This window comes from Cyprinus carpio, chromosome A7 (assembly GCF_018340385.1).
Source record: "Cyprinus carpio isolate SPL01 chromosome A7, ASM1834038v1, whole genome shotgun sequence".
In the NCBI taxonomy this organism is placed as follows: domain Eukaryota; kingdom Metazoa; phylum Chordata; class Actinopteri; order Cypriniformes; family Cyprinidae; genus Cyprinus; species Cyprinus carpio.
Window position 1 is genome coordinate 15,024,763 of NC_056578.1, and position 113,768 is coordinate 15,138,530.

Below are 113,768 nucleotides of genomic sequence, written 5' to 3' on the forward strand. Positions count from 1 at the left end.
ACACACACACACACACACACACACACACGCACACGCACACGCACACACACACACACACAGGGCCAGTTTATTAAAAAGACTCATCTCTTATGGAACTGGCTGATGCGTTGTCATAACCAGCTCCAGCTCTTGTGCTTTTCCTCTCTGCAATTATCATCCTCAATTCAAATCCACTCTCGCTCTCTCTCTTCTTCTGCTTCTTCACGGGCCAGTGCCACAGCAGCCGCAACAGTCCATGTCTGGTTACCATATGGAACAGTGACCTGGGGTAATATAATAGTTCAGCCAAATAGAGATCGCTTCTCAAACAGTGTGTTAAATATCCCCTTGTGTTCTTTTAGCCAAGCACTGAATCTCCATGCTGTAACATCAATGTTTTTTTTTTTATCTGTGAATCATAAGTATGATGTGGAGGTATTCAGGTAAGAGGCATTTTGAGCTTTGCATCTTTGTTCAGTGTTTGTGGGAAACAGAGCTGGACAGATAGTAGTTAAAGCAGTAGCATTGTTGCAGAGTATTTCAATGGCAGAGGTAAGTACTTTTCCAAAGAGTAGCTGCCTTCATTGTGGTGTAAATCAAGTTTTTGACATTGAGTACATGCCTATCTTGTGTTTTTAATATGCTTAAAAGACCATGGGAACATGGTTTGTAACATTAGCAACACATTTTTAGTTGTTTGATAACACAGTCAAGCCAAACGCATGATATTAATTACCATTATATATCCAACGTTGTAGAGAGAACAATAATTCCCTGTGTAATTCGCTCTTCCTTTTCTTCTTCAGGATCAGTTTTCTGATCAAACTTGTCTGGCTGAATGAATCCAGTATTGCTGCTTGCCATTGTTTTAGCATTTCCTACTTCAATTATCCATGTGAAAGTGGAGGACAATGTCAGAGCTAGTGTGATTGAGTCAAGGTGGGGTGTCATATTTGAGACATTTTAAGGCATGAAAAAATTTTCACAGGGAAAAAAAAGATGAGTTTTTAGACAACTGGTAGGCTGCAGGGGCAATAAAAACTATATAATTGAGTATACCTGGAATTTATCTGTTAACAGCCATTAATTATATTCCACTCATTTTTGGGTCTTATAATGTTTCAAATGTAAGGCATAAATATCTTTACAATTTTTATTTAATGCTATTTCTGATGTTTATTATTTAGCTATTTTCCTTTCAAGGTAGGAATTGAAGGAGGACTTTTCAAAGTCCCCATTATGTTTAATGGTGATGAAGGCATGGCTTCTATAGGAACTTAATTCATTAATTATTTTCAAGTTTCCTAAAAGGAAAGATAGTTTTTCCTCTTCTGTAAATGAAAAGAATTACAGACTTGTTTTACAAATGATGTGGAAATAAAACATCAGACAGTAAGAGGTAGTTTGGAAACAGCGTGACTTCATGGATGTGTAGGTACCGTCCTGGGCCCACTAAGCCTATAGAGAAAGACATAAAGAAGGAGCGGAACTGAGTGTAATGCAGACCTTGTCTAGGGAGGGATGAATTGCACACAACTCTTTGGAGCACTGTGATCAGCTTTTATAAGAAGTCTTACAGACTGACTGGAGCTGAATAATGACACTATTGCTTTTTTAGAGCTGCTTTACAGCAGAATTTAGATTTGTCATATACAGTGCTGCTTGAAAGTTTGTGAACCCTTTACAATTTTCCATATTTCTGAATAAATATGACCCAATTCATCATCAGATTTTCACACAAGTCCTGAAAGAAGACAAAGAGAACCCAATCAAACAAATAAGACAAAAACCTTTTCTTTGTCATTTTTCTTTAATTGAGAAAAAACGACCAGTGTTACATTTTTGTGCAGTGCAAAAAAGTCTTTGCTTTCAGTATCTGGTGTGACCCAATTTTGCAGCAGTAACTGCAAGTAATATTTCTTGTAACTATTAAATGAGATTCGCATCATAAGACTTGTACAAAGTAGGGAGCAAAACTGACAGTGGAGTCAAAGAGGAAATACACTGGGCACATTTGTGGAAAAATTTCTATTGATTAGAACCAGTTCTGAACATGCTTCTGCAACCACCTTACAAAGGACAACATAGGTTCAAAAAAGAATGGAATACCAAGAAAAATGCCTACAGGGAAAAAATCATTACCGAAACGGTGTAGCTTTAGCTGGAGGAGGCTATACGTGGGTCAGTATGTGGGTGAGATGTGTACATATTAATTGAAGGGGAAAAATGGAAAATAGAGTTACTATTATTAACAATTATATTATTTAATGCACGGTTCTAAGTTTTTGTTTATACTGCTGGGGAAATATTTTTTTCTTAAATCTGTTTTTTGTTTAATTTATATGTGGCAAGGTCTGCTGTTTTTCCTGTTCAAAATAAAGTTATTTTAGTATAACTGAGATTTAAAAAAAGTCATTAAATGAACAAAAGTCCAAAGTACTGCTCTGACTACAAAACACATTGATTTTCCCCTACCCTTTCTGAAAAAGTGATATCTGAACTAGATCTACACAGATAATATTTATCTGCTTTGAGATGATCCACCAGCACAAAGAAATAATTGGGGAAAAACCCCTTTAATAAACATCATCTTATGGATGCACAAAAAAAAAAAAAAAAAAAAAAAAATGTACATCATTAGTCTTGCCTTAATTTATTCCTGATTGTTCTTCGGAGTCTGCTGCCTCTAAAAAGAAAGTCTTGTTCTGTGGGCTAACAGGGACTTCTACACCCTCTTTGCCTTCACATCCCCACAAAATGTAAAAAACAGTATTAGAGACTTGGCAAAATGTGAAAAAAATGAGAAAATGAGGGAGAAGAATGAAAACAGACACCCAGTCATATAGTGTCAGAATGACACGTTTTGGGCTCCAAATACTAAAGTAGCCTGTAAAAATGTCAGGTCAGGTTTTCTTCACATTCTTGGTTTTATTTCTATAGAAAATGGGAGTGTATCACTATGAGTGAAGGAGAAAGTGGCAAGATTTAACATCACATATAAAGCTGGCGATACACTCGCTAATTTTCCACAAATTTTTACCTTCAATTCAAGCAAGAGAATTTTTGTTTCTTTGGGGAAAAATAAATATTTAGCAATGCAATCAGGCCCAAGAAACCGCGGTTTACAGTGAATTTAGAACAGCTAAAGGGCTTTCACCTGGCTTATAAAACAGTTACCATACACTTAGCACACCCATTAAGTCAAAATTCACAACAAAATCTGACATTTTGAAAAAAATTTTACGCAGTAATACAGATGCAATCCCCTATGAAAATTAACCAATGGTTTAAACATGCCATAGTTAAACCTGGGTAACCACAAAGTATCAATGTTTTTGCTATACACTAACCACAGTTTAACTATGGTATTTATAGTAAAACTGTGGTTATGTGAATGGTATCAATAAGCCAAAAAAACAACAACAACAACAACAAAAAAAAACATGGTTACTATACTTTTACTATAATAAAACCATGGTTACTTTTCATAAGGGATGAGGTCACAGGTGTGTGCTTCCAAAGTAATGGCTTTGAACGTGGATTAACCAATCATAATGGAAGTTCGTATAGCTTGTTTTTATTTAAAATATATAGTTTATTGACACATTTACCTGCTTAAAGAGTGATATTCATGCATATATATTTTAGGCCTATATACCGTACAGTGTTTTCATTTTTCTTTCTACTTTGGAAAAAAATTTATTCTCAAGTTATCTATTTATAGCTTCTTCATATATTGTGTGGGAGGTGAAGAGTTGTGTATTATATTTCAGTGCTGTCGTTTCTTTGATTTATATGGGTCTTGCATCAGCACAGCCTTCTTGAAATACCATATCGCAATCTATCATATAATCTCATACATTTTGTGTTAAAACAAAATAAGGCTCTCTATTGGTTATTGTAAAGTTCTAAATATAAAATTTGACTTGATGGCTTGCCATATTAAAATGAAAAACGGTAAATATAATAAATGTTCTAGACTTCTTTTGACCTTGAAAATACATGCAATTGGAGGCCCAGGACACAGTTAGGAAAACAACACTTCATTGCCTAGACATCCTCAGGGTATCATCAGTCACTATACGACCAATCGATCACCTGCTTTTGGCCCGAGTGCCTTCCCCTCTCCACAAACATACACACACGTGCACACCTGTTTTTCTAAATCAATGTAAGTGTGTGGTACGCATAACCACATACACACACTGGCAGCAGAGGACTAATCAATTGTTGGGTTTTAACACATAAACTCGTCTTCCTCATTTATTCGCACACTACTAACACACACTCAGACACACACACCCTGAGTAATATCTCAGCATTAATTTTCCTCCTGAGACACGACCTTTCTAAGTGGAATAGAAAACAAAGGCAGCGCTTATGTGTGCACTCTTTTCCAAGTTTCACATCTGATTTATTGTGATAACAGCAAAAACGTTCGACTTGGCAGTCTTCTTTTTACATTTTTACAAAGGTGATTTTTTTTCCCCTCCGCTGTTTGTTTTGGTTGTAAGCTAAAAGCAGGGCCTCCGACCAGGGTGCTTTGAATTTCCAGCTACTGAGAACATGAATTCAAGTATTTTTCTAGCTACACTGGATTCTATCAAATAAATGATTATGTTTAATAGCCATTATGTGAAAACCTCTCCATTGCCTGACATATAAATACTTTATCATTTTATAAACCTGGAGTTTTTTGTTTAAATGAACAGCCATGCTAATATTTCATAATTTCTAAGGAGCTAAAGCACCAATAGAAAGACTGGGAGGTCCTGCAAATATAACTATTCTTAGACAGGAAGAGAATATCAGGAGGGATGAAATTGAGGTTAGGACTCTAGACTGAAGAGTTGGTGTAATCTAATGCACATAAGCATCAAAACCATGCCATTTTTCACACCTTTCTTGGTTTTCTCTTGCACACATCATAGGAAACAATTACTGCATATCTTCTAAAGCCTTAAAAATGAGTGGTTCAGCGTTAATATTCATTCAGAATTAATTCAACCAGCATAAACAGCTTCTGTAAAATCCCTGGAGCTCTTCTTCTTCCACTCAGTGTGTCCTGGCCAAACATGAGAGCATTTCAACAGGCTTGATTGAACGGGGATTGGTTTTGAAGATAGGTTTTGTTTATGCTGGCTTTCCATTCATCGTGCTAATGGTCCATAGTGAAATAGCTGAAGAGATGAGGGCATGTTCCAGACATTTTGTAAGACTAAAGTGAAGAGAAATATGGTCTGAAATAATGATTTTATGTTGCCTTGAACTGGGACATTTCCTAAGACTAACAGTGATGTCTGTCAAGTCACTCACTTTTTGTGGTGGTACATTTTGGTGGTATATTCTTCTATTCTATATTTCTCAGCCAAAATTGGATACTTTTTCATCATGTGATCATTGATGATCATTGCGATCATGGACATAGGAAACTTTTTGACAGTTTACCCGAACATAAAAAGTTGTCTTGTTCCAAATCTGTGTGTCTTTCCATTTTTCTGTGGTTCTGTGGTAAAGAAAAAAAAATTAAATGATGTACCGATAGCTCATTTCCATGAAATTATGTGAATGGAGCTCAGAGCTTTCAAGTTTCAAGAAAGGACTCAAATACACAATAAAATTATTATTAAAGTGGTCCACATGATTCATGCAGTTCTAGTCTTCTGAGATATACAGTACATACAAAATATATATTTTTCAGTCATTTTCAGTTGACAAACAGACCAATAATCATTATTCATGGATAATCGGCCCTTTCAGTGTGCTGTTAACTGCTGCAAATGGGTCACTGAGTAGAATCATTAAGATAACCTTGAGAACCGAATCAGTCTGATTCATGAACGACTTCTATTATTATTTTAGTGAACAAATCAGTCTTAGAACAATTTGTTCACAAATCAGAAATGGCATGAATACTACTTTTATGATACTTTTTTTATGGTGCTATTTTGTTTACTTGACAGCTCCAGTTCTCAATCACTTCCATTATATTGAAAAGATCAGGATATTCTTTAAACAAAAACACCTTTGTGATTTACAGAGGAAAGAAAGTCATACATGTTTGGAATGACATGAAGGTGAGACTATTGACAGAAATATTGGCTTACTATTTATTTACATGCTGCATAGTTCTTATGCACAATTAGGCATGGGCCGATTACCGGTTTCAAGGTATACAGCGATTTGAACTTTGCAAGGTTTCAAAACCACTAATATTTTCCATTATACTGTTTTCCAAGTCTCCTCAAAGACTGAAAGAGTAGGAATCCCTCAGGCTGAGTGCAGTGTAGAGAGTATCACTGACCCCTCCTCCTCCTGTTGGTGTGAGCGAGCGGTCAGTCACGTGTGTGTGTGTGTAGGATCGCTGAACTTAAGGAGCTGCCACGGTACACTTCACATTCAGCGTTCCTTTCCATGCACAGTACCATGGGGTGATGACGTACCCTCAGTACCTTCTTGATTACGAAAATAACGTAATGCCGACGGTGCGCGGACGGCCGAAGTATACTTTGGCCTTTATGCGATAGGCAACCAACCATTTTTTTGCCTTATTGCAACACTCTGTTCTGGAGTTGCACAAACTGCGTTGCAATGCAATCATTTTCCAAAATGCACTTTATGTGAAAATATGAAGTCTGTTAACGCCCCTAAACACAGGCCAGGAGACCTGAAAACGGATGCACGGAGAAAAATACTGTAGCAGGCAGATTACTTACTGTTCATGATGCACGAACTATTGAAAGAAAATCCCCAATATTGATTTGGGGGTTTATATGAATGTGTTTCTGAGGAGAGCTGACTGTCTTCTGAAAAGTTCACCTGGTATTTTCTTTTCATCTCGTCTCTGTATAGTTCATATTAAAGCAGTGTTTCAGCACAGGCAGGTTTGTTTACAGTGGTAACCAAGGAAACGCTGTATCTGGTCTGTATCTGGTGTTCCAGAGGCGCCTTCTGCTGTCAGAGAGTGAATGAGTCTCATTCAGAGCTTCTGCTGTTTGATTCCTTCAGGCATGTAGTATAATTTCACAAAGCTATCAGAACATTCTGTTTTTGCTTCAGATTGGGTTATTATTAAATCAAATTATGTGTATGATTATTATTATATAACAAAATGATATGAAATTATATAAATGATATGTATCTGAATTATATAACTAAAATTAAATAACTGTCATTACAGATTTAGTTTAAATAAAGATGTCAGTCTTTATTTTTTTTTCTTTTTAGGAAACAAATCAAAGAAAAAATATACTATTTCTACTGTTTCTAATATTCTGTATGTTGCTCAAAAACAAAATATATTGTGTCCAGCAGTTTTTTTTTTTTTTTTTACCCGGTCATTTAAAAATAACACATTTCAGCTGTAACAACAATACCGTGATACTGTGAAACCGTGATATTTTTGCTTAAGGTTATCATACCGTCAATATTTCATACCGGCCCATGTCTATGCACAATAAATAATACAAATGCTAATATCAAATAGACCTCTTATTATTTGTATAATTTATAGCCTAAACCACAAAACAATTGAAAATGTGAGCATGCTGCACTTTTTTTAAGTCATGGTCCATATCAAACATACAGTAAAAACTAAAAATATTTCCTTTTTCATTCTTTGTAATGACCATGCTAATCTTTATATGTCTAGCATATAATGTGAATATTATGACTCGACTGTAAAAAGTCCACACCCAAGTCCAAACTAGCATTTACAGAGCTGCAACAGATTAACTAAGATTTGGCTTAGCACTGAACTAATAATTGCCTGCCTTATTAAGAAATTGCTATTTGTGAACGGTTCCAGAAATCCAGGAGTACCACCCTGTGAGAGGGCAGTTGCTGGGACTATGAACATAACTGTGAACCTTGACCCTGGCACCCACGTTGATTGGTTCTCCGGGTTGATTATTGGGTCTCTGCCAGACTGTAAAGGACTATATTCTGCACATTACCTTGAATTCTAACATCTTAACCCAGCATGCAATGAAATGTTTTGTGGCCTTTTGGGAAAGACTTATGGAAAATTAGAGGAGGCGAGTGGCCATTAGGCCTTCTTTGCAACTGGTGCCAGAATTGCAGCTTTAGAAAGGCAGACTCAAATGAGAGAAGAAAAAAGATTTTGCTGGTGCTCTTAGGGGCTGTTTTCCAACCCGGGACCAGGACTGGGAGCTGATTCTCTCCCTTTCGGGATTTATTATTTATTTCTTTGTGAAAAGTTGTCTGTCATTTTACGTTTGGCATTAAAGGTTTATCTCACCATCTCTACTCCATTCCTCATGTTGTAACATGTGGTAAAAGAGATGCTGTTGTCATGAAGGATTCTTGCAGATTTTTCCATTTTTCCAAAGCCCATGGTGTCATTGTAACCACACAGATTTCTAAAACAGAATGTGAACGCTAGCACACTTTTTGAGTTGGTAGGGTCAGTGTTGCTGGATGATGAAGGCCTTTGTTTTAGATTTAGGGGGACAAGACAGTGTTGAACAGTGGTTCGAGTGCATAACATCAGCCCCTGGAGAGTTTGGAAATCGAGAACCGGTTCTTATTTAAAATCATTTCATTAAAATAAATAAATAATAAAATACCAGAACCAAATGATTTTCATGACATTCCGGTCCAAAAAAGGTTCTTTGCATTAATCAGAGAAGTCTGATTCTGAAGCAAATGAGTCTGCCCTTTCTTTTAGTGAAGGAAAGCATTTAGCATAATCAGTGAAGCCGTTTCCCGAGCAGATGACTCTTAAGAGAGTCATCTCTTTTTTTTTTATTAAATTCAAAATATAAAGCGTGACTAGAGAAGCCAGTTCTTATAGTGTGCTTATGAATCTGTTCAAAGCAGTTTTTCAGAAACTGCTCTGAACTGTAAGTTATTTTGTCATGCTCCATGAACCAAATATTAAAATGACATCAGCATTTGGCAAGCACATTTAATTTCTTTCATTTTTTTTTATTTCATGCCTTAAGTTTCACAATGTACACAATTCCTGTTTCCTTGTTCTTTTAATGAACACACAGATTTCTAACTGATGCCAAAATTGCCATGCTTTACCTGCTTTGACAGACAACAAAAAAACATTGTGACTTTTTAATTTTAGATGTGGGATTTTATTTTTATTATATGCTCATATGGCTAGCGGTGAAGAAATAGCTTCTGCTACAAAATAGGCTCATGTCTGTAAGGTACAGTTGGCACATAGAATATTGCTACTAAGCTTTTTTATGACTGTAATTGACAAGAGCAGTTACAGAGTGCTTTATAAGGCCCAAGTCTGTATGGAACAGCTCACACATATAAAAATTACTTTCATTCAATAATTATAATTTGGACACACTCACTGTAAAACCTTATTAGTGAATGATGGTTTAGCAATAAAAATACACAGAAACACAATGGAGCTCTGGTGCTGTTTTGGATCAACAGGACTAAATATGCATATTCCTTCTGGTTTAGCTTTTTATACACGGGGTATTCAACAAAGCTAAAACCCAAAGTCAATCTAAAGTGCTTGGATGATAAACTGCAATGTGAATTGTTATGAGCAAGATGCTGAAAAGGTTGCACAGTAAATAAATAAATAAATAAATAAATAAGATATAAACATCTGGTGCAACATGGAGCAAGAAATAAAATCAAATCCTTTTAGACAGTATTGTGCAAGTACAGAAGTGATAATGACGGTGTTGAGAACTATATTGCAGAAGGGTGGTGCTGTCTCTCGCTTCTAAACAAGTGTAATCCCATTATGGTTTTAATGGAATTTAATTTGATTCTAAAGACATTGTTGATTATGTTTGGCAAAATGGAGGAAAGGGTGACAGCACGGCCATCAGAAGTCATGATTTTATTTTGATTTTATAGTTCTACATAGAGCTACAATTAGGCGACATTCTCCATTTGAGCTCAACACTCACACAGCACATACTTTTGATGTTAGAAGCCGGGAAGAAAAGGTATTCCTGGTTATGATTTAATAACCTATGACACGTAAGGTGTTAGTCTTTTTCATTATGGAAGCACTTGCTCAAGGCGAATTCCTTTGCTCTGGATTCAAAGGCATTCTTTACAGGTCAAACTCTAACTGTGTTGTGGAGGAATGACAGATTTTGCTGCCATTATGGAATCAATACCTTGTTTTTGATCATTTTTATCCTGAATACCCATGCCTTGAAAGTCTTCTTTGAAAGTCAGAAAATTTTAACTTTACAAGTTCCACATACCAGGCCCTAATGATTCTGAACAGGGAATAATACCAAAAGATTTCCCTTGCATAAAATGAGGGGAAATGAAGTAGTGGGCTCGCTGGTTGGCAGATTTAACACACAAATTCTAAATTAATTTATTTTATGAAACATAATAATCACCGATATAAAATCCAGAAAAATTGTTTTTGACATTTTTTCACTGATACCATTCCCCTCAGTTTTATAGAGGTGAATGAAAAGGTTGAGGAAGTTTGGAGGGAACTGCATTTTTGCAGAACTGGAAACAAATGTGAAAAAAAGAACATCAAACAGCAACAGGATATTAATAATATCACAAGTAATGTGAGTTGCCAGTCATTTGATCTATTAAAGTGTTTTGCAATGCTATGATTCATAAAGTTCACAGGTCATCTCTTTTTGGAGGCAACATAGAAAAATATAGAGTCACAGAAACTGTAATAAATTGATTAGAAAAATAAAAAGTGAAATTAACATGACTCACAAACGTTTCCAAGCCACATTTTCAGACTTGACAGCATTCCAGCAGATTCCAGTATTTCTCTGAATGGTAATAAAGATGTTAACCACTTTATTACTTGAAAAAACAGTTCCTTTGCCACACTGTATAATTTTCATTGTTTTGCATCAGTAAAATGGAATGATTAAAATGTCCTGTCCAGAAATGATTGCAAAAATTGCTAGTAAAATACTGCTGATGCCATGGTCTTTTTGTCTTTGGTTTAGGAAAGCTTCCGAGAAAATTGTGTGGTGGATTTGGAAGTGTCATGGTGATCAAACATTAAGTCACCCAAGAAAGCCAATGGTATATTGAAAACATGTATCAATATGTAGACACGTTCAGCTCATCATTGGGAATGGGAATAGTCAAGAACTGAATGTTTCAGGTTCAGGTTCTTTTTATTACTTTAATCAATAATTTTGGTTCCTCAGTGGTATATGAAAAAACCGAAAGGACTTTACACAGCAGTATTTACAGAGGCTGCATAAACACAATTCAATAACTGACCTTTTCTATGAAGCAGAAAACTCAACAAAGCTGCTGTGGAAGATTTTTATTGATCATAATATGAATTAATCAAGAATATATAGCCATATACATACGCAGCAGAAACAAAAATACTGCATGTGTTTGAGTCATTTGTTCAGCAACTAGACTAGTTGTGCTGTAAATTTGTTTAACTTAAAAGATCTGGCTAGTAACAGTTTTTTGTTTGTGAATTGAGTTACACTGGTCACGCTGTCCATTTCACACTATAAATTCGGTAGCAATGTCAAAATCAGAATCAGAATCAGAAAGAGCAGGCACAGACAGGATGACAAGTGGCACAGATAACAAAATAAAAAAATAAGTGATTAAAAATACATTTACAAAAACAATACACAGTAGACAAATAGACAGTATATGTATGTACAGATATGCTATATACAAAAAATGCAAGGGAATGTGGATAGATGTATGAATAATAAATAACGTATAATAAATATAAGTATAGATAGTTGGGTATTGCATGTTTATTGCACAGTGGGCAGAACATTTAACTGTTCATGAGGTAGACTGCCTGAGGGAAGAAACTTTTCCTATGTCTGGCTGTTTTGGTGCTCATTGCTCTGTACTAGTGCTGACCAGATGGCAACAGTTCAAAGGTGAAGTGTGCTGAGTGTTGGAGCCCAGGTACCTGAATGTCTCCAAAGTACTGTTCATGATGGTGGATGGGGGGAGGCTGGTTCTCCTGAAATCCACAAGCGTGTTCAGCTCCAGGTTGTTAAGTCTGCACCAGACAGCCAGCTGCTCAACCTCGCTTTTATAAGCAGACTCGTCACCGTCCAGGATGAGGCCGATGACTGTAGTGTTGTCCACAAACTTTAGAAGCTTGACAAAAGGATCAGTAGAGGTGCAGTCGTTGGTGTACAGGGAGATGAGTAGTGAGGAGAAAAACCATCCCTGGGGGGCGCCGGTGGTGATGGTGTGGTAGTTTACCAACTGATGAACCAGGCACTAGTCCTAAAGAATAGAATAGTATAGCAGAGCCCATCTGATCAGCCAGCTGTTGTAACGCTGCATTCAAACACGCTTGCAGAGGAATGTAAACACTTACGAGAATGAACGAAGAAAACTCCTGTGGCGAGTAGAATGGCTTACAGTTGATGAAAAGCTCTTCTAGATCAGGTAAGCACATCTTCTTCAACGCTGTTACATCAGTACACCATCTTTAATTGATGTAAAATCATGTCCCACTACCTTGCAATTTCCCTGCTGATTCTGTGTCCCAATACGCCCTGAACAGCTGGAAGCCCGGCAAATGTAACACGCTGTCTAGAATGGCTTCAGCAGCTTTCCATGAAACACAGAGCAGCAGTGACTGAAAAATCCTTATAGGTCAAAATATTTCAGTAAGGCGTTCTGTCCATATTAGAGGAAGAACCGTTAATGGAACTGAACATCATTCATAATGGGATTTGCATGGAGAAGGTAAGAAGTAGATTAAAAGTAGACACTGGAGGTCATTTTTATGAGCTGTCTGTAGAAATACAACATGGAAACGACATACTAAAATGACACTTTCTCCCTCCCAGCTGATCGGAAACCACCAGAATGTGGTGTTTATGAAGGTTTGGTGAGCTGCTCAGATGGTTCCCTAATTAAAATGAAAATCTCTGTAAGTGTAATAAAGGGCTTTCAGCTGTAATTGTGAATGAAAACATTGTATACTACTGATGCTGTTATTTAGTGCCCTGTTTTGCTGGAAACAAAAGAATTGTGGGCACATCTGAAGCAAGGTTGAAATAAAGTGGTAAAACCAAATACCACAAGGGACAACAATGCAATTTCCCACAACAAAGAAACACATTGTTCTGGCTGATGAAGACGACGCAAAGGGCTAGATGCTTCGAAGCTAGAGTTTACCCTCCCACACTCTAACTTCAAAGAAACGGGCATTTTCACTTCCTGTTAGCTGACCTTAAATCTACCTCCTGCTGCAATGAGAGGAAAGAGGCCGTCTGTGTGGAGTTTAGTTCCCAGACATCATAATGTAAGACTGATGCCTTCACATCTGAAATACAGCCAGTAACAACCCAGTGGCCGCAAGACACACACACACTTGTCTTCCATCACTAAGGTCCTGTAAGGACTCATCTGAGCTTGTCTTTCCTGTTGTCCTTCAACACCCTCGGCCCCTTCCGCCTTCATAAACTTGGAACCTCAAATGGTTTAATTCAATGTCTTAATAATCAAACCTTTGCGTTCCTCAGATTATGTTTCGGTGACTGTAGACTTCATTTCCCAGCATTTTTCTCCTCTCCTCCCTTCCTTTTATCTCATCATGTTCTCTTCCGCTTATCATCAGGCACTGTTGTAGGTCGAGCTAATAGCCGGTTTTGGAGGTTTTGTGAATGAAATCTAGGCAGCCTGTAGCAGGAGCTTTTATTGTCCAAACTCAAGGATAGGCTGTGAGCCAGACATGTCTGTAAGGAACACTCAGTAGGGCATCAAATGCATACCACCCTGCTGCTCGCAGAATGCATGAAGCAGGTAAACAATTATGCACACTGCTGCATAAAAACCACCTCCATTATGGTTCCCATGTGTGTACAAGGGTGAGAGAGCACTGTAAGACCACCTGGCCTGTTTTACAGAATTAAATGACAGTGGCTTATGCTTTGGATTTGAGTGTCCAATATTAATTAACAAACATGTGAAGATCCAGCCCATTAGTCTTATTAGTATTTGTAGGTATTAATATTGTTAAAGCATATTTTGTACATTCACATTTTGTGAAATACTATTATAGTTTTATAATTATAATTTTTTTATACATATTTTTTCCCTTTTCATATTAAGTTTTAGGAATTTACTTGTGCGTTTTTGCCACTTTTATTACATAATATAGTTGGTTTATCTCATTTAACAAGTTAATGTTGTTTTTTATGGTTTAGTTTTAATTAACTATAATAACCCTGCCTATTAATTTCAAGAATTTAGTATTCCATGAACCTAAAATAATTTGTTGACATCTAGTACATCAAACATGCTTGTTTTAAAGGTGCAGTCAGTACAATGTATGTTTCAGTGTCTTTGCACAATTTATGTACCTATGAAAACCAATGACATTATGTTGGATGATCAACTAATGTCCAGAATTTTTTTTCAGTCAAATTTAATGATTTAAATCATTCAAAAGTGCATCATTTCACTATTAAAAGAGCAAAAATCCTGTTAAATCTCAGGCATTGTCAAAACAAAGGCAAGAGAAACAAAGGTGACTCAACACATCAAAAATCTAGTGATTGCTCAGCTTGTAAAATTATATAGCTTTTTCCATTTCGTAGTTCAAAATTCCACCTTGTTTATTTAGTTGATAATTAAGTGTAAAATGAGATAATACATATGTATATGCTTGCAAAAATCGCTTTAAGAGGCCACTTATTATGCTATTTTGCAGTTAGCTGCCATAAAGGCAGAATAAACATGCAACAAATGCAAATCCAAAGATGGCTAATTATCTAAAACCCATGTCCAAAATCATCAATTTCTTAAAGCAACCATGATGTTCCTAGTTCTAGTGTTATTAATCCATTAATGCTATCTACATGGATTTGGAGAGATTGTGGCTGGGGGCGATCTTGGCAAGGTCAGAGCAGTCAATGCAGATGTGGTTTTTATAGGAAAGGCTTTTTGATGTTGACTGTCTGGATTTTTCCATGTTCTCACTCAAGAAACATAAAAAAATATGTTCTGTAAAGCCCAATGATTGTTTTCTATGTGGAGAACAAGTCACGCCTTTGCCTCAAACATAGTAAAACCCAATAAAATGCAAAAACAGAGGACGTTTGAAAAGAACTTTCAAAGGCCTATTTTAGACTAGACCAAGATTGACAATTTAAACAATATTTCCATAATTCCTTGTTTGCATCAGGAGCCTAATTTTTAGGAACCCCTCAGCTGGTGACATCTGATATTTCCCCAAAACAAAGGAGAGACCAAAAGTGGTGACAAGGGTCTGGCTCCTGCCTCCCACCCATGCAGAACGTAGAGAGCGTTCAGGGAGCACAGGAAGTTCACCAAGGCTGAAATAACACACCCAAACCAAGCCTGACATTCACGTGCCTGTTATCTACACGGTGAAGTGAAGAAACTGAGAAAGTGGGAGAAAGGCAGCAGCAATTAAGGAAAACAAGAAGACTGTTGAAACAAAGTTACAGTCAACGTTTTGCAGACTTGACAAGTTAGGTTAGTGAACAGAGAGCATGTTTCACTTCTTTGCTGTTCAAGAGTTAATTGTCTTGTAAGTTTGACATGATTATGTTGCCACTTCCTTTACAGAAAGCTAGGACACAAATCAATACCTGAGAAAAAATTGATTTTGTATATAAGGAAACTGCTGTACAAGCCCCTTTTTCTTCTTGAAAACAAAATCTTTCGTTCTCCTGTTTGTGTTTTTAAAGCATCAATGAGCCTGATTTTGGGTAATTGTACATCAACTTTTGCCTTGATAAAGTTGTTGTTGGGGCAAATTAAATCTTAATTTCCATAGATTTGATTCTACATAAAATGTCTACAAAGACAAATAAGACATGCAAAAATATTCTATACATTTTATGAATTAATGTTTTGTGCTCATCATGCACTATGCCAATAATGTGCACTGACCTGATTTTTTTATTACTTTTAGCAATACCGAATACTGAAGGAATGCTGAATAAGTCCATCCACAAGATTATTCAAGGTTTTTTTTTTTTGGTTTTGTTAACCAAGGCTGCATTTATTTGATCAAATATACAGAAAATTCATTTCCCAGCATTTTTCTCCTCTCCTCCCTTCCTTTTATCTCATCATGTTCTCTTCCGCTTATCATCAGGCACTATATTAAATAAAAAATATTTTTTAAATATTTAAAAATATTATTACAGTTTAAAATAACATCTGTTTTAAAATATTTTTCATATATATTTATTACATATATATATATATATACATATATATATATATATATATATATATATATATATATTCCTGTGATGGCAAAGGATATTTTTACTTATTTTTGTAGAAACAGTGACACATTTTTTTCAGTATGCTATGATGAATAAAAGTTCAAAAGAACAGAATTTATTTAAAATAGAAATGTAAAAACAGAAATGTAAAAAAGTCTTTAAAGGGGTCATATGATGCGATTTCAAGTTTTCCTTTCTCTTTGGAGTGTTACAAGCTGTTCGTGAATAGATAAGATCCCTAAAGTTGCAAAGACTAATGTCTCAAACCCAAAGAAATATTCTTATATTTCTCCTAAAACGCCTCGTTTAAACCCCCCCCCCCCCACCCCCATGTCTACGTCACTGGGAAGATTTGCATAACACCGCCCAAATGTTCACGCAAAGAAAGAAGGCGTAACTTTGATTCTCGCTGTATTATTGTTGCCGCCGGTGCCATGTTGTGGAGATGCTGTGTTTCTTGTAAGCGAAACTACTTCTTCTACTGTTTGAACTTCCAAAAGAGGACACAACTAGAAATCAGTGGTTATGTTGTATTTACAACACTGTTCCAAAACAGTTCAACCCAGATATTCAGATGTTTGAATAAACACATTGCATTACAACAAATACACAAAATAATGTTCTTTTTAGCAACGTCATATGACCCCTTTAAATCACTTTTGATTAATTTAATGTGCAGAAAAATAATCATTCAAAAAACAAAACAAAACAAAACAAAACAAACAAAAAAAAACCTTGCTGACTGCAAGCTTTTGAATGGCTGTATACAGTACACTGTAAAATTGATTGCTGAGATTAGTTATCACAACTTAAAATTCAACATTAGACTAAGTAATCATGTTTTTTTCATTTAATTTGGATATTTAAGGTAGCTCAACAAATGTAAAGTTGTTATATTTAATTGCACCAACATTTTTTATAGTGGATGTAAACATGAACTGGGGTACATGGTCCCATTAAGGCTAGAGCAATACACAGAAGTACAGTGATGATGTGGTTTCACTGGGTGTCAAATCTATCACTCTGGTATAACTTGCACTGGATACTATGATATGGCCATTTCTATATATTGTAACCTTGTTACAATGAGTAAAAGAGTGTGAGAGACTTCGAAAAGGTGTCGTACTCACCAAATTTACAACATTTTAACATTTAACATTTCCTCCCTACACTTGTTAAGAGTTAACAAGAAGCATGTACTGTAAGAGTATCCTACACCAAAAGAAAAGTGAGCTCAGAACATTGTATCATTGTATCAGAAATATACTGTATCATATTTTAAATCATTCATTTTACAGAACAGTTAGAAATGCGAGGTTAAGTTGCCCTTGGCTCCATGAAACCCTGGCTAGACGCTGGAGTGCTTCTAATTTGCTCTCAAGTCATACACCCTGAGCAGTCTGTTGCGGTTTGGCTTTAAAGGTTAAATCTGCACATAAGGTGGTCCATGGATCTGGTGAAAAAATTATTCAAATAAAAGCAACAGTTCTTTAGAAGAAACTTCAATTACATCTGACTCAAAATGAAAAGATAAATATATACAAAATGGTGTGTATATATAGGTATATATTTGACCAAAGCATATTACAGTGAGATACAAATACAGTCGATTTAACAGTGAATTCATCAGAACTGACAGCAGAAGCTTTAAAGCAGTTAGACGATGTGCATCATTACAGTAAAGACTGCAAAAAAAAAAAAAAAAAAAAAAAACATTCAGAAGGTCAATAACAGAAATATCCATTTTGATTTTCAAATTAAGAAACGTATGGTGAATGACAACTATTCATAGATGCTCAGCATGGGGATTTGTGTTTTGCATAAATCCAGTTATTCAGCTATATACTGTACAATATTTGGCAAGAGAACGCCTAGGCAAAGCTTTTTGGCTAATGTTTTTGCATTCACTTTCCTTTCATAAATCAGTGATATTGCAGATCCATGCACAGATGTGCAGAAAATAGCTACAATGAAAAAAGAAAAAAAAAATGTAATCACTCATTTTTCTTTCTGTAACAGACAGGAATGCATCCTTTTTACTGTCAAATCAGTTACTTGAAGGAAACATCAAATCCCTTCTTCACTACTTTTGCCCTCATTTTTTAAAATAAAATGTAAACATTTTTGGACATCCTGCAGATTATGTCAGATTAACCCAGATCTCTTGACATTTTCTGTTCATAGAGAAGCTCCATCAGATAGATGTAATGTGAGCATGCAGAGTTGACACAACAGTCGCTCCGAGTTTTGACATTCCAGTTTCACTAAATGTGACTCCACAATAGTTTATACTCGCTAGGTAAAAGAGGAGCTCATGACCTGGTCATGGAGAGAAAACAAGTAATTTGTGTATTTTATCATGTAATAGCTCTTTCACAGGCATGTTTAGAATTCAGTTAAATTCTTCCAGATGCGCCTGCTCATTTTCATGCTTTACAGAGTCGTAATGCTTTACGCGAGTGTAACATTTACACAAATAAACAAGTCTTTTATCTCTCATTCTCGTTCACAGCCCACATTCCACACACACACATACACATACATACATTCACACACATGTTGCCAACCCACAGTTGACCCCGAATCCATTTAGAGGGGATTTCGCTAAAGCAAAACAACAGAGTGTGATAGTAATTAGAGAGGTGAGCTTGCTGACAGCGGGGGCTCAGCTAATAACCCGCCTGTCTCGGATCTTACAGCCTAACGGTACAAATCAGGGTTTAACCTAAAGAGTCAGCGCTGTTGAAAGGAGAGGAACAAATGGATGGGAGGTGGTGGGACGCAGCTCTGTCTCCTTCTCTCTGCATGAAGGAAGAAGAAAGAAGCATCTGGCTGTGAAGAAAGAACCCAGTTTTACGGGAGACATGAAAAAGGATTAAACGGGCAGAGAGATGAAAGTGCAAGTGGGAGTTAAAGAGAATACTGAGAGAGTTCAGGACCGGGGCAGATATGGGGCAGGGAGCTTCGTGTGTAATACATGTACAAACACACACAGACGTTATGCAACTTTCATGCATATAGGACTAGAACAGGCTAAAGCACACATAAAGACTTCAAATAGTCTCAGCCTGTGTCCAGTTTTCTCTTGGCTCGTAAGACACAAGGACATGTGCACAAGCGGCGAAGATGTCTCCAATAGGATGGACAGAGATGTGTGGATGGAGTTTTGGTGTGGTTGGTAATGGATGTAAAGGGTTTATGTCCTTTTTCTAATCACCGTCTCACTGTGTTCCTTTTCTCACTCCACTGAAGGGTCCAACCATCTTCATAGCAGCATAGTTCTGCAAAAAATTTAATAGTTGTTAAAAACGCAAAATTCTAGCACATTTTATAATCTATCTATTCTATACCTTAAAATGTAAAATTTAAAACTTAAAATTTCCTGTGATGTCAAAGCTGAATTTGCAGCAGTCATTGCTCTGGTCTTCAGTGTGTCACATGATCCTTCAGAAATTAGTCTAATATACTGATTTGGTGCTCAAGAAACGTCTCGGTTACGTATGGTAACCCTCGTTCCCTGAAGGAGGGAACGGAGACGCCACGTCGGTGACCGACGAAAATGGGATATCGCTTCGATAGACCAATCTACTTCGAGTGTAAACTAAACGAGCCAATGCACATTGGCATGCAATTATTGCATCCAGCTGCCGCTGATCACAGCGTGAGTATAATAAGGCAGCAGGTGCAATGCATACCAGGTTTTCGCTGAGGAGCCGAGCCGGAGACCCGGCGGCTCAGCGGTGGTACAGCAACCATGGCGACGGGACGTGGCGTCTCCGTTCCCTCCTTCAGGGAACGAGGGTTACCATACGTAACCGAGACGTTCCCTTTCAGTCGGTCACTCTCGACGCCACGTCGGTGACCGACGAAAATGGGATCCCTACCAAAGCGCCATGGGTGCTGCCCCTTCCAGTGCCCTGTGCGAGCCGCCTGCGCCCCTATTAGGTGTAGGCCGGGGCTCGGAACAAGTAGCTCCACTCAACATTGTCAAAGCACTACCTCACTGGGTGAGACTGGATAACACTGGGAAAACGTACCCGTTCCACTTGGAACAGGGACGCTGCGGAGGCTCCATCCTTCCCGAAGGAGGTCTCGGGAGCAAATACACATATAGCATCCGTTTAGGTGTATATGGAGAAATTTGAGGTGATTCAAACCCTCCTGGAAAGGCAGAAGTCTGCCGGGGAAACACGGGCTCTAAGGCTATACCGTGGACTATACGCATACGAGTACCGCTTAGGTCTCAATATGGGACCCAGCCTTACATGGTTCTCAAGGATTCATCATGAAGGCCTGGCGCCGGACGTTTCCGCCACGTCCAGCTGCCTAGGGTGATGGAGGATCTCAACAGGGTCTACAGTACGGACACTCTGGAGCGGTTTTAGCAAGCCGACACTAACCGGAGCCTCTCGGTGCCACTACCCGTTTGAGGTGAGAACACAGGAGGATACCGGCTCTACACGAAGGCTATAGAACCAAGCGAACGTGTTAGGGGTCACCCAGCCCGCAGCTCTACAAATATCTGTCAGCGAGGCGCCACGAGCCAGCGCCCAGGAGGATGCAACACTTCTTGTTGAGTGAGCTCACAACCTGAACGGGCAGGGCACACCCTGTGCCTGATAAGCCAGGGCTAAGGCATCCACAATCCAGCGGGCCATCCTCTGCTTAAAGACGGCATTCCCCTTCTGCCGGCCTCCGTAACAGACAAAGAGCTGGTCTGAGGTCCTGAAGCTTTGTGTCCGGTCTACGTAGCATCTCAATGCTCGGACGGGACAGAGCAAAGCTAGGGCTGGGTCTGCCTCCTCCAGGGGCAGCACTTGCAGGTTCACCACTTGGTCTTTGAAGGTGTAGTGGGAACCTTGGGCACGTAGCCGGGCCGGGGCCTCAGGATTACCTGGGAGTCAGCCGGCCCAAACTCTAGGCACGAATCGTCGACCGAAAATGCATGCAGGTCCCCTACCCTCTTGATGGAGGCCAGTGCAAGCAGGAGCAGAGTTTTCAATGAAAGAAACTTTGGCTCGACTGAATGCAAAGGCTCGAATGGGCCCTGCTGTAGTGATTTTCAGCACCAGAGTCAGGTCCCAAGAGGGTATGGAGGGGGGCCGGGAAGGATTTGACCTCCTGGCCCCTCTAAGGAACCTGATGACGAGGTCATGCTTACCTAAAGACTTCCCATTCACGGGGTCATGGTACGCAGCAATAGCGGCAACCTGGACTTTGAGGGTGGAGGGAGACAGCCTTCGCTCCAGCCCTTGCTGCAGAAAGGAAAGCACAACCGCAATCGGGCATCTTCGGGGGTCTTCTCGGCGAGAAGAACACCACTCGACGAACAGGTTCCACTTCAAGGCGTAAGCGTGTCTCGTAGACGGTGCTCTTGCCGAAGTGATTGTGTTCACGACCTCCTGGGGCAGGTCACCTAGAACCTCCGCGTCCCGTCCAGGGACCAGACATGGAGTTTCCAAAGGTCTGGACGCGGGTGCCAAATGGTGCCCCGTCTCTGAGTCAGTAGATCCTTCCTCAAAGGAATCGGCAAAGGAGGGGCTGTCGCGAGGAGCACTAGTTCGGGGAACCAGGTCCGCGTGGGCCAATACGGCGCCACTAGCAAGACTTGCTCCTTGTCCTCCCGGACTTTGCACAGTGTCTGTGCAAGAAGGCTCACTGGGGGAAACGCATACTTGCGTAGGCCCCGCGGCCAGCTGTGTGCCAGTGCATCCCTGCCGAGAGTTCCCTCGGTCAGGGAGTAGAACAACTGGCAGTGAGCGGTCTCTGGAGAAGCAAACAGGTCTACCTGAGCGGCTCCGAACCGTCTCCAAATCAGCTGGACCATCAGGGGATGGAGTCGCCATTCTCCTGGGAGCATTGCTCGAGACAGCTCGTCGGCTGTACGGTTGAACAGGCCTGGAATGTGAATGGCACGAAGAGACCTCAGAACCTTCTGACTCCAAAGGAGGAGGTGGCGGGCGAGTTGTGACATGCGACAGGAGCACAGACCACCTTGTCGGTTGATGTACGCAACGGTCGCTGTGTTGTCCGTTCGGACCAGCACATGCTTGCCTCGTAAGTGACCTTTGAGACGGTTCAAGGCAAGGTGCACTGCTAACAACTCTAGGCAACTGATGTGCCACTGCAGCTGCGGGCCCGTCCAAACCCCTGAGACTGCATGCCCGTTGTACGTGGCCCCCCAGCCGGTGGTGGAGGCATTCGTGTAAACCACAGCATGCCTGGAGATCTGCTCTAGGGGCACCCCTGCCCTGAGAAACGCAAGATCTGACCACGGGGTGAGGGTTTGGCGACAGGCCGGTGTAACTTGGACCCGGTGAGTGCCGCGCTTCCCCGCCAAATGCCCCAGAATCCTCCAAAAAGCCAGTGCTGGAGCGGTCTCATATGTAACAGGCCAAGCGGTGTAAGTGCCGCTGCGGCCGCCAAATGCCCCAGGAGCCTCTGAAAGAGTTTCAGTGGGACCGCTGTCCTGCTCTTGAATGTATTCAAGCAGGCTAGCACCGACCGCGCACGTTCCTCTATGAGGCGTGCTGTCTGTTCGACCGAATCCAACTCCATACCGAGAAAAGAGATCCTCTGCGTTGGCAAGAGTTTGCTCTTTTCCCAGTTGACCCGAAGGCCCAACAGGCTGAGGTGCCAGAGCACCAGGTCCCTGTGTTCGCACAACTGATCCAGAGATTGTGCTAGTATCAGCCAATCGTCTAGATAGTTGAGAATACGAACACCCTGCTCTCTGAGGGGAACAAGAGCCGCCTCCGTGACTTTCGTGAAGACACGGGGAGACAGGGACAGCCCGAAGGGCAGGACCTTGTACTGATATGCCTGTCCTTCAGACGCAAACCGCAGAAAAGGTCTGTGGCGCGGAAGGATCGACACATGAAAGTACGCGTCCTTCAGGTCGATCGCTGCAAACCAATCTTGGGGACGGACGCACCCGAAGATGCGTTTCTGCGTCAACATCTTGAACTGTAGCCGATGAAGGGCCCGGTTCAAAACTCGCAGATCCAAGATCGGTCGTAACCCACCGCCTTTCTTGGGTACAATGAAGTAGGGGCTGTAAAAACCCCGTCCTCATATCGGCTGGAGGGACCGGCTCTATCGCGTCTTTCGCCAATAAGACTGCGATCTCTTCCCGCAGAACAGGGGCATCGGACGCTTTCACTGTGGATACCGCTGAACTTGGGGGGACGCCGGGCGAACTGAATCGCATAGCCGAGGCTGATGATCCGCAGGAGCCAGCGAGACGGGCTGGGTAGCGCTGACCAGGCGCTTAGAAACCGTACAAGCGGGACCAGCGGAACCACAGCCGTACCCGCAGTGGGGCAGCGAGGTGGAACACAGGGACCCAACTCGGGCGGCTTGTGAGCAGGCCTGAGTGTGGTGCGAGTGTGGGGTGCAGGGCTCACCTGGTTCCACGGGTTGGCAGAGGGTGCGTGAGTAGGGCCTTTGTTGACGCTCTCGAACCGCCCGCTGCTGCCATCTGGCGAAGGAGGAGGATGAGTGAGGTCCGGTGTTTGGCCGTCCGCAACTCTCCGTGCCCTCCTGGGACCCAGAGACAGAGAACAACCGCTCTCTCGTCGAGATTTCCAGATTCTCCCCTTGCCCTCCTCCAGGGGAGGGAGAGGTGCTTTCACCATCCCCCAGAAAGCGGCTACCTCTCTCTGGGCCACCCGTCCCGGGGCCTCTTGCTCTTCCGCTCACCGCCAGGTTTGACGGGGGCCAGGACGGGTGGGGCGGCCTGCCTATGCCCAGCTCTACGGCGCCACTTGCTGGAGGCTGCTGCGGATGCGGCGCGGGAGCGGGTGGACGCAGGGGGCCACCCTCGGTGATGAGCAGGCTGGGGCGTTGCAACCGGCGGACGGGTGGAGGCAGCAGCTGCCCGCCGGGCAGAAGGTTGGACCGCCTCACTCTGCTCCCGTGCAGCCAAGAACTGCTGGGCCAGGTTCTCGACCACGTCACCGAAGAGGCCGGTCTGGGACACAGGCATTAAGGAACTGATCTTTGTCGGCGTCCCTCATTTCAACCAGACTCAGCCAGAGATGGCGCTCCTGGACCACAAGCGTGGACATCGCACGACCCAGAGAATGCACGGTGACCTTCGTCGCTCGGAGCGCAAGGCCAGTGGCGGTTCTGAGTTTTCAGAACTTCTGGATCGTAACCACCCTCGTGCAGGTCCTTCAGTGCCTTGGCCTGGTGCACTTGCAGTAACGCCACAGTGTGTAAGGCAGAAGCAGCTTCCCCGCAAGCCATATAGGCACCGCCGGTTAGACCAGACGAATGCCTATAGGCCCGGGAAAGAAGCACCGGGTCTCCCCACCAGCAGGAGGCAGACTTAGGACACACTTGCATCGCATCGCTACCGCCCGCTCCACTGGGGGAATCACCGAATACCCCTTCGCTGCACTGCCATCGAGGCTGGTGAGGGAGGAGAGAGCCCACCAGCCAGTTTCTGGCAGTAAAAGGTGCCATCCACGACCTGGTGAGCTCGTCATGCACTTCCGGGAAGAAAGGCACCAGGGTGGGGCGCTGAAAACCAGCGCGCGCCACCTTGAGAAACCAATCATCCTGCCTCGAGGGCTCGGGACGCGGTGGAGATTTCCACTCGAGCCCTACCCTCTCGGCGGCCCGGGAAAGCATAGCTGTCATCTCCGGATCCAATTCAGGCTCCGCCACCGTCCCAGAGGGCAGCAGCACAGCTGAATCTTCATCTGACAGCTCTCCCTCCGATGCTGAGATCGACATCTGGTCAGGGGGAGGCCCACTGGATACCACTGGTACGCTCTTTGAAGAGGGCCCAGCGCGTTCCGTGGGTTACTCCTCTGGATCGGAGATGCAAGAGGAGTGATGGTCCCCAGAGGGTTGGTTCCCTGCGGGGTTTGCCACCACTATAATCCTCAAACCACCCGTGCTACTGCTGGAAATGGTTTTCGTCTGTCGGCCGCCAGAACGAGCCCCAAATCGCGGCAGCGGCAACGGGACTCCGCCCCCTTTTTTGAAGGAAGCAGAGCCTGGTTCGCAGCTCCGAGACGGTCATCTTCCCGCAGAGAGAAGATGACTCATCCACGAAAGCTACCTCAACGTGTTTGCCCAGACACGTGAGGCAGCAATCGTGACCATCATCCGTTGCCAGGTAACGACCGCACCCAGAAACGCACGGGTGATACTGCATCCTTATAAGGACGATCCGTCGTCTTTACAAAGACGCACCCATGAAGCTCTTTTAGAGAAATTTGCTCTTTAGGAAATGCTCTTTTAGTGCTGAGGCGCACAGGGGAATTGGCCGCTTGCAACACGACAGGGGGTAGTGCAGCCTGAAGTGTGCAATCCACTCGACGCTGGAACAACCACCGCTGAAGCGCCGTCTCGCCAACACACGAAGCTTCCGAGAGCGTGCTGAACTCGTAGTTCACAGCAGACACAGTTGAGCAGAACGATACTAACGCGCGGCTGTTCCGAAGCGAAAAGCTGGTATGCATTGCACCTGCTGCCTTATTATACTCACGCTGTGATCAGCGGCAGCTGGATGCAATAATTGCATGCCAATGTGCATTGGCTCGTTTAGTTTACACTCGAAGTAGATTGGTCTATCGAAGCGATATCCCATTTTCGTCGGTCACCGACGTGGCGTCGAGAGTGACCGACTGAAAGGGAACTGTGTTTATTATTATCAACACTGAAAACAGTTGAGATGCTTAGTGTTTTTTTGCAAATTGTTATACTTTTTTTTGTGTGTCAGGATTCTTTGATAAACAGAAAGTTCAAAAGAGCAGAAATATAAATCTTTTGTAACATTATAAATGTCTTTACTGTCACTTTTGTATCCTTTAATGTATCCTTGCTGAATAAAAGTATTAATTTCTCTTAAAAAAATCTTACTGTCCCCAAAATTATAAATGGCAATAATATAATATAATATAATATAAATTGTACTATATGCACATACTGTATGGTTGGTTTTCTTGATCCTGTTTTACATTGTATGTATGGGTAATAGTTGAAAACATATTTCAACTTATGTATGCTACACAGAACAATATGAAATGTCTTCAGTGTGCATGACTGTGTTTGTGTGTATGAGTGTGTCTGTAATACTGAATAACACATGCCACATTCCTGAACTACGATCAGAGACACGCATCTCTGATCAAACACTTCATGATCTCAGAAACCCCCCATTTAAACTTTAATCCTGTTCTTTTATCGACACAATTAATACCATCCACACACATCCACACAGATACTTACAGGGAAGGCATAGAGAAAGACTCCAAGGAAGAGAATAATGAAAAAGAGTACAAAGAAGCCCAGAATAAGCCACTTAAACCTCCTCCATACAATGAACTTAAACGTCTTATATGGGGATGAGAACCATAAGAATGAGGTCCCAGGACGCCTGGAGAGAGAGAAAGAAAGTATATTAGCAACCTTATATTAAATCCTGTAATTCCCACCTTGAGCTTAGGGCCACTAAAAAGCTTAATACAAAATGCTATTTTATTAAATTTTTTGGTTATTTGGTGAGAGGAATGCATGTGATGAGTGCTTAACTTACTGTGGCTCATCTAGATGGGGATTCATGTTGGGCTCATCTCTGCCGAGTCCTGCAGGCCTCTCATCCTGCTCCTGCTCAGAGATGATTTCCAGTGACATTTCCAACTTTCCCTGAGTGACAAAGAGCAGCTCAGTTTTTTGTAGCTCGAAAAGTAAAGCATGGCACTAGCAAAACCAAGGTCATGGGATCGATTCTCAGGGAATGCATGAACCGATCAATTGTAAACATGCAATGCCACGTAAGTCACTTTGGATAAATGCATCTGCCAATTGCATAATGTAACTGTAATGTAAAAGAGACATATAGGCTTGTAGTTGAAAAATGCATAATGTATGATTCAAATGTGATTAATAATAGTTTCATATTATTTCATTTTAATTTTTAATATTAGAAATATTATAAAAAATATATTGAATTATTTAACTTATTATGTAATATCTAACTGAATATTTAAATGCAATAAAATTGAACAAAACTAACCTGAAACAATAAATGTGCATGTGCATATATAATATAAAGGTTTTTTTTTTTTTACTGAAAATTACGTCAGTTTTCAAATATATATATTTTTTTGAGTGCAGGACAGTCTGATTTAATTATCCTCCCAAACGTAGAGTATGTTGTATTGTGTCATAACTGTCTAAATATATATGAGAGGGTCTAATCGATATGATACCAGCCATTTGATTTTAGGTATGAAACATGTAAAAGGTGTAGTGTGTGTCACCATAGAAAAGTAGAAAAATTTGTGCTGCAAGGACAAAAACTAGAATTATGCCGACAGAAAAAATCTACAGAAAAATTCAAATGAAATGAAAAAGTTCAACTGAAACTAAAAACCAAAACCTAAATAAATAAATAAAATGGTGAATTTCTCAGCACAACAATAACCCTGGTTTGTGTGTAACTCTTACTGCAAGTATCTTTTCATTTTCTCTGTCACACATGCAAGGCCACCAGCCTTTTACTGTCTTCTGCTCAAACAAAGACACCAATTTGTCCTGGGACTGAGAGAGCATCTCAAGACCACACTTCTCTGGAGACTTTGCTGGACTTAGCATATGGTTCAGATCCATTTCCAAAGAGCCTTAGAGAGAGAGAGACAGAGAAGATCTGAGCAGAAAGTTTAACAATTTATTTGTCACACACAATGATACACTACAGCAGTGAAACATTAAATATAAGAAAAGAGAATATCTGTAAGTTTAGAACAGCAGATATATATATGTAAATGAAGATTATCTATGCAAAAGAAATAAGAATATAATAGAAGCAACAGTCAGCAAGTGCCCTAAAGTTTTTTCTCATAATATCAGTCAAAAAAGTCTGTGACATTCAGACTTTGCTATTGGCAGTCTGTCATTTTCTTTGAGGTTTTCCCATTGTGGTTGGATGCTAATTATTTTACAAATGTACATAGATCAGTGTATTTTATAGAAGTCTTTAAGGAGTCAGGTCATAACTTATTTCTCTTCTAGTTGTGCTGACATGCTGGAAATTGGGTTCAGCTGAAAATAATAGCATTAGCAGTAAAGATGTTATAGAGGGCTCGTGTGGTCTGAATGGTGTATTTGCATTAAGATTGTTAAGTGCATTTATGCTGACAGTCACGCTACACAACTGTGCGGTGGGTAACCTCACACAGGTTAAGGAGGTTCAGGTTTTGGTAACCATCTCCCTGTACGCACATATCCATATAGACAGAGGTATAGGTTAATGACAATAAACCACACACATGGTCCTATCAGTGTGGTCCAGTTCCACAGAACGTTTTTCTCCTTTCATGTCAAGGCTGAGAAATATGCTTGAAAAACAGCTTTGTGGTGCTTTGCAAGGTTAACATGACTGAATTTGCTGAGGGTGGCGAAGCTGTGGAAGAGAGATGAGGAGTGATCTGGCACGAGGGACGATTATTGGGTTTTGGTCTTACCAAGGAAATCATCAAAGGAGAACTTGTCGTTGTCCCAGATCTGGATAGTAAGTTTAGGAGAAAATTTTGTTTCAACTTCATCCAGACTCCAAAAATGCTCCTGCAGAGAAAGAAACATGGTGAAGTTTACAGAGGTACAGTACAAACAGAAGAACTACTTACGTAAGTGTAACTGTTTATTTGATTGTAAGTGTTTTACTTTAACTGTAAAAAGTATTTTTTCTGCTGTAATCAACATTATGCAGCAAATGCTGTCAAGTGAGCCTACTGTAACTTGTACTGATCCTGAAACATTCTTTTAAGCAACTCGGGCTGAGTACTTAACACAATATTACCACAAAATGTTATTTTAAATAATTTAAATTTACATTTGCTACAAGTGAATTTAAGCATCAAAACATTATCACGTTTAATAATAAAAAAAAGAGATTAATTTTGGGATTTGCCTAAGGTAACGTAACAGTGTTGTTCAATTATTAGTGCTTTAAATATTAGTTTTAAGTGCACATTAGATGATGGAAAAGGTAATCCAATTGTAAAAATATGGTAAACGTTCTTGTACAAATAAATATCCAATATGGAGTGATTCCGAAAAAGAAAAAGAAAAAGAAAAAGAAAGAAACTATAATACTGACGGATAACCCGATAAACAGCTGATATTAAAATTCTACACTATTTTGTCTAAAAAATTAAATACACAAACTTTAAATCAACAATTTTAAGCACTACAAGTGAACTTACACAACATGTACAGTATGAAAAAAGGTTTTTATTCAGTTTGACATTTGTTAACATTCATTAATTTCATTTGATAATTATTCATGTATTAAAGATTAAGTGAGCTTTAGATGACGGCAAAGGTAATCTAAATATAAAAAAGTGGAAATGAGACTTAACAATTAAATGTTCAATATCAGCATATATTAAATAAATTAAATAATCTCAAATAACAACCAAAAATCGACATAGTGTGCATCACTACTAAGTGCCTTGCTTGTGAAATTAAACCCAAAAACCTATTAGTACCCAGCCCAACAAACAAGCGACACCGCCTCTAGGAGAAATAGAGAGGCAGAAATAAACTGACAGCGACTGAGAAAGACAGAGTGAGGAAATGATAGCGTGAATGTGTGAAGCAGAATTAGAAAGAGGGTGAGAGACAGAGGGATAGTGAGAGCCACCAAGAGCGACAGAAGCGTCCCAGTGCTTAGCTCCCACAACAGCCCTGATTCTGCACCCCACCACCAGACAGGATTCCAGCTGCGTGATAGCATTCCCACCGTACTGTACCCGTGATTGATGTGCGGACAATCACGGCGAGGATAATGAACTCACGCTTGACAGAGGCGCACTGCTGCCGTTAACCGGTAAACAGGCCGTGCGGTCGGCACATCCTGCCTGACAACCGCATACTGCTCCATCAAAACAAACACTGCAAACAAGAACTCACTTCTAATTTATCACAGAGGGCCGTGTTTCATGCAAGAGAATCTGTTTCACTATGTATCGTTTCTATTGTGTGTTGCGTCCAACAAGCTTCAGCCAAAGTGGATATATCTTTTGACAGCTGTTGCGGGCCGCTCTCAATTTAATGGGTGGAACCGCTATCTTCAATCTTACCATAACTGATCTCTTGCCTGCCAAAACCTCACTTTAAGTGCCTTGTCCATCACAACTGTTTTGCCTGAGATTGCTTGGATGAAGTCTGGACTGTCTTGCAGTTACAAGATGTTCATGTACCACGTTCTGTAAGTGGAAGCGTGCCAAATGCAGCCTGCAACATATCTGGGCTTGTAGCATTGCATTAAACACCTGCCAACTGCAGTGATATCTTTCAAAATGTGGGCGTTAAGACTAAACCTCTGCAAATCATGCTGGATGATCTGCGGATCACCTATTCAAATTCAATCAAGGCCGGAGATTTTCGTTTCAGACACATAGCTGAAGTGCAGAGTGCAGATATAAATATCGACAGGCCCAGCGTCACTAGCTAACCGCTAAACAAACCCAGTTTGAGTTTTCTTTTTATGTCTTATTCAAGTGACAATTGACATTTCCACTAAACTCAAAAATGCATATTATGTCTTGCCTTCTTATCAACAGTTCAGAGTTTTTTCATTTTGAGTTTTCCTTCATGTCTTTCTCAAATGACATGCTGTTCGTTTCCACTTAATTTACAAATGCAGATTACGTCTCACCTTCTTATCAATGGTGCAAAGCTGTTCTGCAGGTAAATAGTGGAAGGGGAAGAGGAACCGCCAGTTAAAGTTGCCCTCACCACCCAGTGATCGATAGTGCACATCTGTTTTCTGCTTGTTCTCTTCATGGCCGTGCATCCAGCTAGGATTGAAAAAATAACATTCACAATTACCCGACACATCATTTCCAACACATTAGAAGACAATGCTGCTTAGCTGTAATTGACCTACAGCTTGGGTCTATGGTTGCCTTGCAACTGTGTTTTTTTGCTACTGATCGATAATTTTTGCAAGCCATTGTCACTACTGGTCACAGTGGCAACAGACAAGCAACAGACCCATGACATGAGAAACAAGAGCTCATACACACAACCCAACAACCCATTTATGACACCCAGATGTACCCTTTCACATAAATGTCACTCATCTTCTCCCCAGTAACACTGACATCATCCAAGATAACATCTCTTGTGTTCCATATAATACAGCGCAGGAAGAACCTATGGGAGCAGAAAACATGGACACATTATGCTTCTATATGTATTTTGAAAACAAAACTGACAGATATTAAAGCAAGTAAATGCTTTTACTTTTTAGCTTTGCGTGGCGTGATGTTGAATGGAGGTCCTGGAGGGCCTAAAGACTTCGGGAAAACGTCCACCCACATCTGCAACCGCCCCTGGGTTTTGGTAATAAAATAACTCAGTAAAGAGTGACAGGGCATGTCATGAAAAACATGAGAAAAGCATAGAGAAAGCTATATGAGATAATAGATTTTGCACTGCAAAAAATGAAATAATAAAATTGTATTACATTTTTTAAATAGTATAATATAAAATAAAATGCACTACATAATTAAAATAAATTATAATATGAAAAACTCTTTTTTTAAAATGAGTATAGAACATTTTAAAATAAAATAGAATAAAATATGCAATCTTGTATAAATTCTACAACACAAAATACATGTAAATAATAAATATAAAATAATTGAAAAAAATGTCATTTTGGAAATAGGAATATGTGACTATGTAACCTGTTCTATATCTGGCTGTAGAGGGCTGTAGAGGGGTCGCGTCTCTACATGTTCAGGCACCAGACACTGACTCCTCAACACCAACAGAGCTAGACGCTCCATCACTGGTCCCAGGTGAGCGTTAAGAGCTTTTCCTTCATCTGAGGGCCAAATATAGTAAACAATAAGGTCACTGTAGTTTAAGTTCATACTGACATAAAAAAGCCAAAATGTTGAGGCACTTCAAACTTTTATGTTTTCTTTTAGCTTAAAATTGTTTAAGGAAGATTCATCATAACGTTATTTTCCATTAAAACCGTGAAAAAGGAACCACTATGTAACCTCTGATTTGATATGACGAACATCTGGGCATCAAATTTTAGTAAGTCATAACCGAGAGCAGAAAAAGCCAACATTCATGAAGCATTCCACTTAAATAGTCGGAAATGTTTATCTTTCCCTGTTCCTCAGATGATGCGTTGATTTCATTGCTGTTGATCTAAGAGGAGAGTTTCCCCTTGTCAAAAAGCAAAAAGAGAGAGCAAAAATAAACGCCCACTGTTGAGTTTATGGTTTGAAACCCTGTGTCACGTCCCTGAGGGAAACATGGTTGGAGTGTGGAGAAAAGAGGAAAAAGATTGAAGTGGAGGAAGACAATTTCTGCCATGAAGTTGGATGCCCGAAAAGGCCACCTGATAATTGCTTTGACGCGTGGGTTGCCGCGGTTACGCGGGCCAAACAAAGAGATGTAGTATTCCTCCGCGTCAAGACATGGGAGCAGGAGGCTGAGGAGCCTGCCACACTGTTGATCTTGGCTGAACAGGCTTGTATGCTAGTTCACCATAAATCTGAAGCCGACCTCGTCCCAAAGCATCATGGAAGGGAAAATGGCTGGAGAGCTTGGCTTTCTGTAGGCCTTGTGTGACATCTGACTGGCTGAATGGCGCCGTGGGACTTGAACGGCTTAGGATCTGATGAAGGTTATGCATAAGTAAGATTATCATAATACACACCTAATGGTGAACTAGCATTAGTTAGCATTATCTTCCCAGGGGCACACTTTAAAACAGGAGGGGATGTCAGGATGCTTTGGCAAGGAGTGATATATTTGCTGTGAATGAATGATTATGTCAGAGGTGCTGTATGTTTACACAGGTCCTTCGTCTTTACAACATCGCACTTGTTTTTCTTCACACTCATTCTTTCCGTTCATAGCTCTGTGCAAGAACAGCCAAGCGGCCTCCCCGACAGCTCTGTGATCCCACACACACAGATATGCTGTATGGCACAAGCCGAGACGTATATCGTTATTCTTTTTCTGTCAGTGTTTTCACAGAACCGCAGCTGATCTCGTGCTCGACTTGCTTTTTTTTAATGATGGAAGATGTGATGGAGTCGGGCTGGTGCTTTGATTAGCTCTTACTCGTGACTAATGCTTTCAGCAGCTCCAAAGAAAAGACTTCCACTTTCTTTTTTCGCCATCCAGCCCGTGGGTTTGATAGGTTGTGATGCCTGTGTTTATTCATACGTATGCACTCACGTAATTCACAGTTCTCTAAGAAGCCGCTCATGGTAAGGACAATCGCAGAATTAATGATCAAATATCATGAACATTAATTTTTTAGTGGTAGGAAACTAGGTCTGGTTGGGGTGTGTTTTTAGGACACTGACCAAGGTCTGCAACTGTGTACTCCTGTCCTCTGAAGTAGATTCTATCCTGCTTGTAGACCGGGAGTTTGTAGTTTTGCCTCTCGCACAGACGATAAAGTAACTGGGATGGTTTCAGCTGATCTCGCCACTGGTTAACTCCGGACCTGAAGTCAAAAAGAGGGTAACTGTGTGTATCTGAGCAGAATGTGTTATCACAGTTAATCCATCAGCTAATCCATCTTAAAGCAGTTAAGACCAGCACTTTCCCATAGGCATAGTTGTTTTTTAAGCAAGGCTGTGTTTCAGCATTATAATATGACATTGCTTAAGCCAGCTTTAGGTGGTTTGCTGGCCTTTAATGGTTTGAGATATTTTTTCCAGTTGAGAATCACAATATGGCATCGGATTGAGTTTTACAACATTCATTTCCTTCATTTATTTACAGTTTTCATAATGACTCCTAACAATACCTGGTAGGTGGAAGGAAGTATAATGAAAGACAGAGGCATTTCTTACAAACAGTAGGACTGTGGCAGGCCGCAGCGAGCACCATGACGTGACAAGAAGCGATTCTCCAAATCAATGACGGTCTCTCCTATTTTCTCATCTTTAGTGACCATGTCATAATCATACAGCGCGATCTTTAGGTCCTTCTCAAGGGGCAGAGAGCATGTCAGCTCAAACATCCTAAATGAGAATCAAAAGACATACATTTCAATTTCTGAATACTTCCTTTGGTCAGAAATGATTTCACTTAAATGTTTTAAAAAAAACACCCTTGCTATTCAGTCATCATTTAGCCACCAGATCAAACCTTCCTTCTAGCACGTATTCAACACTAAGACTCTTAGAATTATGGGCATCATAATTTTTATGAGTGTGTCGACCCCTGCTGGTATAATTGATCCTTGCAATGACGTGTTTCTACATCTGTGTGTGCGTGTGTGTGTGTGTGTGTGTGTGTGTGTGTGTGTGTGTTAGAGAGAGAGAGAGAGACTATGTTCAAGGACAGAATGAAAACGAAAAAAACTTACTTTCCAAAAACAGGGTCCAAAGTACAAGGTATGTAACTGTCGTGGTCATCGACTGATTTCTTGCCAAGTGTGATCTTAACATAGGGGTCACACTACGAAAGAACAAGGAGTGCTTGTTAGTATGTATTAACATAGCAACACACTCGCACATATATACCATAAGCGACAATATCCAAAAAAGCACCCCCTCTTTTTGTACTTAAAACGACTGTTCTTTGCTCTTTCGGTGGAAAATAGTAACAAATCTCTGTGATCAGTGTGTGTTTCATAGGCAGCAGCGAATGTGAAATGTTCCATATCATAACTCCTGGCCTGAGTAGGTGATGAAAGGACGTCATCTTAGCATATTCGCAACTAATGAAGGGAAAGCCCATCTGACGCAGGGCCAGCAGTGGTGACGTGTTGGCCAGGTCTCGGGCAGCGATTGCGAGTTTATGGTTGTGAGTAAAAGGGTGGCTCCATGTTTTCATAAAGCAATTTCTCTGCTCTCTTATGACTCTGGTACTGCAGAGGCTTCGCAAAGGACTCGTCTGGCTGATGAAAAAAACTAAAGATTTGTGAATGCGTCTAGTGAAATACAAGGGCTGTTGTAACAACCTCTCCCAACCCAAAGACGTATACAAGGTCGCTGAAAAGCAGACTGCTTGTTAGCATGTTCCTTTGCCCTTTTTGCCTTGTTTTGGATGTGTTGTACGTACCTTGCCGTTGGCATCTTTGGGCTGTAAGCCATAGGCCTGGATGATGTAGACACGTACCAGGCACTCCTCTATACCATTCGGGGGAAGTTTGCGGAACTGGCGTGGGGGTACGGGCATCGAGGGATCATCAGGCAATGGATAGATCTTAAATGAGCCCTGAAGGAGGACAGGAGTCAGTGTACCTCATGGTGCAATTTAGTTTGACTTTTTTCTGGAGACCTGCTGTCTGGGGCCTCCAGACAAACCTCAAATTACACTTTAATCCCTCAAATTTAGTTCCCTCAAATCCTACTAGAACTAAACCAGTTGTAATTCAAATAAACCAGGAAAGCATCTAGACTCTTCAAATTAAAGGTTCCAATTAGAACCGAAATGGGTTTTACAGTCATATGCCGGATGCCATAGGAGGGTTTTTTAAAAGTTCCAACCCCATATTACTGTTATTTTTTTCAAAATCTAAATAGATAAATATTAAAATAATAATAATAATAATAAAGCTGACAGAATCTCATAACAAAATTACTAAAACCATAAGTAAATAAATGAAAGCTATTCAAAATATCCCTAAATAGTACAACAGCATATAAACAATCCCTTACCAAAAAGTAGTATACTTCAAGTTTATTTTATTAAGTATACTTAATAAAGTTTAAGTATATTTTAAGTATACTTTATGTAGCAAGTATACCAAATATTAGTGTTCTAGTAGTATACTTGTAAGTGTACTGTTTCAATACTCATTGGGACTAAATTGGCCCACTTTCTAGTGTATAAAAGTATATTTTTAAGTATACTTTAAGTATAACAGTAGCAAACTTGAGTACACAACTAGTTTACCTCTATGTTTGTAGTTTGTACTGCAATTATACTAAAAGTGAGCTTATAGGTATACTGACAGTTTACTAATGAAATACTTTGTACACTGTACACTTTGAAGTATAGTTTCAGTAAACTACTAGTTTAGTAGTTTTATACTGCAAGTATACTCATAAGTTTTCTTTAAGTGAACTTTACATCATACTTTAAGTATACCGCTATGTCTCTATTTCTGTATAGAAGATGTGTACTAGCGCCCGCTACCGTCTAACAATGAAAACACGGATTCTAGGAGCACAAGTATAGCTCAAATATATTTAGACTTTTTGTAAGTATAAGTCAAGTATACTCAAATGTCATTTTAAGTATATTTCTGAGAAGTACATAAAGCCCATTTTTGAGAAGTACATATAAAAGTAAACTAAAAGCATACTTTCCTATTTTTAGTTTAAAAGAAGTATACTAATAGCACACTTGAATAAGCTTGTTTTTCGTAAGGGATACTTAAACAACATTGGTCTGAAATGCTTCAAAACATCACCATATGTTCCACAGAAGAAAGATAATAATTACAAAATGTTGACAAAATGATGACAATTTTAATTTTCTTTCTTTCTTTTACATTTTTTTTTTAACGTTTATTCCTTAATTCTTTCGAAAACTTCAATGTACTGATGCTTTAAAGAACACAGAAACAGGTTGCAAAGGGGCAGAACATTTCCAGTAAATTTCTGAAAGTTTCCAAAAATCCTGGAAAAAATCCTGGAAATATTCAGCATCTTTGCACAACGTACCCAAAAACTAGTACAATGACTTGAATAACCCACAATGCATCTTCAAAAACATTTTAATCTCCAATAAAACCGTATAGCAACCTCAACTACCCTATATAACATAACATGGTTCTTGGTAAGAGGCTTAGGGTGACCTAAAGGTCCCAGAACCATGAAAGATTTTAAGAGACAGTGTCTGTAAAGAAGGCAAGGAGGCCCATTTTTGGAGATCTACAGTAGACAGTTCACCAAAAGAATGGCATACGACTCTGGATCTGTTGCAGAATGCTCTAAATCAACAAATTGTTCAATGGTAAATTTGACAAAATACAGACTGAACCTGCCAGGCAAGTATGTGATCAGTTTAAACAGAAGGCCCAATTCAAATGACTTTTCATTAGCTTTGATAATAAGCAACAACACCCATCCATTGGTTCATCTGGCGCCGTCTGAATGTTTTTCCTCTTGGAGACTGAATGTGAGCACGTGAGATAACAGTTGATAGTAGCTGAGAGGTAATGAGTGACCCTACCTTAAACTCTCCAACAACAGAAGGGTCTTCACTCTCATTCTGGACTCTTCCACGGTGAAGTTTAAATGTTTGACAGAAATCAGCCAACTGCTCGAAACCTTCAGCCATTTCCAGTTCCCTGTCATACACCTGAGAAAGGAAGCACAGGAGAGTATTTTGTAATATATGTTGATTTGGATGCAGATCTAGCTCTTTAAAAATGTGCTCTAATCAACTGAAAGGGCTGAAAGGACACATACTATGCACAAGACATCCATTGTTTGTCCTGCCAAAGCAGTTTTCTTTAAGAATCTTGGACTCTGAGATCTTTAATTGTGGGTTTAACATTTCAGGCGCAAGTCAAACAACTTCAAATGCATCATTAATACAAAAAGATCTGGAAATTCCTGATTATGTGAATGTTTAAAAACGGCAATAAAATGCGCAAAAACGATTTGTGCCTGAGGAAAATATGCTTCGCCATGACATTACACAACTTTTAACTAGCGGCGGAAAACTCTCCAACCAAACGGCCACCCAGGAGACAACTTAGTGACAAAAGTATGAAGGAATCCTCGTAAGCGAGTCGCTCTGTTTTTCTAGTTGACTCACTCAGGCCTGGTCCCTGAACGTGTGACACAGCACATGAAACCCTCTCCCAGTCTCTTTTGCTCTTTCCCTGCCTTCAATCTCTCCCTCAGGCACCATTAGCCCAAAATAACAGCTCATCTCAGCAGTTTTAAGGAAAGTGTTTCTGTCTGCTGCTCCTCCCGGTGCGTGGGATACTCACACGGTGGCAGCCAACAATCGAACCCTGGGCCTCGCAGGTAGCCCTGAGACCCGAGCCTCTGCCAGATGACTAACAGACACGTTTAGATCAGAAAGGTTGGAAAGAGTGGCTAAGGCAAGTAGAGAGAGAATGTGGTGACAGGGGAGATCGCTGACAAACTGGCCAGAGATCGAGGGATGATAGGGAGGTGTGGGCTGGGGGGAAAACGGGCCGATGACGTCAGTAACGGAGCCCTTGTCTGCACTTGGTTATCCCCCTGCGACAACCCCGACATGAATTCATCGGAAAAGTTGGGAATCTGGCAGCCACGGGCTCTATTATAAATGGATAAGCTTGTGGGAAGTGGGCTGGAGTGGACTGGAGTCAGGGTGAGTGTGCGTTTGAAAGTAGGCATGCGCACTCCCGAGAGAGACCACAGGACTTTGAAGTTCCGCCATCTTTATGTTTGGTTTTCTTTGAGCACTGATAATGTCACTATAGTTACTATTAACTTTTGCTGTTAATCTCCATGGACAGATTTCATACCACTGGGATTGTCTTAGACATGCCATTTGGGAGACATGAGGATGAAAAAAACGACATAATGTTCATTTTTGTTCCACAGAGAACTTTTTGTTCTCAAGTTGTGTAGGAAATTATGTACTAAGTTCTTTAAAGTAGTTCTTATCCCCAAAATGTTCTGTCATCTTGTTCATGTCATCCCAAACCAGTATGATTTTCTTCTGTTGAACACAAAATGTTTTGAAAAATGTTTTGAGGGCTGTCAGTATCATAGATTGGACAAATGCACCATGCAACCTGTTTACATAGAAGCTCTAGCATTGCTCATCTTTGCACTGTACGATCAGGTTTTTCATGAATGGACTTTTCAGACTATATGAGTAATAATATAACTCTCCTCTTCAAATTGACATGTTTGAAGGGGGCAGCTGTGGCCTAATGGCTAGAGAGTTGGACTTGTAACCCAAAGGTCGCAGGTTCGAGTCTTGGTGCTAGCAGGAGTTGTAGGTGGAAGGGAGTGAATGAACAGCGTTCTCTTCCACCTTCAATACCCACGGCTGAAGTGCCCTTGAGCAAGGCATTGAACCCCCAGTTGCTCCCCGGGTGCTGGATATAGCTGCCCACTGCTCAGGGTGTGTGTTCACGGTGTGTTCAGTTCTCATTGCTGTGTGTATACACTTGGATGGGTTAAACACAGAGCACCAATTCCGAGTATGGGTTACCATACTTGGCAAATGTCATGACTTTCACTTATTTTTTTCTTCACTTTTTACATCAGCATTTGACTTTTTGCCCTCAAATGCTGGATTGAGAGTTTATACAACACTTTGTGCTTCTGTGACTGTCCACGAGATGTCTGTTAGTAAACATCTAGCCATAACTTGCTAACAATGCATTGTTTCACACTACACAAATTTGGCACTGCAATGTGGGGTTAATGGCACAAAGCTAACCCTGCTCTGGAGCAGGCTTTCAAAAAGTAGTGCTGTCAAACGCAAAAAAAAAAAAAAAAAAAAAAAAAAAAAAATCTGAAATTAATCGCAATTAATCGTGATTAATCCCACCTAACATTAACATTTTTAAATATACTTTTTTATTTCAATAATTTCACATTCGATCTTTAAATTAATGTAGAAACAACAAAGACAGTATTTTTTAAAAATTATTTGTTTAATGCCATCTTTTTTATGACTGACTTTTTTATCACTGATACCAAGGAATTTTTTTATTTTTTATATATATTTAACCATTGACTATAGCCATTCAACATTACAGTCGAGAGCTATCCATTTCAACATTTATATCACTTTAAAAAATTGTGAATTTTAGTTTAAAAAAATTCAATTTAAAAAAAACTTCTAATTTAAGTAAGGAATAATATACATCCAGCTGGTTGTTATCACAGAATAACCCCCGACAGGGTGATCAGTTCAATGCCTTACCTGCAGCGTATCGAAGCCCTTCTCTAGATAACTGCCACACTTGTTTCTCTCACCCGTGGAGGCATAAAACTTGCTCCACCAGTCCATAAATTCATCCTGCTGTAGACAGAGAGCAAGAAAACAAGAGAATGGAAAGAAACATTAAAAGGTCAGTACAGTTCAAGGAAGGTCAGTACATATCTGACACCACATCCCTCATTCATTAGACCCCTGCTTAATTAAATCAATCATTTCATGAACAAAAATATCTAGTCTAAAAGCAATAAAAGCCTCAACTTACCCATCGCCCCAACTAAAGCATGTGCAACAAATTCAACACAAACAAGAAGACAAGGTTAGAAAAAGATAAGTATGAGGAATAAAAGTCAAGAGAAAATACACTCAAGTGTCAAAACATTTTAAGCAGACAGACACATGCAAAAGTGACAGTGACACCATCCACAGACCAAACAACCAGTGGAAACAACCCTTTCCATAACTTAATCTTTTCAATAAGTGACTGATAAATCATCCCACTGCTGTAATGCCTGTTAAGTGTAAGCATATCAACTGAAACTAGAAAGAAAGCTTTCAAATTGTCATTTTCCTGGTACTTTCATGGGTATGATTCAGGAGTGAATCAGGAGGAGCCACTGATACAGTTAGCCTCGCCAACGCTCACTGATTTCATGTGGAAAGTGTGGGAATTTTTGAAAAGGTACAAATCAGGCAGTTCCCACCTCAGCCAGCACCACATTCCCATCCAAGCAAAAGACAAAAGAGTGTTGTTAATGTGAAACACCCTCAGTAAGTGACTCTGCTTCAAAACAAGAAACAAAAGTGTAGTCTGAATACGTGCGTGTGTGTGTTTGACAGTTGAATGAAAGACAGATTGAGCCACCATGGCATAAAACACACTATGTTTGAGAGAGATGAGATCCCTCCGCTGGCTGGACCCACGCACACTGCTCTCTCTTCCAGAAGGCCAGTTTTGACTCGCCCTGAGGAAAGACTGCAAGTTTCGCTTCCATCGTTCTTTTAATTTTTATGATGAGAGAGGAAAAACAGTAGTGATGGAGCAATGCCGGGCTCTGCTGGGTTTTTTCCTCATCTTGGTTGTTAAGGAGTGTGGTGGTGTGACGTGCGTTTTGGTGGCAAGGCAGGGGGCCGACAGTGTTGTTTAAGTGGCCTTAATGCCAAGGAATGCATGTGTACTCATTTCAGAGTGTCATATGCCACTACTCTACAAGACTGTGCATTTACCCTTACGAAAAAGAAGCTTATTCAAGTGTGCTATTAGTATACTTCTTTTAAACTAAAAATAGGAAAGTATGCTTTTAGTTTACTTTTTATGTACTTCTCAGAAATGGGCTTTATGTACAGAAATATGCTTAAAATGACATTTAAGTATACTTGACTTATACTTATAAAAATTTGAAATGTATTTGAGCTATACTCCTAGAATCCGTGTTTTCATTATTAAACGGTAGCGGGCGCTAGTACACATCTTCTGCACAGAATTTCCAAAAAAACACAAGTGAAGAAGAAAAAAGAAACAACAGATACTAACCTTGTCCAAATACCCACACTTGCTGTCTTTGCACTTGATCACTTGACTACTTATGACGTATTTCCTGTAATTTTTGTAATCTAAAATAATGGGCAATAAATAAGAAGAAATAAAACAGTGTGCCTTACCATTAAAAAATGTTTGGGGTTCGTAAGACTAAATGCTTTTGAGATGGTCTTTTATGGTCACGGAGACTGCAAATATTTGATCAAAAATAGAGTAAAACAGTATTATTCGGTAATATTATTACAATATAAAATAATTATATTTATATATAAACTTTTTCCTATTTAAATATATTTTAAAATGTCATTTATTTTTGTGATGGCAAAGATACATTTTCGGCCTTCAGTGTCTGAATTTTTCAGTCTTTTGTGTCTCATGATCCTTCAGAAATAATTTTAATATGCTGACCTGGTGGTCAAAAACATTTCTCCTTATTATCAATGTTATATAATATTTTTGTGGAAACAGTGATACATTTTTTACGTTTTTTTTAATGCACAGAATAACAAAATTTATTTGAAATAATAATTTGTAACATTATACGTCTTTACTATCATTTATTATCAACTTTATATACATTCTTGTTGAATTAACAAAAAAAAGTACTGACTCCAAACTTTTAAAATGGCAGTGCACTTTACTTAACTTAGAAGAAGTGTCACATTATAAAGCTTGAGAATTGCTCAGAAAATATGAGAATCTGTAAAACAAAGAAAGACTCAGCAAAAACAGTATTTTTTTCTAAAGAGTAATTGTATTAGGAGGCAAGCACATACAGAAGAGATGTGTGCAGCACATGTGCATGACAATAAGTCAGAACAGGTTTAAGGACTGTGCCAAGCTTGTTGGACACAGATTAAAAAGTCACAAAGCTCACAACATTACAGTCAAAAAGTTTTAAAAACAGTAAATCCAATCATTTACAAAAGACATAAAATTTAGACTAGTGGATGTAACTTAAACGCTCTAGAAGTTAGAGTCATGTTGGTATGAGGTCAGAGATTTTGTAAACACAGATTTACACAAGAATTTCCTTAAGCCAATATAATAAAGGAGAGAAATTACTGACTCAACAAATGGCACAGAGAGAAAGAGATGAGCAGAAGGTGAAGCTAACATGAAGTTGCATGTTTTTAGGGGACAGTCCCCTAGTCCAGCCCATGTGTCTACCCATAGGCAGTACACAAGGTAAATGGGACTGGGTGTGCAGCAACGATTTGCAAAGTATTGTGAAGTTGCTTTCAGAATCACTTTAGCTGAGTTGGCCTGACTGTGTGGCAGTCTAACCGGCCCTGAATGGTGCTTTTCATAGTACTGCCACATGTCTCCTCTCTTTGTCTGACAGAGCTATTAAAGCGGAGCCTAAGGACGCCGTGACAGCCATGTTTCCATACTAGTTACTATGTGTGTGCGCCTTAGGTGTTTGTGTGCAAGTTTGTGTTAAGGAAATAATGTCCCATTTTGCCTCTGAAATGATGTGTAATGAGTGTGTGCATGTGCGTCTGGTCACCCAGACACTTTGAGTGCACCAGATGTATGCGTTTAGTTATTCTATACTTTGCCCAAAGGTTTTAGGGCTTAGGGTATTATTAAAATAAGCACTGCACCAGAGAAGACCACACCATATAAACCTGGGTGTATATGTGCGTGCATGCTCGCAAAAAGTTAAACACACCCTCAAAAGTGATGTTATACAGATGAAAAGATAATGTTATGGGTGTGATACGATTTCAGACAACGGGAACCTAGAAATTTCTAAAAATTAGAGGATTTATAATGGCTGCTATGCCCATGGGCGGCCTGGTACTGGAACAGGGTGGTCGGAGAGACTGAGGGAAAACAGTGAACTTCACTGCTCCTCCAAAAATTCATTCATGCAAAACCTGTTAAAATGGTTGCAAACATTCTCAATTCCTGAGGTGAAGGTTACTGGAGGGCACTGGTGGTGTTAGCTTTGGGTCTGAAAGGGCTCATGTGCACTAGTGATGAAAAATAACCAAGCAGCTTATTCAAAAGCTTATTTTAAATGACTTTACTCATTTTACTCAACTTCTACCTGATCAAAATGTATATCCATTACAATAATGCTTACAGCATTTTAAGATTTTATTCATTTACTCTACGTGACTTTTTCCAGCTCTAGAAATCACACTTTTAAAATTAAGTAAAAATTTAAGTTTTAAACCATTTTGAGTCATCTTGAAGCCTTCTTGGCAGGTTACTGAGGCTCCCTAGTGGTCCCCTGGGCCCCTGGTTGAGAACCACTGGTGTACAGCAGTGACATTTTTTTTCACCTCGGCTCTAGCTTGTTCCTAGTCTTGGTTTCTAATAAAGCTGGCTATAAATATACACTATAAATATTGTTGGCCCTGTGACAGTCGCTTGTTCCTCTATTGTAAGTCACTTTGTATAAAAGCATCCATATTAATATAATATCATAAAGCCAGTACTGGCCTTCTCAACCAGGATTTTGGATAAAAGCTTAAGGGAATTTTGAATGTACTTATACATTTATAACTGGATTTATTTTGGTTAAGGGCAGCCCTTGTTCACTAAGACGTGTCCTGTACTGCTTCACTGTCTGCACATTTCAGCAGAGTCAAGGCATTCTTTCAAATAACCTTCAGTATAGTTTCATGGTCTGAAGAAAATTAAGCCACCAACCAATATTCCATTTTATGAGCAACCACAGTCCTGCATGTTTCTTTTTTCTCCTCTCAAAACTACTGATGCGTTTTGGATGTCAAGAACTAAGACTGGCAAAACTGTTGAAATACTATTTGTACTCTGGCATGTCTGAAGGCTTGGCAAAGACTTCAGCAAACACGGCATCACCACGGTGCAAGCCTGTATGTATGACAGTTCTCACAAAGCAAAGAGCAGAACAGAACAGAACAGAACAGAACAGAACAGAATAGAACAGAACAGAACAACAAAGAATAGAATAGAATAAAAAAAAAAAAAATATAAAATAAAAAAATTGGATAGGCCCTGCTTTAGGACAAACTAAATTCGAAATAATTAGATAAACAGGGTTTTATCAGGATTTTTTTTTTTTTTTTTTTTTTTTTTTTGATGACAAGGACTTCAAAATTAACAAAAAGTGAATACTGAAAGTGTATCTTTTTTTCTATGCACTATTATTGTTAGATGTATAAACCTGAAGAGAAGCGTTTTCAATAAAAAAAATCAACAAAAAATGTGAGACACTTGCATTAAACATGTTTAATAAATAGTTTGTATGTGCTTTAACAGACCCAAAACTCATTTTGTAAAATCTTTAGCCTTCAGATTGTTTTACTGCCCTTATAGCACCCTCATGTGGATCCTAGATCCCAGTTTAAAAATCCCGGAATTAGAAGACCTCAAAATAATGAAGTATATCTCATTAAAATTACAATGAGAAAAAAAAAAGATGAACATTTCTCTCCTCTCAATCTTTTTTCTCTCCCTCCTGAGACTGTGGCTCATAGAAAGGCAGGACTGTGGCTCATAGAAAGTATCTATACAAAATTTAATTAAAAAATGATTGAATACACATTTTCATCTCTCTTTTTCTCTTCCTTTCACTCATTCTTTTTCTTTCTGTTCTTGACATTTGGCTATGAAGGGAAATGCACTGGGAATCTTTTAACAGCCCTATTTGCTTTGGCTCTGGTGAGAGAGAAAATTTGGGTTTTTGATCATCTGGTTTGAATGTTTTCTAATAAAATAAATAAATAAATAAACCTCTATATTTTATCAGGAGAAGGGAGAAGGGTGTACTACATTTAGATTGTAATATAAACAAAAAATTATATCAAAGCATTCTGCTTAGCCCTAGCCTGATCTAAGATCTAGACCCAAAGCCCTAAATCTGTAGAGATCATGTGACCAAGACCAAACTGGACCATGCTAAGACCTGTACGACATCCAAGAATAGAAGGGCCTAAAAAGATGATAGAACACGCACAACTCCTATATGCTTGCTTCTCTTTTCTTGGTCTCTCATCCACGGTCCTGACTATTTTCTTTTAGAAATGAAATTGCTGTAACTAAAAAAAGTGCAGAAAGAAGGATAGTTTGAATCCATTAAGTCCCCTTGATCTTAACACAAAACAGGATTCATCTCTTGGAGGAACTATGTTCTGCAACCAATCATAAGCGTAACAAAGAGATCTTTACAGAACCAAATACAAATATGAGCGCAAATTATTTTTGCCTCATAAATAAAGAATAAAATAAAATAAAAATTTAACAAATGTCTCTCACCCAACGTTCCTTCAGTCAGTCACATGCATAAATCCTGCCTTGAGTTAGAAACATTTGTGTAAGGTTTCCTAATGGCATATACAGTATCTGCCTGATTAGAGGCATCCGTTAACCTAATTAGACTGGTGTAAATATCATTTGGAAATACTCTTTATGGTCAGAAGTATGTGGATTCCTAAATACCACACCCGTATGAGCATATCTAAGCATTCAATTTCAAAACCATGGGTATTGACAGGGAGTTGATCCTCCCTTTGCAGCTATAACAGTTTGCAATTTTTTGAAAAGGCCTGGAACATGCTGTGGGGATGTTGTGGGATATGGAAGATGTTGTAACATGACTGCAGAGATTTACTCTCATTCAGATACAAGAGCATAAGTGAAGTTAGGCCTTGATATTGGGCAATGGGGATTGACTCGAAGTTGGCGTTCCAGTTCATCCCAAACCATGTTCAGGTCTGGACTTTGTGTAGGTCAGTCACCGTTTTCCACAACAGACTCAGTAAACCATTTCTATACCGACTACAACATTTTATTTTTATTTTTTTATTTTTTTCTAAATCTTCATGTAAATGTCAGACCTTGGTCTGGGTGATGTCACTTGTCCTTGCATCATCATACACCAAGAGCATGCAGCACAAAACACAAGCCACATCACATTTGGATGAATTTACCACAGCTATTCTGACAGAATAAAGGTGCACATTCCATAGGCCACGAACACAAATGGAGACAGACATACATATATATATATATATATATATTTATATATATATATATATATATATATATATATATATATATATATATATATATATATATATATACATATATATATATATATATATTGCTCATTACATTCTTACTTATCGAGGGCTAAAAACCTTGGACTCAACCCATAGCATTATCACTTAAAGAGCTCTAGTCAGGATGAAATGAAGGTTACAGAGAAATGGAAAGAGATGGTGAAAGGGGTGATGAAGTCATACATACGTACATGGAGGCTGGACTGAGAAGGCGAGATGTTAATAATGGCAGAGCTGGTGCCGTCTGCCTGTTATAAACCAGAAGCATTGGTTAGTTGGTTAAGATTAGTAAATATCTGTAATTCGATAATCAACACACTTTCAAAAAAATGCAAAGAGGAACAATCATAGTGACAAAAAAGCCTTTAAATTTCGCTATTCAAAGTCTAAAGCAAAACAGTGTTTTTATGGTTTATATGGTAAATGTTTTAGGTTGTAATTGGAATGCGTAATATTAAATATCCTTATCAAGAAAAATCTAACTGATGTACATGTTATACAACACTTTGCCAGTCAACAGTTCAATCCTGGCCCTATTATAATGTTTTTGTAGCATAATGAGGAATGACATGAATACAGAGCAACACATTAGATCAGCTGGATATGTGGATGAAGTAAGATGACAGCATATATTACAGAGAAAATAGTGGATCGGGTCGCCAGGTCTGGAACTCCCAGACTAAGATACAAGAAAGAGCGTCAATGAGGTATAGATGGCAACCCTACCGAATGCTCTGACGCGAACCTTTGGTTTGTGAACTCAGACAGGACTGTTTCTAGCTGATAGATAAATCATTACCAAGGTTAGGACCATGAAATGTAATTTCCCGAAGATTGTTGTTTTTCCTGGATGAGACTCAAGAGTGGGTTTTCATCGATAATAGCTTTAACAGATGAAGAGAGGGTCTCTACAGTAGGATGAGTTCATGCTGCAATGCAAGCGCTAACGCTAATTAGCTGCAGACATAACACACATTCATATTCCGTAGAGCTGCACCTCCCAATGCTAAATCAAAAAATTGTTTTCTATGGGAACGTGTCGCAGAGAAAGTACCACGTCAGCCATAAAGCAATACTGGTGAAAATGCATTGAACAATGGAATAAAATAATTAAATTCTGAGGAGAGAGCCCTCCAAGGAGTAAGAATAATTTAGCGTCACAGTATCATTTTAAAAACGTTTGTCCACATATACGCATTATGAAATGCGTTGTAATAAATAACATGCTCAGGGAATGCTGAGAAACATCTCATATAATTCAAGCACAAATCTTATTACATCTATGTCAACGAATGCTCCCCTTAAAAGGATAAAATATCATGCAAAACAACAACAATTCTGCTGTTACATGGAGAATAAAAACTTTTTTGTAGTTTGTTAAAGTCTGGTTAACTTGTCTGCATTTAAGCAAATAAAAAATTAATAAAATAAAAATAGCATTAATTTCAAATTAATAAAAAATTTCCGTTTCTATTAATTTAGATTAACACTGATGTATTTTAATAACTGATTGTGTAAAAAAGATGTACCCATATAAAAAAAAGTATATATAGCAGTGTCCAAGCATCTCATCAGCAGAAAGAATCAAAAGGCTAGACTCACCTTTGCTGAGGAGCATGTTGTGTAGAGAGATGAGTTCACTTTAGTGATGAGAGCAAGTTTAATTTATTTGGGTCAGATGGGAAACATGTTCAGCATCAAACTGGGAAAAGACTGTACCCCGAGTGCCTAAAGAAGTCAGTGAAAGGTGGAAGAGGAAGAGGAAGTGTCATGGTTTGGGGGAAGTTTTCTGCGGCAGGAGTTGGGCCTCTTATAAAGCTACATTGCAGGGTGAATGCAAATGTTTATCAGAACCTCCTTCAGCAACATGCGGTACCTTCCCTGCAAGCATCTCCCAATCAGCCTGCAATTTTCATGCAAGACAATGACCCGTCACACTGCAAAACGAGTAAAGCAGTTCCCTGAAGCTAAGAAAATTGAGATAATGAAATGGCTGGCCCAGAGTCCTGATCTAAACCCGACTGAAAATCTATGGAAAATTCTTGGTGACAAAGTTGTGCCAAAGAAACCCACTACAGTTTGTGAACTATGGAAGAGAGTGGAAGAAGAGTGGACCAAGATCACATCAGCGCAGTGTGAGAAGCTAGTGATATCCTGCAGCTGCAGATCTGCTGAAGTCACTCAAAGCAGGGTCTCTACACTTCCTACTAATTTCTGACAGCTGTAACCCTCCAAAACTTTAGTTGTATCTTCTTCCGTGCTACAGTGGTTACTGTTCTCTAATTCTGATCACTGTATTTTCCACAAAAGAAAGGTTTTTGTTGAAATGCCTTGGATATTTTGTCAGACATGTTAGTAGAACATAAGCTAATATTCCTTCCAATTTTGAGCGAAGAAGATTAACAATATTTCAGAAAAAAAGTATTTATAGGTTGCTCTCTAATTCTGATCTCCACTGTATATTCTGAGAAGTAATCTAATCCAAAAATGGCTTGTGATAAATAGCAGCTTCACCCAAAAAAGCAGAGCAATTTTACACATCCCACCCTGATGAGCCTGGGAGATTGCATTCCCACACCGCATCTGTCACAAGCTCATCATGTTGAAGCAGTCCTGATTCCTCCATATTCTGATGCACATGGTGTGGATGATTACAATGCTATGGTAGGCTGGTGTTACGAACAGCAGAGCCGCTGTGTCTTCCCATGCAATAACCACATCCTGTTGAAATTATGTGAAATCACGCTTACGCTTTTACGCCGCAATCTAAATACAATCAAGAATGCTGGATGTAGCTTTAAACATCAGGAAATAAACAGGCTAATTGTTCTAATAAGTGCAAGACGTGACTAATAACCATCTTTTGCACTGACACAAGGACGGACAGTCTATCCAAAAATATTCAAATAGACTCTCAAAGTCGTATAAGAAGCAAGCCATCAGACTGGCTGCTCATAAACAGGGAACTGGTCGTGAAGGCCTGTCATCGAGCACTCTCATTCCCCCAGCGTCGACCCCTAGCAGGGGAGGTGTGGGGGTAGGGGGTGGCAGTTATTGTGGCGCCGGTGGTGAGCAGCCAGGAGCGGGGGGGATGCAGTTGCCCAAGACGAGAACTTACCACATCAGAGGGAGGACTGAACCCTCTCAGCGCCTTCTGCTGTGTAGTGCCAGGGCATAATAAATACAACAAGAGAGAGGACTCCACGCAGCTGCTCAGTAGAACAGCTAATTAGGACCAGGCCACTTTGTTTGCTGTTGTCCTCCAACTAGAGGAGTTGCATTACAGAACATTTTGAAGTACATACATTAGTGGGACTATTCGCCCCGCTCACTGTCTAAAGGCCTTTCGACGAAGCCATCAAGAGGTAGGATCAAAATCAAACATTTTCAGTAGTTCTCCCTCAAGTCTAACCTCAGAAACCTCACCAAAGCTTCTCTACATGGGTGCTTGCTTTTAGCGCCATGTTTCAGAAGTATATCATTTAACCCACTCAAAACCATAGCAAATCCACAAAGCCACTGGATTGGTGTTACTTTCCCCTATGAGGTTGTGTTTGGCCTCATCAAAAACCTGCTTTAAGTGACGAACCTGATCCAGGGAGCAGTTTTTATGAGGCCGCCAGGGAATAGAATTGGGGTCTGGGCCAAGCCAAAGCAAAGGCTTTAGGGAGATGATGGGGATCAAGTTTAATGCACAAGGGAGTTTGTACCAGTTTGCTGTACTGCTCTGAACACCACCAAACACAAGACATTAGAGGTGAAGATATAATAAGTTGTAATGCTTAAGAAGGAATACACAAAAACAAATTGCGCACATGATACCGCAGTTCACTTGCACACGCAATTCCCAATCTTGGAGGTCAGTTCTGAGTGCTAGTGGCTGTGGAGGATGCAACAGATTGTCACGTTCTAGCATTATGTACTGGGACTATACAGCATCACTTCACCACTGCAATCCAGGCACCTGAATCAACTCTGTATAAAATATGTGTACAGAAATAACTTTCTTTTTAAAGAAAAGTTTATTGAAATTCATCAAATTTCTATATGAACTTTCTATTTTTCAAATAATCCTGAAAAAAAAGGTTTTCATAAAAACATTAATCTGCACAACTGAACACCAAATAAGCATATTAGAATGATTCTGGAAGCATCACGTAAGACTGAAGACCGGAGTAATGGCTGCTGAAAATTCAGCTTTAAAACAGAAATAAATTACATTTTAAAATATCTTAAAATAGAAAACAGTTATTTTTATTTGTAATAATATTTCACATTATTTCACAAAAGAAATGCAAAAGTTGCATTTAGCTGATGTTTTTTGTGCCTCCTACACTCTTGCAAACTGTCTGAGTTTGATTTTTTGGCCAATTGTGTAAAGCATGTTTACTGTAATCATTCTCAGAAAAAAGTCTCAAGACAAATAAGAAGATAAAGTCTTTTCAGTTGAGCTTGGTCATGCAGGTTTGACATTTTCTGCTGTGTTTTTGTGTTCTGTTTTCAACGTTTTTTCTGTATATACAAAGCTTTTATATACAAAATCTATTGTGCACATTGCTATAAAAGGGAATTTGATTCCGAATCTTACAGAGCAAGAAATGGATCTTTTACTGCCATCAGGTTCCAAACAGTAGCCATGTAGAGATGAACAAGTTTTTCTCTTCAGCTTTCCTTGCTTTTCCAGAGTGGATCACAGAAGCCTCGAACTCCCACTAGACTGCTAGAAGTCTTGCGGTATTGCAGGCAGGGGATCAAATTCCTGTTGCTTCTAGTGTGATAGACCCCAGAAACTTTATTCTGAACCAGTGCAGCTGACCGGTACTAACAACCATGCTACTGTATGTCAAAACTACCTGAGATATTGTCGATCAATGCTACAATGGTATAAAATCGAAAACATACAGTAAAATGTAGATGAGCTGCCAAACCTGCAAATCAAATGCATGTTCTATGAATGTGCAAAAGAAAAACAACTACACCCTCAAGCAAAAACGAAATGTGATGAGCACGCAAACCCGTGCAACAAAAGCCCTCCTTTACAAAAAAAATTAACTACTGACATACCCTTTTCCCACAGTTCCTTTTCTTTCTATATTCCATCAAATATTTCTGATACACAAAAATGAGGGTCACTGGGGATTCTGCCACAGATGACTGTGGTTGTGGTCCCTCTTTTATTTATGTTAGCCAGAAAGAGCCATTTGATGGCAGTCCTCATACAAATGCACATTTATAAATAAAGCCCATTGTGCCCTGGTCACAAGACATCTGAAATCAGGAGCAGAACTGGAGGGGATGTTTACTGTGTATTCTGCAATACATTTTCAGAGTCAAATATGCGGTTATATTCAACTGATTCCAGTCAAACCACAAATGGTGTGCCCAATGATGCCGTCTGAATGGCCTTTAGCCTTTGGACTGACATTCTGGCCAGTGGGCACTGTGTTACGTGACATTTCAGGTTCATCATTGGGTTACTAATTGATGAATGTAAGTTGACTGTGTCATATACTGTGGAATACACGATATTCAATCTCAGATTAGATCAATGGAAAAGGTGGCAAGTGCAGAAGAAAAGAGCCCCATTAATGGTCCTTAACTAGAGCTGGGCGTGGGCTTATAAAACTGAGCTCAAAAGGGCAAGCATGAAGTATTCCTCTTTCCACTCTGCAAATGACAGAACACCTCACATCCACAGGGAAACACTGCCAGCCAGGCTGGAAGGTCGAAAAACTAAATAAACTGGCGTTTGTGAGTATGATCCATTTCCAAGGAAACCAAGTGGGCCATGCGGTCCCGAATCTGATATTCTAGTCTCGTTTTCTTCCAGGGACTGAACAAATAAAGGCTGAGAGGTTAAAGCTGAGACATGGAAACAATTTTTCAATTTTCCTAATCCCCCTTGATCATTTTTTATGTTGTTATTATTTATTTTTTGGGAGTATTTTTAGGTCGTAGTTATGAGAGGGAATTGATGACAGCTCGAGGAGGCGTCATTAAAGCTGGCCTCTCTTTTTCTCAGAAAGCAAAGCATGTCACATGGTGTGAGCCTTCATCATATATTCAAGTGCCAAATAGTATTCCATCATATTACTGAATTCATGAATCAGACACCCACCCCCAATTATGCCGTAAGTTGACTAACATGGCACCATAGCGACATTACAAGGGTAGTTTGACCAAAATCTTACATCTCATATTGAAATCACAGCCTAAATTTAAGTAATAGATCTTTTTTTTCAGCATTTCTGCTAATTGCTGTAACTGAATTAAAAGGATCATGAACTACCTTTTTTATTATATTTGTACTGTTCTCTGAGGTCAACTTATAATGTTATCAAGATTTTAACATAAAAAAAATCTTAATTGAGAAGTAATAGGCTATTTTCTGTCCTGTTTTGACCCCCCTAATGGGAATGCTCTGTTTGAATAAGTGTGGTGGATTATAGACTCGGAAGTAAATGCCCACTGCTATGATTGGCTAACAGTTGTGTATGTTTGACAGCCTACAGATAGATGCTGGTGTGATTAGGTTAAAAACAGAAATACTCAGTTCATATCAAACGATCTGTAATAAGAAGCAATAAGCAGGCAGTGCTCTAGAAGCAGGCGTTGATCTTCTTCTGCGGAGGCGGGGTTTAGCCACACTATTACATCCTATATGGGCATATTCCACAACCTGTTGTTTTGGCAGACTGGCTTCAGTACAAGAAAACAAGAAAGTTTTGAGTTCTGAAACTTATAGGATGTTTTTATAGTACAATGACCTCTTATATGTTAAAAGATCAAGGGAATTTCGATTTCTCAGTTCATGACCCCTTTAAAGTCAATACTATGATACCCATTGTCTCTCAATCCTTCAAGAAGCAGCCTACCTCTATTTACTGTCTAAAAATCAATGCTTTCTTATAGTGTCACAGAAACTGTGTATCTCTGGGGCAATGCCATAGCCCAGACATTATAATGGACAGAATATTGATTGTCATGTTTCACAACTAGAATCACACTTAAATTCCAACCATAAATACATGGAGAAAACTACCCCTAGAAGACTAGAGATGCCACAATTCTTAGTATAATACTGAACCGCTTGGTACGAAATCGCAGTTTTGCATTTAAATAACTTATGTGTTTTATTTTTTCTCTTAATTGGCTCTATGTGTGTGCCTGTGATTCTGCGTGCTGAGCAGTGCAAATGCCTCCCCACTTATAATGTCCATTTGAAAAAGCAACACACGCCAAACTTCTTCCATTGTTATGACTTGCAATGAGAAGTGTTTCTAAACCTGTTGTCCAACAAAAGAGAATAATGTTTTTACTCCACAACATCAGTTGAATGTTTAAAATAACTTCCTTTTGTGATATGATGTGTATTCTTATCACAGAATGACACATAAAACATATTCTACACTCTAATAAAGGCAGTTACAATGGATTACAAATATACTTTATCATTATGAAATTACCCAAGATGGCTTGAAGAACAGAGATAATCAGTGGTGGAAATGACCAAAATTCTCTCTCATGTTTTGAGCAGTAAGTGAATTAGAAACCTCTGGTTGGCCGTTCAAGAAATCAACAGATACAGTATGTCTGTGATTGACTGCATTGCTCAACGCTGCAAAAACACATTGTAAATGGAAACTTATGATGCTCTCCAGACTGGGCAAACACAGATACCCACTGGCACGTTTGCAAAATCAGTTTCAACTGAGGGTGCACCCCTATAGAAACAGTCCTGATTGGGTAAGTTGCATTGGTGCTCCTATATATTTTTTTAGTCGCACGCAGTAGTTATACAGCATTCACACTGATAGATGCTCATATAGTCAATTATCATGTTGATGGCCAAACATACAGATGGTAATCATACAACGTCCTGTATATTGATTGCATTTAAGGTTTTAACATGTATTGCCATTAGTGTGTATTTGTACTGTATTTTGTACATATCTCGCATGTATTTCCGCTTGTGTAAGTGTAGTAAAATATGATTCTGTTTTCACTCTATATGTGTCTCATTAAAGGGAATGCAAGCTCTTTTCATGCAAGAGGACATTATTTTAGACAGAGTTTACATAAAAACCTGGATCATTTCAGGTGTGTTAACACAGCCTCATCCATATCAAATTTTATTCTCTGTTAAAGTAAGATGTTAAATTTTTTGGCAAAAATCACAGTTCATCCTAAATAATTTACCTGAAGCAGTTTAAATTGCCATGGTCAAAAAACAAGGTATGTATTGAACTGTAGGCTAACTGTATTGTATCATCCATATAGAAGACCTTATAAAGTGGTGTATATGATCAGAAGATCTTGCTATGACATCCTACCTCATATTCTAACAAGGCTCTAAACAAATCTGGAGAAACCCAAGCTATGTGGCCAACAAGCTACTGAATAGCAGCCAAGAGGACTAACATCATCACAGACAACAAAAAAGAGTGTGTATTCATAGCTATAAAGCAGTGGTTCTGTACTGTTTGACCCTACTGTCCTCAATATCCAAAGGCCACATGACTTTTCCAGTTGTTTGTGATTTGCTGGATTTTAAATATAAAGATTTCTAGGAGCTTTTTAGGAAGTTTCAGAAGAGATCTAGATGCAGCACTACATATCCCCTTGTCAGCTAAGAGAAAAAAGGACATGTTCAACATTTTAAGCTGCATTTAAAAAGACTGATCATACCTGTCCAGGAATGAGAGGCTCCTTATCATCAATATCAACCAGGAAGTCATCTCTAGGGGTGTGAGCAATTGCCTCTGTTGATGGAAATATACCATAAATACTTTAAGCATAAAATATAATGTTTCATCCAGATCATCAGAAGAATGCAAACTCGAGAACTGTTAATGGAACCGAACACCAAAAAAAAAAAAAAAGGTTCTAATATGTCTATACCCTAAAAAGCTCAAAATACACCTACTTTTCTCCAGTATCCTTTCTTTCTTTCTTTCTTTCTATGCTTAATTGTTACTTGCTGCTCCTTTGTAATTATTTATTGCATTTTGATGTGCAGGTAGAAACAATATGGTACAAATGGTATTTAGTCATTCCCTTATTTCCCTTATTATTATCTCACCAAATTCTTCTTCTGTAGGGTCTCTGTCCAGGCTCTCTGGCTGACAGCGGAACTCATTCAGCGAGTGGACTGTGCACTGGCCCACTACAGGCTTCCTGCCAAATTGACGGTTGTCTATAACCTTGATCACCAATGGGGGCATGTAGAGCTCTTCCTTGGGCAGTCGCTAGAGTGAAGAAGAGATTACAAATAGCAAAGATATGAACATAAAAACATTTAACTTCTAACATAATGACTTGTTTCTTTCTCAGTTTCTGTTGTTATTCTGCAGAACCTTCCTCTCTCTCTCTCCTCTCATACTCTGTGCAAGTATTTCACACCCTAAACTGAGGCAAACATGACACAGTATGGCACAGGGCTGACCACGACTGACAGTGCAAATAACTTTGCTAGTCATTCAGCATTCTTTCCATGCGATGCCTCCCAGTCCTAGATGAGTACTGGAACAGAATCCAGACTATCTTACGTTTTGTAATTAAGTACTGACGCTCATTGCTGGGGAACATTGTTACTGTGCCAGTCATCACTCATGAAGCATCCACCATGTGAAGGGCACCATGACCACATTGTATATAAGTCTGTCTCAACTGGTTAGCAGCATGCTGTAACACAAAATTTGATAATTTAACCAGATTTCTACATGAAGAATCTACAAGAAATCCCTGAAGAGGGCTCAGCCAAAGGTCATCAACATTTGATAGTTACAATAGATGTGTTATTTTTGTATTCAGCCTTGATGAAAAAGTTCAAAGAAAATGCAAATAAATAGAATAAAAATTTGCTGAAATTGTATTCACCGTAAGGGCATCCAAAATGAGTTTCTTCATCGGAACAGATTTGGATTAATTTGCTATTGCATCACTTGCTCACCGGTAAATGGGTGCCATCAGAATAAAAGTCCAAACAGCTGATAAAAGCATAATAACAAACAAGTATGAGAAATGTAAGAAATCCACAGGCTGCCTGTTTGCAATAAACAAATCCATCATTAAGATGTTTTTAACTTCAAACATTGTTTCCAGCTAAAAGTCCTCTGACAGTAAAACTGTTCTCTAATCTGAATATTTTTTTACAGTGAAAAAGTTGTCTCTTCTGAATCAGGAGAGAAATATGCACACATCAAGCACAGTTTACAAGCAAAAACAGTTCTAAATAAATATGTCAGTAGATATGGATGCGAGAGGACAACAGGGGATGAACTTTTTCACTGGAGGAATCAATAATATGGATTAAATTAACTGGCATTTTGGCCAGAAGTGACAGTTTAAAGTTAAATCACCTTAATAATGGAATTGTTTTTCACAAACATGCAGATTTTCACTTCACAAGACATTAATTGCCAGACTGAAGTTATGTGGATTATTGTGATGTCTGTCTGAACTGTCTGAACTCTCATTCTTACGGGCAGCACCCAATCACTGCAGAGGATCCATTGCTGAGCAAGTGATGCAATGCAAAACTTCTCCAAATCTGTTAAGATGAAGAAAAAACTACATTCATCTTGGATGGTCTGAGGGTGAGAACTACTAGGGTCATTTTTGGGGGGAACTATTCCTTTAAACCTTACCTAATTTTGGCGTATCTAATCTTCCCAATTTAATCTAATTTTAAACAAAATGATGTAGATAAAAAACAAACAAAAACAAGACCAGGAGCTTACGACATCAATGAACAGGGTGTTGACATCAAAGTTGAGGTTTTTCTTAGTATTTCGAATGACGCATGACTGAACTACACATCCTCCACATTCCACCTGAAGACTGGGAGATGTCACACTGGCCAACTGGAAACTCTTCAGGCTACGCAAACCCCACACCAGTATCTAAGAGTTCAAATGTTAAAAGGTTAAGGCACATTAGGTGCAATGTCCTAAAGTAATCATGAATAGTAAAACAGCCAAATGTCAGTGCTTTTGTGAGTTTCATATAGTCTATACTGCACTAGAAGCTTTTTAAACTATAAATGGGTAACCTTAGGATAGATTTTGGGCCCACCTCAATAGCAGTGCGTTGCAGGACAGGTTTTATGCCCTGCGGCACCATGTAGACATTAGGCTCCCTCTGTGGAGGTGGATAGGGCAAATCAGAGTCCTCTGGCTAAGAATGAAGAGCAAAGCATAAAGTGAAAAGTTAATAAGGATCATTGTTGTTATCGTCAATAAAACTAAAACTATTAAAAATAGTTTTGTAAATTTTTAAATAAAACTAAGAGATAAAAACTTTATTTATAATTTAATTTATACTTTATTTTAACACATCAAATTAATTAAACCAATTTCAACTTTTAAAGTAAAATTTTTTAAGTTATCCAAGAAGCACTAAAATAGCAGAAATAAACAAAAATGTTTTTAGCCGGAAAAAAATAGAAACTAAAATGAAAAATTAAATAAATATAACTTCAACTTAAACAGTGATATTCATATAACAACAACAACAACAACAAAAGCACATAACAGAATTACTAAAACAAAAGTCAACTAAAAATAAAATAAAACTGAAAATATAAAAATAAAAGCTAATTCAAAATATTAGTAAAAACAAGAACAGTATGTAAAATAACACTGATGTGGATATTCTGCAATTAACTACAGTATATACAGGAAGCAAGTAAGGATGGCTGAAATGCATTCACTATTTCAAAAATGTTGTCTTCACAACTGAATGAGACAAAGAATACATTTAGAGGACTCAACTTCACAAGCACTATGTTTCCGTTCTGCTCTATAAGTACATTTGCATGACGCACCCAAATTCGAAAATGGGTGTGAAAACAAACAAGGAATTGGTTACTAATAGCAGCAACAAATAGTCAAATATCATGACTTTGCATGCCAATCAAAGTTAGCAATTAAGCCACAACACACACACACACTCACATAAGCAATGATTAGCCAGGACTGTGTTGTGCCAGTGCAACTGTTTGATGAATGGTACAACTGTTGAATACAATGGTGCTCTGTGCAAAGGGACCTTTGGAGATATGTTTCAGTCATGGAGAATTACACTATGTAATGTCTTACTTAATTAAGTTAAGGCAAGGATTTAAAATAATGTTGTTAAAGCAGACACCTTCAAGGAAGCATGGCTAATCTACATGTACTTGATAAATAAAAACATTTACTAGCAATTACACAAACTCAGTACTTAACATGCTCAAGTCTTTAGATACAAAGAAATCATTTTGGAAAGGCCATAGTATTCAAAGTACAAACAGAATTGATCAGATCCTAGTAGGGATGCATGATATGTATTGCATTTATGTTTACATTTATGCATTTGCCAAATGCTTTTATCCAAAGCTACTTACTTTACATTGCATTCAAGGTATAAAACGTATCAGTTTATCATCTGTTTGAACTACAGGAATTAAAAATAATAGTAATAATAATAATAATAATAAAACAATAATAATAATAATAATAATAATAATGGTTACTGGTACCATATTTCTCCTATTTTTACACTGTAACAAAAAATTATATGATCAATAATGTTTTCCCAATATTTTAACTCAGCAAAGTAATTAAACCATTTTTAACTTTATTTTTTAAGTTATAAAAGATTCAGCTCGATTTTTGTGTCATTTTAATATCATTTCAGTTGAAATGACTTGTACAGTGTACATTTTAGATTACATTTGCTTTCATCTAACGATCACTTAAGGTTAATATGTAATAATTTAATAACATTGTTAAATGTAAAGTTTACTAAATTGTATATTATTCTTTTATCATACTGTACATTATAATGCTGTGATGCCTAAATTTACTTGTAGCATTTAAAACAGTTGAACTTAGTTTTTAGAGTTTGATTTTTAATTTTTGTCAAAATAGTATAGAAATGTATTCAAATCAACACACCTTTATTTATATAATGATTTATACAATATAGATTTTGTCAATCTTTACAGTGTTAAACAGAAAACTAATGTTTCAATGGTGCAAAATTCAATTCTGTTGTAAATCAGCTCTAAAAAGAGGACAACCGTAAACAGTCAATTTTTCAGTTTAAGGCAGCTCATTGTTGATTCAGTTCAGTTTAAAGGGGTCATATGATGCTGCTAAAAAGAACATTATTTTGAGTATTTGGTGTAATAAAATGTGTTTATGTGGTTTAAGGTTCAAAAAACATTATTTTCCACATACTGTACATTATTCCGCCTTCTGAAACGTGTCGATTTTTACAAGGCTCATCGGTCTGAAAAGCAAGGTGTGCTCTGATTGGCCAGCTATCCAGTGTATTGTGATTGGCCGAATACCTCATGCGTGTGACAGAAATGTTATACCCCTTAACATATTGTGATACCCTGTCCGGCCGGAGCGACGAGACATAAGCATAAAACCCATTATAAACGTGATATAAACATGATTTCTAGTCGTATCCTCTTTTGGAAAGCCAAACAAAGTAGTTTCGCTTTCTCAACGAAACAGCATCACACAAAGGAGCATGTGGCAACCACATGTGACGACCCCAGGCTGGACGATCCGGCGATCCCTAGTGCAAAGTTGATGTATTTCCTCAGCAACCAGCACGGATCAGCTCCAGGCATGACGAAGCGGATATCGTTCTCTTTTGGAAGTTAGAAGGCCGAACAAAGTAGTTTCACTTTCACAGTGAAACACACAGCCTCTATACGACGTGGCGGTGGCAACAACAATACTACAGCGAGAATAAAAAGTATGCCTTCTTTCTTTGCATGAACATCTGGGGGGCATTATGCAAATCTTCCCACATAGTGATGTGTTGAGATATGGGGGCGTGTTAGAACGAGCCAATTTAGGAGGGTGTGGACAAGTCTTAACTTTTATAAAGAATATCTTTTTGGATTTGAGACTTAAGTCTTTGCAACTTTACAGATCTTCTTTATGCACCAAGAGTTTGTAACACTCCAAAGAGAAAGGAAAAATTGAAATCGCATCATATGACCCCTTTAATAACTATAAAGTTCAACTATTATGGAATAAGTTCAAATCTTCTATAATGCAGCTCTGGAGAAAACAGTAATGTCGTCATCCAGCTCAGCTCAGTTTTCATCCAAATGTGTCTGTCCAATCAAGTCGTGAATGTTGCCAAATATTACATTTTGTTGTTTTAGAATAATATACAATATGTTATTGTTATTGGTCATTTAATATCAGTACATCCCTATATCTTAAACATATCTTGCTGTTATTTCCAGCAAAACAAAGATAGTAAAGTGGAGTACTGCAGCTGGAAAGTGGAAGACTATGAACCATGTATTGCCAATGTTTTCATTTATTATTGGCAACATGCCAATGTTTATGTCCCTATGTGAGTTTGTATCTAATGAAGAGCAGTTATTTTGCAGTCTAATAGTTAGTTCCACCATTAGTCCATCACTGTGTCTTTTTGACATGCCACTGCAGAACAATTCAAATCTTTGTGCAGATGAAGCGGAATCCAGTAGATAGGAGAGCTGGGAATACAGCCAGATCAGAAAGGCTTGTTAATTTCCAAGCCACCTCCCACAAGATTTTGTCCTTGGCAGGCCTCATAAAAATCAAGGAGGTGCGTAGAAGTACATAAAGTTCTGGAGGAATCTACCCACCAGTGATAAAAGAAAAATCTATATCTCAACACTCCATATCCACAGCCAACGTGGCAATGACGTTTTGGAGCTACCTAATGTATACTGCGTTCCAGCTCAGAATTTTACACATTGAGTTGTTTTGTAACTTTTGTAGAAATGCCTGACTGCAATAAAGGTCTGAATGACTTTTGTAATCATTAGTTCTGGTTTAATATGGTGGAACCACATGTCCTGTGTTTTACATAATGTTTCATCAAAAGTTACTACTAAAAACAGTGAGATATGTTTGTGTGTCTGTATTCTTGCTTGTACCCATTGCTGTTGACTGTCAGAGAGGAACCCTGGAATCACAAGTTGAAGATGCACAAAATAAACAGAGAGGGAAAAATGAACGAGAGAACAGGAAAGAGATGCTCTGGAACAACTGCAAATAAGATTCATTGTCTATTCACTGAATCTTCTACCAACACTTACCTCATCCATGATATGTGAGGGTGGGATAATATCCCCCTGGGGGAAAAAAAGAAGAAGAAGAAAAAAAGACTTTTAAAATCAAATAAATAGTGTTACTGTGTGGGCATTTGTTTGTGTGTGTGCGTGGGTGGGTGGTTTGACTGTTCTATAAGGGTTCACTTTAATTCAGTTTCCCTGTGATTATCCCACTCTAACTGATGCCAGCTGGGCAGGTTTGGACTGGGTGGGGCCACTGGCACTTTTAAACTCCACTGGCATCTCCAATCAGTCTCCTGGGTGTCTGCATTGCCCAGACAGGGCCACTTGCCTGAACTGAGAGCTACTGAGAGTTGCCAGTCTCCAAACAGACAGGGCTAGTGAAACCGGTTCAGATACAGTCATGTTTATGTCATTTACAGCAGCTCTATCCAATTACTCAGTCATGCTTGACTGGGAGAAAAGGGAATAACGATGACTTGGAGGACAGGAAGTGTGTGTTTGTGCATTTTTTTTAAAGAAAGCAAAGGGAAAAAGGACAAAAAAAAGATGGGCAACTTGAAAAAATATGACTAACCTCTTGACCGGGGATGTGATGAACTGCAGGCTGTGAAGAAAGAATGAAGAGCAATGACTAAATTATTTTGTACTATAAAAACTAAGAGCTGTTTTGCATTTTAAATCATATGTTGTCAGGCGCTATGCATACAAATACAAACGCGTGGGTGAAGGAGCCACTAAACTTCCTCTGCGGTGCTGGAGAAGCTGTGATATGTGCCATGTAAACACTTGTGGGTTAAACTCATAACAAAAGCATTTCTTTCAACAGAGATGCTGCAGACAAAAGCTGGGCTAGATGGGTCTAGAAGATGCAAAGAATCCCACAGAATCATCACTGAGGTCATCTTAATTGTAAAGGACTGTGACCTTTATAGCCTTATATCATGTGTCACTCACAAAGAGACTGAAAATTGGGAAATTAAGGCCACAGATGTCAGTTACAATATAACAAATGATAATAATGACTATGAGGAAGATAATTCATATAACTCTTACTTTATCTCTGCGGATCAGTTCGAAAGCAGCCAGCAGCTCTCCAGCAGGCTTCCCTGCTTTCTGGATGGGATACCAGGCGAGGCGAGGGGAAGACACCATTGATGATTGGCAAACACAACGGCCCATAAACTCATCAGCACCCTGCAGATTTCAAATAACTTATCAAGCATTTTCAGTTTCATAGACATTAAATTAAACCTATGTGACATTAGTCTAAGCCTCCGACAGTACGTCATTCAGAGTTTTGTTTGAGATGTTTCATAGTCTTAGCTTTCTGTCTGTGAAATAGTATAGTTTAACACTACTTTATTACTTCATTTGACTTTACTTCACTTCTTTATTTGAATTAAGGTTTCCAATATTAGTCTATTCTTGTGGTAAATAATCATAACACTTAATATTTGAATATTGTGTCTATACCTAAAACAGGTTTGCTTTATTTAATGCAAATTATTACAAGGCTCTGTGGAATACTTGATTCTAATTGGTCAGTCGCGACATTCCGAGGTATGTTATCCCTTGATAACAACCTGTAAAAGCTAATAACACAGGTTCATCCGGGTAACAGCAGTCGGCGCTGTACTCTTGCTTGAACTATTTTTGTTCTTGGTGGAAGCTTTGCATTTGTTTAGCTAATAAAATATTAAAACTCGATTCAAATGGTGTACAATTGTTTAATTATGTCATCCTAGTATCGCAGACTCGCTCTCGTTTCACATAAAACCAGCTGCTGCCATTTTGCTACGATTGTTTTGTACGCTGTAATGGATTTTAAGAGAACTAACGAACTGGTAAGATTTTAAAACATTTTCGTCTTAATTATTTTATTGCCTTAATTATTTTGTGGTGAAATGTTGTGTAATGCATGGTTTGACTGCACCGTTTCCCTTAAATGTCCATTTAGTTTGAATTTGCCGCTTGCTTGCGACTGCTGTCTTCACGGAAGCTTTGTGTTCAAATATTTCAACTCAAATCAATATTTTGTGTCTAATTATTTACTTAAGTGGCAAGTAGCCATGTAATAAACGGGATAATGTTCATCCAGCCAGTTGTTCTCACAGAATAAACCCCTTCCCCTGTGGAAAAGTCGTGGCCTGATGGTTAGAAAGCTTGACTCCTAACCCTAAGGTTGTGGGTTCGAGTCTCGGGCCGGCAAAACCACGACTGAGGTGCGCATGAGCAAGGCACCTAACCCCCAACTGCTCCCCGGGCACCGCAGCATAAATGGCTGCCCACTGCTCAGGGTGTGTGTTCATGGTGTGTGTGTGTGCACTTTGGATGGGTTAAATGCAGAGCACAAATTCTGAGTATGTTTTTCAGGCTGACCCTGATCACCCTGTCTGGGTTTATTGTGCGAGAACAACCGGCTGGAAAAAGTGTAAGCAGTATTTTGTTTTGTTTTTTGATTTCAAACGAGTAGAGACATAAATTCATTACATTTTGGTATTATTTACTATTATTATTAGTGGAAAATTCATTTTGAGTTTTCATTTTATTTTTAGTTTAAGTTTTAGTAATTTGTTTTTCTGCTTTTGTAATTTTCATTTGGGCGTGGGGGGGTATATTTATACTTAGATTTATTTTTAATTCTGTTATTAAGTACTTTTATAATTTTAGTATTTTAGTACTTTTATAATTTATAATTCTAAATAATTCTTTAGCTGTACTTGCATGGTGTTATGACTTCTGAGCAAACTGACTTTGATATTGGTCAGATCATTTCTGTCTGACTAAGTTTGTGGTTCTTGACCTGAATAAACTCTAAACTAGACTAGACTTTGTTGGTCGCTGGTCAAAAGTCTAATTTGACAATAAACACCCATTTATAAAATAACACACAGTACCAACACAATGAAAACTCACATAGGTGTCCTGATCATACAGTTCCACCACAATGTGTGGAGGGTTCCTCTCAGCTGCGAGATGGTCTCCAAATATTTCCACTTCATAAAAGATAAGGGTCTGGTCCCAGGTGGGATTGAGTGTGTTCCGAACAGTCGCTGTCTTTTGGCTCTGATGCAGGAAGGACACAATGGCATAGGAATCTAATCAAAGAGTAAAAGAGGTCAAAGGTTAATGAATTGCATCTCATTTTCATGTCAGAATGAGTGATGAAGTATGGCATTTGGAAGTTCACATCGAGAGGGAATAGTGTGGGTAATTTGGATTTGTATACTGTCAAAAACGAGATTTAAACCAAAATGAGAAAAGCTACGTTAGGTCAAACTGAGGTTATTGCCACATAGATAGATAAATGAAATGGAAAGAACTGCATCAAGAGTTAGGAAAGATGTGCAGCCATCAACTCACTGAAGTCTGTTTGCCATCAAGACTGAGGCAGTGATTTGGTACATTCTCTTCAGAACAAGACTTTCAATGCATCAGTAAACACAATAAACACAAGCATTTCTGTTTTTATTTGGTTCTGTAATGAGGGGGACCAAGAATATAAAATCAATTATAGAAGTGAAAAGAACCAGAGATACCCTGAGTTTTGACGTAGGGAGGGTGAGACCATTTTTTTTAACTTTAGTAGGTCTATGTAATGTCTGAAAGATGATGTGTGGTTGTGAGAGAAAAAGAAGTGAAAAAAGATGAGTGAGTTAGCCAATGCATGTGCATGTATGAGTGTTTATTTATTTAAGTGAGGGTTTTAAAGAGATAGTTCACCCAAAAATGAAAATTCTGTCATTCCCATTCCAAATCTCTATGTGATAAAATAGAAATAAAAAATAAATAAATGAATAGAAATGATAAATAATGTGCATGCTTTTCTTCTATAAAATGATAAAAGCTGATATAAGCTGATAGTGCCAAAAAGAGAAAAAAGGTGTCCATACTGTATGTGCTGTATTCCAAGTCATATGCCAGCTCTGTGGAATAGACTGAAATTTAAGATGTTACTGTAGCTATTAAATTACACTTTTTCTACAAATAGGCATATGTGACTATCTAAAGAAGCCAAATTTTAATGCAAGCACAAATGCACATTTCTGAGCTTTATCAAAATGTGAATTTGAACAAAAGCTTTAATATGACTTCAGAACACTAGGAACAAGTAATATGGGTTACTTTTTTGTCCTTTTTGGAACTATGTACTGTCACTGAAAATAGGAACGTGTACATTCTTCCAAATTTCTCTGCAAATAATAACAGCATTTGACTTTTTAATGATATGAGGGTGAGTAATTAAATAGCAGAATAAGGTAAACTATTCCTTTAAACTAAACAACATCCAAACATTTAAATAAACATATGCACTTAAGGTGCCAAAAAATAAGAGAGTGACATCAACTACTTAGGAATGCCAGAAACTGGAGGGACAGTCAAAGTTTATTATTTCAGTCGACGTAAAGCAGCCTCAGTGGGATAGTTTCACTTGGGAGGGAGAAACAGACACTTTTCCCAGCTCGTATTAAACTAGCCCAGTTACACACATGCACACACACAACTTCCTACTTCCCACAAACACAGTGGCTCAAATAAACAAAAGGATAAACAAGCTTTGGGGAGCGTGCACTGTTACCCAGGAGCCAATGGGAAATAAACACAGGCAGTGTCTAATCTGGCTGCTTACAGTGAACAGTAAATAAACTGTCTTCCCCAAGGGCATTGTGGGACTGGACATGTCGACGGCTGCCCACGTGTACGACTCAAACATGATGAATGACCCTTGGGAACAATGACATGCTCAAAGAAAACATGGAAAGGCAACCAAGAAATTTGACTATGGATCATTTCCCATATATTACTACTATACAGTGTTTAACTGTGCAATAGTCTTATTCAGATGTATGTAAATAAATGTACAGTGAATTATATATAGAAAGACAGGGAGACAGTGACTGATAGACAGACAGACAGGACAAGGACCAACAGTTTGAGAGACAAACAGACAGACAGACAGACAGACAGACAGACAGACAGACAGACAGAACAACAATTTGAGCGAAAGAAAGAAAGACAGACAGACAGACCAACAGACAGACATAAAGATCAACCATTTGAGTGATAGAGACACAAATAGACAGACAGACGGAGTGACAGAAAGACAGACAGACAGCAACAGACAGAAAGATTAAAAATTTGAGCGACAGACATAAAGACAGTTTGAGGAAGAGAGACAGACAAATAGATAGACAAACAGACAGATTGAGCGACAGAAAGACATACAAACTGAGCAACAGACAGAAAGACCAACAGTTTGAGTGAGACAGACAGACAGACAGACAGACAGACAGACAGACAGACAGACAGACAGACAGACAGACAGACAGACAGACAGACAGACAGACAGACAGACAGACAGACAGACAGACAGACAGACAGACAGACAGACAGACAGACAGACAGACAGACAGATAGATAGATAGATAGATAGATAGATAGATAGATAGATAGATAGATAGATAGAAGGACAGACGGACAGACCAACAGAAAGAAATATAGTTCAAGTTCAAGTTGAGCTTTATTGTCATTCCGCTACATGTGTGGACATACAGTGGAACGAAATGTCGTGCTTCACAGGACCACGGTGCTACATAAATACAGACATACAACAATGAAGTAAAACAGTAAAACCTATACACAACTAACGTACTGTCAGATTTTGTCCATTAATATACTATATATAATTGTTTACCTATACATAAGCTAAAAAATACAGACTATACAAATATAGACTGTATATAGATAGATAAAAACAGACAGACAAATATATCTGAATGTAATCTGACTTTTACAGCCTTGTAGCATCTGGCCCAAACCTCTGACTTCCTCTAATCCTCCTCCAGTAGCCAAAGCACTGATGCAGCTCTACATTTCTTCCTCCTTTATAAATATTGCGGTCCATCGATCATTTCCCTTTACCAAACTCCATCTAAAGTGCACCAAGGACAAGTGATTTCTGCCTCCAGCTTGATTTATTCATTTTCCTCAAAGCTCAGAACCCTGTAAAAGATCTAGGCTGGGTTTTGTGCATTAAGAAACCGACCCAAAACTATTTGTAGATTTGTAATCAGAGCACCAGACTGGCCTGATTTATTCCAGGCCTGTATTTTTAAAAGGATCCTCAATGTTTTTTCATCTGTGCTTGTGGGTTCAAAATGAACCTTAAAAGCGTATCCCGGGTAGCTACATTTCCAAGATTTTGCAAAAAAACAAAAAACAATATACTTCAGATCTTTCTCCACCTTAATGTCCCTTTTCTTTTTCTTTCTTCTTTTCATCCTTTTCTTCATTACCACCATTATACAAACTATTCTCCAACAAGCATTGGAGATTTATACCAGACATTTCTAATGTGTGATAACCAGCAGGCGTATTTTGCCTGCATTTTAATGATGTGGAGCTCTCTGGGTTAAAAATTTCACTACCAAAACTTTAGACCATGGCAAACGACTCACTATGGTTTAAAGGGGGGTGAAATACTGCTCCGGTGTTGCCAAGAAAGTTCTTTTATATTTGACTTTTTAAATGACTGTTTTTTTTTTTTTTTGCCAACATCAATAATAATCAGTGTCACATTCTGAATGAAAACTCACTTCATGTTTATTAATAGGTAATATTAATATAAGGTAATAACAAGGCCCACACGGAATCTGCACATTTATTAGGGGAATTCTATGGAATGAATTTAAATTAGGCAAAATGGCTTAAACAGAGCCGAGAGCACTACACTTTTGGTAGCTGAAATACCTTTATGAATAACTCTCTCAAATTATAATTATAAAAAGAAAAAACAATAAGCAAACACACAAGTGGCGTAGAACTTTGGGAATGACAACTCTACAAAGTTTTCTGTGGAATTCTGTGGTCCCAGATTTCGTTTGGGCCAACAATTCCACAATATTCATTACACAACTATACAATAAAACATTATTGAAAATCTGTGCAAATCATGGTGGGTGGGGGGTTATTGAAACATTGAAAACATTTTTATAGTAAGTTCTTGTTCTAAATAGTTAGAGAAAATCATTAGAAAAATTTTATAGCCAATAAATAGCAAAAACACATGATTATGAAGAAGACAGAAGCACTTTTCCTACTAGCAACAACTGCAGAAGCAGAGGTTTTACCTGATGTGTGTGTTTAGGCAGTTTACATCTACATCTGCTGCTCTGACCACAATCCCACAATTAAATCCCATTCCTTTGACCAGACAAAACTTCAAATGTGCATCTTGAATAAAAAATACATGCAGTGCACATACTCTATGTGCACTTGCTTTGATACTTTCCAAGGACACAAGTCATGGAAGACTATTTCTTATGAAAAATTAGCTTGGCAAAAAAGAAACCAGTGCCAGTAAATCAAAAAGAAAAACGGCAGAGCAAAAAATTCAGCATATAATGCCTCATTTTGATTAGCCTTTTTTTCAGATCACTTTTTAAAGATCAGAAAGGCATAGGGAGAGAGCAGGGTAATGGGATACGTTGCAAGCTAGATTCAAACTTGCCTCGCCCATGAGAGCAACAGCATCAGAGCTCATGCACTAACAGCTAGACCATGGCTCCGAAAACAAATTTTTTTACATCTTTGCTGCCAATATCTTCTCTCATGGACACCATTGTAAAAATACTACATTGCGTTCTCTCTGGGCTACACTTGACCCAGTCCGTGCCAGGCACAATATTTCACCCCCTCTAATGTAAGCTCAGCTACGGTTCCTCTACCATTACATCTCAAAAGACTTCACTTTTATGAGTTTGTTAATGCTCCTATTATTCTAGGCAATACTGACCTTTTTTAAAGAGAAATTTATAAAATCGTAATTCTGTTGTGTTACGCTATCGCTCTCAATATGCTTCACATTAGGACTACCCATTGACCTCAATTTATGTCACCGCATGACCTGGAAATATGTAACTTATTGTCCGTTAACTTGTGCAAAATGTCATTGCAGCTGGCAGAGCGCACTTCATGCCATGTGGTATTTAGTAATGTTTTTAAAAAGCAGATTTTGCAGATGCCTGCTGTGTGTCTGAATGTCACGCTAGTATTGCGTTCAAAAGAGTATATTACTCAAAATCCATGCAAATAACCACAAGTTCAAGATCTGAGAGGTCACAGTGCAAGACATGTAGATTATGCCTAAATAAATGCAGCTGCTTTATAAATGAATGACTGGTGCATATATTTCTTGTTACTATGCATAGATTTGATCCAATTATAAACAACAAGAATAAGTAGCTACATTGCTTGTGTTAATTCTTTTAGCTTTTGACCTTGGAAAACCTGATTTACATCAGGATTGGGCAAAATTCAGAATTGAAGCAATAGCTTCTTTTTAATTTCTTAATCTCTCTTTTGGTATTTAATTTTTTTAAGCAAAAGGCTTAAATATACTCTACCCCAAAATATAATTCTAAAATAATTTTCTAAGTACAAAATAACATTAAAAATTTTAATATATATATATATATATATATATATATATATATATATATATATATATATATATATATATATATATATATATATATATATATATATATATATATATATATATATATATACATATATATATTGCACTGGAATTAAAAAAAAAAAGAGTTCTTCATTCAATTCAAATTGTACACAACCCTTAATATGTCTGTAATAGTTATGTTTGGGTAATACATCTACTTTTTCCACTGGCTCACAGTGAAGGTGTTACAGTATATGCTCACCTGAGAAACTGTCCTTATCCATTGCCAGCAGGTCTCTGGCCTGATACAAGTAACATCGCAAATGATACAGGGTCCCATCTGAAGAATCAAGAAGATGAACATCAGTTTAGTTTCAGCCATCATTTAAAACTGTCATTATTTTAAATGAAGTCAGAAAACATGATTGACTCACTATCAAAGAAGCAGGAGATGATCGGGCGGTTAACACCAAAGGTTGTTGTAACTGACTTATCATCATTCTTTTCATCAGTAACACTGCTCTGTTGACAAAAAAGGAAAAAATAAAAACGCTGTGAGTGCTCCTTCAAACTAAACAGTAGACACACATTCTGGAGATGGGACAAGACAAGGCATTCATGTTGGATCAGATATCACGATATTCCTACCAAAAGGGTAAACAAAGTATGTGTTAATGATGACTCTGCTGTCAGTTGTGGAAAGGGCAACTGCCACAAACCACTGGCAAGAAGTGATTACATGTCACCGCCCCAAAACACTTGAACATCTTTTTGACACATAAAATATTCTGACCTTCTCTGAATAAAATGCTAGATTATGTCTCTTAACCAGACAGACACTGCTATGTCATTTGTGGCTACCTAATATTTACATAACCCAATACCCTTGTATGGTTTTGGAGAAAATAAAAAGAAAAGAAAAACCCTCCAAAGTGCCCTTTAGAACAAGAAGAAAATTTGGAATTCAATTCCAACGAGTAGCTGTGTAGTGCAACCAAACATTGAATCACTATTTTTAATGTCACAATGTTTACGCACACAGCTTTTAGTGACAAACAAGCTGAGGTATAAAGAAATCTCCCTTTCAGTCTCTCATGTGAATCAGAAAAGTCTGATTTATTTTAATGAATGTGTTCATCCTAAACTGTTCTCTATCTTAAACAACTAACTATCATCTGATTCATTCTAGTTAATCAGTTTCAATCTAAATGAATCTCTCTCATAAGTAGCATTGGAAAATCTGATTATTTTTAGTGAAATAAAATGACTCTCTCTCTCTCTCTCTCTCTCTCTCTCTCTTTCTCTCATACATAGCAGTAAAAAGTCTAATTCATTCTACTGAATCAGTTTATCTTAAACTACTGCGTATCTCTTATGTTGCCGTTAAAAATCTGATTCATTCTAGTTATGTAATTCATCATAATTGAAGAGTGGCTCCCTATATGTACATGTAGAGGTGGAAAGTCTGATTCATTCTAGTGAACAGTAAATGGTCATTTCTCTCATATGTAGCACTGAAAATGATTCATTCTAGGCTGATTCTGATTCAGTCAGTTTGTTCCAAACAACTCTCTCTCTCTCATACATTTGTTTTGGAAAGTTATTCCAATGAATCAGTTTTAATCTAGCAGGGAAGTTACAGGAATCAACTCCACATCATATGGAAATAACTGAAAATGACTAAATTGAGTATTTGATGCTTATACTTGATGTCTCTGGGTCAGAGTTTTCAGGTTCACCTTTGCAAGCCACTGGGGCCTTTCACTTGCACCATGGATTCATTCCAGACCCTCATCAACTATGAGTTCTCAAGCCAGCCAAGCCCACATGACATCTCTTGCCAAAGCTGCCTGGAATAGAGCCGTAACAATGGACCCAGTGGACCAGACTATGAGTAAAAGAATAAGCATACTAACTAGGCTTTATGCATACAACGTCTTTCACACTCACTGTTCCATCTCTGTCTCGCTGTAAATGATATCCCATGATGGCCTTATTTTACCAGGCTGATTCCACATTGCTTGCCCAGTCTCTCTCAGCACCTCCGATTCGTCCAAGCTCAAAGCCCTCCACGCCCATTCTCGCCTTTGCCTTGTCCTAATTGCATCTCACCCTCATTTGATTCTCTCCGACCACTTTCCTTTCCTTTCATTACTGTCTCTCTTTCTAAATCTCAACCCAATTTCAGCTCCACATCACTCAAATAGTCAACCCTCATTACCAGCGAACACTCCAAGGAAAAGATGGCTGCCGGCCCCGTCTTTTCTAATGGCTCCATACGGCATCTCCATCGCCGCCGACGGAAGGAGTCAGTCTTCTTCTGCTTAAGGTGAAACTTCCAGCCAAATAAAGAGGCATATTCCCAGCCCTCGCGCTCCGACTCATCCGGACGCTGCTATAGAAAGAGTGAGCACACACAGAAAAAGACAATTGAATATAACTGAACTTGATTATATTAAAGTATTATTCTCATATGTAAGTTCTGTATGATCCTAACCAGCATTGCACAGTGCAATAAAAAAATAAAAAAGACAAAAAGCAGACATCAGGATCTTTAGGTTAGTGAGGAAAGGATTAGTGAGGAATTAGAGTTATCTAATAGAGTAGAAGATGGGAGGTACAACTAGACGAATGTTTTTAAATCTGTGCTTGAAGAGTGCCACCATGAGGACAACTGATTTAACTCACTGTGACCCTAAAAAGTATATGGCCACTTAAAAATATATGCTACTACATTTAATCAAATATCTATGTGGTCTAATCATTATTATTTATTTATTTATTTATTTTAAAAACAATTTTCAAGCAAAAAATTTCACAAAAAAAGTTATTAAATTATAAAATGGTAGATGGGTAGATGCTTGAAATTAGGAAAAAACTGCTTAAAATTAGGATAAGGTTAATGTGAACGTCTGTCATCTACAAGTGCATCTGACTTCGTTCACTAATGTTAAATGTTAACATCTTTTAATAACTATATTAGATGAAATTGCAAAATTGCAACATTCTGAGAAAATGTCTTGCATCATTTGTTTGCAGATGTCATTTGGTTTAATAATGATTTCATTGTATAAATAATGTACACTACTGTTTTATATTATAGGGTCAGTACATTCCTACTTATTTCTTGCACAGAACCAAATATAAACACACTGAGCCTCATTCGTGAAACATGAGAAGAACAAATTTGTGTGTAAATGGTTCTTAAATCCATTCTGTAAATTTATGTAAGAATGGATTTAGGAATGATTTAACACGTGTTTCATGAATGAGGCCCATTCAGCGCCATTCTCTCTCCAGACTCCAGAAAGCAAATATGTTTATGTTCTTCAGTCTAACATCATTATTATTATCAGAAACAGTGATTTCAAAAATGTATTTTTAGATCTTTATTAACAAAGTGTGTTTTACCCAAATGTTTTTGCTTATTTGGATAAAGACTTACACAGAATGAAACAAAAACTCTTTATCTCACTCCGTTACACACCCTCATACAGATGATGAACATTAAGCATGTTAGTGGCCGGACTTTATAGTTGGACCCAGGTTTTCCTGCCAAGTGGATAAGAGGTGTGGGACTGATTTCAGATTATTCAAGATGGCATGATTAATTAGGTGTCCTCTCAAGCTCCATCTGCCTCTCACCAGATGAGTTCAGGGACAAGGAAAGACCTCCTGAGACTACACAGAGCTCTTTGTGTCACACCACCCTGAGCTTTACCAGAATCCCCCTCAATTCAAAGAGAACAAAATGAAGCTCGGAAGATTTTTCTTTTGTTTATCACTCTCTATATGAAACTTTGTTATTTCTCTGACTGAAAACAAATCGAGTAGCTAATGACTAATGATGTACTTTTCTGAGCGCCTCCATTTTCTGCATATCTCTACGACGGAGTCGGATCCAACGTCTCCGGCGGTTGGTGTGGTACATCTTCTCGGATGGAGCCCAAGACTTCGGTCGGCGGTCTGGGGGGAGGGTTATTCCATATTCCCACCCTGCAGGTAGAAGAAGATTTATTGTAAAGACACACTGATTTGGCAAATCTTCTCAATATATAAAATAATGAAGAGCAGAAGTCAGTGGTGTATGTGTGCAGTAAAGACTTCTCAAAGTTTCTATACCTTGATCATCCACTGCATGCTTCAGATCCTCGCTCCACTCAATATCCTCCCACACCCAGCCGGGGGGACACTCGATCTCATCTTTAGGCATGGCCTTTTCTCCATTCTGCCCCCCAGTGGACACATAAAGAACAAAAAGTTCAGTTCCTGCCAACTAATTTAAACTAATAACTCTTACTTTACCCGAAAAGAGCTAAAGGTACAGTTTTGTTATGATACAACTACACACTAACCACATCTGTGTACCCTTCCGGCATGCCAATCCACTGTCCTCCTGGAAAACGCATTTGATTTTCAAACACCTCTTCCAAAAAGCTTACATGACCTGCATCAGCATCATACAGCAATCTGGGCATTGTGGGCATAAAGACAAGTCCATGTAATGCAGTTTCAAAGGGTGTTCAATGATGTAGATATCACAGATAATGATAAGATGGTACTCACGTTTTCTCTGGGCTGATATACCAGTCTCCTGCCCAGCTCCATCCTGGAGGGGGTTTGAAGCACTCTTTTGGGAGTTTGATTCTGCCTGTCACGTCACTGAACTTGGGGTATGTCAAACCCGTCGTACCCCAGTTTCCCACCAGAGCCAATTTAGTCTGGTTTTCATACTGAATATGAAAAATTGTTGATTTTTTAAAGAAGTCTCTTATGTTCAACAAAGCTGCAATTATTTAAAAAAACAGTAATATTGAGAAATATTATTTCAATTCAAAAGAACGGTTTTCTGTTTTTATGTTTTCAAATGTAAATGTGTCTTAAATTCATTTTAAATCAAATTTTAAATCATTTTTAAATTCCTTGTTTTATTTTTGTGATTATTTTATTACTATTTTTTTATGATTATTTTACTTTCTTTTATGTAAAGCACTTTGAATGACCATTGTGTACGAAATGTGCTAAATAAATAAACTTGCCTTGGCTTGCCTTGACTTTATTCCTTTGAAGACAAGGCTGAATTTACAGCAGTCATTAGTGTTACATGATCCTTCAGAAATTATTCTAATATTCTTATTTGTTTCTCAAAACACTTATTGCTATTATCAATATTGTAAACGCGGAATATTTTTGTGGAAACTGTGATGTTCAAAATTCTTTGATGAAAAGAAGGTTCAAAAGAGCTGCGAATACAAATCCGAATCTTTCATATAAAATTTACATGATTTATGATAGATTTCAAGTTTTTTTCTGAGATAGAAAAGTTTTACCATATGTATCACAAAAATATTATTTACTACATGTTTAAAATAATGATCAAAAAGTGCAATAACATTTTTCAGTATTTATTATTATTGTGAAATTGATTTTTATATCAATAAGTAGTACAGTATATACACTGTTGGACATTGTTAATAGACAAATTATTAATTAGTGATTGTGTGAAATGTATTTTAAGAGACATGATTTACTAAAAGCCCAGAGCAAAAGTGCCAATAGGTGAAGAAACCAAACTGATTACAATATTTGACGGCAGTGTTAAAGTTGCATTTGAAGTAGCTGCAAACTCACCGTTTCTGCAAACACAGAGAGTTTGCCCTCTGCAAACTGGTTAAAGGATTTGACATCAGCAGTCAGTCCGAACCACACCTTGACCCTGAGCTGAGCTGGGATCTTACTATATCCCCCGTCTTCCTGTGGATTCTGAGCACAACATTACACACAGAGATAGAGTGATATAGCAATGCCCCTGCGGTTCCATTCATCATTTGTACTGTAGTTTTGCCTCCAAATAGTGTGTTTACCTTCATGAAAATCGTCTGAAGTTGCCCACAATGCTTTCCGCAATAACCATGGGAAAAGAGAACTTGATGGGCAGGGATTCTGTGGTAGGCCACTCGTCTGTCTCCCTGAAGCATCCAGATTATTATATCTGGCAGACTGTTCTGGGGCTGAAAGAAAGAAAGGTTTTCATTTTTTTTTTTTTTTTATGTATGGAGTCACTAATGGATGGAGTAGAACAAAAATGAATAATAATGTAAGCAATTTAGGCCCTGTTTACAACTGGTGTAAAGATACATTTTCGCTGAACCAATCACAATTGGGCAACACTAAATACGAATTGGGAGCTAAAAGGTTATGAGCTTGTCCATTATTGACCACTTCCAGAAGCAGTCAAAATCGCAACTGACAGCACTGTTTTCATAGTGTAGATGCGACGAATGCACAAAAGACCCCTGCCTAGTAACCTAACAGTAACCAAACAGTTGATGGTAGCCATTGACTTCCATAGTATGGCAAAATAAAATAAAAAATACTATGGAAGTCAAAGGTTACGATAAACTTTTTGTTTACATTCTTCAAAATATATTCTTTTGTGTTCAACAGTAGAAAGAAATTCATACAGGTTTGAAACAACTTGAAGGTGAACAAATGATGACAGAATGTTACATTTTGGGTGAACTATCCCTTTAAGACCAGGTGTAACAGCTGACCACTTGTGATTGAATCACCGAAAACGCATCTTAATACCAGGTGGAGGCAGGGCTTTAGACATTAAGATTCACCTCCTCAGAAAGGTGGCGTAGTCTGTGGGTCCAGTCCTCTGCCTGCTCCAGCACTGCACTCAGCTCGGTCTCTGGTCCGTGTTTGAGCGCCAGTGCCGCCTGCACTATCTGCTGCATGTTAATCTTGCGCAGATTCCTCAGAGCTTTATCTAGCGCAGTCACACAGGGCCATTTATCCAACTCAGGAAGCTCCTCACTACAGCACATACACACAAAAAGGTGCTTTAGTTTGTCATAGTGAAGGCGATACAGCTTTACATACACTAGAGCACATCTGAACCTGCAGTCGGCTATGACATCATCAAGCAGCTGGATAACCTTATGCTCCACTTCCTGTTCATCGCTATTTGCTTTGAGCGTCAGCTGTACCTGCTCAAGGTTTGATTCCTATTATGAACAGTAAAAAAGATATTAGGAAATACAGTTATAACTGATTGTGCTTTGATATATTTTGAAGTGTTGATTGGAGCCATATATTAAATGTTCCTCACCAATCGGTCGACTATGCTGAGCAGCATGTTTAGGGCCTCTATGCGAAGAGCAATATCCTCCCACTCTGAAGACAAGACCACCACAGGTTTCACATTTCCCCATGGCAGGTAGTAGTAATGGCAGCCTAAATAACCATGTAAAACAGTGGAAGTCATGTTAGATACTTCAGTAGCACTCATTGGCTTATAAGTAGGTGTTGAGATCCAAATAACAATTTAAAATGAAACATTATTATGCATTTGATGTAATACAAAGCATCACTCTTACTATTTTGTTTTTTAAAATTAGTAGGCTACAGATATTTAATCAAAAATACAATTAAAACAGTAAAAATGCAATTACAATTTAAATGTACTGTTTTCTATATTAATATATATTATAATGTCATTGTTTTTTCCTATGGTGGTAAGACTGAATTTCAAGCAACCGTTAGTCCAGCGTTCAGTGTCACATGATCTTTCAGAATCATTCAAATCATTCTAATATGCTGATTTAGTGCTCAAGAAACATTTCTTATTATTATCAGTGTTGTAAACAGTTGTGCTGTTTAATATTTTTGTGGAAACAGTGATACATTTTTCAGGATTCATAATTCTTTGATGAATAGAATGTTTAAAAGAACAGCATTTATTTAAAATATACATTTTTTGTAACAAAAGTTTTGAAATATATAAAACTTTAAAATTAAATGTGTTCTTGCTGAATAAGTAAAACAAAAATACTGACCCTACATTTTTAAAAGTTAATATATTACCCATTAAAAGTACCAGATTAATAAGATATTTATATTTAAGGATTCAGATTACTCCAGAGGATATTCAGTAAAACAATAGGAGGAATATAACACATTTTTACTGACAATCAGTTATGTATATCCACCTGTTATTTATAAGTAAAATTACATAGAAAAAATGTTCAGGTGTTTCTGTTAAAAGAACAACAAATGTCACTACTTAATCCACTACTATCACCATATATATACATATATATATATATATATATATATATATATATATTATATATATATATATATATATATATATATATTACGTGTGGCATTACAAAACATATGTAAAATGTTTAGCCAAAATCTGAACATTTTCAGGTATAAATCTCCGGTGGTTTCTCACCATCAAACACAGCCCTGCTGAACTGAGTGGTGGAGGCCAAAGGCAGACAGGTGTTGTCAAACTTGTTGCCATAGTTGCCAATGCTGACTTCAAACTGAACTGCATCATCAACATCCTGAAGAAGAGTGGCTGAGTAGAATGCAGCAAACAGGGAGAACTTCCTTTTCCGCATGAATTTCTGTATGACACAATACAACAGAGGACCTTCACTTCTATTAAATTATACATCTTGTGTCACATGATCCCACGTCTGGTGCCAAACCCAGCCAGTATAGCTGTGATCTCACCTCTACCACCAGCAGGTCATCAGGGTGTATGTCTTCAGCCTTCTGCTCCACCTGATGAGACAGCTTTGTGATGACCTCCAACAGCACACGTCCACGATAGGCCACACCCTCTCCCTGTGTCAAAACACACATACACACACACACACACACACACACACACAAAATCAACTTCATTGCTAAAATAGTTAAAATACTAAGTCAATAATCAAACTTAATTAACAAAGAGTTTGTAGCTATAAGTACAGACAAATATCAGATATAGGGGACCCTGGGGTATGCTATGCCACTTTCCAAGTTATTCTAAATTAGATTTAAGGAATATGTAAACAAGATTACAAATTAAAATCTGAATATTTGTTTATGTAAAAATTAAGATTTATAATAAAAAGGGTTTAACATTTAAGATAAGACTTTTTATCATTACAGCATTTTAGAATTTAGAAGTTACAGCAGCATAAAACAGAACAAAAAGAAACAAAGTAAAATTAGGACAAAAATAAATAAAAATAAGAAAAAAACATAAGCATACTAAAATAAGTAAAAGAAAACTATAATACAGTGAAACAATTTTGGTGTTTAGAAACAAAAAAAATCTATCTATCTATATCTATATATATACTATATACTATATATACTTTTATTTTACTATATATATATATATATCTATATATATATATATAATATATATATATATATATATATATATATATATATATATATATATATATATATATATATATATATATAGTAAAATAGAAGTAAATCTCACCTTTCCAAAGTTTAGGGCCTCATGTGGGTCTGAAAAGGCTGTGAACTCTCGGGGGCTCCCATACATGTTGACGTAGCAGGGGCCAAAGGTGGGAAGAAAGCCTATATTGTCATCCACTTATTGACATAAAATGGAAAAGAACAAGAATTAGACAGACAGCGGTCACCTCTAGCTTTGAGCAGTAAAAATACATAGCAAATTCTACATGTAAATGAATGACCATATTGACATGTTGCTTCTTGACAGATTCAGTGGCAAATACATTTCCATTTAGTCATAGAAGACAACTATAAAGGCCAGCAGAATAAAGCTATAGGCAACAAAAGTACTACAGCCCAGTATAAGTCTAAAGTATGGGACACCATGCTTGTCCCCACATCACACCACTTCACTTTCACTTAATGTTTTTAGTTGTGCAAAAATAATGCACTTCATTATAAATTCTTTAAATGGCAGAGCAGTGGTTCTCAACCAGGAGGCTAAAACTACTTAAATAAAACTACTAAATATGTCCTCTCTCAAGCTTAATGCCAAAAATGTGATTTCAAAAAATCATTAAAGTTAATGAGATCTTTAAGCTCTATGGACATTTTTTTAATGAATATACATTGTTCTAGTTACGCCATGCTCTAAAATATTTTATCAGGTAGAAATTGTGCGTAAAAACTATTTTTAAAAATCTTTAGGAAACTGACTGGAAAAGTCATTTAAAAAGTATTGGTAAAAAAAAGACTGGGAACCCCAAAGGACATTTGGCTCTTAAAACTTCTAGAATTCTGAAACTTATTGTTGTGAACCCTGGAGTTAAAAAGGTTGTGAAGCACTAGTATAGAGAGTACAAAAGCTGTAAAGCAGAACAGTGACCCAAGGAGCCCCCTAGATTTGCCAACAGCCTTAAACCAACAATTTGTACACTACAAAACACAGCCTACCTTCAATTTCTCCTCCAGGGGCTGAGATTTTGGAAATACATAAGTGTGTAGTGCCAATAACATCATTGTGGTTAGCACGATCCCTAAGAGAATAAGAATGAGAAGACATGTAAACTAACACATTTTTGTCAGAGATGAAGAAAACCATATTAATATATGGTGGTTAGTTTTTTTAATACAAGGAAGAGATTTTTAACTCACCAATCTAAAATCCGTAACCTCATCTTTTCACACATGGATGGGAACTTCAGAGAAAAAAAAGACTGTTAGTAGATCTAATGAAGGACTTGTTATGTAGCTCTGTGAGGTGAGTGTATGTCCTTTACCCTGATGGGTAGAGTGAGGCTCTGGTTCCACTGAGGGTTGGCATTTTTCTCCAGAATCTTGCTACTGATCTAGAGATATAAGAATATAATGTCAGTACCTCTTCAGCAACTTATGTATACCTCATGATTAAACCAATTCCAAAAACAGAAGTACCGTTTTTCCTGCAAAGTTGACCTCCACGAATGGATCCACCAAGTTCTTTCGATTAGTTTCAAAACCAAGGAACTGTTTGACACCATCCATAAGAGCATCATCCACTATCCGAGGAAAAGAGCAGATTAAGAGATGAAACAGAAAACACACACATCTACACACCGAGGTGTTTGATACTCACTCTGAGGCAGGTCTTCTGCCCTGTACACTCTGAGAGTAAACGTGGCTCCTGTCAGGGTAAGACCAGCTGGTCTCAACAGGTTCCCCTCTATATCCTCCTTTTCTTCCAGGCCCTCTTTTTTATCCATCTGACACACAGCATTGGTGTTTTCAAAAGAGAAAACTATGCAATAAGGTTCTTTTTTTATGCCGAATCATGCTCGATCTATCTCTCACTTACCGGAGGTTCATCACCTGCAGACAGCACAAACATGCTGACCTTTAAATAACCTCTGGCCCCTGCAGAAAGATCATCAGGGTCTGCCAGCAACAACCATTTCCTGAGAATAGCATGTCCTTTTCAGTGGAATAGAAAAAAAGAATTTTAAATATAAAACACTGAGGGGCTTTTTAGCTTCAATTTTAGAGGCAACAAGCTTAATTGAATTTCAAAGCTGATATTTAAGACTCAAAACAGTGTCCAGGTTCAGAGGTTTGTTTGTTCTGAGATGCAATCAAACTGGTGCTTTTGAAAAGAGCAATTAACATCACATTATGTCTATGTGGTACTTACGGTGTTCAGTATACACCATGCCAACATCCAGCTGAAAGACAGAACAATTTAAAAAATTAGCACTATTATTAGCAAAGGCTGAAATAACAGACACATGCCTGTGACCAGTAAAAAAAAAAAAAAAAAAAAGAAACCACCAAATGAGGACAATGATTAAGAGGGAAGAAAAATAAGAAATATGAGCAAATCTACCTTGAATTCTCCAATGACAGAGTCTTTCCGTAGTGACTTGGAGTCAAATACCGGAAGGTGCATAGAGAAGATAAAGACAACTGAAGGGTTGTGTTAAATGATAACAACAGCATCTACATTAATTATGATAATAATATAACTTACGGTTATAAATATAGGCTCATCAAAAAGATCTGAAGGTTTCTCAAAGAAGTTTAGAAAGAAAGTCTGAAAGTAAAGAATATATGCGTACAATTCAATTTATTGATCATATACTGTACATTCATTTACATCATTTTTATTCCCCCAGTAACAAAACAAAAAAAATAGTTACCTCATCAAAAAATGGATTATTGCCCTTCTTGATGCGTGTTCTCTTTGTCTGTCCTCCAACTGTGACCTTGACAACTGGTTTAATGTTGACACCAGGGAGCTGTCTTCCCTCAATGATACGCAGCCGTACCTAAATTTAACATTAATGAATTAATGTTTCTAGAAAAACAGTCACTGACCATAACTTTATTAAATAGGAAATTAAAGCTTTTCTCCACTATTATTTATTTATCATTTATCATTTTTCTCCACAAATCTTTCAGCTGAGATGAGAACCAATGGCGTTGTCACGACACGCACACAAACAGGTAGATCCAATTGCAGTGTGTTTTATTAGGATAATCCAAGTCTCATTATCAGCCAGGCAAAGGTCACAATCCAGGTAAATCAGTCCAGAAACAAGAAACATAAACAACATCCAAGAACCACGACAAAACCAGGGTGACATTCAACAAGGACTCCGTAATAATGACAGAAACAACCAGGATATTTATAGACAGGTGCAAACAAGGTAAGTGGTGACAGCTGAACACAATGAACAGTGATGAACAGATAAGGCTAGTGGGAAATGTAGTTCTGACGAAGGTGACAATAAGGGGAAGTGAGACCTCTAGTGGCCACCCAGGGAGACACAGAACAGACACCGTGACACTACCCCCCCTCTAAGGAGCAGCTTCCAGATGCTCCTCAGAACAAAATAAACACAAAACAAAGAGACCAGGAGGGAGGTGGACAGGTGGAGGCAGAACAGGGGGAGGGATGGCGGGCCAGGCCCGTGTAGGGGAACTGGGACCGGCAGCGATGGCTCCCCTGGTAACCCAGGTGGCTTGGTCAGATCAGGGGGCCATGGTGGACCCGAAAGTTCAGGGGACCACGAGGGACCAGGCAGTTCAGGTGGCCACGGTGGACCCGAAAGTTCAGGGGACCACGAGGGACCAGGCAGTTCAGGTGGCCACGGTGGACCCGAAAGTTCAGGGGACCACGAGGGGCCAGGCAGTTCAGGTGGCCACGGTGGATCAGTCCATTCTCGTTGTGCAGACGGCCAGGGAGGAATTCGCCATTTGAGTGGCCCGAACGGAACCTGCCAATCGGGGAGCCAGTAAGGAGCAGGCTGTGGCGATGGCCAGGTCACGGCATTGGGAACAGCATCGGGAACGGCCTCAGACAAGGGCACCGCCTCGGGAACGGCCTTGGACACGGGTATCGCCTCCAGAACCATCTCGGGCCCCGCATCGGCCTCCGGAACAGCATCGGGCACCGCCTCGGGAATGGCCTCAGGAACGGCATCGGACAAGGACACCGCCTCGGGAACGACCTCGGCCTCGGGCACCGCCTCGGAAACGGTCTCAGGAACGGCCTCAGGAACGGCCTCAGGAACGGCCTCAGGAACGGCCTCAGGAATGGCCTCAGGACCGGCATTGGACAAGGACCCCGCCTCGGGCACGGCCTCGGGCACGGCCTCGGGAACGGCCTCGGGCTCGACCTCGGACAAGGACACCGCCTCGGGAACGGCCTCGGGAACGACCTCGGGCACCGCCTCGGGAACGGCCTTGGCATCGGGCACCGCCTCGGGAACGGCCTCGGCCTCGGGCACCTCCTCGGGAACGCCCTTGGACAAGGACACCGCCTCGGGAACGACCTCTGCATCGGGCACCACCTCAGGAACGACCTCGGCCTGCGCATCGGCCACCGCCTCGGGAACCACCTCGGCCACCGCATCAGGGGCGGTGGAACCAACTCGGGCACCACCTCGCCGCCTCGGTCTCTGGAACCAACTCGGCACCACCTCGGTCTCTGGAACAACATCGGGCACCGCCTCGACCTGCGGAACGGCATCGGTCACTGCGCCTCAGGAACGACCTCGGCCTGCGCATCGGGCACCGCCTCGGGAACGACCTCGGCCTGCGCATCGGGCACCGCCTCGGTCTCTGGAACCAACTCGGGCACCGCCTCGGTCTCTGGAACAACATCGGGCACCACCTCGACCTGCGGAACGGCATCGGGCACCGCCCTCGACCTGCGGAACAGCATCGGGCACCGCTTCGGCATCGGCCACCGCCTCGGCCTCCGGAACCATCTCGGACACCGCCCCGACCTCCAGAACCACATCGGGCACCGCCTCGACCTCCGGAACGGCATCTGGCACCGCTTCGGCATCGGGAACGGCATCGGCCACCGCCTCGACCTCCAGAACAACATCGGGCCCCGCCTCGACCTCCAGAACGGCATCGGGCACCGCCTCGACCTCCAGAACCACATCGGGCACCGCCCCGGCCTCCGGAACCACATCGGGCACCGCTTCGGCATCAGGCACCGCTTCGGGAACCTTGGACACTTCCACCTGGACGACAGCGGCCTGCTTGGGAACCTCCTCCTGGACGGCAGCGGCCTGCTCGGGAACGTCCTCCTGGACGGCAGCGGCCTGCTCGGGAACGTCCTCCTGGACGGCAGCGGCCTGCTCGGGAACGTCCTCCTGGACGGCAGCGGCCTGCTCGGGAACGTCCTCCGGGGTTTTGAGGAACGGCTGACGCCTGTCTCCTCCTCCTGCGGCCTCTATGATGGCGTGCCGGTGGCTCCTTGACGGAAGACTCAGGTGTTGAGTCAACCATCTTGTCTGCCAACACAGGTGTAGATTCGACCATCCTGTGCAGTGGTGCTGGGCTGGCGGTCATCTCGTGCTGTGGTGCTGGGCTGGCGGCCATCTTGTGCTGTGGCGCTGGGCTGGCGGCCATCTTGTGCTGTGGTGCTGAACTGGTGGCCATCTTGGGCATTGGCGCTGGCCTCAGCGGCCGTGATGTAAACACTCCTGGGACACTCTGGGATCTGGCACACCTCCTGGAAAGTAGCTTAATACTGTCTCCGTGGCCATCTTGGGCTGTGGCGCAGGGGCTGGCGGCCATCTTGTGCTGTGGCGCTGGGCTGGCGGCCATCTTGTGCTGTGGCGCTGGGCTGGCGGCCATCTTGTGCTGTGGCGCTGGGCTGGCGGCCATCTTGTGCTGTGGCGCTGGGCTGGCGGCCACCTTGTGCTGTGGCGCTGGGCTGGCGGCCATCTTGTCTGGAGACTCAAGTGTGGTTGATGTATCCCACTGAGCACGATGGCACAGGTAACGGGGTAAACCCCCAAAAAGTCTAGGATCTCCAGCCCCTTCACTCTCCCATTGAGGCAAAGGGTCATCCAGACAATTGTTAAAAAAGTCCTTCAGTGCTGCATCATTATAACCCCAAACCCGACCGCCATGGTCCAAAACAATTGCGCCAGGCCACCCACCTCACTCCCCCTTTGACGAAGGGTGGTTAAGTTCCAGAGTCTCCCCCTCCGTTCCTCCATGGTGGCTGGGGAACGGATTCAAAATCCCACACCGCTGGATCTAGGCAGGATGGAGTCCTTCTGTCACGAAACGCACACAGACAGGTAGATCCATTTGCAGTGTTTTATATGGGGCAATCCAAAAAATCATAAACTTAGCCAGGCAATGGTCAACATCCAGGTAATCCGTCCAAAACAAGAAACATAGACAACATCCAGAAACACGAAAAACCAGGGAACCAGGAAAACGCAGGGTGACATTCAACAAGGACTCCGTCATAATGACAGAAACAACCAGGGTATTTATAGACAGGTGCAAACAAGGTAAGTGGTGACAGCTGAACACAATGAACAGTGATGAACAGATAAGGCTAGTGGGAAATGTAGTTCTGACGAAGGTGACAATAAGGGGAAGTGAGACCTCTAGTGGCCACCCAGGGAGACACAGAACAGACACCGTGACAGGCGTAAATATATTTGAAATCCAAATTAAACTTTTTGTTATTCTCGGATCTATTCTAGAAAACAATGCTCCAAGATTTGATTAATTAACACATAGAATACATTGTCTTGCCTGGAGCAAATAAACCAGTCTGAAGCCAAATAAAATTTTTGACTTACTTCACCTACTTTGTATTGCCACAAGGTGGCACTATTTTTAAAGCAGATGAATAGAATGAAAATGATAGTACTGTACATTTAAATTGATCCTCTGGACAGGGTTTGACATTTAACACAGATAAATAGAATTAGGGAGCCTCTTCTTTACTGATCAATAAGTAACCACTATTAATCACTTTATTACACCTTATTTGTTGTAGCATAATGACTGACTGACAGAGATATACAGAAAAAAAAAAAATATTTGAGGAAATAAGGTGGCATATGACATGACAAAGCAAACTGTGCATTCATTCACACACATACACACCTGGAGGTCCTGGGGTTTGTCGGACAGTGGGGATTTGTTGCTGTGGCGTTTCTTTTTCTTAAGGCCGTGGTTAAAGTTCGGTGGAGCCTTTTTGGGTGGTGCTGTAGGGGCCCCGGTGTCCTGACCCTGAGTCCCTGGAACAGGTTCAGGCTCCTCCACCACCTCCATCATCAGCATGCTCTCAGTGTCCTCCTCGCCCATAGTGTCCAATGAGAAAACTACATGTATACACAAGTCAGATTAATCACATCACACAAAAACAGAATCAAACTGATGCAGCCCTCAGTTGACAAATACAGTATTACTGAAATCATATTTAGGCATTCATTAACAGGGGTCTCACAGTACATGTGTGTATGGAGCTACTGTATTTTCTGTGTTAGCAGACTGACCTGTAACTGTGTCCAGCTCCACTGGGTTGTGCTGGGCCTCTGGCTGTGGAGGAGGCTGGAAGATGGGAGCCATCCCTGGAGGAGGGATGTAGGAAATCTGCAGGGTTACTGTGGCCTGGAAGAGGGAACACAGATTGAAGATGTTTTGACATTTCTCAGAAAGACTGAAGAAAAGAGCACAAGCTTTGCAATGATGCAAAAACAATGTAAAAATCAGCAACAAAAATCTATTTTGAAAAACAAATATTTGCTATTTGCACAGTTGTTTTCAACACTGATAATAAGAAGAAATGTTTCCTGAGCAGCAAATCAGGATTTCTGAAGGGTCATGTGACACAGAAGACTGCTGAAAATTCAGCTTTGCCATTACAGTAATAAATTACAAATTACAATATAATATTAATTTATTATATATAATTATAATACTTCACAATAACACTGTTTACTGTATATTTGATCTCTATTTTGTAGTTTTACCTTATTTAACTCTGAAGATGTTAAGCACCTAATCATGCTGCTTCTTTATGTTGCAAGTCTACTTGTTTTTTCCCCCCTTTCCACCTCTTTGATCATTAATAGAGTTTTATATTTGTGTATCTGCTAAATGTCAGATTACTTAAAAGAAATACTTGATTAAATTTGAAATTATTATCAAAGTTCTGAGTGAAGATGTAACTGTTTTGTGAAGGGTGGGAAAGAAAAGCTGCATGCTAGAGTTGTTTTTAAGATAAGACCGGCGTCAGGGTGATACCTTATAATGTACTTTCCTGAAATTATTTCCGGAATCAGCTATTTCAAGAGCACACGGATGCAAAGGAGCTAAGAAAACCAACTCCACCTTTCCCTCTCCTTCTTTTTGCTCTCAATCACTTAACATCAACCTACACTCAAACATACTCTTACACACAATGCCAGGAAGTGGCACTCTGTTGTGTAAGGCCTAGCCTTGTAGTATTTCTTGAAAATGTCTTTCTTAAATTACTTGTGGGACAGGGATGACGTGAATTTATGATGGAAAATATTCTTTCCTGTACGCATAAGGGATGTTCAGACTGTATTTGACAGAAGGTGGAATGTTGCCACCAACAGGAAAGGTCCAAGCTGTATGTTGTTTATTCAGTTAGCGTGAAAGTAAATTTGATAGACGTTTAAGTCAATGAAAACAGTGATGGACAGAGAAACGCACCCCTGTGCTGTTCTTTTTGGTGTCCACCAGGGACACAGTGAAAGTAGCAGCTAGGTTGGGAGAGTTGAGCACATCTCGAAGAGCGACCCGACACTCCCCCAGAAACCTGTAAAGATACACAAAGGGCTACTTAACAACTGTCATGCTATTTAAAGATGAGGATTAATGCCAAGAAATAAAAATAAACAGACATACAGTTACTAAGCTAAAAAGTTGTGACACATGACTATGCATCTGACCCTGAATGAGAGATTTTTCACTGTCTGGTCAGCTTTTCTAAAAATTGCTGTTTCATTCTTCGGCTCAGATAAGGTTTGAAAGGAAAGAGAAGACATGGTAAACCGCTCTGACTCACTTCCTGTGGGCATTCCCCTCTTCCTTCCTTTTCTTTGCCTCCTCTCCTATTACTTTATTCCTTCATTATACTGATAATATTTCACCCAGTATTCAAGTGTGTTATGTTAATATAGCATTCATTGACTCTATTATCATCTCTGTTATGTTTTTGTGTGTTTACTCGAGTACCAAACAGACAAAACGTAAATAATAAAATAATGCTAACAGATCAATGTTTTGGCATGTAGATTATCGGTACTGATGTAAAAGTTTTGACTTCATTACACTTAAATGTGATAACATTTTTTTTTAAACACAATGAGGAAAAGATGTTGATATTAACACATTTTATTGGTTCCATGTTTTTAAGGCTACAATAAACTGGAAATCCTAGTAAAAGCAGTGCATGCTGGGGCATAAACTAATGTTCAACCGTTTGGAGTGAATTGAGTAACTTAACATGTTAAAATAGAAATAATTTATTTTAAATTGTAATAATATTTCACAATATTACTGTTATTACTGTATTTTTATCAATTAAATGCAGCCTTGATAAGAGGCCTTAAAACATTTAAAAAAAAAATCTTATTAATCCCAATCTTGTAGGTAGACAGCTACTATATAAGCGTGCATGACTTTCTATTGCTTAGAAACTAAAAATGTAAATGTTTCAGAGTGGGATGCTGTATTTGAGTAATTTAACATAAATATTAACATGATAATATTATTAATGTGATAATGAATTTAAAAACTATTTGAAGTTAAAAAAAAAAAAACTAATTTGAATTAGGTATAAAAAATGACCTAAGACCAGATTTAGTATGTTCTATCAGCCTAATTTCATGGAGGTAAGCAAAAAGCAAAAGGCCAGTAAGGAACCACTTCTGGTCATAATGAGAACATGGGAACGCACAGCAAATTAAGTGGATGTTTACCACGGTCCACACTAATGCCATAGTCTTTTAAACAATGGTGCATTCCATAAATTCTACAGCTCTCCCAGCTGAATTGTTGAGCGATTGTTTCATGTTGGCAGAGGAGTTGCTTTTGCATAATATTCTGAGGGACACATTCATACACTCTTATGAACAGAAAGAGAAATAGAGACAAAATGAGAATAAAAGAGAGAGAGAGACCTTACCTATTTCTGCCCATTTTTTCATGGTCCTTGACGACAACATGAAGCTCTGCTGCAGATTCTAAAGGAACACCCTTCAAGTCCCACTCAAAGCCCTGAGAGAAAGAAAAGGGAATGATGAAAAGGAACAGAATAATGACTTGGCAAATGTTTATAAATCTAATTATAGTTACAGTAATGGTTAATTAATATTTGTGAGTAGAATGTAAAAAGCAATGGTAACACTTTAGAATAGGGACCACATTCAATATTGAGAGCTTTCCCTCAATAAACTCCCAACTTGCTGCTTATTGGTTGTTAAGTTTAGGTATGGGGTTGGATTAAGGGATCTAAAATATGGTCATGCAGAATAAGACAGTAATATGTGCTTTATAAGTACTCATAAACATCCAATATGTAATATGCATGCTTATAAGCAGCTAGTTAATAATAAGAACTGGTCTTTAAAATAAAGTGTTGCTGTAGCAACAAACAAACCAAACTCAATACAGACATTAACAACATTATTTATGAACACTTTTCTCCTCATTTTTCCCCACAAAAAAAAAAAAAAAAAAAAAAAAAGAAAAAGAAGAAAAAAAAAACACTTGCAATTAAAAGTTTGATTAAGTATGATTTTTATTTTATTTTTAAACAAATCAATACTTTTATTCAGTAACAATGCATTAAATTGACCAATGGTGGTAAATTGTAGTGGTAGTGTATAGTAGTGTTTTTTACACAGTGGTGTAATGTAACAAAGTAACGTTAATAATATTTTGTTACAGTAAGTTACTTAAGTAATTTCTGGGAGAATCTGTACTTTACTTAAGTTTTTATATTTCTGTCAAATTTCACTTTTACTCCACTATATTTCCTAATTAAAATGTATAATTTTACTCCGATACATTTCCCCGAAGCATATTCGCTACTTACTACAAAATAAAGTCGGAAGAACACTGCAAGAAAGCATATTTGATGAATCAGTGGTCTGGTGCTTTAAATTAATTCTGAATAAATTAATCTGAACAGATTTTTAAATCACAAGGAATCATACACTTACTGACTTTGTAAATAGTGACAAAGGAAAACTAGCCAGCATACACTAGTTACTACATAACTGAGGAACACACACTAATGTTACCAGCCTTTCAAGTTGTTCCGATCACAACAAACTCACGTGCACCTTATTGCTAGAAGACATTTGACAAATGAAAACAATGTGCTCTAAAATCGGCTGAAAATATCAAGCATGTTTGATATCCTCCAACTAGATAGAATCATAGTCTGAAGCTCTGTGACCATAGTACACTACGTGATTTTCTATGGAATCTTTCAACTCAAATCTGCACACTGGCTCTGACATTCAGCAACTAGCGTCAACTTCTCCAGACTGTTAATCGGCAGAAAATCGGGGCAAATAGAATCATCAAAATTTAAGGCATTAATTGTAGGTGGCAAAAAAATGCCTCTCTATGTCTTTTATATTTATAACATTTAATATAGTTAATCTATATCGCACGAAGAGTGACGTTTTTCCTCCAGATATCCTCCTGAATCAGCTTTTTGAATGAATCGGTTGAATGAATGATTCAGTGACTCACTCATTACCACAATCAGATGCTTCGTTGCTGAATGAATCATTTTAATCTTAATGACTTACTCATTAACAGTGACTTGCTGCCACCTAGTGGTTTTAATTTCACTTTTTAAGTATGTTTTCATGTTTTAAATCATTTCAAATATCATTATGTTTAAAACAAAGCATTATTTATGCATTTGTAACTGTAAGTTAAATACATCCATGTTCTCTCTGAGCTGCATTAAACTGAGTAAATGAATCCTAATGCCACTTCAGAAGATGCAGATTCCAGAAATGTTTTCTAATGTCGGAAAGAAAGAGATTTAGTACCAGATGAAGTGCCTATTATCTCAAACTCAAAGAAACAAAATGGAAGAAAGAATTAAAACTGAATACATCTTGCTGCTCAAACTGTGTATAGAACAATTTTTAACATTTATTTGCTCCTTTTCCATCTTGCATTTACTTGTACTTTTACTTTCAATACTTAAGTATGTTTGATATTTAAAAAAACACTTTTCATACTTAAGTACAATAAATACTTAAGTACACAAAACTTTTACCTATGTATATTCTAAACAGTGACTTCAACTTCTACCAAAGTCATTTTCTGGTAAGTTATCTACAGTATACTTTTACTTAAGTGTAGCTTTCAAATACTTTATCCACCACTGATGTTAAACACACACACACAAAAAAAAATCCTTATATGACAATTACATTAAAGCATTCCTGATATATTCAAAAACATATATAATTTAGATGCAAGGTTGTAAGCAATTAAAATAAATCTTTACTTAAAAGCCTCATTGTTTAAATTCAGAAAAATTATTTTAAAACAAAAGAAAACAATTTGTTTAGGAAAACATATTATCAGAAAGGGGCATATGAGGACAGTGTATCTGATGTAATATTCTGCAGTGGCTGGCCTCCAGTAAATCCATGCTGAAAATGTTTTCAGTGAGAGGAAGATGGACAATGGGTACTAACTTCCACCTGACAAATACAGATTTCCACAGGGACACAGATTTGGCTTGACATTCAGCCCATATTGGTGAAAGAAAATTTATAGCTGATCTAATGAGCAGACAAACATCTTTCAAGATGTTTTGAGACCTTTTGCTACAAACAGTAGTCACATGCACAAACAAGTAAGCTACCAATAGTATGTATCCATGGTATGCATGGTGTATCCATTGTATCCATCTAAATCACCTCTGGTTTGTCATGCTATAAAGTATTTCAGATGAGAGCTCTGTTTATCTTCCTGTTTTGAATGTAGATGTCAAGAGGAGTGAATAAAACAAAAACAAGCTCCTGTGGCAGATACATGCTCAGTGGCATTGTGGGAAACCCTCTTTGCCTGCCTGAAATAGATCTGTAGCCTGAAAACCTTTGTACAAGCCAGAAGAGAACAACAAAAGGTTTAGGAAAACACTGGCATCCTATGACATCCTCCACCAAAATGTGACGGAAACTGGATGGAATGGTCTTAACCGTGGCCCTCAAAGTCCTGGGCTTTATTTAGTGTGCATTTCAAAACACATCAGACTGGAGTCCATAAGTGGATACAATCTGAGAAATAGCCAGGAAACTGTAGCTTTGATAAGTATGAGTTAAAAATAACAAGACTGAGATCCTGGAGTTTCAGGCCCGATCTAAATACATTTATTCAATTTGTATTAAACACAAACTGGATACGTGTCGCATACAGATACTGATACGGTTTTGGTTTTTGCCATACTGACAGCATTAACAAACAAAGAAACAGAACTGTTGGTTGTCAGCAATGCTAACAATCCACCCTTCTCTGTCAATACCTTTCATTTTAAAAACACTTCCCTTCTGCACAAAGTCCATCAAATTCTCATGTATCTCTCTCTCTATCTCTTGCACAGTCTGCATATCTTGTTGCTTACTCAGAGCTCAAACTAAGGACTCACAAGATCCACAAGATCCCTCTGATTAGATCTGAATCAGACTAATTACAAGTAAAATAGAAGCTGTCTGAAACTAAAACTCAAAACACATATCTAACAAATAACGGGAAAAATGGAAAAATAAATAAGGAAAATAGGTGATCTCCAGATGTGACACAATCATGAGGCCTAATGCAGTGTCCTATCCTTGTTCAACTCAGAATAAATGACAGAACACCTGATTTTCCTTCAGTTGTCTGGTGTCATTGTTTACAGAGTGGATAGAGTGACTCAGTGTCTGTTTCTGTCAGAATGCGGGGAAGCCTTTTCATCACATGACAAAGAGGTGGAAAAAGAGATGACCGTAAGTAGAGATTAGAGGAAATTCTCAAGATAACACATAACATGCACAGATAAGGGGGTTTAAGGCATCTTTCCAACAAAATGTAAATTAATGTAATGAAGAAAACTGAATCAAATTTGATCGGTGTTGTTATTGTTATCCTAAACTGTTGTTAAATGTAATAAAACTGGAATAAAATAAAATATAAAAAAAATACATGAAACTTTTCAACAGAAATGTTGCCTTGCCTTCACAAATGAAATTAATAGCTAAATAGAAATCTAAAAAATACAAACATAAAATAACTATAAGTACAAATGAAAATTATATAAAATAAAAAAAAATGAATTCAAAATATTAATAAATGCTATGCTAATAATACTAAAATAACACTGGAGCAAATGAATGAATGAATCAGTTATATAACCAACTTAGCACCGCAAACAATACTACTCTCTGAGGGGGGAGGGGGCTATCCAAAAAAAAAAAGTTTCCAATTGAAATTTAGAAAATCTCTGTTCTCCTTGATATTTTCCAAAGCAGTGTGCCAAGTGCTAAATAACAAATGGAAGGAACTACATTGTTTCTCTCAGCATCCTGCAAAATAAAGTCATACTCAAAACAAACCTCATCTTTAGTAACTTTATTAACATCTTTTTCATTCTTCAACTGTTTGCTAACTTAAAATATTTCTATCTTAATTTTTATTATTTTGTCTTATTTTCTTGTTTTGTGAACATTTAGACAATCAAATAGGACCATGTTTAAAGAAAGAACAGGATTTTGTTGCCATGGATACTCGGCATACAAAAACACATCAAGCTCATCAATCCCACATGCTCACAAACGCATGTTCCTGTACATCCCTGTGCTGGAACAGGAAACATGGAACAATGAGAGGAACTGCCACTTAGTTTACGAGGTAGTCTAAAACTAGTGTCCGTCACATTCATTCATTTATTCAGTGCAAGAACTAATAAAATAATGAACCAAGCTCAGATCTATCCAGAAATCTTCTAGATTATGTAGCATTTTCCACTGATCACTCTGCTATTGGCTGAAATGATCTTCTGTCCTAGAGTAAAATTATAAAAACATTCGTTACATTTCTCCCTTTCAACAATCAACGGCAGACTGACTGGGGTGGGGGGGGTTACCTCTTTCATTGTGTAAACTTATATTATTATTAAACAAATGAAATTTTGCTAAACTAATTTAAGATGAAAATGATCTATAAATAACATTCATGTACCCAACAGTACAAATGACTGAAATCTGCATTTTCACCTCACATTCGCAACAGTTTCATGACAGATCTTGCTTTTTCATGCCCTGAGCTGCACAGGCCATCGTGTTTTTGATGTCATCTCTTACCTCTGAAAGTGATGCTAGCAAGTGGGTCACTATGCCTCTCCCCTTTTTCTACATTTCTCAGATTGGTTGCCCTCTGTAGCAAACACCTCAACATGCTGCCTTGATTCCCAAACTCTCCAACAAGAAGCAAGCCAAACTACCATCAGACCACAAAAGAGGGAGAGATCCCGGCAGGACCCTCACAAAGGTTGCTCTGAAGATAAATGCGTCTTGTGATCTTTAGGTCCAAAGCTGAAGATGAGCGTGATGTCCGGAATGGAATGTATCGGGGGGTCGTATAAGCCCACCGCAATCCTAAAAATCAATTTCTGTTTGTGTCCTTGATAAGGGGTCCGAACTGATAAATGTTAACACAATCTTCACTTGCAAGCACTTCTTACATGTGTACACAGAGAATGTCATGTAGGAACTTAAGCAGCCAAACGTACTGTGGACCACACTTTCCTCTCCATTTGAGCCAGCCCATAACTCAAGAGGAAATTTAAACATTTCCTGCAGCTTGTTCTTCTCTCTCATCATCTATCTTTTCTCTATAACTTTTTAATTAGAATATAAAACATTAGGGAATGTAAAACACTTTACATTTTAAAAACTTGTATAATGCAGTGGACTTATAAGAACATCATCCTGTAACAATTAGTGTAAGCATATATAGTGTAGATTTAATGGCACCTGTAATTGCCTACAACAATACTAAAATCCACTAATTTATGCACTTACAAACATTAGTTATCACATAGAGTTATTATATTATGTCAGTATACTGTACTGCAAGAGTCTTTGCGGTCTCTCTGTAGTGTTCTTACTTGTTGGCTGACATTTCCAGGCAAGGAGCACCACCTACTGCCATGACTCAGATTTCTGAAGCATATCCTCCTGACTCCTAAAGCTTGTTTTGTTTTTACATTAAGATACATTTTGTAACAGAGATAACTATACTTTTAGCTTAAAAAAAAAGTACTTTTTTGACACTTTGTCACAAAATATTGAGCCTCCCATAACCAACCTGACACAGTAACTGTGGCTCAACCAATGGTGTGAGTTTGGGGCAAGACTCTTCAGTTTGTCCACCGATGGCAGATGGAGGGAATGTTCAATGCAGTGCAATACAGTTTGGTGATGTTAGCCTGCACACTTTTCCTATCAGCTTGCATCATCTTTTTTATAAAAAATTCTGATGTGGTTTTAAGTGCACTCCACATTGCAAAGGTGGCACAGAAGTAGGTGTCTTTCCACAGACTGTTTAATGCTTCTCAGATGTGGCATAAATGCATTTACACAGCAGTTGCAAATGTATATTTTGATACTAGGGGTCGAGGTGGGTTAAAGCATGCAAAATTAAGTCGGGCTTTTATTCTGGCATTGTATCTTTACACTGAATAATGAGCAGGCACAGACCAGCCTTAACTTGTCTGTATAAGACACCTAGATAGCCTATTTGAATGATTAACAGGAGATTCAGTAAAAACATGGGTCATTAGTATCTGAATAACGGTACTTAAATAAAACATTTTTATTTTTAAAACATTTTTTCTTAATCTACCAAAGCCTCACCAATAAAAGACACAGCTACAAAACAGTATGAAGCAACCCAGTGAAACTGAGAACACAAGACTATGCTCTCATAATAGTTTAAGTTATTCTAAAATGCATCACTGAATGGATGTAATGGAAGGTACTGCTCTATTGTATTGATCTCATATCATGATTTACTATAGCACTTTAACATAGCCATCTCTGCTAGCGTCTTGAGTGCTGGTGTATGATTGCCTCATGATTCAGCAACAACAAGCCCTCTATTGAGCAAACAAACTGCATTCCCCAAGAAACACAGAGGGTATCGACCCTGAGGGAGACCGAGCTCCTTCGCAACATCTGTGGGGGGGTCAGATAAACATTCAGCAAAATTCAGGTCAATGTCCTCAAGTACTTAAACACAAGAAAAAATTTAAAAAGTCAGCTGCTTGATCAGCCAGCATCAGACATATACTACCTTTCAAAAGTTTGGGGGTGGTAAGATTTTTTAAATAATTTTGAAAGAAGTCTCATATGCTCACCAAGGCTGCATTTATTTGTTCAAAATACAGCAAAACAGTAATATTGAGAAATATCATTAAAATACCTGTTTCTATTTTAACATTTTAAAATGCAATTGATGCAGTCTTCTATTTCTATTATATAGATTTTTTTATTCTATTTGTCAAATTTGTCAATATCAAATGAATGTGAAATGCCCCTCTGATCCATCTCACATGAATTATGGGTCCCTAAAAGCTTTGAATGTAAAGTAACCAGGAGCCCCACATTGAACTAAACTGTGATGACACAGCACCTCTTAGAAACACTGAGCAGATCTGCAGCACTCTTTCACACATATTCCAAGTGCAACTGGACACCCATAAATATACACAAGAGCGGGAGAGAGAGACTGCAACTGCTTTGCCAATAATAGCCCGCTTGATGGAATGTGCAAAGTAGGAAGACTGACAACACGACAGTGAGTGAAGAGAATGAGTGTGATTGTGCAGAAAAGAAAATGGTATTCTAGCAAATTCTCAACAACATATTTTTCAGAAAACTGCTTTCTCATTCACCCTGGTCTGGCCCCTACCTTCATAAGTGACGGTGCAGTAGGCATCGCTAATATCCTCCTCATGCGTCAGCACATTCTGGGCGCACAGAATAAATACGCGGAGCATGGGTGGACAGTGGTTACTGCAGGATCCGCTACTAGTAACAACTGTAAGTCACAATGCAGCGCACTGTGGTCCCACACAGAGATGGACCACTGTGGGGTGGGGGGTCTAGATCCCAAATAAGTCCCAAAGAATCAGCCTGGTTTTCACTCCAAGACTAGAAAATGAAAAGAGATGACAAGAAGAAGAAAGTCGGGAGAGGTAGAAAGAAAGAGAGAAAAGCTCGCTCGTTTAGGACAGCAGTCTGATGGAACTGTAGCTGGTGTGGTTGCTGCTCCACTTCCTGGCAGCATGCACACACTCACACACAGCTGGCTCTATAGCCCCTGACTCATATACACACTGCCCATTCAATCACAGACTGCAGCTCCTCTTAAAGGAACAGGGTACTTTTGGTCAGCACCTGTTAATGCAACTATGACTCACAAGTTTTTGGAAAGTTCACTCCTACTGCTGATTATGTCTCTGGCAAAACAGTAAGGAAGATTTAAGTACAACTAGCATTGCACAACACCGTATAGATGTATAAGATTCAAACCTAAAATGATCAAATAAAATAATCTTAAACTTAAAACCAACCTCATAATTTATACAGTCTACTTTATGACCTTATTAAGAATGTGTGGTTCTAATTTAAACAATTGAATTTGAGTATATTAACATTCCTCATTGTGAATTTGTTATTTCTAAAACATGGATACATTAATATACTCTGTTGTCAAGTAAATTAGCATTCTTTTTTTCTTTTTTTTTAACTGATAGTAAACTAGTTCTGATGATTTTGCCAGCAGATTATTGTCTTGCAACTCTGGACTAGTAACACACAGAAAATGGGTTGGGTTGAACCTGGTAAGTACCTGAAGCAATATTTCTTGATGAAAAATAAGGATGTACACTGGCAGTGGTTAAGGGGAGTAAAAAAAAATAAAAAATCACTAAATGGATTCAGTGGTTCACTTCAATCCGCTATCTCTGTCATGTGAAGTAAAAAAGTCACCTCAAAATACATAACACTGTAATGATGACAGTCATTTGAGTTCACTCAAACCTCATTTATAAGCACAAGACATGGGCTTATACAATGTAAGATTCTGCATAGAGTTTACTATACTAATGCTAGACTTGCCAAAATAAACCCCTCTGTCAGCTATGCATGTAATAGATCACCAGCAGATCTCATTCACCTCTTGTGGGAATGCCCTAATTTATTGGATTATTGGACTAAAATATTTAAAACATTGAAAGATGTCTTTGATATAGATATCGATACAAATCCACGTTTGGCCATTTTTGTGTTAGCAGTAGATGTTAACCTTTCAGTAATGATCCAAAAGGCTTTAGCCTTTACTACTTTACTAGCAAGACGTCTCATCATTTTAAATTGAAAGCACGTCTCACCCCCTTCTTTCGATACATGGCTAAAAGAAGTGTTTACTTGCATTAAATTAGAAAAAATTAGACTGTCACTCACTGGTTCTTTAAAGACATTTGACAAGGTGTGGCACCCATTTTTAGATTATCTGCTGTCTTGATACTTAAGCTAAGCATTAATATATAAACATACAATTTTTATTTATGCTTTTTTAAACATAAAAAAGCATTGTTTTATTTATTTATTTATTTATTTTATTATTATTAGTACCTCTGTCCTTTTTTTCTCTCTAAAATTAATGTTGTTATTTGTTGAGTTGATATTCCATGCAGAAAATCTAATAAAGAAATTAAAAATAAATGAAAATTGGCACAACTTTAAAGAAATGAAACTTAACTGGGGTGGGGCAATTTAGCTTAAATAGTCTGAAAACAAGAGCTACTGTTGTGCAGTAACTCCTCCTACACAGTCTGTCATAAATGGCAACAAGGTATGAATGTCTTCTTATTTAAGCATCACATTTTTATTTAAGGAGTCTGTTTGTTTGAATGCACTTAGTGTGAAGCAAAATAATAAAGCAGAAGTCAAGTCAAGTCTGCTTTATTGTCAATTCTTCCACATGTACAGCACATACATACAGAGAATTGAAATTATGTACATTTTACGAACACCAAACATAAAAGATTATATACACATTGTTTGTATATAATCAGTCAAATGTGGTTATACTGTAATATTGTCTAATGATGTTCCCAACATGAAAAATAATAATACTTAGTGTAGTCATTAGAATAACAAAACTTAGCAAATGCGTGAACAGTATTATGTAAGATTTTAAAGTAAATTAAAACTGAAACATTCTTCACCTCATCATAAAATCTGGTCCTAAATAAATAAGGAGTTCAGATCTGCGGTATTTTTCTCCTGAGCCAGAGACAACATTAATAGGTTAGATTTCATAGATCAAATCTTAAAGCAAAATATTATAAAGCAATTGACCTAAGAATGTTATGTAAATATAAAATTAGACTTTATAAACATAAACGAATGATTTGACATTTCACATGTAAATCAAAAAGATTATCTGTTTTTCAGTGACATTGTAAATCAAATTAGAGTGATGGTGAAGACTGTGTAAAGGATAAAAAAAAATCATACTGTATATATTTTAACATAAGCATGTGCTTTAAGCTATTTGTTAGTTATGCTGCCTATATGGCAACACAGCCAGTGCTCACTGCTTGAAAATTCTGTTGCAATTGCAATGTTATGCTCATTAACTATTTTTTTCCTTGTAATATAATATATTGATTTGTGATGCACTTCTATGCAGAGCCTCATGGTGTCCCTGTTTCTTACTTACAGTCATGACTTCCTTCAGTTCATCCCTCTCTGATGAGCTGCTCAAGTGCCATGTATTTCTGGAGGTGCTCACTGACCCAACCACTACTTCATGCGCACACAACTTCTGCAACATCTGTATCGAGGAATTTTGGGAGAATGGACAGCTCTATATATGCCCTCTCTGTAAGGAAGAATTTGAAAGTAAGCCAGAATTGAAAATAAATATAGCATTTAAAAAGGTTGTGGACAGTTACAAGGTGCTTCAACACCAAACAAAAACGTTTCATAAAATTTTATGTGATGTCTGCTCTGCAAACAAGCTAAGGGCAGTAAAGTATTGTTTGCAGTGTGTAACATCTTTCTGTGAGACTCAACTCAACCATCACAAAACTGCACCAAGGCTCATAAAGCACAAACCCCGTGGACAACCTGGAAGACTATATCTGCAATAAACATGAGAAACCACTGAAGATGTTTTGCAGAGACGATCAGACCTGTCTGTGTCTGTTTTGCACTGAAACAGAACATAAGACTCATAACGCTGTTCCTATAGAGGAAGAGAGTGGACACAAGAGGGTAAGACAAGAGATATGAGAGATTAGAAGACATTTTAGTATGCTTATTTAATTCTACTTGATGAACTGTTTACACAAAATTAATTTACTTATCTCCATGTCATTCTAAATTCTTCTGTGAAACTCTTTTCCATTCCACAAATGTCAATATGTCCATATGACTCACATTTCATAATTCTTTCTAAAGCAATTTAATAGCTTATAAAATCACAATTACTGGCTGATCATTTTTATTGACACAAAACACTAAAATAAACTACAAAAACTGCACATTAAATCTACAGGTAAAAATATCAGTTAATAATTTAGATTTTGGCTTATTCTTTACCAAATGATACACACACAAGGTTGAAGTGATATATTACTTTAAAAGTTCTATACATGTTTGCACTTGATGCATTTGCTTTAAAAAAAAAAAAAAACACACACACACACAAAAGAAGATTTTTTTTGAAGAATGTTGGTAAACCAAACAGTTGCTGGCAGCCATTGACTTCCATAGTAGTAATTTGTCCATACTATGGAAGTCAATGGCTACCAACAACTCTTTGGTTTATTTACCTGAGAACTGATGTTATATGCACAGTTTTTTGACTCTGGTCTGCCAGCAACATTTGTTTAAGATGCAGCTGTCTAATAATGTTTCCTGCTCAGTTCTTGATCTAGATTTAATAAGGCTTGTATCAGTCTTGTTGTTTACTGAATATTTAAACACTTCAATAAATTTTCACATTTACTTTCACAGCTCAACCTTCTGTTATTCGCAGATTCAACTTTGTTCCACCAACATCACAGACTTCAGTCAATAGGATATTTGGCAGCACTAACACAGACTGTGTTCCCTCTCGTCCTTCACTGGAACCTAAAAGTTCTTCAGCTACGGAGAAAATAGATGAAACGATTACTTTGAGAACACAGCAGGGCATCCCGACAGAGATTTTAAATACTAAAACAAGCAATGTTCAGACAGAGGGCAAAATCTACTTTACTCTGGATAAAACAGACTGCAGCAATCACTCAACGACGAGAGCAGGAAAGATTAATAAACAAGTGAAGGTCTCACAATTCAGTGTGGGTTCTCCAGTAACAGATCTGAGTACAATACAGAAACTTTAGGTATACAGAAATGCAGGTATGATAAATATTACAAATATTAACACATGCTTAAGAGCTACTTATAATGCATTCATCACTTTACCTGTGTTTCTTTTGCAGTGAATGTGATAAGACTGAATGGGATTTGGGTATGGTTCGAGAATCCATCTACAGAAAAGATAAAACAACATTAAGCCCATATAAAGGATATCAGAGTATTTGGCTAAGAAATGGGGGTGAATATGTGGCTAATGAATCTAGTCCTGTTTCTATTTCCCTAAAAGACAAGCCCCAGAAGGTGGATTATGAGGAGGGTCTGGTCTCCTTCTACAATGTGGGGACCAAAGCTCTTATCTAATCCTTCACTGGCCAGTTTTTCACCGAGAAAATCTATCCATTTTTCAGCACTTGCAAAAAAAGAGGTTATATTAACTCAAAGCCTCTGATTATCCATACTGTTAGTTAGTCTAATTACAATGCAGTCTACGTTCCTTTAAAGAAATAATTAATACAACAACATATATTGCACAGTACCCCTTTAAGATTGACACCAAAAGTGTTGTTGCATTAGCTAGTTAAGTGTTTTTTGTTGTCATGTGTTTGTGTATTGCGAACAAACATGAAATATTAATTTCATACCTGGCTAGGTAAATGTGAAGTTCAGTAACCAGTACTTTGTAGCATTTGGACCAATCAGACACACAATTGTTCATTAGATTTAACAAATCAATTATTTATTAGATTAACAAACAATCACAGACCTGTCACCCAACACCAGACTCGGTGCCTATATGTCTGTGAACGATCTCTAGGCCAGGACACCTCAGTCAGATCAGATAAACTTTACGACCTAAAAGCATGCAAAGAGAATCTTCCTCCCTACTCAATTCTCTATAAAACAGACACATACTACTATAGAAAATGACTTCTTTCATTAATTCATTTGAACAAAATTTTTCTCTGACTTTCCTATCATGTATATCCACAGGGCTTCGTGTATGATTACTACCTCCTTGTATGTATGGTCTTGTGTATTGTATACTGTTTTATAAATGCTTATGATAGATCACTATTTAATGTAAACTCACCTATACAATGTTTGGTCTCTATGTATTCGTCTTGGGATGATCTAATTGAGAGTGTATATTATATGTTTATACATATGCAGCATATTAGTGTTCTAAGAATCTTTAGTAGTCTTTGCATCAACATCCAATCCAGCTACATATGCAAATTAACATGTTCGGAGACAAAGAGTCAGAAACTTTCCCTCCAGAAGTGCAAGTCACCATTGGCTCTTTGACCCCCGAAAGGTGTGACCTCCACAGAACATAAAAGGCCTCACTTCAGTGGCAGATGGCAATTTAAGGCCCCGTCCACACGGAGACGGAGCTTACCCCAATCCGATCTTTTTTTTCCTCGTCTCAAGAAATATCCGCGTCCACACGAAACCGCAAAATGATAAATGATGTAGTATACATGTCAGACCAGTATGTGGCGCTGTAATTCTGCCACAGAGATAAACTAAAAACGGAGAAGAAGACTTGGACTATGCTCATAAACCTTGCGCGTGGTACACAAACGAACATGGAACAATACAATTATTAATCTGTGTTAATGTTAGTTAATAAAAAGACAATCGTTCAGTGTTTGATCATGTTTTTGTTGCTGTTATATGACATAGAGGTGTCTGACTGGGGGGAGACATGGGCTGATGACGTCATCGTTTCAGAAAATATACGGATTAGCCGTCCAGACGAAAATGCAAAGGCGGCGTTTTCAGATTTATCCACTTTGGGACCCGGTTTCAAAAAATAGCGGTTTCACCTTATGAAAACGCCGGATCCGTGTGGACGAAACGCCTATCCGATAAAAAAATTGTGCGTATTCACAGAAACGCGTCTCCGTGTGGACGGGGCCTAATTCTGCTACAGTTACTACTGGCAGCTGATATAAATAACTTTAATTAATCATAATAAATTGCAATTGTTTATATACATTTCCCTTTTTGAGCTAATTTGCTACAACTTCTTTACTGTTGTTTCTTGATTCAGCTTTTTCTCTGCCCCATCATTTGTAGTTTCAGGGAACAGAAAATAAGACTTACTGCAGTTCGGAGTAGAGCACTTGTTATATCATAATCTAATTGCATTGACATAAAATATTAATTATTGTCATTCTGATTGTACATTGCAAATTGAATGAATTCATGATTTTTGATTATTCAAGATTATTATTTTTATTTTTCTTTCTTTCTTTCTTTCTTTCTTTCTTTCTTTCTTTCTTTATTTATTTATTTATTTATTTATTTATTTATTTATTTATTTATTTATTTGCAAAGTGAATAAAATGTTTTATTACTGAACAAATTTGTGTGTTAGCTAAATTGCTTAATGCCAGTTAACAGAACTTTACTAAACAGTTCTAACTCATTTAGAAGCATCCATCTACTTTTAAATAATTTTGTTAATTTATTATGATCAGTGCTTGCAGATGTTTTAATGTTTTTCTTCTTCTCAGACAAACCTTGACAGTTTCAGTTAACATCTTGCAATGAATTTACAGAAAAACATACAATTCTATGTCATACAAGGAAAAAAGCAGAAACTAGATGTGTAAATACTTTGATTATTGGCTTGAGAGAGTCTGAAGAGGAAGATAGTAGTGATTTTAAAAGCTTAACATTTGAAGGTTTTAAGGCCATAGACAGACAGGCAGACATATAGATATTGCATCGCAAGTCAGAACAGTCTGAAGGTCTGACCCGAGTTTGGTGGTTGTAGCTTGAAAGCTCTATAGGATGCATTAGAGTCAGAAATTTTAGTCTCAGAATAAGAAGTTTAAATAGCAGGGGTGAAATTAGGGGAGGTGACTACAAGGTACACACATGTTGTTTTTGTTGGACTTCACTTCCTGCTAATCTTTAAGCCTATAGCAGCATATATGCTTTTATGTAGAACAGGCAGCTCTTCCAACCAATTGTAAAGACCTTTCAACACACCCATTTCGCCGACCTGGAGTTATCCCTGTCTCAAAAAATAAATAAATAAATAAAAATGTACAATGACCTTCCACTGACAATATCAACCACATTGTGCCATTTATGATTAGATCAAGAGTTTACATAACTAAAAACTTTAAAAACTTTAATTTAATTTTAGATTTATTCATTTTTACCAGCACCTTCAGCGTGTTTAGAAAGACACAACAAAAGATTAGTTAAAGGTATACTATTGACATTTGGGCTTGTAGCCTATAGTTTACAGAGGATTTAGAACACACCTTTACAATGAAGTGAAACTGAAACTACATCACCTTAAATCCTTACCTTTACTGAACATTGGGTTCTTCAATTTTTGGTTTCGAAAAACACAGACAATCAGTTCTGCTGTGTATTTTCTCCTGAAAGTCTGAGGCAACACTAACAGACAAGAAAGAGGAAGGATTTTTCAGGTGAGAGGAATGAATATTTTTCCATTTGAGAAAGTGAGCACGTCTGCAGAGCACTGCAGTGTTTCTAATTACATTTTTGTTATCTGTGGGTAGATACAGTATACAAATTTTACTGAAACTCATTTAAAAGTAATTCTAGAAAGTATGGTGTAATGCAGTACAGTGTATAAATAAATTAGGATCAAATGCATATCCTACGTAAATCAAGACACGTAGTCAAAGGCATGTTAAAATGTGATAAAAGTGAAACTGAAATTAATTGCTTTGCCTGGGGAAAAAACTACATATTTTAAATACAGTCTTAAACAAAAATGAATAAGAGAAAGTATTTTAAAAGAAAAGCATACACTTTTAAAAGTAATATAGATGTGACTCGTAAATCAATTTACATTGAACAGCCTCATGTTGTTACTATTTCTTCACTGACAGCCTTGACTTCCTTCAGATGTTGACAAGCCACTTCAGTGCCATATCAGGAGGTGTGCACTGACCCAGTCACTACTTCATGTAGACACAGCTTTGGTAGTGGCTGAAACGTTCTTTTTTTTAAGGAAAAATTCAAATCTGCAACTGAAAATAAACACAGCTTCATTAGAGGTGGCTGATCACATGAAGATGCAAGAGAGCCAAAACAATAATGTTCCATGTGATGCCTGCCATGGAAATCAAAAACTCAGTGCAGTAAAATCATGCTTGCAATGTGTAACATCTTTCTGTGAGACTCACTTGGAAAATCACAAAACAGCAGCAAGGCTCATGAAGCACAAACTGATTGACCCTGTGGAAAACCTGGAAGATTATATCTGTGGGAAACATGACAAACCGCTGGAGCTATTCTGCCGAGATGACCGGACATTTCTCTGTCTGATATGCACTGAAATAGAACATAACACTCACAACATTGTTCCTATAGAACAAGAAAGTGGAGATCAGAGGGTGAAAAACACATGCAACACAAATATCTTAAGATATTTAAGCATATAAAATGTACGTAAATCAAACCAAATTGTCATAAATTTACAAAATTATAAAAAGAAGGGTTTGTCTGTTTTTTGTCTTCAGACTCAGCTGGAACAGACACAAGCAGAAGTCAAGATGATGATCCAGGATCGAATAAAGAAGACTGAGGAGATAAAAAGCTCAGTAACAATCAACAAGGTGCACTTTCAGTCATTCAAAACCATAAAAACTATGGACATACAATTGCAATAAAAATTATTCAACCCCCTAGTCCGGCAAGAACATTTTCTGGAAACAATTCAACAAATTGCAAATTGTACCTCTGATCCCGAGGCCCCTAAATTATGATAATTATGCATGAAGGCAGCTTAAGATACAGTGAGAAGCAGGAATGTGCAGACAGAGTAGGGACTTTGGGGGCTCAAGCAACTGGCCTTTTTTACGTTAAAGTAGATTATATGAACACGCTATCAAGCACGATAAGACACGATAACACATGCAGTCATCCGACACATGCACGGAAAGCCACTTCAGACAGTGCACTAGTAGCGCAATGAGTTCTCTTTTGTGCTTCAAATGGACAAAAACACACAAAATTACGCGAAATGCCCATTTTTAGCGAGTGACATTGTAAACAGTTTTAAATGAGTTAGAAAGTCCTAAATTACCGTAAAGATTTGGGAGAAAACCAGTTGTGTTTCAGGTTTTAAAGAGACAGTGCTGCTTTTGAAATGAACTTGCTGCAGATTGTCACTGATGTAAATCAAAAAGATCAAAAGAAAAAGAGAAACCACTCACTCCTTTTCTTAATCTAACCAGAACAACAGCGTCAAAATTCTCACTGCTCTGATCCACTGCATTGAGAGATGTCAGTCAGAGCTGCTGGAGGTGATGGAACAGAAGCAGAAAACTGCAGAGAAGCAGGCTGAGGAGCTCATTAAAGAGCTTGTGCAGGAAATCACTGAACTAAAGAGGAGAGAGACTGAGCTTGAAATGCTCTCACACACTGAAGATCACCTGCACTTCCTACAGGTCAGTGTTCCTTGCTCAGTAATAGCTCTTAGAGTTCATTATTCACACCAAACCACATGTTTGGGGATCTCCTTTCTCTTGAAATACTGCAGACTTGCTCATCTGTAAGCGCCCCCCCGCAAGTCAAGTCCTGGACCAGCAACATTACTGATATGAACATAGATCTGAACACAGAAACCTTGGACAAAGCTCTCCAGAGCCTTCAGGAAACCATCAAAATGGAACTGAAGAAATTCTTTGAAATCAGTAAGTATTAAGAACTTAGGAATTTAGGAATATAAAGAACTTACATATGAGCAGTATCACAAGGCACAACACCATAATCACAGCCATGCTGTGCATCTCATTTTAACAGATGAGCCCAAGCCTCCATTACAAATTTGAAAACGTCAGAACTAGTAAGGAAGGAACATTGAGTTTCTTCATTTAAGTTAAAAGCAATTGTATTATGTCAAGTATTATGAGAGAGAGATTGACAGAGTGAGTGTGATCACCTACATTTCATTTATTATGAATACTGTAGATAGTTTGACTGTCTGCTGAGAAAAAAGCGATATCTTTGTCATAGTATCCTTTCAACGGTCATGGGATTTTCCCATGATAATGCTGGTCAGTGCATTTGTTGGTTGTGTCTTATAAGGTGTTGTTGAAAGTAAAAATATTGTCCTCGTTTATAACCTTCTTTCTGTCCCTTTCAGTATAAAAGTCTTTGCTACTGACTCACTCAAAGACTCTTGTCAGTGTAATCAAAATCACCGTCAATAACACACAATCTCAATACAAAATAAAAATATTAAATACTACTATTATTAATATAAAAAATACTATTTACTGAACAATAAAATGTAATAACAATTGGAATTATAAAATTTGCTAAGCAATTCTATCAGAAGTACAAAGGCAGCGCTCCGATACAGCATATATAAGTTATATAAAAATATAAAGGTATGAAAGCTTGCCCTTAGCTAAACAAATAATAGATTAATGAGACCAAAGACCAATGATATACCCAAGGCAAATTACGTAGTATGTTTTACCAGACACATCACACGATCAGCAAATTCCAGAAGAGCTGGCCGTGGTAAGGCTGCTCTCAGTGGGTTCATGAGCACCGAACAGCCGCTGACGCCCTGGAGCTAACATCTCTGAAAACACTGAAGCAAATTTTTAAATAGACGCTATCATTATTAATAAACAGCTTATTTGAAGTCTAAACAACTACATTCTCTACTAAAATAAACTCTTAAAACTACATTCTGTGACAAAGGTAGTATTTGTAAAAGTATAGTCGGGGTGGTCCTCATGATGCTGGCTGTGAAATGCTGCAAGTGAAGTGCTACAAACGGTGATATATATACACTTCCACTAGAGCATGTTTTTGAATCACTTTTTCTTTTCATAGCCCATTGTCCATACAGACCTTCAACTGTTCAAGAGACTTCTGGATCAGATTCTGGGAGTACAGATTCTGTTCCCTCTCATCCTTTACTGGTGTTTGAAAGTTCTTCAGTGATGGAGAAAAAAGATGTATCTGCTATCCTGAGCACACAGCAGGGCACTCTGACAGAAGTTTTAAAAACTACAGCAAGCAGTGTTCAGACAGAAGACAAAATCTACTTTAACGACAAGAGCAGCACTCCCTCACCAAAAACAGTGGAAAAGATTAATAAAAAAGTTTTTGGCACTGGTAAGACACAGCTGAGGATGGTTTTAACACTTTTTGCTTTAAAGTCTTTTAGTTTATGTTTTGTTTTGTTTTGTTTTTTTGTGCTATTTATCCATAACTTTAACATCAATTCTCCTAAAAATTAAAGTAATTAAAGTTTAATGTCAAGTACAAAGAGAGCAAATGTTAAATGTAACATTTTTTTAAAAAGAAACATTTTGATTTAAAGCAGTAAACAAGTTTGAAAAATTATTGAACAACTGAACAAACCCTATGTTGCAAGCTTTCCATTTTCTCCTACACTATGTGCATTTGTCTTTTGCTGGAAAGCGGCTTAGTTATTGATTAAGGTTACTAGCAGTGTATACTAACATTCAGTATTTCTCCATCAGCAGATCTGAGTACAATACGGAAACTTTATGCAGGTAACCTTCAAATGATTATGATGAACATAAGCTTAGATTCCTTTCAGAGTGAGTCTTTAAATTTGCTGCTTGGATTTCATCACTGTACATGTGTTTCTTTTGCAGTGAATGTGATTTTGGATCCTAATACAGCTTACCCTAAACTCAACCTGTCTAAAGACGGGAAACAAGTGAAGCATGGTGGATCCTGGAGAGATGTTCCCAATAACCCTGAGAGATTTGACTCCACCGCCTGTGTCCTGGGAAAGGATGGGTTTTCCTGTGGGAAATTTTATTATGAGGTTGAAGTCGGTGAAAAAACTGAATGGGACTAGGAGTCCATTAAGAGAAAGGGGAAAATAACAGTGTGCCCAGAGAAAGGATTTTGGTGTATTTGGCTAAGAAATGGGGGTGAATATGTGGCTAATGAATCTAGTCCTGTTTCTATTTCCCTAAAAGACAAGCCCCAGAAGGTGGGGGTGTTTGTGGATTATGAGGAGGGTCTGGTCTCCTTTTACAATGTGGGGACCAAAACTATTATCTACTCCTTCACTGGCCAGTCTTTCACAGAGAAAATCTATCCATTTTTCAGCCCTTGCAACAAAAGAAGAGATGAGAACACAAAGCCTCTGATCATATCTACTACTAGTTAGTGCAATTATTAAACAATCAATGTTCCTTTTAAAAAAGCTAATGCAACAAATAAATGGCAGGGGTTACACATTGCCCAAGACTGAACTTCTAACCTTTCTCAGAAGTTCATTTGCTTAGCTAGATCCACATATTTTAATGTTTAATGGATTAGGCTTACTATAGGTATACTTTTATGACATTTTATCATATTTTTATTTTACACAATGGTAGTTCTATGGTAGCAAAACTATTGATAAACTATTAGCTACATATTGCACTTTTACAGTACAGAAATATTTTATGAAATATTGTGCTATTCTAATAAGGCAGTTGATGTGGTAGTTTTGTTTTTCTTCTGCTTGTATTATTTTCATCTTTGGGAAAAAAGCATGCATTAATATAAAGGTGGTGGATTCGGTTCTGTTGTCTACCGCAGGGCATCCCAAACTGGGATTCACGGGGGAATTTCAGGGGGTTTGTGAGTTGATGAAAAGCTATTAATTAAAATTAAATAAATTATCATTAAATGATAACATTTAAATAAATTAACAAATAATGTAAAACAAATAAATAACTGTTTGAGTACTTTTTGAATATTTCCATCACATTTTATAGGTACCATGATAATACTGATCACTATAATCGTGATATGAAATTTTCACGCTGTCATCTCTAATAACAAAAACTATGTATAATAATTCTCATAAAAACTTTAAAACAGATTTTAAAAATAAATGTTTTTGAAGTAAACATGCAAATGTTTCATTAAATTATTGAGATATTTACTTAAAATGTCAGAGGGTAGCTACTTATTAGGCCAAAGGGGTTCGGCTGACAAAAATGTTTGAAAACACAACCATTTGCAGTGAAAAGTAATCTTGAGGCAAAATTTTAGATAAGTGTTTTTCAATCCTGATCCTGGTGTCCCTGGAGCTCTTTTGAAGAGCTGATATAAATCGTGTGTTAATAAAGAAGACATACAGAATATGCAATTGTGGTTAAAAGTAACTAGGATAAAAATAAATAAATAAATAAATAAATAAATACACAGTTCACGTAAACAGATTAATTTAAAAAAATACAATATTATATATATATATATATATATATATATATATATATATATATATATATATATATATATATATATATATATATATATATATATATATATAGTTTGTATTTATTTATTTCTGGATATTCACTTGTTTTAACTTCCTTTAAAATCTTATTTCACAAACAGGCCACTAGATGGGGCACTAGTACTTTGTAAACTCTGATCATTGCAATGTGTCGTTATTAAATAAAAAAAATAGAAATCAAATCAACGTACAAAGCACCTTTCCTATAATTCTGAGAGCGTCAGAACAACCGCTTTGAGTCGTTAATGAAAAATTCATATCAGATTAATATTTATTATGATCCATATGATTGTGTATCTTTAATATTGCTATAAAACAGTAGTCATGATAAGGTGCAAGAAATAACATGATATTTCTATATAGTCAAATATGATGGATTTGTCTCTAGTTGACTCTAACAGTGGATTTAGTCATATCTGAATATATAAAAAGTAATTCACTATAGATGATAGCAGCTCTTCAATTCCACAAATCCAGTAACATTCTTAATTCCTCATAACAACCCTACTTCATTCCTCTCAACACCTTGTACGACTACGGAATGTTAGAACATCCCATCACACACCCCACCCTCTTCTTTTTCTGTTCTTCCCTCCCTCCCTGTTCCCTGTTCTTTTCCTTCCCTTTTCCTGAGCTGAATGAATGGAAGGTCCCCCACAGCACAATGGAAGCTGGTCTCGTAGGAATGACAGAAATGTCTGGAGTCAGCAGGAGACTGCTAGCCATGGGCAACACGCCCCCCATGACATCACAGAAGCTTCATTCCGCCCACCTCCTGACTCCACTCCACTTCTCTCCCCCATCCTTCAGTTTTTCCAAAGTACATTTGAGGACTGAGACAAAGGTGTTTCGTTACATTTGTTTATATTCGATTTTTTTTTTCATGTGCTTAGGAAGGAAGTGTATATGTTTGTCACATTCAGATTATGTATATTTAACATAGTTAAACATACAGCTCAATAAACCTAACAGTCTCCTCTCCTGACAGTGAATATGGTCAAATAAACAATACATTGACCATGTTTCCACACAGTTTTTCTCTATGAGATACTACACCGGGGCAGAGGTTCAATTCTATTCTTTTGACAGAGCAGCATGTGTCAAGGAAAAGAAATCTGGTGTGGCTGTCATATGGAGGACTCTCCATAAATGGAAAAGCACGGCAACAGTCTGCACTGTTTGATTCATGTGATATTGGATTTCTCTCTTAGCTTTGTGCCGATCCTTTTTTCCCATTCTTTTCCCCCACTCTGCCTCTCTCTTTCTGTCTCACTTTCTCTATTCCTTCTTCCCTCATTCTTTCTGGCAGGCATTCAATTTCACACATGGGGGAGCAGAATGAGGGGAAGGTCAGGGCTGTGTCAACAGAGGCCAGCATTTTTTCATTTTCTTTTTTTTCTGCTGATACAGGGAGAATGAAGGGAGAAAGAGAGACCTTTTCTACTCTCCTTTGCACATACATCTACTTCTCTCTGCTCTCTCACACACTAGCAGTCACTGATTCCTTCCCTCAGGTCTTCTCACTGCAGTTGTCTTGTCTATCCGAGCAACAAGAGTTAATAGTGAAAATGACCTTTCATTTATAACTCTTCAACCTCTCAGGGATGAATACCATGGGAAAATTGGCATGCAAGTTAACAGCTTGTCCATTTATTGGATTTTACACAAGATTTAGTACTATTAAAACTAACAAGGAATTGGCACAGCTTGCTTATGTTTCAGTGGAGCCCCTGAGGTGAATATGAGATGCAAAAAATATTCAATGCTGCTGCATTCACTCACAAAATCTTTTTCGCATTCTCTCGCAAAAGTATTGAAGTATTGTTTTTGGGGTTTAGCAAATTCAAACTTTTTTCAGGGGGACATAATTTTTTTGAGCAACCTGTGTATCTGATTCCCAAATTAATGACTATTATTATTGAGCCAGTTGTTTTTAGTGAATCAAAAACATACTGTGTAACCATTGTAGTCTGATTCCAGAACAAATTAATCTGATGAGTTGATTTTTTTAAGTGAATCAAACACAGCACAACCTGTGTAGTCCATTTTCCTAATGGAATCCCATTTCCCATGTTATTATTATTATTATTATTATTTTATCAATCTATCTGAATTCAATGTGATATTGAGGATTCTGTATTTTTTTCTTAGTTTTTTTCTTTGTTTTTTTAAATTATTATTTGTTTGTTTATTTTTCTGTTGTATTGTTAGTGTTTTTGGACTGTGTGTGTCCTTATTAAAGTTTAATGATGAATCAAAAACAACCGAAGCAGTCGCCAATTTTATGTTATGTTATGTTATGTTATGTTATGCTATGCTATGCTATGCTATGCTATGCTATGCTATGTCACGTTATGTTTAGTATACCATTCCATACTGGCATCCATGATCAAATCAGTTCCCAATAGTAAATTTATTTCGTGTTAAATAGCATGTTTTTTGTTTTGTTTTTTCTTGTTAAATATCGCTCAGAAATATGTCATGTTACAGAAGTACAATGGGTTGTGTAACCCCACATTTTGACTTTAAAATTATATTAAGCACAATTCAGACCTATTAACTGATGCATGTATGTGTTTGCTTGCACTAGTGCATGTACATGAGCAAAGTTCATGCTGTGATTTCTGACACACCCTACTGACTGACTCACATTGGCTAATGAGTGCAAAAGCAAACAAGGTGAGGCAGT

At 38.3% G+C, this 113,768-nt stretch overlaps 1 protein-coding gene and 1 pseudogene across 1 annotated transcript; one reads left to right on the forward strand and one right to left on the reverse strand.

Annotated features, from left to right (window-relative positions):
• Positions 1–17,745: 17,745 nt before the first annotated feature.
• Positions 17,746–97,724, reverse strand: LOC109068330 (dysferlin-like). Its single transcript, XM_042761362.1, has 57 exons — positions 97,319–97,724; positions 96,521–96,636; positions 94,708–94,749; positions 89,514–89,605; positions 88,037–88,142; positions 86,851–86,965; positions 86,459–86,676; positions 82,222–82,350; positions 82,053–82,115; positions 81,909–81,959; positions 81,717–81,747; positions 81,384–81,499; positions 81,165–81,291; positions 80,984–81,087; positions 80,830–80,898; positions 80,705–80,748; positions 80,504–80,586; positions 79,572–79,687; positions 78,803–78,916; positions 78,516–78,693; positions 77,385–77,509; positions 77,174–77,280; positions 76,894–77,089; positions 76,132–76,278; positions 75,899–76,030; positions 74,834–75,000; positions 74,623–74,737; positions 74,390–74,495; positions 74,121–74,263; positions 72,489–72,662; positions 70,702–70,789; positions 70,530–70,607; positions 64,723–64,904; positions 62,860–63,000; positions 62,381–62,410; positions 61,828–61,863; positions 61,666–61,707; positions 57,798–57,899; positions 57,464–57,625; positions 55,804–55,969; positions 55,410–55,483; positions 46,913–46,969; positions 40,110–40,208; positions 37,398–37,526; positions 35,277–35,432; positions 34,579–34,670; positions 34,061–34,231; positions 33,566–33,708; positions 31,916–32,055; positions 31,470–31,558; positions 31,284–31,379; positions 30,880–31,021; positions 28,682–28,781; positions 27,666–27,838; positions 26,752–26,861; positions 26,445–26,592; positions 17,746–19,480 (listed from the first exon to the last, which is right to left on the reverse strand). Exons 1-57 carry the CDS (start codon positions 97,404–97,406, stop codon positions 19,421–19,423), a joined length of 6,420 nt encoding a protein of 2,139 aa, XP_042617296.1. The 5' UTR covers positions 97,407–97,724; the 3' UTR covers positions 17,746–19,420.
• A 7,372-nt stretch (positions 97,725–105,096) lies between these two features.
• On the forward strand, positions 105,097–110,618 carry LOC109094055 (annotated as a pseudogene).
• The last annotated feature ends 3,150 nt before the right edge of the window (positions 110,619–113,768 follow it).

Excerpts from the sequence above, each read along its gene's own strand:
- LOC109068330 (XM_042761362.1), bottom strand. The coding sequence starts at position 97,406 with ATGCTCCGCGTATTTATTCTGTGCGCCCAGAATGTGCTGACGCATGAG. Across the intron at positions 96,637-97,318 it reads CTGCACCGTCACTTATGAAG|TACTTGAGGACATTGACCTG; the intron begins GTAGGGGCCAGA and ends CTTGTGTTTAAG. Across the intron at positions 33,709-34,060 it reads CTGCCACAGTCCTACTGTTT|GTCCGGAGTTAACCAGTGGC; the intron begins GTAAGAAATGCC and ends TTTTGACTTCAG.